The sequence below is a fragment of the Anticarsia gemmatalis genome, chromosome Z (genome assembly GCF_050436995.1).
Source record: "Anticarsia gemmatalis isolate Benzon Research Colony breed Stoneville strain chromosome Z, ilAntGemm2 primary, whole genome shotgun sequence".
In the NCBI taxonomy this organism is placed as follows: domain Eukaryota; kingdom Metazoa; phylum Arthropoda; class Insecta; order Lepidoptera; family Erebidae; genus Anticarsia; species Anticarsia gemmatalis.
In genome coordinates this window covers 8,639,864-8,775,111 of record NC_134776.1, presented here as the reverse complement: position 1 = coordinate 8,775,111, position 135,248 = coordinate 8,639,864, and the positions used below count along the sequence as shown (strand labels likewise).

The following is a 135,248-nucleotide window of genomic DNA, read 5'->3' as shown; positions in this document are numbered from 1 at the left end:
TACATGTTGTTTTGGTGCTAGTCTCTCCATCTTGTGATACTTTTATGTAAATAAATAGAGTCAAAATGGTAGAGGCCATAGAGAATATAGAAAAGGGACGCTTTTGTTATGTCTATGGATATGAAGTAAAAAATACAGTGTTGTCAGCTGCCTAGTTTAAATCGAATTTAAACGCTTTTAAAATATTTTAAATGGAATAATGCATGACTACGGTAATGGTTTCTAGACATTTTTACTTAGCACTACCTACATACTTTCATCTCAAGAATAAAATTGTTAGTGCAGAAATACTTTAATTGAATATTAAATAAATAAAATCTAGTCTAATACTGAATAATAAATATATACTTTTTTTTTAACCAAATTGCGAGGTTCCTGTTTCGTAAAATATTGTAACGACTGTTAATGACGAGTACCGTAAAACGGGGTGAATAGAAACAATTTTCAACTTTGTCCTAAAAATTTGTTGCGAATAACTTGTTATTTTTATTGTCGGGTTATTCTATATCATGTCCGGCGCCATGAAGAAAGAGATAAAACCTTATTTGTCGAAAAATATGCATAATTTTACGATATTTCCTTAAAAAAATGGTCAATTTCTATTCACCCAGCGATAGGGGTAAATCGAAACGACCAAAGGGGTGAATGGAAAAACTGTTAGGGCTGCCAAAGACGACTTATCCAACATGCCGAAAAGGGAGGTTGTGTGTTTAAAAATTGAAATAACCGTTGATAATTACACAAGCTGACCCGCGCAACTTCGCTTGCGTCACATAAGAGAGAATGGGTCAAAATTGTCCCCGTTTTTGTAACATTTTTCACCCGTACTCTGCTCCTATATATAGCCTATAACCTTCCTCGATAAATGGACTATCTAACACTGAAAGAATTTTTCAAATCGGACCAGTAGTTCCTGAGATTAGCGCGTTCAAACAAACAAACAAACAAACTCTTCAGCTTTATAATATTAGTATAGATTCGTATAGATTAACTCAAAAAATAAAACAAGATAACCTAACTAACTTTCATACTATATGCAGTAGTTTGCCGTTATAACTTTGATACAATGATAATTGTGAATTTCAGAACATTAATAACTATTAATTTTTCATTGTTTATGTTAATTTTGTTTACAGTTTTTGACAACCCTATTTATTAATCTCTATTGACCCCTCACTCGTTTCTATTCACCCCTTACGCGTTTCTATTGAACCCTGCTATGTTTCCATTTACCCCATACTGTAGTTCTATTCACCCTTCAAACGATTCTATTCACCCCGTTTATACAAAAAAATGACAATTTCTGTGATTTAAACATATTTTTTAGGTTTAAAAACGTTTTTTCAATCAACAATATTATATCTTTATAGATTAATATACACCTAAAGAGATAAACACTTCAAACAACTCATTAGAAAAGAAATCCCACTTTAAATCCAAAGTTTTGGAGGTCGATATTAAGGCATTCGAGGACGGTTGTCTTTGAAGCATTTTTTTGGGTATAAATATCATTTTAAACATTTAAACAATTATGACACCGCAGAGAAGTAATATCGACGTGTAATCATTTCAAATTTGAACTAAATTCTTCAACAAGGAGTACTCAAATATTGGCCTTGAAAACTTTCCTGATTTTTTTTCTATTCACCCCGCGAATTCTATTCACCCCGTTTTACGGTATGTTAAGTGCTAAATTGCAGAACTCAAGATTATTTACTCTTTTCCTTATTGATTTTCTCTGTTGGTATCTGTTTTTATCAAATAGGTAATATCCCAAAGAGTCGAAACTATATCCATGGGTTATACCGAAATCTAAGTTTATTCGAAATTCGACCAAAATGCTATTGACAGCATAAAAAAATATTGTGTCGCTTTACTCTATTATTCATTTAAGGCTGTAAACTGTAGGTTACTTATGTTTGTAAATTTCAGAGATTCGTAAAATTATTTTAGCCAGATGTGTTCATTTTCTTCTTACCTTATTTTCTAATATACACGAAGACGTTAGTACCTACCTACCTAGGATTTTCCATGGAGTGCTTGTGGTTGGATTGTCGTATGGCAACACTAGTAGTATCGCCCTTCCATTTCCGCATGAAGCCGATTTGTGTTTTGACATAATATTCATTCAGTATTTTATGGTTTTATTTAATTGATTTACTAAGTTTATTTTGTTAAAAGTTAGTTTTCTTTCAACACATAAACATGACCTGGGGTTTTGTAACGTGCGGGCCTAACGAGGCCCTCGTCGTGTCCGGTGAGTACCTATTTACTATAACTGCTTATTGTTTATAAAGGGTTCCATTTAGATATAAATACTGAAACTCTTTCAGAATCGTGAATAAATACTAGATGAAATTATATTCGTAATCACATAAAGATGACTTAATTATGAATTATCATACATCTATGTTACATGCCGAAAGAATTTTGATGTTATAGGTACTTATGTACCTGCGTCATAGGCATTTAGTGCTTTACGGACAATAGTACATACTATTTGGACTGCATGTTTGTAGAATCCTATTGGAATGTGATGTCAGAAGATAACTTGCACAGATATTTTATCTTTATGGAAACTCTTGTGCTATATTGTCATTGTGTATGAATATGAGTATTATATACTTTTTGCACTAATTGCTGTAGCATATTAGTGTATGTGATGACACAACTTTTGTTTTATCTGGCACCTATCATTGTGAAAGTCATATGCCAGTAACATTCTGAAACAGAATAATATGTTGGTTATATAGTGATCTGAAAAAATTACAGTGCTAGCATATAGCAATTGGCCTAATTGGCTCTGACCTTATTGTGCACATGACACACACACTCAAGTGTGTACTGTCCTTAATGGTGCTTCACTGAATGTTTTGTTTAATAACAGTCTTTTAGACAGGAGCCATTATTTATTATTAAGTTACACTGTAGAGTGTGATATAAATGCTAAAGTAATCAACATTTAAATTTCAAAATGTAAACATTTAATATGTCTCACAAAAAAGTGTCTTTCATAAAAAATTAACTTTTAAATATTCATTTATTTGTATTTAGCTCCGATTTGAAGACATTGCTATTAATTCATTTAACATAAACTGCAACGTAGATTAGATTCTAGTTAGAAAACTTAGAAACATAGAAGTTGTGTATATCTTGACTAGTAAATATTTAATTTCATATTCACAATTCAATATGTTGTGCTTTGGTGTATAGTTTCATGAATCCCATTAAAAAGCTGTGCTATTGTTTCATAATCTTGTGCTTGCGTTGATCAATAAATGAATAGGTATAAATCTTGCTAATACTTGTTGCTCCAACATTTGAGAACGCTTGGCTGCCACTTGGCCTTGTTTATAAATAGATTACACTTAATAGGAGCAGTATCCACTCTCCTAACAGCTTTTCATCCAGAGTAGTAATTATTGCAATATAAATAAATCCCTGCTGAGCAATAGATATTTTACAATTTAGGTATTGCCAAAAGTGACGGCTGTTTTAATTTATCAAGCAATCTCATGTTTTCCTTCACTTTCAAATGTTAGAACTGCAGCAATCATAAGCAAATAATGCTTGAGTTTCCTTATGCTCCTATACTATCAGCTTTTTCCTGAGCAAAATAACAGGAAATATGGTATAAGGAAAAATATTGGTATAAAAACCACATCACTAGGTGTATAATTGAAGACATATCAGGTTGGGTTAGATATTATACATATTTTTTTTATTCAAGGGGTCACTTTGGCAAAGCAAATAAATGATCTCTGCAATATCAGCGAAAGAATGTTATTTACCTATCTCTAATTCACATTGCCTGTATGCAAATTCATAAATAAACAGCTTTATCATATCAGTGAGTCATTTAATCTCTGTCAACATTATAATGTATTAAAGCCACTTGTGATTTAGATAAGATTTTGTACAAACAAATTATTGTGAAGATCCAGCAGTGAGATATGGATGAGGCTAAATCAAGGGCAGGGGTCACCTGGTGTGAGAGTTAATTGTTTACCTCCAGGCCACTAGCATGACCCATGGTCTGATTCATATAAGCTAGAATACCTACACTAAGCGAACAATAGTATTGTTTGCAAGTGCCTATACCTCGCTTGGTTGGCTATTCTCAAAGAGTTTAATTATTTCTATACCTTTATGGTAAAGCTTCAAGCAAAATGTCAAGTAGGGTAGATTGAATGGGTGACAAAAACAATAGGGATTGCTGTGCATCACACCTAAGTTTGAAATATTTTCGTCTACCTAGTCTGAAAGGTTCAGCTGTATTGCTGGCTGATTGGAAATCAATTTAAAAACATCCCCATTCTTTCATAATGTAACATGATACATCGTGTTTTGCACATAAGTAGTGATAACAACAAAAAGATCTGCTATCGACATTCAGGGGAATAACTATACGTTTATTATGAATCATGTCTGTATCCTATTCATACATAGGCATTTGGTAAGGTATTCTACATGCATTATGTCAAAGTGTTATTTATTTACACTTAGTGCTTTTATTCTGGTACTTTTCTCTATGATAAAAGTAAATGTTAGGTAATTAAAGTAAATCTTATTATTCGAACATCTAACCTCGGCCCTCGTAATCCACATGCCTACACATACTTTACTCCTGGATCTTCTAACTCAAAAATTGCTGAGCGTATCTATCTCCATGTGTTATTATTGAACATTGATCTAATGTTTGATATCTTCCTTCAGCTTGCGTCATAATTGATTTATATCTCATCTGAAAATATTTACATTCATGCTGGCCTCCACTGTTCTATGTTTAGATGGTATCAACAAATTTTCGAAAGTTACGTTATATAGTTCTGAAATTGAATTTCCGTTTACACAGGATGCTGTTATTCGAAGCCATTGTTAGTGCCAGGCGGTCGGGCGTTCGTCTGGCCGGCTATACAGAATGTACAACGGATTTCCCTCAACACCATGACTCTTCAAGTGGAGTCGCCGACTGTTTACACCAGCCAGGGCGTGCCGATATCGGTTACCGGTATTGCACAGGTACTGTTGATATGAACCGACTTTGTTTTCAATACATACATATACACCCCGCAATGTATCTAGACAGTTATTTCGTTTAATAAGTTCATATTATTGAAAACACATTTTAATTGTACACAGAATAAATTATTTTCCAAAACTCATTCTAGTAGTTGGTGATGATGTCATCCGCAAAAAGCCATTTAGGTTTATGAAATGTAGTACGATAATTATTACGACGGCGACGGTCTGGTTTCCAGTGAACCAGAATGTGACATTAATACTCTCCTATCAACAATTTACGTATTTGGCATCTGTTATTCGTATGATGCAATACTGGCCTAGGTGGGAAAACAATCCAGAGTATTATTTTATGGTGGAACTTGAAACAAACCTCAATAAACACAGGCGTATAAATAAGGCACACCCACTATTAATAAACTGCCCAACCTATAACATTGCTAATCAACATTGTTAGTCAAGGTTCGGCTGCTCCCTAAACTGTTTAGAATGCATTATTTAAGTACTATTATAGGTACATAATTTACCACTACGTACTAATCTAATGAATGAAATATTTTATGAAAACGTCTTGTTGCAATATCCATTAATACAGGCAGATAACGATAAGATAGGTAAATGATTGTTTCCAGTGGGGCGCTTTTTGTTATTTGACGTTTATCTCTTATTTCTTCCTCGAAATTCCAGGTGAAGATCCAAGGTCAAAACGCTGAGATGCTTCTCTCTGCGTGTGAACAGTTCTTGGGAAAGACTGAACAGGAGATTCAACATATAGCTCTGGTGACCCTCGAAGGTCATCAGCGTGCTATTATGGGCTCCATGACTGTTGAAGAAATATATAAAGATCGTAAAATATTCTCCAAAAAGGTTAGACGAGAGTAATCTATAGATTGCTTTCTGAAATATTTTTATTTCTTTAAGAGTTTTGTAACTTATGAGTTCTATATCGATATAATGTACTTTGTAGGTCTTCGAAGTAGCGTCTAGTGACCTCATCAACATGGGTATCACAGTCGTATCATACACGCTGAAAGATATAAGAGATGAAGAGGTATGTTCCATTTAAAATATATCAATTAGATAACAAATAACTTGCTCAAAATTGGCTAATAATTATAGAAATTTTTCGTAAATATTGTGACAATCTTAAAATTTAGTTTGAAAAATACATGCGCCCTTTATATTAACACACAGAGACTGTCCCGTTCGTGTTCACTTGCGCACTAATATCGTTATCACTTTAATCACTTAACACTAATGAATATACACGTTGTAATAATAATACCTCTGTGTCAACACATTTAGTCTTAGAACATTTTTTTTTCTTTCGACATGGCATCAGGAAGCTAAGGTATGTCGAATTTCAAATTGTGTTGATTGATGTTTTAACATAAAAACGCAAACAATTGTCATTGTGCATTTACTTCACACGTTTGAAGCAATCATGGAAATATATTTATTTATTTTGCCCACTTGGTTGATTGACGTGTGATTACAAAAGGTGTGAACTGCTTACAATATTATAATTATGTAATAAACTATTTTATCTACATGACATGCAAACAACCGATTTAAAAGCATGCTGTATGTTTTATTTATAAGGCAATCAATCTATGTTTATGTGTTTTTCATGGCACATTATTTTGCTTGCCGCTATTTCGGCAGATTGGCAATGTCTCGCTTTTCGCAAGAAGGCGAGCATAATATCACTGGCTTTCTATGTAAATATTCATTCTCTACTGTCCTATGACTCATCATTTCATTTTATGAGATGCATCGTGCCATGCAGTTTCATTCAGTTATCAAAGAAAAGAAAATCCCTTTCAAATCAAAATATAAACTGCTCCCTAGTAATGTGTATTTTCTGTGAAGTAAAAACGAGATTTATAATATAATATTATAATGTATATACGTACAATAATACTAAAAACAATATACGATCGAAATTTTACCGTACAGATCTTTTTATGAGATAGAATAAAACTTTCAGTATGAATCATACTCTCCTTCACAAACGTGTACTATCAGATCGGTCTACTTATTAGATCATTTGTCTATTTTAGAATGGTACAATATCATTATCACAACAGCAAGTCGACCTGAATAAAACGTTTGAAAACTTGCAACAGTACTTGTAACCAGCGAATAGAATATTAATGAGAACATACAAATTATTTATTATAAAACAATTTTTTTTCTTAATTAAATAGCAAAGTTTACTTCTTCATTGATGTAAATATATTTCGCTTAGTAATACAATCTCTCGTGTTCATCATCTCGAGTTTACATAAAGCTTAAGTCATCAGTTGGCAACAGAGCGCGGCGAGCTTTAAATAGGTCATGTTGCTTTAGGCTGTGCCTAGTCACTGTGGCAAGCAGCTTGCCTGAGACGAATGACAGAATTGGGTAGTTGACTGGGTTAACGAAAAATTATTAAACTTGTATTCGTAAAAGGTTCATATAAAATGCCCAGGCTATGTAATTTTGCTGGTAAATAGTGTTCAAATTGTAATTACTACACTGAAACGTTTTATTAGGCACTCATTTGATACCAACGAAAATACGAAACTGTGACGTCACTATTTCGTATTCTTATACTAAAATGTATTTTTGACATTTCATAAAGAGAAGTTGATCTGACTGGTAGTCATCTACCCTATTCTATGGCATATTGTAATATTATTGATGCCTGGTGTTGAATGGTAATGTGATAGATTTAAGCGCTCATTTTGAACAGTAAGAGACGCTATTTGTATTCCTGTCGAGGCGTATTATCACTCCATATTATAAAACAATGACCACCGCTGCGTCTGCCTGTCTGTATTCGATAAACTCAAAATACAATGAACAGATTTTCATGAGGTTTTTTCACAAATAGAGCGAATTTCGAACAAGGTTTGTATGTATAATTTGTAAAGGTTTCGTGTAAATTGACTCGTCACATATAAATTATTAACCAAACAAGACAAAGGCGGGCCGTTAGTTGATAGATACTTAAAGGAATAATATATGAGCCCATTTTTATTACCCCACAGTCGCCTGTTGTCAATTTTCTCACGGTATTTCGATAACTTCACGCCCTAACACCTCAAATATTCATGTCCTGTAGAGGTTAAAATAACGACAACCATTTTGGAATTTCACACTAACAGAACTTTAGAAAACTGTTTATTCGTACTCAACAAAATATAACTACTTATAGATTATTTATTTTTAAATTATATTATGCAGGTTCTTTACGTCTTATCGGTTACATGAGAGAGTAGATAGTTAAACAAAATTCGTAATTAAAGCACGACGATAAGTATAGATAAAACAGACCATAAAACATTGCAATTTTACACACTATATAAATCCTAAAGATATAAACGAAAAAGTTTGTAAGTATGAATAAAACTACTGAATGGATCTATTTGAAATTTGAAACTCAGATTATAATCTGGATTAACACATGGGATACTTATTCACAGCAAATGTTTTCACGCCGATGAAGTCACGGGCAGAAGCTTGTCATCTATAAATCAATAATTAAGAAATACAAGCCTAAATGACCATAGATATAATATAGAACAATCATAATAGGTATTATTTATAGGCATGATACATATCTTAATGTTACTAAAGTCCAAGTGATTCAAGCAATACTCCAACTGGCTGTATAAAAGTGTCATCATCGTGACCTCGTTAAAGCGTTTCAGCTTTCCAGAGCGATTTTCGATAATTGATCGTGCGACAAGTCACACACCTAACGTAGCTCGACATCACCCTAATTATATACGTACAGTCTTACTAAAAAACGACGTGTAAGCTCTGATTAGTAATAGTGTTTTGTCTTTTTCATTCATATAGAGTTTCAAAATTGATTGAAGGTAACCAAACACTGTGTAAATGGATCGATAAACATCCAGTAAGACTTTCTTTTTATGAACGTTAAGTAGGTAAATGGTATGGTTTTGTAGAAAATTTAACGATCTGCGATCATTTACAATTATTTAGCACAGTAACATTATTAACAGATTTATTCCATTCTGCATTTTGAATCAAATAATAGCACTAAAAGGGCAAACTGCGTTTTTTCCTACGTCTTTTATTCCACCAAAATATTAAACCCACTTTCGATCTTTTTTCATATGTTCAGAGTAAAAGGTTGTTTTTACGTCTAAGGAGTGTCTGTCGTTGACTTTGATCAAGTGCATGCTTAAGGCAAACAGAATAATACAAACTACGTACATAGCTACATGGCAATCTAATTTACGAGGTGACGTAATCCACACACAAAACGCTGTCTGGAGCCTCCCAGAGTTTATGTAGGTTGTAATAGAGATACCACCACTACTATTGCTTTTATAAGTTTTATATTTTTATGAAATAGTCAGCGGCGGACCATTCCTTTGATGTGAATGAATATTGTATATGATTAATGAGTGTTTATTTATCAGGGGTACTTGAAAGCGCTCGGTATGGCGCGTACTGCCGAGGTGAAGCGAGATGCTCGCATCGGAGAGGCGGAGGCACAAGCCGAGGCGAAGATAAAAGAAGCGATGGCCGAGGAACAACGAATGGCAGCCAGGTTCCTCAACGACACCGAAATCGCGAAAGCTCAGCGGGACTTCGAACTGAAGAAGGCCGCTTATGACGTCGAAGTACAGACGAAAAAGGTATGTAATACAGAGGATTATTCTTTACTACAATTGATATCTTATACGGGATTATATTTTTCTAAATATTTTAATATGCTCCTAAATACTATGATCATTTCAAACGATGACACATTGTTATTCTTTGGAATCAAGTTTCTGTTATTTGGTTGGGTCTACTAACAGATTCTTGTAAAAACAAATAACTTCTTGACTTATCATTAAAGAATCTGTAATTTTTATAACATAAATAAACCATAGAATGGTATATGTTTTGTAGGCGGAAGCTGAAATGGCATACGAGCTTCAAGCAGCTAAAACAAAACAACGCATCAAGGAGGAACAGATGCAGATTGCCGTTGTCGAACGCACTCAAGAAATCAACGTACAAAAGTGGGAAGTACAGAGAAGGGAAAAGGAACTGGAGGCCACTATTCGAAGGTAAGCTTAAATTTATTAATTTCATCTTCTTATGTACCTCTTGACATAGTCAGTCTTCACAGCTAATTCAATTACCTGCTGAGTGTGGTTTTCTATGTCATACTTCCCAAACCTGTGACAATCTCATCTAATATCGTCCACCCAGCATACTACTTGTCTCTCCACAGTCCTTTTCTGTTATTGGACGCCTTTCGTTTCATGGTTCTAAGCAACAAAAAATGCAACCAATGGTACACTGTATACTCCCAGAGTTCTTATAGAAAAATAATTAATGAGCAGGCAAAGATACAATACTAAACAGACTATCATAAAATGAATTCCACTCTACATTACAGTTCTGCTATTAGACAAGAGAAATCTAAAATCCACTTGTTCAAATATTTACCGTAGAAAAAGTTGAAACTGTCATATCATCAAGTGTTTTAGTTGTAGCCATCCTCATAACAAAATGCTATATGGTATATTAATATTTATTGTCATACTCTACAGACCAGCCGAAGCAGAGAAGTTCAAACTGGAGAAGTTAGCAGAAGCTCACAAGTTAAAAACTGTACTTGAGGCTGAAGCCGAGGCAGAGGCAGTCAAAGTTCGCGGAGAGGTAATATGCGAAATCTATCTAAATATATAAAACTCAAAGATGACTGACTGACATAGTGATCTATCAACGCACAACCCAAACAACTGGACAGATCAGGCTTAAAATTGGCATGCAAGTAGATGTTATCATTCGCTAAAAAGTATTTTGGTAAATTGGATTAAATAGGGGTTGAAAGTTTGTATGTTTCTTTCTCAAGTCACAAACTATGCGGTTGAAGTCGTGGGCAAAAGCAAGTTTAGTATAATTTAATTTTTAGCATAAAAATTGTGATGCTTTACAATGTGCTTAGGAACAAAATGCCGATATTAACTCCTCATATTGTCTGTACACTTTTTCCCATGCTTTCAATTAAGATCAATTCTTTGGTTTCACTTCCTTGCTATTAGGGTGTTCGAGATAGGAAGCTGGTGACAGACGGACAGACAGCAAACACTTAGTAATAGGGTTCCGTTTTTACCTTTTGGCTACGAAACCCTTAAAAACAAGACTATTAAAAAAACATTTTTAATCTACATTCCGCAATCATTATTGACTAAAAAAGTAATAGTTGTTTTATGTTTACGTTATGTTACTTGTAAGCGGTTCTTATCTAGAAAGGACGACTGCATGGTTATGATTGCAATTCAAATGTACTCCGTTACTAAATACTGAATAGATTGTTTTATCGATGCAGTAGCATTTACAACTAAGACTACTGAACTAAACGTGACCACGCACAGATGCCCCGCAATATTCATATAATTAAGTGTCTTGGGGACAAGAGTTTGAATGACTTAGTGAAAATCAAATTCAAATGAATTTATATCACAATACGAAATTACTCTTTTATTTGATACACCTGAAAATATCTCTTTAACTATGCTAACAGCCCAATTTGCATAATAATCGTGAATTTCCGACTGTAAAATAAGTATACAAATTTACCACCTATATGTAAGGTTTAAGTTGTTAGAATTCTACTTCTTTAGCTAACACACTTACTGTTTAAAAGCAAGAACCATGCAATTATAATACAATTTCCGCACACATAAATTTTATTATCGATTTAAACGTTATTACTTATAAAATTATCTTCGATTACTATGTTATGGTGTATTATAATGTGTGATTATATTGATCGCAGGCGGAGGCCTACGCTATCAAGGCGAAGGCGGTGGCTGACGCGGAACAAATGGCGAAGAAAGCCGAGGCGTGGAAGGAGTACGGCTCGGCTGCTATGGTGGACATGATGCTCGAGACTCTACCTAAGGTAATTATTACGTTTATGTAACAGTTACGTACACACGTTAGTTACGTTCTGCTCTTAATTAACTCGACTTATTACATCGATAATGTTCACTCCACATTATTCTTATTGTAAACTATAATGGTGACGGACTGCCATTACTCCAAACGATTATAAGTTTGAAGGAAATAATGACCTCTAGGTCTAATGGTGAAGTAAGCACCCGAAAGGTCTTTAAACAGTTCTTCAAATACTGTTAAATCCTGCCGTACACTAGGGATGCTTAGAAGTCTTAAAGCCCCCTCTTATTCCAACAATTTTAAGTAAGCACTGCAATCTTTAGATTTCGAGTAAATTCAATAAGAACAATCAATTCATAACAACTTATGTTTGAAAAAGGCTTATAAAGGACTTTTCCAAAAACAAAATTGGTTATATAAATGATCCAAGTTTTGCTCGAATTTGTACACAAATTACTGGACAGGCCTGCACTATATTTGTTTGGTAACACTAGTTCAGTTTAACAGAACTATATGGAGCGATCTTAATAAACATCTGATTAGGTATAATGTTACAAATTGTACACAGTTGTTGGTTACGCACGTGATTGACACGCTCACTTAGTATTGTAACGACAACACTCTGTCCTTGCTCACAATTGTAAACATATGCACCACGATCAATGGCTTGCAACCATTATGCGAACATAATCGTCAGACACCACTCATTGTTACCAACTGATCATGATTTGACAATCATCGTAAAATTATCCTTCTATGAGCTAAGCATTGTGCTATATGCATTAGAGTGCGTTTTCATGGATAGCCGAGAATGTAGTAGAACATAAATCGACCAACGTGAAGTGGATATTTAAAGCACTAAATCAGCCTAGCCCTGTCTTCCAGCTATGTTGAAGTTGGTTTAAAGTTTCACCGGTTGCAGTTGATTCATTTGCGGTCTTCTCCGCTATACCCTGCTCCACTTCAATAGAAACGCACCCTTTGTCTAAATATAGTAGACTTGCTATTTCTAAGGTACATTTAGCGGTAGTTTATCTAGTCAGTAGCGTTTATACACTCATACGAAAAAAAACGCTATATAAATGTACTAAGAAACCGGGCAGAAGCCATGCTTAGACTTCATTTTTAAATAAATCTAATCTCAAGCAGAATACTGTAATGAATTTTTGTATCAAATTAAAAGCGTGACGGAAATTCAAATTATAGATTTTTCGCACGTGCAGACTGTTGTTCAGAACTCAAGGTTGAATCTTATTTATTATTGTAACGTAATATTTATTTTTAACGAGACAACGTCGCCAATATTAATTACAAACATGAACTATTATAACATGTTTTATAATTTGTTAGTCTTTTTGGGAGAAAGGAAATAAATAACTCAAATGTAAACACGTAACAGTCACACGTGTAAGGCAAGCAGCTGTCAGCTGATAAATAATTTTATTATTCATTTGTTTTAACAGTTTAAGTGGCACTGCAATTGACTTAAAATTCATTATTTTAGAATAAAATAAATACATGTACAAAAATTATTAAAGAAACAGATGTTTTACAAACACTACCTGACAGATGTTTCACATACTTTAAAATATATATTCCATTGTTTCCTGACGAATTAATAAGAATTCGTATTTTTTATCAAGTATGTATCTCCAAAATTACTTATACGATTAATTTAAACCCTACTTAAACTAACTTTGGCGTTTTTCTCTATTCTACTCAGCCCATTTCTACCGTTGCCTCAAGGCCTCCTGCTCAACACACAATTTCTCACAATCCTGTGCTAGATTCATCAATTGCAGTCCCACACGTTGCACGATATCGTCCGACCATTTAGTTGTAGATCTTCATCTTTTATCAATATTCACACGCGTGTGAATATAAAAATTACTAATAGCATACATTTTCTTTTATCATCACTAAATACATTTTATAATGTTTCATAGGTGGCCGCGGAAGTGGCGGCGCCATTGTCTCAAGCGCGCAAGGTGACCATGGTATCTTGCGGCGGCGGCGAGGTGGGAGCCGCCAAGCTCACCGGAGAGGTCCTCAACATCGTGCAATGGATCCCTGGACTGGTGAAGAACGTCACCGGAGTCGATATCTCGAAGGTAAGCCAATATTATCTACTAACCATCTGATAACTGTTTGTTTACTTAACCGTAGCCTATGTGACACAGATGAAGAGTGTTTAGACTATTTGTATGACGTGAAATAGTTGTTGTATGACTAGCTGTTGTTACAGCCATTAAATAATTCAATGTCCAATTTCGAAAAATACACATCTCACATAACAAAATTATTAAATATGAGCTCTTTTTAAAATTGCATATTCTAGTTTCTACACATGATCTTAATTATAAATGTAATACTGAAACGCGTGGAAGAGTCGAGCTTGTCTTGAATGCATAACAAAAATCTGTTATAAATCGGACTAAAAAGATCATAACTCGGTTATATTGTGTAGTATATCGAATTGTTAATGATTGTAGTCTAAACAAACTTAATCTGCGTCTATAGAGCCAGCTGTACGCTTATTTGTCTCGTCGATTCGATCACCTGTCGTGTTCTTGTTTGTGTCGTAACACGTTAAATGTTACATAACTACATAACAACGCAAACATGACATCACATAACATCTTTCAATTCAGTTATCAATAACATGTACTAACACATTTTTTGATGCTTAGATATGTTTGCTTGGTGTAAACTAAAATAATACATTAATGGTGTTTTGTATGTATTTCAATTTATAATAGGCTAATAAGCAATCATGGATTATTTAGTTTGGTGAGAAGTCAGAGCCCCAGTAAGGTCTCTCCCACAGCCTGGTCTAAACTTCAAGCGAACCAAACGAATATTGCTTGTTTGTGTTTACAATCATAGTGTTTACAACGTCAAGATCGAAGGTTACGATAGTATAATATTATAAAATATATTATGTTAATGTACATAACATGCACCTATATAACTTAGATACTATTGAAGCTGTTATAACAAAACTTGATTATAAAAATGATCCCAAAATTTATTTAAATGTCCTTTGACATCTTCATACTATGTATAAAAATATGAGCTGTACGATTTTTATTGCAATTTGATTTGTCTTTTAACGTGATAGAGTTATAACCATATAGCCTCTATCATATAAGTCGATATCATATCCAAAATTACTTTTTCGTATGTATGAATTTTAGTGATTAACAGGGTCAGACAAACAAAATTCAACAATATCAGTGTCTCAACTAAACGTCGAGTAAGCTCTGATTAGTTAAACATTATTTCGTCTTTTTCACTAGTATAATAAAAAATAAAATAATAAATTTAACCCATTACTGTCCCACTGCTGGGCAAGGGTCTCCTCCCGTAATGAGGGAAAGGCTAGGTCTTGAGTCCACCACGCTGGCCAAGTGCGGGTTGGGGACTTTGCATGCCCTTGCCCTCTATAAACGTATTGGTGTGTTGCCTCGGGTTCGAACCTGCGACCACTTGCGTGGGAGGTGTCACTTTACACCACTCGGCTATCACTGCTCCCTCCCTTTCACTTGTATACTGTTTCAAAATTCATTGGACGTGACAAAACACTGTGTAACTAATTAGAGTTCCAACGGCGTTGATTAGGCAGACAGATTACTGTATATATTCTATACATTTTTCTACTATGTATATTGTATAAAGTATATGAGTTTTTTTATCTACTTGACCAAAAAGACTGGAGTTAATAAACCCGATAACATGTGTAGTATTGTTGCTATTATAAATAGCCACGGGGAAAATAACGTAATATTATGATATAGTTATCCATTCTGGATTTTTTATATAAGATCGTAAATAATCGTAAAAGGAATCTTCAATGAGTTATTAAGTACTTAGTATCCGAACATTCTTAATCCCAATTATATCTTATCTTAATCTAATATGAATATAAAAGGAATAAATTTAATGCGTATTTTATATTAGTGATGTAGATGTATAAAAATCATGTAATTTGATATTTATCTCCATAATACAATTGTTCCAACATCAAAGGTAATTAAGGAATGCAAGTCATCTCTTAATGACGTTATTGTGTTAATTGCTACTCGTATTACCTCGTTATACAGCCACCCAAACTCTATTTTTATTTTATCAATAGTAACTAATAAATAGATATCCCAATTTATTTAAACAACCTGTGAAATTAAAAACAGTTTATCCAAACAAAACTGATAAATCATATAGATTATTTTCTTGTAGGCAGAAAAACACTACTATTACAAAAAATGTTAACAGGTTATTTGTAAATCTTAAATTACACTCTTATTTAACAATATTATTTCTTATTACTAAGAAAACGGTTATCTTGAGAGTTCATAAGGTCATAATAGTAGCTTATCGTATCACCTATGACATACTCATGATTACTAAGATCTAGAACGGTCCTTGATTAGGTTATCACACGAAATTTCGCCGTAAATATATGGTTGTTGCATATAATATGTTTTGGATACACATTCTCCAAGTATTTTATTATAAATATCCGTAACCAATACATGTGACATTAAGTCAAATCATCGAATTGTCACGGTTTTAAGTTTAATTTACGTTTTATTTGGTCTTGAAAGTAAGATATGTTTCCGCTAGGATTAGTTTGTTTTAAAGTCACGTGAAACACTCTGTGCAATATCACAGTAGTCTCAGCATGAGGCACATATGTACAATGTACATCTATTATGACAATGCTTTACCAGACATTGTTTTCTTATCAGCATTAATGGAGGCTAACATTATTTTGTGGTGTTGCACTAATGACTAACACATCTATCTGTCCAGCTTTATTAATTGCCTGATGAATGTGCTTAATCATGGTTTAAAGAGCAAATGGTATCTTTATATTTTTGGTGGATCAACGGATCTTTTAGAAAATATTGTTAATCATATTTTAATGTGTAATGCAAACAATTGGAGGAATTGTCTCCCTTGAAAGTACCATTTGTTCGCAAATTCGCTTGACTAACGTATCGATGTGGTGTGGTGTGGGGTCAGGCTGTAGCGGAACCACCGACGCTGCCGACGCCGACCGCCCGCGGCGACTCTGCGAGGAAGCCACGATAACTGTGGAACAAACTAGACAACTACTTACTGCTCATAAAGGTGAGCGTATGCCTGTTATCAGCAGGTACTTACTGACTCTAGGAGCATGCATGACAATTGCCTTTTTGTATGGTATTAGGTTGGTGCTGGTACAGTAACTGATTACGTATATTGTTGCATGATTGTTTGCCTTTCAATACAAACTATTTTCGTCCATTACATACACGTACTATTCAGATGATAATATTACAGAAACACTGGCCTCTGCCCTGAATAATTTTTCCAGACACATTTCATTACACTGATAACGTCATCGACCACTTGAAGTAAGAAAATATAAGGTTAACTTTGCATATCCTTGTTGGATAAGTACCTAATGCGGTTAGCATTTTCCGATAAAAATCCCATCGTATACAGTGACGAGTTCGTACTTTCTTCAGAGATTATTTCCTTCATGTGCGCAATTATTGATGAGCTAAGACTTCCAAGAGAGACCTATTTACCGCGTATGAATAAGTGAACTAACCACAACCAAGGACTCATAATTTTCTCCGAATTTCAAAATACGCGGTAATAACATTTTACCTAGAGTTAATTATTCGAGCTGGTAGGTTTTATTTTGTGTCTGTCAATATTTGCAACATACTGAAAGCGTTAAACAGTCCTTATCGACTGACCATATAGTAATGACGGGAAGTAAAGAATTTTGCTTTATCAGGATCGAGCATGTCAACTGAACTATATGAATATTTACCATGAATTTGTTTAAATAAATACTAGAAACATGTAATTTATGTAAATAGTGCCATTTTTTAGCTGCGATACCTTGCGAAGAATACTTTTTTATTTTCGCTTTTAATGATATGGTTGCTTCGCTATTCTGCGAGATGTATATGAACATGAAACTTAGTTAATATTTGCAGTAACTAGTGTTAAACGCATCGTAAGCATTATTTAATCAAATATTTTTTCTTTCCTTTGAAATCAGAATAATACGTATTTACATAGATGTAAAATTTGTACGAGTATGCTTCGCCCATTGTAGAGTTTATGGTACCTATGTAGTTTATTTTGCAATTGTATTCATTTCTATAAGTTTCATTTTAATTTTCCATATGTGTAATTAATTTAGAAGCATGATTACCTGTAGCTTTAAATGCGTTAAACTAATTACTATTTAATCTTAATTACAGTGGCAATTAAAACAACTATTTATCGTTCCAGATTAGTTAAGAATGTAGATTATAGTTGAAAATTTGAATGTCTAGTAATTATTAAAATACTATTTAGACTTCCTACAAGCATTCGTCTCTTTCTCCCGCTGCATATCGCCTAGTATACGATAAATTATGTTCGCTTTTACGTTTCCAATAGCATAACCAAACGGAATAAATCAATCTGTTATCAGCGATTAATTAATTCCAACGACCTTACAAATTATTGTTTAAATTTCAATTAACTTGTTTCTCTTTTTCAGGGTGTTCGCGCACTTTAAAAGCTGCATACTACATAATATACTTACCTGCGTTTATTTTTTATTTAAAATTTGTAAGTATTTATTACTAAGATAGTTAAGCGATTACTTTATTCGACCTAAGTGCCACTTTTGGAATATTCTCGTAGAAAAATTACAAAAGCAAAATTTATAAATTCATATACCTATGTAATATTTAGTTTGAAATATAACTTTCGTACTATCCGAAAAGAATAACTGCGAGGCGATTATAAACTAAGTGTTGTGAAACGTGTAGTGTATGATCTGAAATTGATATTTTTCCATAGAAAGTCATAAAATGTAAAAATCGCTGGTGGAGTAGAGAGGTGTACGGCCAGTCGACGTACCGGTCGCCTCAGACTTAACAGTTTTATAGTCGAGTGTGACGCGCGCGTCTCGGTATGGATATAGATTACGTCGAGCTATTCCAATTTGTGTAATCTAGACTGGCTAGTGAACTTATCTAATAGTGGAGTTGGTGTCGTATGTATTAGTTTTAAGGGCTGGATTGCACAGGTCAAAGTCATTTGGATTGTTACTTGTGCTATTTGATCATCGGCAGCGATAGGAAAGCGCAAGGAGTGTGACACAGTGCTATCGGTGCCACACTGCTGCCTCGCACATACCGCTTCAATGTTACACTGAGCATTGGATTGACTTGTGACTACGTAAGTCATATTACAATGTCCTCAGTCATTCGACTAAATGATAATGTACCTACTTGGGGCAGATGCAATTTGGCAGATTACGGAATACCTATCTACTAAAACCATTGTAATGTATTTGATTAGGACAAGTAACAACAAATATTTACGAGTGTATAGCGTACGATAAAATGAATAATACAATTTGTGACCAAACGCCTACATTTTTTCTCAAGGTAGAAAATTACAAATGACTGTTATACAAAATGATACCTATATTTTTTTATTTAGCTAAACTGTCGTTAGGGTATATGAAAATATTTGGTGTTCAATAAGTGCAGTTTAGAGATTCTAATAGTAATTGTAATTTAAACACGTTCGTAGACATTATTGATGTCTTTTTTTAAATAAAACGACTACATTCAGTAGTTTTTCAAGAATTTGTATGAAAATTTAATATGTTTCGGTCAACTAGTCAATTTTTCAAAGTCGTAATATAAAATTGTTATATTTATGTGCGCACGCACATAATGTTTGAGTTTTTATTTAGTTTCTACCTTGTAACCTCTATATACTTAGAGCTATGATAAGATTATAGTTCTGTCGTGTTTAACTCTTAAAATAAATTCATACTGTAAAACTTGCGATCTGTTTTGATAGCTTGTGTTATACTTGTATTAATAATATGAATGTGATTGATACGTAGTCATGTTTAATATGGTGTATCGGATAATATGTAATTGCCTCATCGTGTGCATACTTTGTTCTATGCTTACAGGCAGAGTTACGTGAGTTACAGCAAACTTGAATCTCTGTTACCTCGTAGTCATTACGGTTACGGTACCTTCCTTAAACGATCCATTTTATATTGTACCTAAGAATTATGTTCATTGTTGTTCCTTTCGTATTTACAAGGCGGGAGCGATGGTGATAATAAATAATTTGTCTGTCTTCTATATTAACTATATCATTTGTAATTGGCAATATTTGATATTATTGAAGCTACTCGTGTGAATTTATTAATTTATTTATACCATATCCGTCTTGGCTTCTGTGCCATATAGATTAGACAAGCTTATTTTATATTTTATTACAAAGTTTACTTAGGTATAGGAGAAAATGGCGAGAGAGATCAATTTTGTAAAATTCTTGGGCATTTATAATTTTATATACCAATTTGCCAGCACAAATTTATCTTTTAATTAATGTACTATTCATATAACCACCGATAATTTATACAAGTTAATTTACACTATATGATGATACGAATATATATTTTCACCACACTGTTCGATGTTGTATTAGCTGTTTTTCTACGTGTGTGTATCACCTGGATATCTAAAGAATAATTATTATTTCTCTTAGCGCAAACCAAAAGTGGCAGTACATATTGTGGTATGTAAATCAATGTCCACAATAGCCGTGAGACAAAGTTGAAATAAAACTAACATCATTTATACAAGTGTGGTGGGAAAATAAAATGTATTATCTTGTTAAGAAATAATAACATTCGTGTATTTAATGTCACAACTTTATGTCGGTCATAATGAAATTGATGCACTAAGAGTGGCACAATTATTTCAATATGTTCTGTGTGGATCACATTTTTAACATGTATGTATGTGTATTGCCGTGGTTTTTATTAATGTATATTCATTAAAAATTTGCAGACAATTTTGGCTTTTATTTTATGACTCCCTGACTACCTCACACTGCATTCATAGCTTTCCATGCTGACCATAGTTGAATGAGCAGCTAGCAAGTCCCGAAGACAACTTACCATACAGCTTACATACTTTAAAATCTTCACTTACCATTATAAAAACGCGTGCTTCGGAGGGCACGTAAAAAGTCGGTCCCGGCTGTCGTCTTCTAAGATAACAGTCGTTAAGCCATGTCAAAGGCCTCTCGGGCGGCTTGAACAACTTTGACACTAGGTCGACCACTAACCATACGACGAACGAATTATAGAAACCCTTCCAATAACTACCTAACCTACAGGAAACGACACACATAGCTAATGAGCTATCCAGAAATAGTGAACTCTCAGGTAATCACGTGTCAATAAATAATCATACGCCTTTCCCAAATGGTTAGGGGTCGAAACTCGAAATGTAGGAACCTACACATATAGGACTCTGAAATAAGGCAGAGAGAATGTATTTGATATGGTAACGGAAAAAATCTTGATGAATGAAAGCTTGTTTACTTGAGAGATCTTTAGTTTAACAATTAATGGCTATGGAACTCTGAATAGTTATGCAATAAATGTATCTTTCTCTCGTAAGGTACAAGACTTGTGCCATGCAGCGGCTGTAGTAATATTTACTGAGAATATCTAACTACCCACCTTTATAACTTCCATAGCAGTAAGTTCCTTTTGTTCCCATAATCATAACACAGCCGAGGGAAATAAAACATAATATATTATAAATATTATATATTTTGTCTTAGTGGAACAAGAAATATTACTGTTATGTATGACTTCATTAAATTGAATTCTAATGAGATCAATTACAATGTCTGCAGAGTAATGCGTTAATTCAAAGCAAAGAGCAATGTTGTAAAAGCTAATTTCGTCGTGTAACAAATAACAATATCCGTACTTAGGTCTAACACTATGATTAGGTACTACAGGACTCGAGTATAAAAATGATTTCAAGCGCTGATCCCCATGTCAACATGAGCCATGTTCACATGTTCACATGTACCTGCAACCAAAGAATGAAAAATTATAGAACATCTATTGTTGTAGTTTTATTCTTTGGGAAAAGTAAAGGCATGCACTGTTATTGTGACATAAATGTGTTATGTCAGTGTGCAAGAAACTTTGTTCCGTCTTAAAATACACGTAGGTACACTTGACTGTTTTACCATTTAATAGATCGATGTTGATATAATCAGTATTTTACTAAGGGGCTAAAGCTCCTTCAAGAGCATCAGAATTACGCACCCACGCTAATATCCAGGCATGAGCTAGTCAGGTTGAACTATTTTAGCTATTCAAAACTCCCCAAATTGTTGACTCCGCCACAGGATAACTGCATTTTACCGAATATGCCCAGAAGCCAAACGTAATAGTCCCTTAAGTATAACAACATTGCAAACCTATAACCGCAATTCTTTGGACATTGGACTAACGTTAATAAGCGGTGCAAACTTAAAAACCAACCTCACGAATCATAATCACCTACTACTGTTCTTGGTCATAAATTTATAGTGGAGCTCTCTCCCAATCATAAGATATTATTAACAAAAGAATCATCATCTTAGCCCAAAAAAATATACTAGTTTAGCGAAGGACAGTTTTATAAGAATTTATAAGTTTTAATTTATTACATAAGGGACAGAAAATATATAAAGGTTTATAGAAACCCAAATTACATAATAAATGTAGGCATCAAAAGTCAAATCCGATTTATAAATTAGAGAAATCGTTGCGGTTATAGGAGTTATGTTGCGCTGACGTATGTAACCGGTATACTGTTAAATATGTATATTTATCGAAAGTAAGTCAAAGCGTATTAACATAATGACAACGTTATGTAGTGATAAGGAAACGCCCATGTAGAATAATATACCACAACACCGTTTTTAAAAACGATCACGTCACTTATTTCAAAAGAAATGAAATATTGTAATGAAAAATACATAATATTATTCCGAGTGGATTGTGTGTTATCTTGTAGGTGCTTGCTTAAATAGGCATGAACTTTATTTAAAGGTAAATGCAAATAGGTAGGTACCCATCATTTTCCTTGTAAGGTCGTTTACGTGGCTGAGTGGTCTGTGGTAATAAACAAGGAAATGTGGATATTACCTCCTGTGGTAAGAGAACACAGCGGAATAATAATTATTGATATGATTTTTGAATGGTGTTGTGGCCCATCTTCTATACGAGCGTTTTCAAATCATAAGCATAAATAATAAACATGAATACGCATAATAATAAAGACAAATATAAACATATATTGTGAAGGGAGTATTAAAATCTATAATAAACAAAAATAAATGGCCCTGAGGAATAACTAATGAGAAATGGGTGGTAGGTTCATCTCAATACGAATAGTAAGGCAGGACATGGTGCTTTAATGATAGAGCTTCGTCATTATTTTATTGTTTACAGGACGTTAACGACTCATTCATTTCGCCAGTTACGTATCTTCTAGACAGTAATGAATTCGAACTAAACTGGTGTAACTATGCACTTCTATTAGCGTAACTAAAGTAATGTTACAGGCGACTGCTCACTATCAAATTATCTAACAGTAACATACCTATCTGTAGGCTTTACTTTACTTATAAGCGCTAGTAAACGTTCAACAGTAAGTGTGAATTGCTGAAAATAAATTAAATAATTTATCTAAATAGCTATTCAAAATTGGCTTTACAGAGTACATATTTTATTTCCTCTTCAGAAATTGACATAACGGGCTTTCCAACTAGTAATTTCTTAATTAGGCGAGTATCTCGGTGATTCAAATAGTACAACAGATATAACAAGTCATAGCATTATAATCTACAAACAAAATTTGTTCTACGTATGAAAATAATTTTCTCTAACAGTTGTACAATATCTAGCCAATACAATATAATATTATGTAAATATACGTTGACCCGGCGGCCCTACTTTTAGATATCCCATGCTTTAGGCTCACTCTAAATACGACCATGTAATAGGCACATGTTTTCTATAAAAAATAATGCCGCACTTCCAATTTCATGTTTGCTGTTATTAGTCTTTAGTATCTTTAAATAAAAAAAATTGACTCAAGTAAATAGTTTTTCACTTCATATCCGAGGGTATAGCTACCATTCAGAAGTTCCACTTGATCTATATTCTAAATTTTAATACAAAAGACCGGCTTGACGTGCTGCTAAGTGTACGCAATTCCACATTACAATGAGTATCTAGTCAACTATGAAAAATTTAAGTACATTGAGAAACAAACAATGAAATTGAAAGTCGGCCAGCGAACAGTTTGAAACTCGTATTATTTATCCACCACCTTACACTTACTTAATATTGCTAATAAATGAATGGTGTCATCCATTCACCACCACCATAGAAATCAAATTTTAGATCACCTACTGACCTTAGCCCAGAGTCCATTTTCCACTCAGTTGCGATGAACCGTACTGTATGGATGTAAAAACAATTTATCAGTAATGGATATCTGTATAAATCAATCGAAATAATTATTTTGCTTTGCTTGCTCTCGTAAATTTCTTATATTTCTCACTGGGCTTTAAGAGATAAGTAATTTTAGTTAATTTCTAATTAAATTGGAATAAAACTAGGTCCGTGGATTGCATCTGACTTCTTCCAATACTAACCTCACACTTAATTATTATCAAAAGGGATAAGACAGTCTTGAAACATGAATTAAAATGTCGTTTTGTATTACGGGCTACGGACATTATCGACGAGTTGTTTTTTTAAATAAGTTGATAATTTTGTCAAAAGATTTAGGTATGTTTATCACAGGCAAAGAAGAATCTAATGAATGTAAACTCTCAAAGCAACGCCCCGGGTTTTTACTACAAGTACAATAAGATAGTCCTTATTTTTCTTGTTTCCACTAGATCTCAAACATCTCAAAGCACATTCAAAGTATATTCTAGTGCAATTTGTACACATAACGAGAAAAAAAAACATCATCAGCCCGGAATTTTCCACGATCCTGCTTAACTAATTTTAACACGCAATGATTCTATTTTGCGAACGAGGATATTACCTATTTAAAATAGGTATCCTTATGTCTGGATGACATAAAACGCTGTAAACATTTTAAACAAAACAATATTTTAAAACACCAAAATACGTTATAATGCGATGCGTAATTGATTTATGATAGTGAATAGGTGTACTTGAGATTTTTTAAGTGAGACCACGGTTTCACGTGACAGGCCTACGATTTAATTACAAAAATACTCAATGTGATACAATAATTGACGATTGTAATGTCGTAAGCGAATCCTAACAATCAGCGTGGATAGGTCAGCCGGACTGTTTCGCCGCCCACGCGCATGAGCGTCCTTAAAACGTTAAACACTCGATATGCAATCCATTCAGATCTAGCTACATTCCAATTGAACTAAACCCAGCAATATATACTACATAACATGTTACAATAAACCTTTGTATCAATTTATAAAACGATTACTTTATGAAAAAATACTATAATTTACTCTATATTCTAGCGACATAAATTTGCACTATTACAAAATGTATGATAAATTAAACTAAGGAAACATTTACCCAGCAGGCAATTAAAAGTTAAATACAACATTTTAATTACTTACACTTACATTCAAGGCAAACTGAAATGCAGAGTTACGTCATGTAATATCACCAATATATCTGAATGTAGGAAGTGATGAACAGGTTACGTTCCCGGTTACTTTTTAATTGTGGTATTACTACTGATATGTATCGATTTACTTTATAACACGAAGAACGTATGAAACTTGTAGCCATATAAATACAAATGTAACAATTTATGCTAAAATATATTTTATTTATATTACATTATATTAGGCACTTTGTAACTATTATAATTATTATTAATCTAGATATAATTAAGCTATTAATAAATATTATTATATTTTATACTTCGCGAGATCTATTAACTAATAGTGTACCGCCACGGAATTATAATTATTTATAATATAATTAAATGATCTATCTTTTTAAACCTCGATTTGCACTATCTTCAGACTCGATAAGAATTTTATATTAAGCATGAACATTTTTGAGAATATTTGTGACATTTACGACACGTTACGAAATAATTATTTGTGTATAAATTGAAGAGCCAAAATACGATTGCGTAACACAAAATTAAATGACAATTGGGAATTTATAAAGACCAACTCTTAAGTTGCTATCACACACGGATGAACGTCAAAAACTAAAATCGATGGCTTATATAATTAAACAAAAAGACTCGTTTCTATGTAAAAATTTTACATAATATAACACATCCCCATAGTTCCATGTTATTGCACGAATCTTAAACTGAAACAATAGTGCGTTAATTTATTTGTTTTACTGTATTTATCTACGTATATTGTAGGTAACATTATGTTCCATTGTCACGACCACTGCCGTCAACGCAGAACATTTTCGTATTTGTTTATTTTACTACAAAACAACCCAAAGTTGTACACCTTTTGTTATTAATGAAATGCGCGCATAAAGTTTTAAGAATTTAATTTCACTATATGGATAACTAACTCGGTATTAAAGAATTTGACTAAGACTAAAACAAATCAACGTATAGATATAATTGTGATAAGTACGAGTATACGTGGAGGACGAATCTCTGAATGAATTGAACGTAATAGGTGTTCTCGTAACTAGGATATATGTACACGCGACGATATAACAAGGGGTCGGAAAATCTATTATTCAATAGCGTCGAATATTGCTGATGTCTGAATTAACATAATGTTTTATAATTCTCCAACCGCAAAGTTAGAAATATTAACTACTTATAGTCACCGTTTATAAATGTAGATGCAAACTTCAAAATTAAAGTATTCAGTTTAACTAGAACCGATTATACCTTCATTAGTATAAATTTACTATCCATAAATTTACTAAATTGTTACGATGGGTGGTGATGAAACATATTATATTCATGTATATCGTGTGCCACATTATCCTACAAGAAGCTGCAAACAATAATGGCTACACCATGTATCTAATCTATCTCTATGTTATAAAATACATTTAAATGAACTCTACTGAATAAAATATCATGTACCCATTGTATGTGTTGGCAGTTTAAGTGATGACTTGGAAGACTTTCTTGAATTAAATTAATAATATGCGAGGTGTTAGTATTAAGTTGCTTTTTACCTAACTACATAAAAATATATCTACTTTCGTATCTAGATTAATGAAACGTGAACTGGCAGAAGGATAGTTAAAAAAACTGGCTTTAGTATATAAAATATATATCTAACTAATAATTTATTTTATTTTTTATATTTCCTAATTTCAAATACTTTGACGTCTTTTATGTTTAAGACCTACGTAATTAAATTACCTACTGTATCGTACCTACGATAACTACTAAAATACCAAATGATGGAATCTATTCGGTGTCGGTTTTTGCAGTACAACAAGGTTTAATTTGTGATCCAATTTCCAAAACACTAATTGACCGAATACGGAATCCACTTGACGATGATAGAAAAAAAAAGATATAAATTATACCAAGTACTGCAGAAAATCTGTGCTGAAACTATACATAGAAAAGGTTCGTTGTTAGTTTGTATTTAGAAATACGTCCTTACCTAGCCGACTATTGTGCAGTATACCTGTTCATTAAGTGAGTTTGACACATAAAATATGAGAGCACCTTTTGTTAATAGACTGGATGCAATATGAATCTTGTAGAAATCGCGAAGAGATGTTCAGGGGCGACCCTAGACTAGAGGATGCGTTCCGAGCAACTCGTTGGTGTCATCTGACACAGTTAGGAAGGACATGGGAAGCTGACAGAGACCTGGCGCCCAGGAACTCGCCTTTCACCCCTAGACAGACCCGCCCCTGACGTTCATCCGAAAATGTACTATGATATGTTTTCACACAAACAGTTTCAAACAATTCAGAAAGCAACCCTATGTGACATCAAAACTTAATCGGCATCATCGACATCAAAGCTTAATAAAACAATCGCCAGCAAAGTATTTGCATTTTTCTTAATAGGAAAGTAAGATTTGTCAATAGGTAATCATAAATGTTTGAATGAAAACACATCTCAGCATATTGCTCTGAAAGATTCATATTGTGGAAGTATAGCGAGCAAGTAATTATTTACTTACGTAATATTTTATAAATAGACTTACATGTATACTTATTAATATGCAAAGGCTTTCAATTTTATGGAAGCATTGAATCAGTTCTGACTCTTAATATCATTTTCATAGAATTATAATATCCTATGTTGAAAATATACCATAGAGGAAAATATTGTTAGGCTACAGAATTAACAATAAATTGATTAGGTACTTGCAATGTGGAACTAATTACCACTAATGATTGAAAATACATGTTACAAGAAATTAAACGATTTAGTAAACAGGATGATACAAGATTTTATGCAGTTTGGGACCAAAAGAGAATTTTGAACAATTAACCAAAAATATATTGACAGATTGAACTTTTGACATAAGCATATTTTGTTGACTCCAAATCAATATGGTTTGATGACAGCCCAGCAATAATCATAATTCTTATATTTATCATAATGTTGGGATCACTTGCCTATACCGGCGCTATGAGTTCCTGTGCTTAAAGGGGGTCTCTAGTTTTCAAGTTTACTATTATAGCTTTCAATTAAATTCAACTCAGCTTCTATGGGAAAAATAACTAAATAAAAAGTATAATGTTTCTAACAAAAAAAATGCTCAGCATAAAGTCTTGTGTCCAATATACAAATTAGTAACTACAGTATACAAAATGTATGGTGAAATATAAACTATAAACAGCATGACTAAACATGGCAATAAGGAACAGAAATTGTTCACATTGAATATTCTATGGTCATGGTCTGTCAGTCCAAAAAAATGAATACCTATATGCAATAATTAGTCAATCATGCAGTAGTTAGTTCACAGGTTGCATGCAAACAAAATGTTTTAGCAACACATGGAATGATTCATGCAACCCCTTGCAAGAAATACATACAATAATTAATTCCACATTTAGCTCCATCCAACTAAATTCACACATAACAAAAAAAAATATTAACACAACTACAGAAATAACCAGCCTACATACAATATTTATACATTGTAAATAATGTATACGAGTGTATATTATTGTTATACTTTACCCCTTCCATGTTTGTAAAATCTTTTTTTGTAACGTCTAGATAGAAAATATTTTATGACTAGAATAAGAATAACAAAAGATAATATGTACAGGAGACTTAACATTCCGATGTCCAAATTGGAGAATGGACTTGCAGCTGTGGCTGAGGATCTTGCACGTCGCATCACTTGGATGTTGTCAGCACCATACACATTCTGCAGATACTGGAACACTGCTGGTAGATTCCAAGCTCCGCGAGCTAGCCTACATTCAGGACACCTGCCTACAGTTGGGAACTGGATTTTTGGATGCTCTGGATCTTCTGTGACATCTCCTGCTAGTCTCAAATTCACTTCATTATGTGCTATCCATAACCAAAGGACAGCTTTATCATTTTCTTTCACATCAAATATTCTATTTCTTGCAGCCATCGCCTGGAAGTGCTGTGCACAATCAGTACAGCCAAAGAAATGTTTAACATAGCCATGCATGGCTTTCAAAACCTTTGGACCTCCACTACTTTCAGGTTTTTGAGCAGCATTTACAGTGAGTGTGTGGAATAAAGTCCACAGACCACAGGTGTAACCTCTGAATTTAGGCTGACTGCCTTTGCACCTGATATATTCTAAATTATTTGTGGTATAAACTGGAGCATGGTTAGTTTCCAATCTCTTAACTAATTCATACACTTCACTACCACTCCAACTATTTCTTGTACGGAGAGTATTATATAAATCCATCAAATATTCTTTCAGGTTACCTCTAGCTGGGAATGAAGTAATGAGTACATCTAAGTAATCTAACAAAGCTTGCAGAGGTTCACCAGTCAGTGTTTTAAATCTGGTAATTTCAGTGTGCAAACTTGTCTTCAATGTTTTTTCTAAGTCAGTATAATAGACAAGATCTGTATTGAGAGTTACAGGTTTATCATCTGAATGTTCATTACTTATTATTTCTTGACTGCCTTTATCTCTAGTAGGGAATGCATAATTTTTGGATTTCAAGTAGGTATTCATTGCCCTCAGCAGGTTTTCTTTTGAAGGCTCTTTGGTAGTGAGTGTAGTTGGCTCGAGACTAGAGGTAACAGCAACAACTCCTGGGAACTGTTGGATTTTGGCAGTATTGGCCACTTCACTAGTATCATAAACTCTCTTAACTCTAACATGTGGATAGTCATTTACATCTAAGGCAAGTTCAGAGCCAACTGTTGAATTTCCATTTTCTAAGACAAGGAATGTATAGTTGATATCACTAGGCACATCCTTAAGGGCTGCTGAGTAAGTGCTGTATGACTCTATATTGAATTTTGGGGCAGCAGGCAATCTACCAGCAGACTGTTCACTTTGCATTTTGGCAATTAACTGTGATTTAAGTTTCTCAGCAGATTCTGCTATCAGTATCTTATCTCCCACATTACCATTGCCTTTTACATAAAATTCATGCAGATACCGGAGTGAAGGATAAGCCATTACTTCAAACTGTCTGCAAATCTCATTATTTTCTTCGACAGAACAGTCTAGAACTGCTAAGCTCACTATGTTCTTCCAGGGAGTAATTTCGCCGGCCATAGCTTTAAATCTAGGTGCAAATGCCCGACAATGCCCACAATAGCTATTGTAAAATTGAACGACGATTGCATGTTTTTGCCCATAAAGTTTCCTTTCAAAATTACGGTTCGTTAATATGTCAACCCGATCTGACTTACTATACAGTCCTTGTTGATCGACATCACCATCGTTCACTACAACTGCACTGTTCACTAATGCAATAAATACAGGAATAAATAATAATATTGAGCGCCTGAAGTTCATATTGATTGTCCTTCAATCGAAGGCACGTCAAAATTTTAATGTTGACTAAAACACAGCTTTCACCGATCGTTACGATATATGAACTAAAGTGGAAGTGAGGATCAGCAACGTATCATTTTATTTTAAGCGCTCAGAGTAGAAGTGAGTACGTCATTACATCTGCCAAATAGCGAAACATTACTGTTTGATTGACATTGACAGTTGACAGTGATGACAACCTTATGTCGGCTATGAATAGTGATGCCCAGTAATAATTTAAGGTTTACCTCAGTCTTTATCTCTAGTCATAGGAATGTCAAAGAAAGCAAAATAAAAATATCTATTACCTTTACAGTCACTCGGTATCGCACAGGGTGTTAGGTACACAGTTGTCCAAACGATATAGGCATGTGGTGTGGACTGCTGCCGATACGTTGGTACCATCATCAACCTAACCTTTGCTCCAACTAGGTTGGAGTCGGTTTTCAGTCTTACCGGATGCAGCTGAATATCAGTATTTTACATTGAGTGATACCTTCGGACCGCCACAACCCAGTGACCTGGGTTTATAAAACCTTCAGTGAGTGAGACTGGTCTTTAGACTTTCAAGATTATGACTTAACGACTGTCAAAGATCTTTGGATTATTTTTTTGTTAGCCTCCCCTTCGGAAATAATAATTATTGTATGAATTTATGAACTGAGGAAGTATTTATAAAAGTTGAAAAGTTCTATCGCAATATGATTGACGTCAACCGATGGCGCGCTAAATTCTTAAATTTTCAATTTTAAAATGCATAAATTAATACCAAAATATCTATATAATTTTACACATTTTTTAAAAATCAAAGTACACTAAACTTCTCAACGTAAGCAGATATTTTTACTTACGTATTTCACTACGTGATTCACAACACGTTTAGGCAAAAACATTCGATTTCTTTTTGACAGAGAGGGATCCGAGATTTTAGAGTTTTTTTCACCCCAGGTTCTCCACAATGCATATAATTTTCATTACTACCCATTTTCCACTTTTCTAGATCTTTCATGAGACCATTTGTGCATATTGCGATTTCACGCCAATCTCTTTAGATAATGATTAAAAAAGTTATATCAGGTACTTTTTTAGTTTTATTTGAATTATACGTCATATTATCACGCCTGATATACTAGAAGGAGTAGGCAGAGTTGTAGTAGATTGTTTCATTTGTACCTTATCTATACTAATATTATAAAGCTGAAGAGTTTGTTTGTTTGTTTGTTTGTTTGTTTGTTTGTTTGAACGCGCTATCTATACTAATATTATAAAGCTGAAGAGTTTGTTTGTTTGTTTGTTTGAACGCGCTAATCTCAGGAACTACTGGTCCGATTTGAAAAATTCTTTCAGTGTTAGATAGCTCATTTATCGAGGAAGGCTATAGGCTATATATCATCACGCTACGACCAATAGGAGCAGAGCAGCAGTAAAAAATGTTACAATAACGGGGAAAAATTTGACCCATTCTCTCTTATGTGACGCAAGCGAAGTTGCGCGGGTCAGCTAGTAATAAATATTTATTAATTTTGCCAGGTCGACACCGCCGTAACAATAAAAGCCGTAACTAAGTTTAATAACTGAGTAAATTATTGACTGGCTTACTGACATACAAACGCACAGCAAAATCTGCTGGGGCTACTGGGATTAGAAACTTAAAAGTTTTCGCTACGATATGACGCGTAGGTGTGCATTACAAAAAAAAACATGCATACATGCATGATTGGAATATGAATAACATAAATTAGGGATTGAAGGCATGATTGCAAACAAATAAATACATCGTTCAGTGTTTTTGGAGAACTATTCCCTAAGGGAATGATATAGGGGACGAAAGTGTATAGGGGAGTTCTTTTGTTTTCCAGGCTAGAAGAGTTAAATTTTATATTGAAGTTCTTTTATAAGATATGACGTGTTTTAGTGTTTTTAGGAAATCATCGCCTGAGTTGTTAAAATAGGGGACAAAATTATTATAGGCAATTTTTGGAGGAAGAAACGTAAAACTTACTGTTTAGGTGTCTGATTATATTAAGGGAACGTAATTTAGTGATTTAAAAAAATCGCCTTTAACTTAAACTGTTAAAATGTGGGGGACTAAAGTTTGAACTGGAGATTTTTTACTTTAATTTATTTAATGTTCATCAATTTACGAATATATTCTTGAAAATATGTAACCATTCTAATAACAACTTCCATCATATATTTTTTATTTGGTTCATTATCATTGATATCTATTAATAACCCTAAACAGGTGAATCACAAAATCTATTTAAATTAGTGTTCGTAATAATACCTACATAAATTTTATTTACCTAGCTGCAAGATGCAATAAAGAAACACATTTTTTTTATTACACAGATATGTAATAATAATTGACGTTAAAAATAACTAAACGTTTTTGAGAAATGTAGATTTTGTATAGACAGGTAAATATTGTTTTGAAACGGCTAACCGAGTGACAAGACCAAGAAAAGTTTAGCAACATTTACATTATTTGCTTGTGTAGTGCTAAAATATTCGGATTTTCTGTACTGGTCGATATAATCAAAGATGTATGTGGCTACTATTAATTTACTCATATTTTAGAAGCTAAATAATAAGCGTTGTAAACTGGGTGAATTATTGATATTACACGACATTAAACAACACGCGTATAGGTTATGTACTACACGTCTTATTTTTTTGTGTTTGTTTTCAGTCGTAAAATAATGTAATGTTTATTTCATTATTTCTGGTAATACAGAGCTCATTGTCATTTTCGACAATTAAATAACTATGTTCACACGGATTATTATGCACGCACAATCCGTAAATCCTATAGTATGCTGATACATATCAATCATCTAGATGCAATTTATTAATGTTAGTATCTATATACGACTACCGGGATACCTGGGCATCCATTTGCGGACCAACCAGACAGGGTTATCGATTGACACTTATGCGCACGCAACAAATGCCCTAGACGCAGCTAGCATCCCTAGCATCTAGTCTGGGTCAGTTGAATGCCGCCCCTTGCACTATGATGTGGTGCATCGCGAATATTTAAACAATTTGGACTGTATTTATTGATTTCTTCATTGATATCAAGTAATAACCGTTACGATTGTGAAAGTGTGAAAACAAACAAGTGCATCTGTTGCAGCGAAGATGTCTTCGCGCAATTTTCGGAAGCTGTGTCCACACAAGCTGCCGCCGCTCGACTCCGACGACTCGGACGCGGACTACCAGCCGATGTACAGCCGTCAGAAAAATAAGAAGAGCACCTATGCTGGGGTAAGTAAGCTTGAATAAATCAAAACAAACCTTAATACTCAAAAACTGCAAGGGGATGGCGCACGAAAAGGGTGGCGGTGGAGGGGGGGAGGGGAACATTATGGCGTCTTCCTTTCTTTTATGATTTAGGTTTTAAGTTAGCAAATAACTAGTGAATTGCAGTACAGATTATGGTGAGCCACTTGTGTTAATAATCACCAATAGCATTGTGGCTGATTTTCACAAAGCTAGAAAGCAACTATAGAGTGTACTGCCACTTACCTACCTAGCGACTTCATACCTGTGTTGAATACCTTTTTGACAGTATTGTTGGGAATAGAACTCGGAAGTAACTCTGCAAAGATGAAGATGTTTGTCTGATGATGAAGCGAAGCAAGATTGCACGGTGGAGCACTAATGAAATATTAACCAATAGGACTAGTCCATTAGAGCAGAGCTGAGAGTTAATACAATCTTTGCAATGGTGGATATTTTCTTCTTTTTAAACTCAGCGGGCTAGCTTTGCTTGAATAGATAAGGAACCTCATATGCTATAGTCTCAATTAAAAGGTGAAAATCATTGTAAAGTTCTGAGCTAAGACTGTTTAATAGTGATTCTATGTATGACGAACGAACCTGTATATGGTAGTTATTACACACTGCACCATTTAGCTTCTTCGTAAGACCAACTTAAACTTAACTTCAAAGAGCACTCCGGAATGAAACCACTCAACTTGTCTATGGATATCTTAGATCTGTCTGACCAATAGCATCTGTGATTGAGGAATTGCAATGAAATACTTACCGAGGCTATTTAGGTACACCTTTCTGTTTAAGCACCTTGTTCTTGTTAATTGCACAAAAGATATTGTTGTGATTTGACAAACAGGCACATTTGTTATAGAGGCAATAAAGATAGTTTTCTTCGTAATACCCAAACCTTATAGCAGTATAGTGTAAATGACTTGACTACTGACATAATAAACATTAGACATTGTATATACTCTCATGTGGATCTACATTGAGAAGTTGGTTCTAGTGGTAGTAGCTGAATGGTCAATCATTTTAGTTTCTGCTGGACACTTGATCATCTGATCACTGTTTCTATTTGCAGCTTTGTAATTTGTCTAGATATAAAGTGTCCTGCTAAATTAAGATCATTGCAGAGGATGCTTAAAATGCATTAGATAATATCATGGGAGAGTATTAAAATAATATATGATTTTCCATATCCTTGCTAAAGAAACTGCTTAAACATAATCACCTGATTTAATGACCCTGTGGAGTTTGACATTAGAGTCGGATGAAAAGATAAAGATTTTGGTAATAAAACATAAAGTAAATAATAATGTAAAATCATACAACAAGTCATACCAATATCAGTTTTATTGCGCGGCGTACATTAATATCGATGCGACCCGGGCACAGCTATGGGTGTTTATTCCCCACCCTCTTGCACCACCCACAAAGCCGCCACCCGGCTGCATTTCCTATAGGAGAGCTGGATTATAGGGTGGTTACCACCTCCCTCCACCCTCAGCTATATCTCGTTGCTTATGTTACAGTCATTGATTTTAAAATATTCTACTTGTAGGCAGCTACTTGTCAGTTATAGGTATACCGTATGTACTTTTTCGATCTAGTTTAACTTCCTTTTTGAATTGTTGGATTTGTATGTTTATACAATTAAATTTTGTTAGTTCAATTATGTTGTGTTACTATTAACTAATATAAAGTTGCTAGCGATTCAGCCGCTTAGCGATACAATTAAAAGCTCGGCAATATGCTTGCGAAAATGATTGCAATGTATTTTTCCAATTATTGTTTAATTGCTTTTGAAACAAAAGTTGGAGTAATACATTGTTTTTAGTTGGAGGTCAGCACCGATTCAGAGCATGATCGTGAGCATGAGACGGAGGTTGCGGAGGTCCCCGACTCCATCCCTCATGGCGGGGCCCGCAAAAAGACAGTAATCAAAAAGAAAAAGAAGGAGAAAACCAAGAAACCCCACAAAACCAACAAGCAATACACTCCATCGTTTGCCAGCACCAGCAATGATAACTCCGTGGGACAGGTGAACCAAGAGGTAAGTTAATGCTTCCATTTTTGTTGCACAAAGTATGCAAACAATAAAAAATTACGATGATATTCATTGATTCTAACTTACATGAAATTAGATCAAAAATTACCTTAGTCAGTTTTTAAGCCTACTCTACAAGTAGCCGGCTGGGAGCATTTCATTTATGTGGCGCGATGCATCAATTATATTCTTATAATAGTGTACACTAGGTAACGAAATAACTATACCACGATTAAAATTAGATTAAGTGGTGACATAGTTATTTCTGCAACTTTTTATTACACTGTCACATAACATACGTCAGACATGTAAGCAATTTAGAGTAAGTAACTTTCACGTTGTGTTACAGTAACTTTTCTGGTAGATTCAACTAGACACGAACTATTGTAGTTTTCGTTTTAATGAAGTATGGACGTCCTTTCAGTTGGATGAGATAGACAGATCACTTCTAGAAGTGAACGCTTTGCTTGGAACCCCGCCACCAGCTCCGCCCGAGCCTAGCCCGCCCACGCAGTTTGAGCGAATGAGGGAAGTCATGATGGTTCAAGCCAAACATCTGAATGTATCAAATGAATTGCGCAAGCTCTTTGGGCCAGAGGACCCAGAAGATGTCAAAATCAGGTAGTATGTCGGTAGTTAAAAATACGCACGAAGCGTTCAATTTTATTGAATTAATTTTATATATTTTAGAGCCAGGACTCAACCTTATCGTGCTCGAGTGCTAAAACGTGTTCTGGTAACACCTACAAACGATATGAAAATATACAATTTTTGGAAAGGAGGTAAATGGTGACTTATTCAGTTCAGATACAACAGAATGAGATTCAGTTATGTACCGACAATAAATATACGTAATAATTTCTAGGTTTGTCGATGTCAATACTGAAGAAAGTAGGTGATGTCGTTTATTTTGTATACGATCATGACGAAGACTACCAGAAGAGGCACAAGAAATTCTTGAACAAATACACGCAAAGCATAAGGCGTCACGGAAGTGGTCTTGTTTACTTAGACGACGCCAAGAAGAATATGCACTTGGAGCCGTTGATCGAAGTAAGTTTTAATAGTGTTATTATGTAGTCCAGTACCTCAAGATAAAACCGCCTGGCTCCGATGAATATAATGAGTTCTAAATCAATTGCATAGGCAATGCAATTTTTTATAAAAAAAAATACATTTAGTTAGTTTTTTGTTATTGTTTTCCGATTATGGCTAAAATACTTAGTTTGTACTATTGCTCATGACTGCTTCTAGATTGTAAAGTAAATAATGTTCTTGCTTGTTTTGTTTGTTGATGTCTGTCTGCCTCTGTGGTGCGGTCAGTAGTAGGCGACTACCGCGCAATAGGTCTCGGGTTCGAATCCGGGGTCGGGCCAAAAAGTCTTCTGACATTTTCTGATAAGAATATCTCAGAGACCGCCTGGGGTTAGGAAGTTGAGATCGTAGACCTCCATGCCTCGAGAGCACGTAAAACCGTCGGCGCCAAGCCTGACATCTCACTGGTCGTATCCGTCGTACCGACCCGCGAGAGTAGTGAAATAAAGAGTGTACTTACCTGTTTATTGTGCACTTTAAACAAATGTAGGTAATTATTAATGTTCTTGTGTCGTAAAATTAGCTTATGATATATTTAATTTTAGGCGGCTGACTTCTTATTTCGCGCAGAGGAATACAGCATTGCGAACGAACTACTTGAAAACATTGTCACATATTTGCAGTTTGTGGCTCATCCTTCGTTCATCCTCACCAGCGTAAGCAAACTTAAAATTATTATACATATAATAATTTCGGAACTAATCGACGTTCTGTAGTTTACTATGTGCTGATAATTTTACAGATGAACGTACGTCTAACATTTGACTATTTGGAGAACCGCCCGTTCCACGTGGCGATGATGCGTTACATGTATATGCTGTCTAATAAAGCATGCCACCGGACAGCGTTGGAGATCGCCAAGATGTTACTGAACATTGATCCAACCGACCCACTGGCGGTGCTGTTCGTCATCGACACGCTCGCGCTGCGTGCAAGGGAGCACCAGTGGCTCATTGACGCTATAGATTACTTGAATAAAACGCGCCAGGCCAATATGCTATTCAATATTCAATACTCATATGCACTAGCGCACTACCATGTTGCAATGAAGAATAAAAGTAAGGTGTCTCTTTTAATAACAAAGTACTGGTACATCTTCAAAAATATTATGTCAGTATAATAGTATTTTTTAATGTTTTAGGCGACTTGGTGTTGGCCGATCGGTACTTAAAGGGCGCAATGATGGCATGCCCTAGGGTGGTTGTTAACATTTTTGAAAGTGCCAATATAATTGATGCAGATATAAGCGGGCATAAGATGTTCTCTACCGAATCTACGACAATGTAAGTCCATTATTATATTCGCAAAAGCCCCGCGATGTTTGACGTTACTCGTTAATCAACCTATTCATACTTAGGATCTTTTAAAAAACATAATGAAATTTCATTTAAGTATGAATAGGTTCGTATGCTCGTGGACAGGTTGTGTAGGTAGTGAGTGACTTGTTCAATTTAATTTCAGTGGTGGGCAGGGCTTGAACGAGCTGATGATGATCTACGCTAGGCTGACTTGGTCGCGCTGGCGCGAGCCGGGGGTGCTGGATTGGTTTATGAAGAATGCTAAAGAAATAGCCGATGAGTATAATCAAGATCAAGCAGTCAGGGTAAACTATCTGTTATATTTTTTTGTGTTCGAGACATTATAACGATTTGCTTTAGAAATGTTAATCCGAGACAAAATTAAATGGACATGAAACTGGCGTTAATTCATTGTTAACTTATTTTGCTACGTACTGATAATAGATATCCGTACCATAACTTACGGTTGTTATTAAGTACTTTGTTTGTTTCCTAGGACCGCGTGGAGCAGCTGGCGACGCTGCGCCTCTCACTGTTCCAAGTGTACCCCCCAGAAGTCTTGCGTCACATGGCCGTCATCAGGACCATGGCCAACCTCCTGCTGGATACGGTACGTGCTGCTAATATGTTGTCTATTTCTATACAAGTGGTAGTAGTCGGCGCAAGGTATGTTAACGCGGTGTGTGTTCCTTAGCCCATGAGGCCGTCGGACCGGCCCACCTGCGCCTGGGACCCGCTGATGGACGGGGGCATCAACCGCTTCATGTACCCGGCGTCCAACGAGCCGCCGCGCAACGTCGCCCCCGGCGGACAGGCCATGCTATACAGGTTCTTCACATCAATATTCCCATCTACAGACCTTGAACCCCCTATCGATGACTGAGTACGATTTGTTTGTTTCTTTATAAGTTATCTTAAGCTTTCTGCTTCATCTGTTCACAAATACAAAACTGATTTATTCATCAACTGTTTTATGACAGCATTTCATATCAATTCTTTCCTTTTGTTTATTACTTTTTTGACTGTTATGTTTTGTTTATATTATGTTGTACATCTGATGATGTAGAGGAAATACATTAGGTTTCATGACCTGAACTGTGACTATTTATATTGAATGTGATGACGACGACTCGACCTGCCCGGGGCACTACTTCATGGAATGTATAATGGGTTTACTCGTTATTTCTGATTGTTCGTACATCCACATAGGTGATATTGCTGCATGACAGAGTTGCGCAGATACTTAAGAAAAATTGCAAACAATGCCGATTTCAATGTACAGTCCCGAGCATAATATAAAATTGTATATAATAATATGTATTATACTAATACTATAAACTTTATATTTATTATGAATGTAGATATAAAATCATTGTTGTTAGCGGTTATTAAAAAGTGATCATTATCTGGAGTGAGTACCGCATAGTAGTGTGCTCGTGACTGTACTCATAAACTTGTTGAAACTAACTAAATCTCTTTCTTGATATGTTAAGGATAGAAGATTTACAATAGAATTAATAGCAGTTTATTAATGTATATTTTTCTGTCTGTGGTTATACAAGAGAGGGAGAGAGATATAGTACAGTTTTGTGAACATGAAGTCGGTGTTCTTATATATTTTTGTTTGCATGAAACGTGCGTTCAGCTTCCTAAGGCTCATATTATGTACATATTATTATGTAATTATGTTTATGTCTATGAGATATAAATGTAAACTTATTTTGTGCCTTAACACATTTTATTTGCAAGTTTGCTTATAAACAGAAAGTCGCTTATTTGTGAGTGTTTCATATAAATAGTATAAGTAGTTTAATTGTTATATTTGTAAGAAAGAATAAAGTTATTGATGTAATATATTATTTTTAAAATGAACTGATTTTTATTGAAGTTTATAAGACCTGTGTTATAGAGGTTTTATTATATGTTATTGTAGGGGGGACAATGAGCAGCAATAAATGAAAACATTGAATCGTGATCGATCGGCTCGTAGATGCCAAAGGAAAGGAAACAGTTGGAACATGTCATTTTATTCGTTGGATTAACTAATCTAAGTATATTATTAGGTCTATAACACTTTGTTTTCATATATTTACTACTAAAATTCGTAGTATGTAGTAATTTAATTAAGACTGTGTGATATTTGGTTACTTTAAAACTTACAATAAAGTCATGCCTAAGTGTAGTAGCGGATATTTTTGAAAATTGTATTTTCTAAGTCCTTTGTTTCGTTTTGAAATGTAAGCTAAAGACATAGAAACGCGTTACGTGTGCGGCAAAAGTTCAAAGAGTTAATTTCCGAGCAGCGGCGTCTTGGTTTAGCTACAATGTTTTTATCAACCTCTCTGGCCTAACTATAGCTGTTTTTATAGGGACTAAGAAAAACGTATAGAACGTTGTAAAAGCTGTCAAAACATTTCTAGTTTTATATGTCCCCAAAATATTATTTTTTTGATATTTACTTTGTATTTTGAAGAGATGACATGTGTGGGCAGTGCCTATATCGTGTTTCCGAATGGTCTTAGAGCAGATATGTGGCTCATAGTAGTTTTGTGCACTGTAGGTTACCGGTTACTGCACACGGCGGCCGTTTCAAGGATATCATATTATTTTCTAAATGGACGTGTACTTATATTAAACCTTTTTAACTTTTGATAATAAAATTGGACGATATTACCGCCCCCATTCTATCTCTAGGTAATATTTTAATAGATACTTTCTAAAACGAATCAAACGCATCCATAGCAACGTAGCATAGCACATCTCTGGTGGAAAGGAACCCTTATTGGTGTTAGTCACTAGAGGTCTAGCAGACCGCCGCAAACACGCGATTGAAAGAAGTTCGGAATATACCTGTGGCTAATAAGTTTTGTGTCATAGAATTCATTTAAGTCCCAACCTACAATTGGCCAGCGTGGTGGACTCGAGGCCTAATCCCTCCCTCATTACGGGAGGAGACCCTTGCCCACATGACCCATTAATGTCCCACTGCTGGAGTGTGACATTAATGGGTTAAACTTATTATTATTAAAGAATTTATTTCGGAACGTGTAACAAGTGTGAACGACATGACTGAGCTAGCCGGGCCCTGAATATTTAACGAGCCTAGTAGTTTAACGTACCTAATGCTTGTTTGCTGAGTACTCGTAGAACTAAACGTAAACGGATCGATTGCAAACGTAACAAGAAAGAAAGCATTAACCTCCGGTTTCTCAATAGCGTTTTTTCTGTATGACTTTCAACGCTATTGAGTAGATAAACTACTGCTAAATGTACCTACGAAACCAGCTTATGGTCGTTTGCAATTTGGTAGTGATAAATACTAGTTGCCGTTACAGTTTGATTACAATCATAATTACCTCGAGATCGCTTGTGGTATGCCCGCGTTATCATTGGGTACATTATCCTTGAGTATCGTCTTGACCACGTCTTCAGTTACGCACAAAGTCCCCGTTCGTATCTGTACTTATTTTGATGTTTGTACTGTTAAGTACCTACCTATATTGCTTCTGTCTATGACTTTGAGCATAGATATTCATCAAACTGTATGACCCGCGCAGCTCCGGTCGCAAATTCTCGTTGCAATTTTATTTATTCTTGATTTTTTTTCTCCATAAATATCTTCCCTGTATTTTTACAAAAACAATACGTTGCATTGTTTGAGCTGTTCTTGCGTTTTGCTCTTAGTAACATGTGGCGATTAATTTTTATGTATAAGATAAGGCCGATCTTGAAAATTTTATATTGCCCAGATAGAATGAATATAAAAAACAGCTAGGTTGGTAAGCGAGTCTTTTTGGCGTCACATCGGATTTATTGGCATCTTGCGAATATCCAAATGCATTTCAGTGAAGCGCAAATCACTCTGCATTTGAAAACCTTTTGGCAGACAAGCTACTAAGTAACGACGGAAGACTTATTTAAAAAGATGAAATATGAGCTTTACCTCATTTTTTCTGTTGCAGTTTGGTATTCTTTTTCTTATAGGATCAAAATATCTAAGCGGTTTGATGCCTTGAATAAATCTAATAATCTTATTCCTATACCTACCTATATTAAATAAAATTGTGTTGCTTTTTTCAATTTTGGTTATTTAAAGTTAAGTGCAACCAGATTTTAGTTAAGATATTGCAATTATGAGTATCAACCTGTTTTTGACTTACACAATTTTGACATGTATGCAGCTTTGAATAAGTATAGAGTCTTCGTGAAAAGAGATTAAAAAGTCTATAACTCGTTAGGGTTACATTATTTTATTACAGAATTCCTGTGGCCACTCCAACAACAACAACAGATCAGTTGATGCCACATTATTACATTTTCATTGGACTCATACAATGTGTATAAAAATTTCAGACCAAACAATTTGGAATGACTGGTTTAAAATTCATCCGCAAGATTTGTGCCAGACATTCTATATAACAAGGCAAGTTCACTTAAACCTTGTAAAAGTACACTCAGTAGTCAGTTACCAGTATTATTTAAGATCTTAGTAAGGTTTATAATCGCCACATTTTTGTCCATTTATCCCCAAGTTTGGATCTACGTGATCATCTCTACCAACTTTTAATAATAATCAATGTTCTCAAATAGGTACCTTCTTATACTCGTAGATAGAAAAATGAATCATTGCAGTCAACAGTCGAATTATAGTCAGAATTATTTAATCGTGCGACACTGACAACATTTTCCAACTATTGACGAGTTTAAAGAAAAAATGTAAAGGTATTCCTACCCGCTATGTTTAGTACTAGACTTAGTATCAGCCAGTCTAATAAATACAAACCATGAATTTCAAATGATTTATGTATTAACACCGACGCTCAAAGTTGTCACTTAATTATCTTCTTATTGAAACTAGGATAATAATTGTAATCGTGTTTTATTTTTCACAGCATTAGTCCGTCGTTAGAGCGTGGCTTGATAGATGCGCACATGATGGCACTGCATTCGCGCGACCCACCTCGGAGGACTATTAATCCATGGCGTCATCTTTTTCCCTTTGTAAACCCAGAAATGTTGATCTCTCTAGTAGATTTATTGAGTGTCACGCGTATCCCTTAAGCTTTTTTACAAAAACAATATTAACCCACTTGCTAAAACTATTCGCCTAATCATAAATTCTAAGTATTTACCTAAAGTTATGTAGCATTTTTAAGCGAATGAAAGCGGAAAGATTCGTCTCTTTATGCCTTGAGAAAGCACAGCTTATGAGTGAAAAGATTGAATATAGGATAGAGTAGTCTAGAATTTTGTAAACAACATGACGTGTGCTAAAGATTAAAAATTTATTTAGCATATAAAAGGTCGATAATCATGTACGGACAAAAAATTGATATCCCTTTAGGCGCTCTTTTCTATCCGCCTACTTTGATAGGTACATAATATAAGTACCTACCTACCGTACTTAATTATATTTTGCAGTTTATAAAAGTGCAGTCATTTATTATATTTAGTATGTATTGATTTTCGGCTTAATAAAGTATTCATTAGTTTTAAGCGTAAGGGACAAAGTCCAATTTCGTTACAAAATCACTCGTAATCATAGATATTGTTAATTTTTGCAGTAAACGCGAGTTTCTCTTCAGGAGGTAGGTAGGCACGGCTGTTTAACGTACCTACACTTTTGACACACAGTCGTTTTTATACTAAAATAGAGATCAAAGACTGATTGTGTCCATTTTAATATAAACTTTTCGCGAATCTCGTCAGAGGGGCCAATAATGGGCCACTTACTTTTATTTTTTGATAACATATATAATATTATTTATTAGTTAAACTTAACGTCAGGATTATCCTAAATTTAGAATAAAACATTATTACCTACATATCTATAAAAATAAGCAGTTTAAAACTGGTTAATATTAAAGTAATACAAAGTCTTTATGATCTCGCTAAATTTAATTTTGATAAATATTTTATTTAGGTTTTGGTTCTATAGTTTTTTTAAGGTTTAGTTTAATTAATATCAACGCTTTAGCGATGTCATGTCTGACGAATGGGTAAGGCTAGGTAACGTTTGCAGGGAAATGTTTAAGATTGATTAGGTTCTATATCCTAAATATAAGATTGCAAAGATCAGTCGTACATAATATAATTTACTTTTATTCCTACTCCGCAAATAAGTTGTCTCTTGGCACACCTTTCCCGAAAGAATAAAAATCCTCGATTGAATCATGTCATTAAAGTCAGTTCTGTCGTGACTTTTTGTAGGATTAAGATATTGTAGTTTATAGAGCATAAAATGTATGTACCCATTCAAATATAAACCACGCGCAGTTAAGTAGGTACTTACTATTAAAGTTTCCACGCAATTTATCATTTTGACTTAAATATTCCATCCACTCAAAAAAAGTTTGGAATAGAAAAGAAATCTTGTAGTTGCTTACTGTCTTTTATCAATTTTTTGTCTACTTTCGCACAAAGATCAAACTTATTTCGGCGCAAGAGTAATATGATGTTGTTTGAGTGTCAAATTATAAGGAATAAAAAGTAAAAAAAACATGCCAAATATTAGTTACTCGCTTATTGATGTTAATGCAAAAAAATGTGGAAGATGTGTTAGACACAATATTCTTATCAATGTACTATTTATCCTAGGGTTAAGGTTTTCTGAGATATTCATTAAATGTGATTGTATGTGAAAATTAAGTGATTGCCTACGAAGGTACCTTATATTTAGTTGTAGTTAGTAGTAGTAGTCGGTATTTATTAATTCACTGTCTGACATAGGCATCGGTTACCACCGAATTTTTATTTTACTAAACGAACCTAAAGTTACCACTATTTTTATTTATGAACCTGGTTTATAATTAATATGTATAATTGCCAAAATGGCAGCTAATTTTGAACGATTTATAGAATAGGTGTCTATTATAAACGTATACATTTGAATAAACTTCATTGCTATTAATAAGAACGGTTTACGTCTGGGATACTTATTATATTATAAAGTTAACCCCACGCATACGCTGTCTATGTACTAAGTCATAAATGTATTTTAAACCTAAGCGAGTTATGAATTTTCTTTAAGAAACCTAAATTAAGTATTGTTTTACAAAAACGTTTACCGAATTCTACACTTACAGGGAAGTTTAGATCTGAAACTATCAGTATTATTTATGGACATTTATTTTAGATTTTAGTTATTTATTAAAATTATATTTAGTATGAATCAAATTCAAATAATCAAGTTTATATTCCTGGTACGCTCAGTATTATTTAAATGACTTATTACGATTTTATATTACAATGTTGTAGTTTTTAAGAAAAACTCATTGTCTTTACTCGATAATAATATACTCACGTAATGAAACTAATTGTCTTGATGTTGAATTAAATGTTCTTAGTAGAGTTGCCACCCGTTTTAATGATATTTGCATCTATAATAACACAAGTAGTCACAATTTGATGTTCCAATAAGCTGGCAGTACAGTAGTCACGTAATTCTTACTGATGAGGGTGGCAACACTGATTCTTATTGTGTGAACAATTTTATGTTAACTATACGATTAATATTACCGTATGAAATAATCAATGTGTAAAACCATTTCATGTTTAACTCAATAAAGGATTAATTGGTGTCATTTGTTGTTTTATTTGTTGTTAATTCACTTAGTATTCGCAATGATAGAATATTGATCACCGCTATACTGAATAAGGATATTAATTGTCATTTACTCCTTTCCAATTATATTACACAGCTATTTACTGTGGGTTAATTTAGTCACTGATAAAGGGAGTCCTAGTATTAGTAGGCACTTCCTTGCTTCAAAAGCAAAGCCAATAAAATATAAGCTGACTCGGCAAACCTTGTTTTGCCATATAAATTATAAAAAATGTTAATGGTGGGCAACCCTTATCACTAAGGGGTATGACAAATATTAGATAGTAGCCGATTCTCAGGCTTACTGATTATGCATATAAAATTTGGTCAAAATCGATAGAGCTGTTTCGGAGGAGTAAGGTAGTAAACTATCATTGTAACACGAGAATTTTCCATAATATAATTATATAAAAAAATTAATAATTTACATTTGATAGTTGATTTTACACATTTGGGGCGAAAGCGGTGTTATCAGGTCTTAGTTCTATTAGATCTTGGTCTTAGACGAGGCCTAGGAAATGGTAGAAATTCACTCCTTAGTTGGAATCTGGACAGAGAGTAAGTATTTTTAAGTGCGTTTAACTTGTATGGCCGTCTCTCATGTTAAGCTCTAAAGTTGTAATAACGAAAAGAGGAAAGGAATGTGTATGCAAAATTATGTAAGTACGAATGAGTGGGTCGGAATACTACCTACCTAACTAATATACCTATACTTTTTTTTGACGAAATGGAGTAAGTACATTTGAGAGGAAGTGAATAAAGAGCGGATTTATAGGTAGAGTACGATTCTACGAAACAGAGTGATATGAGTTGTAATGAATTAGGTAGGTATTAACAACTAGTGCAAATGGAAATGTAAGTAAAGGAAAACCTAAATTAAAATGAGATTGCATCTATCTATCTAATCAGCCCGTATCCACCCACTGTACAGTATAGGCCAAATATAGAGATTGCATGAAAGATGATTAAATATGAGTGAGGAAATAAGACATGTTTGTGTCTATCTTATTTAAGGTGAGACCAGAAAAGAGACTTTTTAACTATAGACTCCCGACAGCTATCGACTAATTTTGCGGACGCCCTACGAATTATTTTTACAATTCTTCGTCCGGTATGACAAAATGTATGGTTGTGTATGAGGCAAGGGAAATTTATAAGGATCCTATAACGTGGGTTTCTCTCTCTGGATACCCTTATATTAAGAGGCGTGTTTTAAAGTGTGTAGTCATGACTCATGCACCCTGCTAGGCCTCTACAAACAATATCAATAGGTTAGAGTTACGGTGTCAAGTGCTAGTTGGTCAATTACTGTTAAGTTAATGAGCGCCAAAACTATAACCATTTGATTTACGATTACTTGTTCACTGAGAGGCTCATTCATGAAGACCATGATTGTATCACGCCATACTTAATACCACGTGACTAATCCAAATGTATAGAAGCTTTGTCGCTTGTAACAAATATCAGTTCTGTTCCTGTAACCGTCTCGGCTTGATGCTCTGCGAGCACGCGTTTGTTTTAATTAAATAAAGCTCTGTGCATTAATTTGACTGGCACAGTCGGGTCGTCTTAAGTTCGCGTAAAGTTTGTTATTTTGTACACAAAAATCGGTACTTCAAGGCAACTAATAGCCTGGCTAAGATTCGAAGAACTTCTAAATATCGTCAAATACCGCATCGGGCAGCAGCATCATCTCGCTAACACCTTTAAAGGCAGCGACTCGGCATGGGCAGCATCAGATTACTGTGAGTAAATCCTTATTCGCACTGTTTCCATAACCCTGTTTCTTTCCTTATACATTCTAACTGGTATCGGTCAAAATCGCGGAATCTACGATTAGGTTTTAGTATTTACTTGTATTTTTCGACCAAAATTGCGATATCTACAATTAGTTCATAGAAACGTGTCTTTTCGGACAACCATAGCCGAATCTACATTTAGTTTAAACGTATATATCGGACAAAAATCGCCGAATATACCTACTTTATTAGTCTTTTGCCTTTTAAAATATGTATAAATTTGTAAAAATGGCTACAAAAGAGCCAACCAATACCATTCAATTAATTCCTAAGAAAATACTAGCTATTATCCCACGCTTCGATGGCGACGGCGAATTGCTAAATTTATTTATAAATAGATGCGAATATGTTATAAAATCGTTTAGAGTTGAAAACAATCCCGCTCAAGACATTTACTTATATCACTGCATTACCAGTAGATTAGTAGGTAAAGCAGCTGTACTAATTAGCGGACGAGAAAATGTGTTCTCATGGGAGGAGTTAAAAAAAATATTTTTACAATATTTTGGCGATCCACGCACAGAAGCCTGTATTGCCATAGAACTAGAAAATCTTAAAATAAAACAAGGAGAAACATATATTGATTTCTGTCATAGAATACAGAATATAATATCATCACTCATTTCTAAAGTCAACCTTTTAACTGATGAAGGCATCAAGGCAGCTAAATACTTAATTTACAACAACACCGCGTTAAACGTATTTTTATACAACTTACCCGAGGAAATGCTTCGATTCGTAAGATTAAATAAATGCACCTCACTAGAAAGTGCACTAAGTGTCGTAACAGAGAGGTCAGTTTTCAAACGCAGTATCAATCGAAAAATAAATCGAAACACAAACCATTACAACCAATACCTTTAAATACTAACGCCACAAAGCCAATTGAAATTCTAATATTATATTATAAATAGTGATAAAATAGTAAACAATATTCAAAATAAACAAAATACGATCACAAATAAGGTGACTTTAATATGTAAGATGATCGACACTTTTGTCAATACAACAAACACTAGAAATAATTTCATTATACCTATTAGAAAAACAATTGAAGAAATTCGGGAAATTCTTAACAGAACACAATATCAAAGGAGAAAGGAACTTATAATAAATACATTTAATTTACTCATTCATCATTTTAAACTTTTATTAATTAGATTAAATTAAACGAAGTCGATACAACAGTCGGTTTTATTAAAATCAATATTTTACATCAATACACTAATTATTCCCTAATTATTTTTCCCTACACCCTTTTCCTATGTACCTACCTATAATCCAAAACTAAATTTAACCTTCCTAAAAACTTCCAAACATTCCCACATTGTTGCGAAGGGATTGAAAACCGTACCTACCATTATCTCAACCTTGTAAGGAGATAGACCAAGGAAAATTCCTATGCCATGAAGATTACATGTCAGTGGAAAATGAAGATAAATAAATGCACCGAATAATGAAGTTTTCTACTCAAATAACGTCGTGTGCACCACTGCCAGTAGAATCTTCCGATGTAAAGATTAAATCTATACAAGAAGACTCTTGGATAATTTACACCCGAGTTCACACGTTGCGGACAGAATATTGTGAAAATGATATAAGCTAACATTATTGGCACATATATCATAACATTGAACAACGATTGTAAAATCTAAGTCGGAAAAATACGCTAAAGAAGCAAACATGTCTTCAAGTAGCACCGGGAATGTTCCGCAATATGCCGAGCTTCCACCTGCCCAACATAGTTCCTCCTAAGGACACAATGCAGCGCAAGGCGATCAACCTGGATCAAGTAAATATGGAGAACTCGCAGTTTCTTCGTCACGCATTAAAAAGTGAAGTGTTAAAAAGTGAAAAGCCATTTCATATAGTGAATTTACACAGTGTTAGCCTAGGAACTGTAATAATTTATGTAATCCTAGCTATAGTATTTCTCATTTTTGTATATCGTTACAAAGGTGAAATAATGTGTAATCAAAATCATCATACTAAATTTAACAAGAATTTAAATGTCGATTTTAATCTTAAGGAGCCTAGTTATGCGCCCTGCTAGGCCTTTACTGTAAAGTTAATGAGAACCAAAACTATAACCATTTGATTTACGATTGCTTGTTCACTGAGAAGCTCACTCATGAACACCATGATTGTATCACGCCATACCTAATACCACGTGACTAATCCATAAGTATGTATAGAAGCTTTGTCCCTTGTAACAAATATCAGTTATGTTCCTGTAACTGTCTCGGCTTGATGCTCTGCGAGCACACCTTTGTTTTAAATAAATAAATATTTTTTTTTAAATACGGCTCTGTGAATTATTTGACTATGTATATTGAATGTCAAACTCTCGATAGTAGGCAGTATGCATAGATGAAACAAACAACTTAAACATTTTCGCTACACATTTAAACGATTATAAGGTCCATTTAAAAATAATTACGGGGGCGACGGCCAGGGCTATTGCGTTTAATCGCCCGGTGCGTATATAGTCATCCAAGTCCTCTACACAGGTTCAATTTGCTATCTAAAACACCTACTTGTGTTCAAGTAATTAGGCGCCACCTATATCGTGCCTTACATAATAATATACATATGTATAATGTGTATACCTCTAGGCACTGACTGTAGAGAATAGGTGTACTTACAGGGCAAGATTTATGGTTAGGAGTGCAAGGTGACATATCTCGCTGCTTCAAGATCTTTGGGATTGCCTACACGACACTGGTAAGTAATGGTAATAAGTATCTACCATCTACTAAATATGTAGGTTTCAGCATTAACATTTTTGAGCCTTTGAGTGACCTTTAATAATTGTTAGTATATGTCTATATTGGCTTAGCTTTTGTTTCAAACTATGTCAGAGTCGACTTCCAGTCTCACCGCACGCAGCTGGATACCAGTGTTTTACATGGAGCGACTGCCTAGATCTGACCTCCTGAAAATATTGTATACAGCGCCACCTCTGTCTTGCACTCTCAAACTGGTGCCCTTCCACTACCCTTCCTTCTTTACTTAGTTCGTGGCACACAAACTGAGCAAATGAAGCTAAAATGTTCCATCTTTAATTCAATAGATGGCAGTACAAGTCGGCTAAGAAAAAGTTTTGTAAAATTTTCTTCTGAAACATTTCCACTGCAATGACGGGTATGAGAGAGATTTTAATAAACCCTCTCATAATGGGACTGTCTATGTAAGAGCACATGTGGTAAAAAAGGAAATATAGGACTTTAATAAGATGTGTTTAAAATTTTGATGGCCATTTTACCCAATCAGCCAGTTTTCCGTTGCTTTATTCTCTGCGGAAATATGTATATACAGGGGGTTCTCCAAAAACTTGTACACATCATATTTCACAAGATGTTTAGGCATACACACCTCGTTCCCATGTGGGTAGGTAGAAACAACTGAACGAGATGTTACTCATTAACAGAATAACTTTTTAAGATTAGTCTAATATTTGTGTTAAAATTGTGTAAAAGTTCTGATATGAGGGGGTAACCGAGACATAAGAAAGTAGTAAGTAGGTAAATTAGAGAATTCTCTGGCCGGGTGTGGCTTTGGCGTTTTATGTACATTGTGGTCATCAAAATTATATCAGGCAAAGTAAATTTTATGATGACGATAAAGTAGGTACCTACATTGAATGCAATTGGCATATTTTCAATCGTGTATTGCAATATACCTCTGTCTTGAAACTTATTTTTAAATTATTATATCCGTAATTAACTTTAGAAATCATGTGTGTGTAATGATCCTGCAAATTATTTATTATTGCTTGCTGATAAGAACATCATGCAAAATCCTGGTTTGTTCCAGAGACTTTTAAGTCTAATAGTCAACTATACTGGGTCATATTACTGACGTAGAGTCATGACTGGAAAATGCAGCAGATTATAAATAAATAAATGTAGGTAATTGGACAACTCACACACGGTCAATTGATTCCAAACTAAGTATTGTACTATGGTAACCAAATAACTGATAAACATACTTATATACTTCTAAATATGTACATACTTATATCGATACTTTCACATCAAGGCTCAGAAGAAATACTCGTGCTTGTCACACAACGATTTGTCCAGGGTAGGATTCGAACCCACGCGGCGCCACGGTTATTGCGGCGAGGTAACCACTTTAACCACTGCGCCAAACGTGCAGATGACCGCAGAGCATTTTTAAAAATTTAAATTTCTTTCGTCTCTTCTCTGCCTACCTCTATAGGAAAAAGACGTGATTTTATATCTTAATCTTAATATTACTTTATATTATCGTATATTACTTCGTTATCGTCATTATCTTTATCATATAGTACGTATAATCGTAATACGTAATATTACTTTTTATAAATTCTAGATTTCATGTCCCTTAAAACTATAGTTTAAGAAAGTATTAGATGTAGGCATATGTTAAGGATAGTGTACGCAAAACTATCCTGATCCAGTTTATAGTATGGAATTAACGAGACTATTATAAGTTTTACGATACTAATTGCCCATATCATTTATGCTTCTAGCAAGGAGTACTAGCCTCTTTATGATAGTATATTCCATAGATATCTACGACATAATTATATTATGATAGAATTGTCACATGTATTGTCATTATCGATTTACATAAATAATTTTTACATAAGATTTTAAAATGATTCACAGTCAACCTACCTCAATATTCTGTATAATAGCAACGGAATTTTGTGAAAGATTTTCCTTCTGCGGACTGAGAAGTAAGTAGATGACGTAGTAAAGTTAGCAAAGTTTGTCTGCCAACGAGAATAGGTTAGGGTACTTTATGATTACTCTTCCTGAATTCAGGTGATTTCGGCGGAAGCTAGTAGCGGTTTGGTTCCGCGCTAAAGACTCGCTATTTCTCGTCTTAGAATTACCCTTAGGCTGAGTTACCTTTACGTAACGAACTGAGACTTGTCTTGCATGAGAAGGATTTCAACTAAATTACTTTTTCTCCCTCTAAGATCATTAAATAGCAAAGTCTCGGAGAGTATATCGTCGTAATGTATTTATGGTTGTTTCAGCGATATTATCGTTGTACTTAAGAAACGTGTTATGTCTCCACGAGAACGCTGCCACGGTGGTGTACCACATATTCATTATGATGTGCTACACCATGCCTCTCATGGGTGCTATATTAGCCGATAATTTCATAGGGAGATACAGGTATTATATAAATACTTATTCAATATTTGAAAGACTGGTTAATAATATAATTATTGTATTATTGATTGTGTATGCTGTAATCTCGTATAATTAATTAAAGGAACATCATGTTTTAAATGTTGATTAGATATGTGTTTTTTAAATAATCCTTTGTTGGAGATTCATAATAATAAATAAGTGAATGAATTAAACTATTAGACATTAAACGTTTATCTAGAATTACTAGCGATCTTCTGGCTTAAATAACGTGTGATTTACTCTATCTCGGTTAATCTTTGTAGTTTCTTACTTAGCGAAATACTAAACTCAGTTTTGCACCTATACTGTTAAGTTAAAACCTCATTATAATATATAACGTTTGCGATATGTTTAATGTTTTAGCAATAGTTATACTACTCATTTTAGATTTTCAAATTATTCTTAAGCATTTTTACTACGGTAAAATTTACGAGCACATTAATTCCCGTAAATTATTGGGCAACTCATTTCCATCTCCGAATAGACATTGATTTTTACCTTCATCGTTAAATAGGGTTGATCAAAAACACATCAGAAAAATCAAAACATTGATATATTTTGGGGTTCGCCTAAAGGCGTTGTTTGATCTAGGGTTCGACAAGACATATTAGAGTGAAACTTTATATTATCATTTCGTAGTATCGACACAATACATGTTTAGTTTAACTCTATATTATTATTTAGGAATAGAAACTATACCTACATAAGACTTGCTATTATTCGGTTGGGCACGTTCGGTTCGGCAATATTCAAGGAATAACAAAACCGACTCGAATCACTTGTTCGGCTCGTGCCGATCGGGTTCATCTACACATTCGGTTTTGCCGTTTGCCACCCGGCTAAACCGATTACTGCTGAACCAAATATGTGTATGCAAGCCTTAGCCTATTTTATTGAATTTGAAAACCTCAATTTATTATTATTTCCAGAGTGATATTATACTTCTCTATAGTATATTTGATCGGAACTGTGCTCACCTGCTGCGCGGCAATACCCCCCCTTATGCTGCCACCTACGTAAGTAATTCAGGATTCATTTCCCTCACGTGAAACGTTAATTAAATGTCTTTCAAAAACCGGTAATAATCGGGTGTTTTGATGCAATAGCCAAATAATAGAGGGGTTCAAACCCAGGTATAATGTCAAAAAACTAAACTAAACTTAGAAATAAATATAATATTAAAACAAAAAAACCTTTCTTCCGTTTAAGGACAACTACTTTTACGTAGAGAAACCTTGGGACCTGAGAGTTCTTTGAAACAGTTTTTAAAGAAATACAAAGTCCCCGATCCGCATTTTAACAGCGTGGTGGACTCATGCTTAGGGAATGCAATCCCGACTCGAGATCGTCAACTCGAGATCCCTCGCGATCAGAAATATCAATCCCGCGAGATCCCGAGATTTTCGGGATCCCGTCTAGTTAGTAAAAATAATACAATTCGAACGGCTTGTTTAATGTAATATGTGTGCGATAGTGTGGTGAATGCAATAAATTATTATTTGAAAGAAAATAAAAGCCTTTATTTTTGAATATTACTAACAACGTAACATAATTAACAGGTGTAATAACATGAACATAATCAAAAAAGTAGGTGTAGCTCCAGGAGATCAAAATAAAAAGTAATCACATGGCATTTTGAAGTAGCCTCTTAAAATACAAAGTGTATCAATAGTACGAGCTTCTAATCGGCATCTTAAGTCTATTGCAATGTAGCCAGCTGCTGAAAATGCCCTCTCCGACAATCCCGAACGGGATCTCGTCATATTATGCTTCGGGATTGATCCCGAAAAAATACACGGGATCTCGCGAGATCGGGATCCCGCGAGATCGGGATTGCATTCACTACTCATGCTTCAGTCTCCTCTCAATACGAGCGAGAGCAGACTCACGCTCTGCAGTAGAACGGGTTTAATTTACTAACTATCCTAAATATCATTGTCACAGCCATCGCAAGTTTGTGAATTAAATTAGTTCACTTAAAGTTTAGTTTCGCTAAGTTAATGCAAAGGACAATTATTGTGACCTAATTTATGTTGCTACTTTGCACCTGGCTATTTGCTTATATCACGGCAAAATCAGCAATTAATAATTTTCCTTTCAAAAGCCGAGCCAAAACCAGCGACTATCCTTCGTAAAAACTAATAAAGTGGTTATCCAGCATTGTGTAACCCAGTGTTAATTTTATACGAATTATAAAAACACATAGAAAAATAAATTCAAAATCTGTCTGCCGCCTAGTATACGAACGATATATCCACATCTGAAAATGTAATATTATAAGGCAGCCTTTTCCATCGTTAGATAACTTTATTTGATGGATCATTTTCACGCACAATGTACAAAAAATCTGTCGAAATGCCAAAGTTACTTCACAAATAAAGTTATGAAGAAGAGAGAAAAATCGGCACTTAAAATACGAAATGAAAATCTATTATCTTCCAATTTGTTGGAAGAAATCTCCATTTCATATGAAGGAATACAAATAGAATTACCGGGAGCGTACGTACTCGTATGTTTTACATGAAATGGTATTATTCAGTGAAATACGTAAGCCGTTGAGTGCTTCATTAGATTTGAGATTACGAGATAAAACTAACGCCACTCCGGGTAAAAGATACGTCTGCGTAGTTTCAATGCTTCTCGGAATCTGTTCAAGTTTCTACACCATTTATTTATCGTTATACTTTGTGGTTGAATTCTTAACTTAGGCGTGAAGAATGCCTTGCGGGAATCTGAGACATGACTTTAAAATCTCGCTCCGTGTCTACGTGTTTCGACATTTTGATATTATACCTTATGTTCGTATAGAATTATTAAAAAAAATATATTTCGCTCACATTGAAGCTGATTCTGTGAAAATGATATGCAAAACTATATTTTTTATTTGTCCAGTTTGTTTGTCCAATGCAAACAAACAGACATTTAAAAATTTTACAAAAATAATTCTATTTCATAATGTTAGTAAATTTTAAAGTAAGTTTGTAATGCTTGTACCAAGTGGCATTATTTGGTCTCTGCCTAGCCGTATGGAAAAAAGGTGTGATTTTCTGTATGTAAAAAATAAGTTTTTATTGCAGGACAACATCTATGATCGGCTTGCTTTTAATAGCCACCGGTACTGGCGGCATCAAGCCCTGCGTTGCCGCGTTTGGAGGAGATCAGGTCAGACTAATTTTATAAAAAGGGAAAAGGGCATCGTACGACGAAAATAGACGTATAATAATATCCATTGTCTTATCTTATAAAGACATAATCTGGTAAGTGCCACAGTGTAGGTTCTACTGCAACTTAGTGCATAAATTAATTATGAAATCAACATCGGCTTTTGTCTACATAATGCTGCGTTTAGCTTAAGTTTATATCCTGTAGAACTAACATAACTAAGCCTTACACACACATACTCAACAGTTTAATCCTTAATCCGTTTGCAAGGAAAGTGCTATTTTTTAGAGACGATGTTCGTAAAATTGTGATTTGGTACGATCCAAATATGTTCCCAGTTTCGCACTGTCTCATTTTCGAAAGGTATTTTTTCAATGAAAATAGTTAAATTACCACTGTATTTTAACTTCAATCACTGCGTTTTGTTTGTAGACTAATATCAATCATATTATAATCGATATTTTCATACAAAAAGCAAGGTAAATGTGACAGAGTACACATATTTCTGCTGATAGTACTGTGTTGTCTTTATTCTATCATATTGTCCAAGAATCACTGAGGTATGGATATTCAGGATTCTCTGTCCACATAGATGGATGGATGGAGTTTGAATTCAAACCAAACAAATGTATGACGTTAGACGCAGCCAAACATTACCTGCCGTAGACAATGTTTGATCTCGTATATCTAAGTGATGTATCACGTACACTCACGGACATACAATAGTTTATAACTTTAACATGCATTTTATAATTGTATAATGGTTTAATGCATTAATGACCATATGTTTTGCAGGTAAAATCGTCGCAGTCGTAAAACAAGTACACAGTTTAAAGTCTGTACTTATGTAACTCAAATGCATTTTGTCTAAATCATATTTTGGCTAATTGAAACACAAAAAATATGCTTCAAATTTTTTTTACAAGACTGGCAGACTGTGTAATTAGTGGGAATTAAATCTGTATAATATTTCGCCCGGGGCTGTATTTATTATTCGAAACGTAAACTCCAGCTGCGGGCAAAGGGAGGCCTGGCCGTAATATCGTGACCTCTCATCGCTTGCAGCTCGCAGTATAAATACTCTCAAAGACAAATTCTGTGGAGATGAGTTATCAACTGCACAGTAAACAGTACACACTGCATCCAAGTCTGCAGTGGCCAGACCCTTTCTAAAATATTATAAGTTACTCCATATTAATTTTGCATAAAACAAACATTTCTGCGTCTGTGGTCTGACGGGTAGAAGCAAACGCATACTCGTTTGCTTATGAGATCTCATGTACAAGGCGTTACGTAGTAGGTAAATGAAATATTTCTGATATGAAGGATAACTTCAAAAATAACTATTGTTTTAGTGAAAAACGGTAAAAACACTGGCAACAAAATGCCTCAATACTCGATATACCTCTACACAGAACTCTTTCGAACATTCAGTAACAAATCCATTAAAGTATTTTATTCAACAGGCTTGTTCTCTGAAATTTGCAAAAAGCAAAATCATTTGTTTGGATTCACATCACAATTCTAGCGAATTCTAAATGTTTTTTGTTTGTAAAACATGTACAGCAGATTGTGCAGTTCACGGTTATTAAAGTTTTGTATTTCTGCGGTAAATTGTTGGTTGTAATTCTACTACCAATTTGTCTGTACCGAAACAGAAATGGAAAAAATATGGCTCTAGTGGTTTTCATCATTGCATTACGATACGAAAGGCTTCGGAAGGCACGTTAAAAAACCGACGTCTAAGACAGTCATGTCTAAGGCTATGGACTTGAATACGATACGATCAATGAATAAAAGCTATCGAATTACATACGTACATATACGTCCATGTTTCGCCGTTAACAATTAAGTCCCATGTCATAGGGGGCGAGCATATTGTCTGTAAAATACTTTTAGCAATATTTTTATATAAATTAGAGATGCCAAACAATTATTTGCCGTAGTAGTTCTCGTTTACACTACCGCTTAGACCATAGGGGTAGTCGAATTTGTAGTTCATTGATTATATTATTATTGTTTCTATGTTTGTATTCATTGAAATATTTATTTACTTACTATTCTTTATGCCATCAGTTTCGTCTCCCCGAAGAGAATCAACTGCTGCAGCGTTTCTTCTCGACGTTCTATTGCACAGTGAACCTGGGCGGATTCATGGGTATGGTGGTGACGCCGGCACTGCGCCGGAGCGTCATGTGCTTCGGCGACGACGCTTGCTACGCGCTCGGCTTCGGCTTTCCAGCGCTACTTGTACTTATATCTATCGGTGAGTACACTTATGTATGTCTTTTCCATTTTTTTAAAAACTTACTTTCCTACTTCTTAGCAAGGGTCTCGGCCTGAACAAGGGAAGAGTTAGGCCTCGAGTCCACCATGCTGGCCAAGTGCGGGCTGGGGACACTGCATGCTCTCAAAAAATGTATTTTGGGCAGGCAAGGATGCATCACGATGTTTTCCGTCACCGTTAGAGCAAGTGATAATCATTTCTAATACGCACACCTCTGAAAAGTCATTGGTGTGTTGCTCAGTAAGCTCCGATTAGTTTCGTCACATTCAATCAATTTTGGAACTGTACAAGAGTTAAAAAGACAAAATGCTGTGCAAGTAATTACTGCTTACACGAAGTTTGTTAGTAGGAACGTACTGTGCCAATTAATGTGAGTACTGAGCTCTTAATAATTATACCAATTTTACTTTATTTCAACACTATTGTATTAACAATATTTTTCAATTACACGGGAAAATTTGATATCATTTCATTATGTTATTAATAAGCTGTAAAAACCTTCATTTATTTTGTTTAAAAATCATTGTGAATTTTAAAGCTACTGCCGATATTAAGCGGCATAGAAGTGAGCCGGAGTGTGAAATACAGGGAAGTGTTGTTTTTGGAAAAGTTTCATTGTTTTATTTAGTACAAGAGCAGCGGTCACTCTATGTTAGAAAATGTGACGACGAAAACTTACACCAGCTCATTTTATTAAACGGAATTTTAAATATCCATAAAAGATCATGTCATTGTTCTGGATTACTTTTCTTATTGTACCGGAACTTTGTTCCCAAATGGAAGAGGTGATGGACTTTCAAAATTTTATTTTATATTGAGAGATTTAAAGATTGTAGATCAATAAGATCAAGCTCTCAAAACTGGTAGTTGTTACTGACGATCAAGCTGTTGTTCAACTACTGTTCCTTGCAACGTATTCAAAATGTTGGTGATTATTTTTTCACTTTAGATAACAACAAAATATAGAACCAGTTATCGTTTCAGAATTTACAAATAAAAAAATCTGCAAACACTTAAAAAATACCAAAAACAATACAATAGTAGTAAAATATTCGAGAAGTAATAAATGTCATCTCATATTGAAATAGCCTTTAGGTTTCCATGCAATTTGTGGTATTGAAATTTAAATTGTATTTGTGAATAATTAACAAATGTTATTTTGATAAAATTTTCTCTCGTGTTCACATTATTTCGAACAATACTAGCACTGTACATCCATGACGCAGTTATTTAAGTGACCAGCCTAGTGCAGTCTAACTGCACGTTAGGCGCAGGAGTTAAAGTGGTCACCTCGCCGCAATGACAGTAGCGCCGCGTGTGGTGGGTTCGAATCCCACCTGGGATAAATGTTTGTGTGATGAACACGAGCATCTGTTCTGAGCCTGGTTGTTAGTCATTTGGTAACCAAATGCTGCTTAGTTTGAAATCAAATGACCGTGCGTGAGTTGCCCAATTAATGACGGCAAATGATGTTTATTTGGTATCTACAGAAATACTATTTTCGTAATATATAATAAATAAATAGTGGTGGTTCGTATGTTTTTAAAATCTTTCAAAACTCGATTATTATTATTTTAATAATATAATCGAATCAAATCCTATAATACTAGTAACTATATGATCAATCTGAATAAATATTGAACGCTTTTTCTTTTTCATGTTCTTATACCTCGTTACGACGTGGGGTCGGCAGAACATGTTTTCTTCTCAAAAACACGCTTTAAAGGGGATTTGGCTCGCGGTTTTACAACCGTCCGTCGGTCCGTCTGCCTGACGTCAACCCTTCTTGACAATTTTACTGTTATTTTAATTCAATTACTTCCTATATTATCAAATTGCAACCGTAAAAAGTTTATAGCCCTCCGAAAAAGAGACTAATGGATTATTAATAACTAGTTTTTGTTCCATTTGGTTGTCAATCTTAATTATTACCGATGATAGATGAACATCGATAGTGAATATTTGGTTTATGACAAATTGTATGGATGAGAATGAGGCAAGGGAAGTTTGTGAGGATCGTATCAAGTGACGTTTTTTTGTCTTTGCCTACCCCTATAGGAAAAAGGCGTGATATATGTATGTATGTCTTTCAACAGTGCGATAGTGTTACTTAGATTAATAAAAGTAATAGTCTATAATGTTAAAAATCTAGTAAGTCTTCCAGATTTAACCCCTTTGCGTTCGATATCACTCAACAATATTTTCCCATCGATAAAATTTGCTAACTATCAAACTATCTGATAACAACTTCGCCCGTGTTGAATTTTCTTCTGATCTTCCGAGTATTTACTGAGATGAAAAATGAGCAAACTTAATCAAGCGTAATACAAACTCATTGCTGAGATAAATCCTTACAAACAAATAGACGAACTTCAACTCTTTATATTATTTCTAGTAAAAGATAAAAGGGAAAGATTTTTCTATTAAATGTACGTCTGTTTCAGTGATATTTGTGGCAGGCAAGCCGTCGTATAGAATAAAGCAGCCGCGAGACAACGTAACCCTGAATTTTATTTCATGCGCTTGGGTAAGTTTTGCGAAACTACAATATGTAATGCATTTAGTACGCCACAAGGAGTCTGCGCAATATCCGGGACCTATCGGGCTTTAGAGATACTTAGTTGTCCAAGCTTATGTCGAACTTATGGTCCCTCGCTCTACGCCGCGCACCTTGTTCCTTATATTAAGAGCGATTATTCTCCGACGTTCGAGTTATTACCCCAATAGCCGAGGACTATGCCTCCGCTCTACATATCTACACATATAACCGGAGCAATTTGCCTTTCTAAGTAATAATTCTAACACCCTAATTCCTCACAACGTTTGTGAAGACTCGTGTACTGGAAAGTAATGGATTAAATATTATATTATAATAATATTCACCGTTGGGTAATGAAGCTGTGATTTATTTTAAGTAATAAGGTCGGTCCCACGTCTATTTATGTTACATCGCGCCACCTACTTAGTCGATCATTAAGTATTCAGTTTCTCGATGTACAACTTCAAGCTTGAGTTTACTAAGAATTTTCAAGGGGAACGAAAGAAGATTATGAGATTATTTCTAAAATTGCTGATTTATGTTTGTTTAAAATTTGTTGTGCCCGTTTAGCACCTGAAATGGCTATTGTACGCCCTCGTTACATCCATTTAGGAGCCCCGCGGTCGGACAAAGACCGGTCATTTAATTTTTTAAGTCTTTTCGTCTGTTACGTCTCTCGGAAAATTGTAATTTTACTGTTTTTAGCGTATTATGAGATTTTTATGTAAAAGTGTAAGAATCGTAGTGATTGTAATGGTGTTTTTGTTAAAAAAGGATGATAATATAAATAATAGATGAGAGAGTCAATATAAATCCAGTGTAAGACAGATAGTAGGATAGTTGAAGTTGTTCTAGTCACTGTGAGTATAACTTCAACTGGGTCACGCAGAGTGGGTTTTGTCGTAATAGAAACTTCCATAACTGTGAAACTCTGCTTGGATAGATGCCGATAGGATTCAACAGACCAAAGTATACTCACTCATTTTCACCCAAACTAGAATATTACTAACGGCGGGTGACATTAAAGCAACCTTCATAAAATTATATTGTAGGAGTTGTAATCATTATCTCTCTTCGCCAGATATATGAACAGATTTTTTATACAACCGTAACTTTATGAATTTGGCTTTAAAAATTGTCTACATTCGGAATTTATTATAGAAAAACTTTTGAAGATACATTTCTGATCAATGTTGTGACCGATCTTTTATAATCTTGTTAGAAAGTGACAAGTAGCCATTAGAAGTTTGAGAGTTCGAGACTAACGTGCTTCAGAGATTCTAGCTATTTAAAGTATGCGTCAGCGGCACTCTTAAAACAGAATAGAAATACCGTTTTTCATTCCCATTGACATTAACTTTTGTATAAATTGCCAAAAGGGGTAAAAATATGTAAATATTTTTTTATCAAAAAGTGTGCAGGAACTGAAATGTATAAAATAACTACTCGTGAAAATTATGACGTCAGAATACATTTAGATATTTATTTTCCAAACGAATAATAACTTGCTACCGTCAAAAAGATACCATCTTTGTACTATTTCTTTTAAATATGTATAAACTGTCATACCTATACTAATATTATAAAGCTAAAGAGTTTGTTTCTTTGTTTGAACGCGCTAATCTCAGGAACTACTGGTCCGATTGGAAAAAACGTTTCAGTGTTAGATAACCCATTTATCGAGGAAGGCTATAAGCTATATATACCAATAGGAGCAGAGTTCCAGTAAAAAATGTTACAAAAACGAAGAAAATTTCACCCATTCTTTCTTTTGTGACGCGAGCGAAGTTGCTAGTTTAAAATATGATGAGTATATTGAATCGAATTATTGCTTTTGGTCAAAAAACAATACGCAATGATCTTGAAAATACTTTTAAGCTAAATACGGTAGTCATTTTTCTATTTTCATCGATAAAATGGTTGTCACGCCGCTACCATTGCTCTGCGTTATAGGGCATAGGTTCAAATCTCACACATAAAAAAAAACGACTGTTTCGTTTCTGGTTAAGCTTTGTTCTCATTTTTTTCTAGAAACAAATGAGCGAATCTTAGAACGGGAGGTTTTAAAGGAAAATGTATGTAGGATATTGTAAAAATACTAACTCACAGTCCTCTAGGTACTAAAGCCTCCGCTGTATAATTGAAAGCGTGAACGAAACTTCGCCACATAACTTGCTAACTCTATTCAACCCCCGCCATAGTTCTACTGAAGCATATTTTACAAAGAGGGCTATTTACAAATGTATGTACGATAGCCGATAACGCTGCTGATAGTACTTGTAAAATGGTAGAATAAGTTAAATATATCTTATACGAATTTAAGAGTGAATTTATATGTGTGTCAAAGGATTATCGGTTCCGCAGTTTAAAAAAATCTTATTAGCAAGGGCATGTTTTCTTCAAATAGTGTTTTTTTAATATACCTTCAATATGAGATTCAAGTAAACTACTTGAATCTAATTTTTTGTTTTGTTGTGTTGGCCCTCGATGTTCAAAAGTAGTATTTTTTTTCAATCAGTATGAAATAAGTCCTATTTAAGAAATAAATACAATCTATCTTGTAGTTTATCCACCCAAGTCTAAGTTAAAAATTGTACTGTTATAAATACCCTATCATATCTCACCGCCGTGTAGTAATTCATAACGAAAAACAAACCTTTCTATTTCTGCAACATGTTTCAAAATTATTTTAAAACAGCCCTGTATCAGGTAATCTAAGTACTTATAATTCAAGTTGCAAGCCATATTTTTTACGAGACTCTCCCACTTCTCAAAATGAACGTTAAAATTCTTTAATAAATGTTTAAGATTATAATGTTAGCGTGAATAACAGCCGCGAACACTTCGTAACTATGAAGTTAACAACTTACAAGTTGTTAGTTAGGTTTCAGGCGCAGACATTCGCGAGAATATGTAGATTTAAAAAACCTGCCTCGACTAACTTATGAAAGCTTGCGTGAACATCCGCGTCTGTGAGATAAGTAGTCCGCAATTTAGCAAACATTATTTTAACTTAAGACTGCGAAATATTCCTAATATTTGACTATAAATATTTTGCAAATACATTACTTCAGGGAATAATGTACTGGAATACACGGCAAACAAGCCATGTCTGATACATTAACGGATTTCTGTCAACCTAACTGAATGAAGTCATCGCTGTCGTATTTTATACAGTATTATCCGTTTGGTTATCCGTGCCGCTGCGGGGCAGCTAATGGAGTTTATTTATCATGTTAATATGTTTACGGCGGTCCATTACACGGTCAGCACTATGTTTTTCCTTCGCAGGTAATAGATGGCACAGAAATGTGCCTTATAATTCTAAAGAGGTCCATATTTGGCGTCATTCATCACGGCAATAGCCTCGCGAGTAAGACGAATCAATCATCACCCAGCCGCTGCCGTGCACATCCCTTTCACAAGTTTTTTTGCGCAATAGACTGTAAAAAGAGAATATCTGTTATGATTGATGTTCTTTGGTATCTTTAGCCCTATAAAGAGAGGCCATTAGTGACAACTATTTAAGTGGGAGGTCCAATTTTTTGTGACGATAATTACGTTTTTTTTCCTCAAAATATAACTATGTTCCGTCGTAAACAGCCTCCTGATTTCATTTACTTCAATGTCGTTTCAGAAACTAACGGAAATAGGATGGTCCTTTGTTATATTGGATCTAGAAAACAAAATGCGGAATAGAGTAAGTCCTAGTCTACCCACTGTGGCGCGGCAAAGTAAGGCGTAATAAAATGCACGAAACTTCAGTAGAATCTTAGTCACAATTAATTTAAAGCTTATTTTGAGCTCGAGCCACAGTTTCTTTTATGTAATTATCACGAGTCGCTCTTTGTAACTTGCACCATTTAGCCGGAGGCTACAGCGAATATTATTTTGTTTGTATAAAAAATATTTTTATGAAAATATTCGAAAGTAAGTAGTTGCCACTGTAGTGTGATGTTTAATTCTTCGAATGCAGAATGAATATGATTTTCTACAAATATACTTAATAACTATATTGGAAATAAAACTCGAGCCAGGTATTTTCTTTTATTAACAGTAAAAAATCTATGAGTCTCGAACATCTATTCCATTTAATGGAAATCCATTGATCCACTGAGTACTTATAAAGATAACAATGTTATAGCGATACTTGAGCTACGTGAGCAGTGCGTAGTACTGTGCTGGATAAAGAAAAAGCGTGTTTACATATATTTCAAAAATTCAAAACAAATTTAAATTAAAAGCAATGTCTCTCTTACCACATCACCACAACTTAATATGACAGAAGTGAGGGTTCAATTCAACACGTTAGCTGAGTAAGGGGTAGTGAAAATTTACATCTATATTTTAACGACATTTTTGAAACTTTACTACCCTACGTTATCCAGTTCGGTACATTCCAGTTGCAATTTAAATAAAAGCTTTCAAAAACAAAAATACATGAGTACGGACGAAAGCATAGCTTTGGGAATAGCCTTTTTTACATGAAACGAAAAGTTTCGACAGTTGTACGGCCCCGTTGGAACATTTGGAGTACGTTTAAAAATACACTAATAGTTGGCTGACCGACTTCTTTCGATAATTCCACGTGATCAACTCTCAAGCAAGAAATAGACCACCATAAATAAATTCAGATATATCCACGAGTCTGTCAATATTAATCTATTCGACTTTTCAAGCAAAGCCGCCCTCGTATTATTCTCACTGTTTCAGTAAAAGTATTTCCACGTATAAACTTTTGAAAAGCGGCTAGATTGCCTGCCGTATAGACAGAGACTAATTAGCCATTAAAATAGATTGATCATAACTTTTCAGCGCCGTCCGTGATGCCAATCAATATTTTACTTCATTTATTTGTGTTTCGAAAATAATTAATATTGCTTATCTTGACTAATTGATATAATATCGAAGAATCAAGGTATCACTTATTTATTTCTAAACTGTTATAATATACAAAAGCTGAAGTTCTGACTTCGCATCTCGAGACTGATAAATACCAAAAGGCGGTTATTACACTAGATCGCAGATATTATTGAATCATCGGTGGTACAATGTTCTTCTTGCTTTATAAGTTTGTGGAGTCTTAATGGGAAAAAAATAATGTAAGAAATAATGTCCGATATACCAAAATTAAATTATCGTATTTGACATGTATTTAATATCAATATGGTAATGTTCTAATAGCATTAAGCTTACATTTGAAATATATACATATATATTTCAAATGTAAGCTTCATGTTTCCATTGTATGATTTTTATTACCAACATAATGATCATTTCGGAATCCTGCATTACATATTCGATTACCCCCCATAGAGTCGTTATATTATTATGGCGGCGTAGGGAGATTTTTTGGCAGACTGACCTTACCACTTACCGATCATTATATTATACGCTTCACTTATTTGAGAAATCACCCCATAGGGCTGCAATACAATTAGAGATCGGCCGCGGGCAGCAGTTATATTATTGAATATCTTGTGATACTAAATAATTGATTTGCTTAGTTGTAACTGAATCTTCAAGCGGTTTTGTATAAAACTGATGAGAACACAAGATTTCGGAATGGTTTCTTGAGTTTGGCATAAATGATCCCTGTAGTCCTACAGTTTGGTTCGTGACCGCTATTTGGCGATGGACAAACAGCTCGCTAGTCAAATGTTGGTCTTATCAAAAATATAAAATGGATAGTGGGTGTATTTCGGTAAGTACACCTTCGGATATGAGGCGTAAAGTTATAAATAAAATATTTACATAACGGCATAGGTGCTATAATATCTACGGGGTAGGCGTATGTACGAGTATGGCGGGCACAGGTGGACGTTTCTCACATATCGAGATTAGAACCCTCGTGGAGCTTTCAGTCGTCAACTCACTGAAGCGTAACTTTGGAGTCTGAAACAATCTAACGAACGCTATTACCTCTTAATGCTCAACTTTTGCTTTTAAAACTATCTTCTATATCTCATCGAGTCTTTCCATTTGATGTGACACTGAAGGTGATAAATTAACTTTCTCAAATGATTTATTCGACCTCAAAACCAGATAGCACTTGTTTAGTTCTAAACATCTATGTTTTCGGTACTGAGACTCAACCTCAGTCCCACATTATCAATTAATTAAATTATAACCACAGTCTAGGCTTAACTATACATTTTCTGACGTATGTATTCTAGATTACACATAAAGGCGAACGGCAGGTTTATATGAAGAATTCGTACAGCTTATAAAATGTCATGTTTAGGTTTACTTTTTGTTTTAATTGGTAGCTAATATGATAGACAAGCTTATTTTAAAATTCTTATATTTTTAAAAGTTGGGAGGTAAAAGTTATGTCCATTTTTAGAAGCCCCGATAGTTCGCTAAATTGCTCAGATGCTGTCAAAACCACAATTCAAAACAACAGCAAATTGGCGGATGCGTAGACGTCAGACGAAAAGTGACGTCTCATGAGATTTTCTTTTTCTTTAGTTGTCAACAAATATAAGCCATGGACCAAAAATTATTATTTAAATAAACAAATACTTTCTAATTAATCCGGACTTCTAAAAATAATACTCCCATATAAAAATAAGTGACTTAGTCCCCTTAATAAGTGGTACAAATTCTGTTACGAAACAACACAAACTTTAAGCTGTACGAAATCTGCCGATCTCTTTTCTCTAAATACGTTTAACTAGAAGGTACCTAGTTTTGCATGATTGATTAACCATCATCCATCAAAATGTTCTCACAGATTTTTGTGTTTATAATAGACGTATAGATAGCACAAGTGCATCGAATTTCTACTTCATCAAACGGACGATTTAGAGAAAATTGCCCGTGTGCATCGTACAAACGGGTAGAACCACAGTCAAACAAACCACAAATACACGAGGGAACCAGTAAGGGTAGTGTTTTTCCCTTTGGATGCACCTCCGACCTGCACTCAAAGGGTTTGATTGTGTTTACAATGAAAACTATATTTCTTTGTAATAGAAGCTGGTTTTTAATTTGTATGCAACTGAAAACTAGTTTACACAACCCTTGTTTGAGATGTACTCTAAATTTACTCAGCCTTCATTGTTTTTATTATTTGCAATAAAATATAATGACCAAATCTATCTGCAGGCAGTAGAGATCCTAGTCCTATATAACGACAATATTTTTTAATGAAAAGTTATTTCATTTATTAAAATTATAGCGAAGGTTAGCAATTAATTTCAGACCATAGTTAGGCGTTTAACCAAGGACCGAGTAACAAGCGGCATAACTAGCGCTACTAACATAGATTTAAAGGGTTGTAAAATCATCAACTTCTACAAAATACATTTGATTGACCGATTAACCAGTTCGGTGCTAAAATTCTAGGGAATATGTACAAGTTGTGGCACGGCCGCTAGAGTGATCAAACGTATTTGATGCATCTGCATACATATACATATACCGACAGGTTGCAAGTTGAAACGTGGCGCATGTTTCAACGTATTCAATGTTTTCCAGCTCATTCTTTTGTCTAACTCCGGTGGTAGGTATCTCTATTTGTTTACCGGGATATAGCGGTATCGAAAAATACCGGATTATAATGGAACCGAAAATCGAAAACTGTGGAGTATGTAAAGGTGTGCATGCGGTTTACGTTACCATATTCTTTTTTTGAAATCCGCCGCTATCGTAATTTAAAACTACCATTCTTTTCCCGGTTATTCACTCTGGTTTGAACTGCACAAATGTTTGCAATACCCTACGTCATAACAGGAACGAGCTCGTAGACATTAATAGGTTTCAGGTTTTACTTTAAAGTCTTATGAGCGTCTCGGAAATTGACTGGCCCCTTGTTGTATTGGATCCTGCAAATAAATTTGTAATATCTCTTCAATTCTTAGAAATATCACGTAAGTAAGCGAACCCTCGAGTAAGTGCGCTCGCGATACTATTATTATAGGTTTCAGAACTAGTACACGAGGCACGCAAATGGAATTAATGAAAATGTCATACTCAGGTCTTTTTCATTTTCCTTATAAAGTATATTGTTACGAACATATTCACCGTAGTCTGTTTAAATCCATTGAAGAACAACAGGCGGTGCCGTCGTATTTGTTTTCAATCGCGAGACCTTTCTTTGCGTCTCAGCGCGACGCTGGCAACATTGTTAGTGTAACACGAATCCATACATAATGTATGTGCGCTTTACGTTTAACGCTCGTGAGTCTCGTGCCTGAGCTTGACCCTGGGCGAGATTGTAACAGTTGTGATGACGAACACATTGTGTAAGTTTAATGTTTTCAGTACGCTTTCGGAAGACGAATCAAACATAATCCTAAGACCGACGGACCACCGTGCGAACACTGGCTGGACTACGCCGTGGAACGATACGGAGAGAAGCTGGTGGCCGACATGAAGGTGGTCTTCTCTATATTGTACCTGTACCTGCCTGTTCCTATCTTCTGGTCACTCTTCGATCAGCAGGTAAAAAATATTTTCATTCAGGTACATATAAAAGCAAAATAATATAAGCACATATCGATGGTCTCGAAGCTCTGACTGACGATTGTTGGTCGGTCGGTAGAACTATTGTGCCTTTCTAATATACCGACTTTAGATTATTTTTAATAATAGCCCCCAGACTTTAGTAACGTCCCCGGTATATGACTCGCCCCCTATTACATTGGACTAACATTTGGAAATGGCGAAACGCAGGCGTATTTCAAACACTTCTGCTTACACATTACGATATAACAGGCTCGAAGTTATCCATAACGAAAAAACTAATCGATTGTTGTGGTATTAACTATTGTAGATATAATTTACTTCATAAAAATGACAGATTTTTATTTTAACATTCAACAAAATAGTTAAGCCTCCTTAACAAGAGTTCATTTCAATTACAGTTGTCTGTGTGTTCCACGTCGACGTAATTCTAAAGAGTTTAAGCACGTTGAAATACTTTTGATAACTCGTACATTTTATATTCTCTGCTAGATATGTACCCCTCACTTTTATATGTTTTCACGTAACTAGGTCAAGTTGAGTTATTCGTTTCGGTGGAGTTAAGATTTATTTAAATATCTTTATAAGCAGCGGTATCTTACAAAGTGAGTAATTGCAGGGCTCTCGTTGGACATTTCAAGCTTCAAGACTGCGCAGCGAAGTGTTCGGCATCACCCTCATGCCGGACCAGTTACAAGTGATGAACCCTGCTATGGTGCTGCTGATGATCCCGGTGTGTCCGGGCGGCGCCTGGCCGCTACTACCTGACCTGCCCCCTCTACAGAAAATGTTTATCGGAGGAATGCTCGCAGCACTGGCTTTCATGTCTGCTGGAATCCTTCAAATTGGCATAGAGGTAAACTAAACACAAAATGCAATAAATGTAAGCTCTGTACGTTTGTGTCGTCTACGAACTAGGGTACTTATTGCAAATCGGATCAAAAACCAACGGCAGCTCTTCCTCATTTCGTCGTTTGATATTTTTGTATTGAAATATTTACTCGTGTGCTGCGGTAAGGCATTGAGTGTCTCGATTGAAATTCAATTGTTTTGTTAGCGATCTACGCTGCAAGTACCGGGGTCGCATCAGACGGGTCTGGTGATAATGAACACATTGGCTTGTACGGTGGACCTGTCGGTGAGCGGCGAGGGCGTGGCGGCGGTGGACCAGCACGGCACGGCGCTCATGACGCCGCTGCCCTACCGTGTGTACGGCGTCACGGCCGTCTGCCCCGTCAACTGCGCCGGGAGGGTCATGAACAAACACCTCGTCAAACACGAATTGAAAGCAGTAGCTGGAATGGTATCGGTTATCAATATTCATATTTGCTTTAGATTAACGCTAACCGGTTTTTCAGAATTGAAAGCAATAAAAAAAGTAAAAATAGATCGCTGCAACCGATGAGCTTCGGTTTACTATTACTCGTCAGAATATTCAATATTCAAGTTGATTTGGGATATGACCTCATAATTTAACACGTCGGAGACCTTTTTAAAAACTATTTAAATGCACGTGGTGCAATAAGGTTGTCAATTGTAAAAAAAGATTTCATACATCGATATATTATACCTAACTTCCAACGGCTTCTGTGTAAACTACTACAGAAAAATATATTCTACTACTACTAAAAAGTATATCGTGTTCACACAAGCAAAAAAAGTGCTTTATATATACCTTAAAATATGCGCCTACCATTAAAAATTCATATGTGTGCTACGTACGTACCTATCTATCTAGTATCTACTATTGAGGAGAATATACAATTTCAAACAAAAGATATCGTGTCGAGGTTCCAAGTATTACAGAAAGATATCTGAAACCGTTAAACTGTTGTTTACTAAGAGCCAAGACTTCTTTGAGAGGTAAATCGTTTCAAAGGATAACATAATACTGTTTCTAGATTGCTCTATGTTTAATTTACTTTGTTCAATTACTACTGCAAGCAATTTAATAGCTTTGTGCTAGCAAAGAATTCATGATAAAATTCCGTGTATTTATATAAAATGCTCGTGGATATTATATTGTAGCATCGCTAAATTGTGTTTCAAACAGAGATTTTTTTTGTTATTTCAATAGTTGGAAGCCGAGAGCTGAGTTGAGTTTGTTGGAATCATGTGTGAGTTGCCGTGTGTTTGCTGTAAAGTTGCAGTTGTTTGTCATAGAGAATACGATACAAAGAGGATTCTTTGTGACCGGTGGTTCTATCAGAGCGACGAAAGCGATGATACGACGTAACGGCAAAATGACAAAATCCGAACAACTCTGGAATTTCGTCACTGACAGCTACGCGTATCGCAAATATAGAAGGAAAATCTTTTTTATCGCTTTCGTAGTGTTTGTAGTGACGCATTACATTCGCTGACCGTGTAGTACATCGGCTCACAGCAACTTTACTTAGTAGGTACCTATATATAAAAGCCTTGTATTATCATAGATTTAATAAAATCAATTTAGATGTGTATTTTGCACACCGCTAAAATCGTCACTCGAAAATTTTATACGAGTCATGCCGTACGTAAAAAGCATGTATCTATTACGGCCAGTAAAGTGTAGACTGTTTTCGGATTACTATCTTAAAATGTGAACTGGATGAACTTATAAAGATGCAATATTGTTTGGCAAATTTCCCGTTTGAAGTTGCAAAAATTTAAAACTAGTATGTTTAGCAATATCTTTACACGTAAATGCGACGCAGTTGTTTGTTAATAAAACATTTATAACCTCATTATTTACTTTATATGTTTATTTCTTTGTTTCCTGGCTTCTCATAAACATTATGATTCAATACGAGATATATATTTAACGTAGTTAAAGAAATATAAAATAAAATATCTATTTACGGTATGCTCCAATTCCGAGTAGTCTGAACGTAATTGTTTTCAAAATCGTTGGGAAAATAACACGCAATTATCGTTCCCAGTAATAAAAAAATCTGTGTTACTTCACTTGATTAATTTGATACAGCAAATATGGACTATAAAGATAATTGGTTGGCGCAATCCGATCCGAGCTTGCTAATAAAAACAAAATCGTTTACAAACTGTGTTGTATTTTATTCTATTTTTTAACATGGCATAAACATTTTACTGAAAAACAAGTAACAATTAGAGCAACAGTTTATTGTAAATGTAACAGTATACCTTTGTTTCATCATGCAAGTAATAGGATAGAGAGAGATGTATGAAACATTTCACTTGAACGTTTATAAAACTTCTCAAAATTCTGTGTCAAGCCTCAACTCAACTCTTTAATAAAAAAATATCACTCGTTATAAACTGCAATATCATTCACATTTTAATTTCACTTAAGCCCTCTCAGTGCGCGTCATAATATATACATTTATCTATAAACCGCACCGTAATTGGTTGTGCGCGCCCCATGACTGACGGTTCCATATTTCATAGCCTACGCAATTCCCTTTACAATGGTAAAATGTCAATTATCGGTCAATGGTTAAAGGTAGTTTTTCACAAAGGCCATGTCATGTCGGTTTACAGTACGTTCGTCGCACGACGAGGGTGCCAGACCTGCAGTAATGTATGGATAACGACACAGCGACACAGACGCGTAGATTCCCCAATGCATTCATTTTGATGCCAGTTGCCGTAGTCTAGGAACAAATTGCGTTAGTTATAGAACTAGAACGACGCATTCTATCATTTCGGCACTAAATTGCAAGAGGTATCTATCTATATTTGTTCAAGTTGTCGACATGACCTAAACAAGTAAAAACACACTTGGGTAAATTTACTGTTAGTATGCATAGTTCAGGAACATGGTGACTAATTTATTTAATGAATTGGAATGTTTATCTCAATTTAGGTTTGCTAATTTCTAAGCGCAGCGACGTTTTCTTGGAAGTCGATGTAGCATTTGATTGATTAACATGTGACGTATCTGTAACTGAGCGTTTGAGCAGTTCTACTCTCTCACTTGTTCTGTGTTGAGTGTGTTGTCAAACTGTCAACTCACGAATAAACAGACTGCTTCCATTTAATTAACATGGTTACGCGTCACTAGCACAATGAATATTTGGCGAGTTTCTGTGATATTCCATTAATTAAGGAAAAACATGGCAACTAACAAGTCGTGTTAATTTCCAGTTCATGCCTGTCGTGATTGGACAAAATTCCAACGATCAGATAGCGTTGTATTTTATGGATCCGAACCCTTTTACCAAGTCCTTAACTGGAAAGCCTAAACTGAAGTTGGTATTATTTCTGTTATTATTGTATAATATAGTTTAGTTAGTACATTCAACTATTATGTAGTCTATCGGTATGGAAGCACGCGCGGGTTAAGTTTTGTTATTCCATTTGAAGTAATTTTGTCTGGAGATATTGTAATCTATTTAAGGCAGTACCTATTGATTCCTATGACTTCGAGGCGTGATAATTACTAGCATATGGAGTAAATGACTTAAGAGACGATGAAATAGCTGGGTGTGAATAAGCAGCACGAAGGAACACACATCTAGGGGAGCGGTTAAAATCTAAGCAGCGTGTGATAAAGTTGCATTCAGTAACCGCATGCACTTTACAGTATGAATTTGGTAATAATATTGATTTATCTTGCAGGGTAGTTTACTTGGGAGACACGGGGCCGAATAAGAACGTGTCGATAGCCGTCGAGACTGATAAAAGACTGAGTGACATTTACTACGTGTCCGACGCGCCGGTGGACCACATCGGTGAATCTGCATACATGTGTTTACAACCTGGCAAGTGAGTGCAAACTATAAAAACTCGTACGGATCTACCTTCTTAGAAAATATATTTTGCATTTTTAAACGTAGAAAACATTTTTCTAGTAAATTCAAGCTTCTCGGTAGTATACGCAGAGGTTTGATATAATGATTCGGTTTGATATTTTTGGTGAAATATCATTTGACTGTAGTGAAAGATTGGTCTCGATTTAGATGGAAATGGAAGGAGGGAAGGAAAGCCTTTGACCTATAGTGTAGCAGTTTAACAAATAATTTATTTGCTCAGTTATGAATTATAATTATCAATTTCAGCTCGAGGTAATGACGCAAATGACAAACTGCAAGGGCGGCTTTGAGCTTTTATCGATGCGTGCACCTGAATGAGTGTGACGTGTTTCGAAAATGTAGTCAGTTTTCATGCTTATTATATATTATAATTCGATATTATTAACTACACGTTTAAAGTGGTTAACGTGGTCACCTCGTCGCAATAACCGTAGCGCCGCGTGTGAGTTCAAATTCCACCCGGGAAAAATCTTTGTTTAATGAGCATGAGTATTTGGTCTGAGCCTGGTTATCAGTTTATCTATATAAGTATGTATTTAGAAGTATATAAGTATGATTATCAGTTATTTGGTTATAGTACAAGCTCCGCTTAGTTTTCAATCAAATGACCGTGTGTGAGTAGTCCAATGATATTTATTTATTATACATGTTTTCTATGGACTGTGTCAATGACGTGATTGCAAACTCTCAATACTATTCATATCATCGTTTGCATTTAATCGCGCTTAACATTTTTTTCCAATCACTTAAAAGAGTAAAATATTACAGGTTAATTTTTCAGTCGAGGTGTTTTTCTATATAAATATCGATAAATACGATGGTGAAGTCAAATCAAGTTCGCTGAGAATTAACACCAATTTTAAAAAATGCAAAAAAAAAATATGACAAAGGCTTTCGTTTCATTGTAGCGTTTGAAATGTTTTGTAAAACGTTTGTTCATTGAAACAAAATACTTATAAACCAGCGCCATTTTATTTTTTCCTTTTATGTTAAGGAGCTAAATCGATTTATTAATATAGTACAAGCTCTGAAACATTATGTACTAAAGGAAGATAAAGGTTACTTTATCCCAAAAAGGACACAAGAGTTGAGTTGTGAGGTATATAGGTGTTAATAAATAGATACCGATCACACTATCCAAGTAGATATTCCATTTCAATTCGGGTTTGACTGCAAGTGATATGGCTTCGGATTTCCGTAGGACAGCACCATATTAATCACTTAATACATTCAGTAGAACAATTGACTGATTGGCTCACAGTCTGAGGTCGGACTTATCTATCAATGCACTGCATGATCCTACCGTACCGATTGTAATTTAGAACATGGAGAGATAACAATGGCGTCGCATCAAAGACAGCCTAATACGTAAGGAAATTGAGTTTAAATAGTACACAAGATTTTACGATGGTTAGTCGTACGACCAGTCCACGAGAAAACCCTGGCTACATTCAAATCGTAAAGTTGCCTTTTCATTTGCGTCGTGGGCAACGTATATGTAAAACTGTGCTTGTTCTAATTCGCCACAATTTATACAACCTAAAAGTTTGAAGTAACAATATCATAGCAGCGTTGTTATCTCCTGATCCTCCGAAACACGAAGACTCAATTGTTGCCACGGTAACAGAAGTTAATTAGCTAAGCCAGGGTTTACGACCTACGTTTTGAATAAAATACAAATCTGTTGTAATATTCGTTAATAAGTAGCTGTAACATAGAACTGGTAAGCTTTCTGGTTAACCGTTTATTAACTTTGCTGAGCGATAGATCCCGTCCCCGGAAGGATGTAATAGGCCACTAAAAATAAAACTACGCGCTCCGAGCCGCAAGCAAAAGTAAGAGAAAATATAAAAAGGAGGGAGCGTCATAGCCAAAACGACAAACCTCCCTTAAAAAAGTTAAATTTTTCAACCCCAACCAAACTCGCGTTGGCGAGCGAGGCGTTATAATCAAATGCTCTGCCGCCCGCTGGTGCCAATCCGCGCCAATAGCGATATGTTAGTAATCTAGTTGTCAATCGATTAACTTGGGGTCCTAACAAGATTTCACATCGGGAAAGCTATTGGCTTTTTAAAATCAACTCGAGGCTATTTTCACATGTAGCAGCGTACCTACGTTTTAAAGGGCAGGACCATGCCCACACACAGTTTAGTTTTACTCTGTTAGGCACGTTATTGATTAATGGACAGAAATGCTCGGCAACTAAATTTTTAGATAGTATGTGGTCAACGTGCTGCAATCACTGCACAAGGTTTATGGTTCAGTTCTTCTCCAACATTTTTGTGTGACCCACAAATAGGTATGTTTGGCCCAGTTGCACTTTGTGTTGGAAAATTTATTTTCTGTTTTTTCAAAGTTCTTACAACTGAAGCTCTATTCTTGCTGTGAGAGCTATCTTTAATATTTATTCGAACATAATCCCCGATCATACAAAGCCGATTGTAAATAATATGTACAGCGTACAAACAAGTATTTTACCGACAGAAACATGCATTCTGTATTATCTCTAAGTAACATAAGATCGCCTTTTATCATGAGATGTATTGGAACACGAACAAAGCCGCTGGTAAGAGCTAGTGAGTATCTAATTTCAGCGTCAATCGATACAAAAGCGAATCTTGAAAACAATGCTTGTTGTTCAGCCAGGGCTAATGCTTCACGTCAATCCTGCACCCACCCATTAAATATTGCTACAGTCTACACACTATATATGTATATAATTTATATCAGTGTGTCGATTGGTATTAACCAGCATTTTTTTTCGTTAACTTTGAGGACATCTGTGCGACGTTCTAATAAATATAAATTTAGTAAGTTTAAATATTAATACTCAATGTACTGATTTGTCCAGCATTTCAAATATGTCCTGGCAAAGGGAAAAATAAATCTATACTTACTTTTGATTGGAAAAGTCTCGTAAGTTGAAAAGTTAAGTTTGCGGATGTGGCTGCCAATTCATTCGATGTTCGCGGGAATGAGGTTTTTACAGAGTTGAGTTTCTACTACCTCCAATAACCGGAAATGATAAAAAGATTAAAAATATGTCATTTTCTAATACTTATTTGAAGAAAAATTCAAATATTTAACAGGCAGAAAAATATTTTTTTGTAAAATATTCAAATAGTATCTAAAGCGTTTGCTTCCGTTTTGTTTTTCTGCTCGGTAACCCTCAATACAATAAAAGTAGGTATGTGTCATGAAAATAGAAAATGTCATTGAGTTCTTTTCTGAGTTGTGCCGAGCGTTAAAATGTAGTTAGAACGTATATTGATTGGCGTTGTAGCTGACACAATAGAAAACACATTGTGGACACGGATACTGCGTTGTTAGTCACACGAGGGGTTCAGTCTTCAATTCAATTATGCTTTCTAAAGGTGGATAGAGGCAGGCTGAAGCTGATTGATACATTGTATTCAGATTTCGTTGGCGAGCGAGTAGCGCGGACGGCGGGGTGTCGGGCTCGGGCGAGGGGGACGTGCGAGCGGGTGGCGTGTACGTCCTTTGTGTCCGCGAGCGCATGGGCCGCCTGGACGGAGCGGTGTTGCACGCGCCTAATCCTCCCAATGAACTGCACCTTGCCTGGATAGTGCCCCAGTACCTGCTCGTGTCCATTGCTGAGATTATGTTCGCTGTGTCCGGCCTCGAATTCTCATTCACTCAGGTAATATCGAGTTAGACCCAGATTAAAGTTGCACAGATGACAATGAAGCTTCGTCTTTTTAAAACAGATATTTTAAACTAGTTTTACATTTCACAAATATATCTACATACCTTTGGCTTTAACGTAGAATTATTATAACATCAGGTTAGCAAACGATTTCAATTAGTTACTTCTATCTCAGTAGGTAAATATTTGAGAAACCTTTCAGCGCTAGGCGGTTAAAAACGAGTATTTTAATGAAATATACACAAATTGGTATGCAACAAATACGAATAAAGCAGCTAACAATAAAGTGTAAATGTACAATTGTTTCAGGCGCCGAAAAGTATGAAAACAATAACAATAGCCGCTTGGTACGTGTCGGTGGCTTTCGGAAACTTGATCGTAATTCTTGTAGCGCAAGCCAAGTTATTTGAATCACGGGTAAGTAGTACGCTATTGAGATAAACGGTTTTTTTACTTTTAGACGTTTCTTTTGTGGCCTTTGGTTGCCCATTAAATGAAAGAAAACTTGATACTAACTGCCTATTATTCTCAGAAATTGTATGTACATGGAGGCAAGAAATTCAGGGAATTTTCTCGAGCCTTCGTGACGCGTAGCTAGTTCAACTCTGAACGCAGGTACGGGAGTTCATTCACCCTACGGGATATAAGGAAAATAAGTAATTAACGTGTACTGTACGAAGGAGATTATTTATGTTAGTTCGGCTTTCACGCTATAATAATACTCTGGGATAATCGGGTCTTTGTAAGCTAGTTAATATAATGAGGTTATTTAATAAACGTATTTGTATCACGTAAGACACTCTCGGTCATTATCTAACATATACTTTTTATTTTTTATTTTTCTTCTCACATTTAATTTAGAAGTAAAATATTTTTTATTCAAAATCATATAATTTTATTAATTTTTGCAACAAAATATTTCTCTAAATTAAATAGGAGCAACAACTCGTACCTGATTAAACTATGTTCTGGTGATTGAATCATAAATATTTCGGCATTACGATGGATTACGGTATTAAATTTTACAAATTTAATATTATAATGATCACCTCTATTATTACCAGAAACGTGAGTTACCAAAATTGATTCATTTTGGTAATAACCATTGGTGTTTTTTGCAACAAAAATACGTATAATTAGTGCGTGAATATTATAACGGATTACCAGAACTCGTTACGGTTTCAAACACAAAACGGGTCTATTCAACTGTATAATTGAACGTTATGTTTAAATGATTTCACGTAAATAATCACTATATTTCACTATAAATCTATACTGAAATTATAAAATTGTAGAGTTTGTAAATTTGGTTCAACGCGCTAATCTAACTAACTACTGATGCGAATTGAAAAAATATTTAAGAGTTGGATAGCCTATTTATTGAGGAAGGCTATAGGCTTATAAATAACATCACGCTACGACCAAAACGAGCAGAGTACCGCTAAAAAATGTTACAAAAGCGGGTAAAATTATGCCCCATTCTCTCTAATGTGACGCAAGCGAAGTTGCGCGGGTCAGCTAGTAACTTATAAATATATTAGGTATGTTTTTATTAGTGCTGCCGGTAAAATGCAACTGGAGAGGTGGTTTTATGTTGCCACTTAACCAGTGACGGTCGCCGACGTTGGGGACTGCCTAAGCTGAGACGTTGAATTACTTTGTCATACTTTATAACTAGCTTCGGCCACTGACTTTGCCTACATTGAAATATTTGTCAGGTCATCCTAGGTGCTAATTTTGGTTATCATAAAGTATATGTTGTTATTCATTTAAAACCTATAGTTATACACTACATTATGCATTAAAAAGTAACACATACATAATTGTATAGATCCATTCATCTGCTCGCTATGTAATTTCGTGTTCTGATTTGTTCTAATAAGATACATGCCAGAGAACACGAAATTACTATGGCCAATACATCTAAAAGCGAATAGATAATTTGCTAAGCAGAACTATATTGAATGAAGAAATAAGTATTTGTAGATTCAAAATCAAAATTATGTTCATGTACAAGTAACGTGGGCTTGTAGAAATTGTAAAATAATAAAAGCATTTATTTCGTTGACGACAGGTTTAAGTAATGAGCGTCATTGTCACAATAAACAAAGTTATCTTTTAATAAATTGAATATCATTCTACACATTTTACGTAACGAAGTACACCGTATGAATGTTTCATTCCTTTGTTGCTCACAGATTTAGCCACGCAGTAAAAAATATATTTTGTGAAATTTACCTCAACTGAGCGAAAATAAAAAAACACGTATTTTCCTTGTTTGCAAATCTACGATTAAAGATAAAAGTAAAAAAATAAAATTTGTATTAAATAAACTTTAGTGCGGAACTTTGTACTTTAAAAGTTGCAACTAAAATATTTAACTTAGATAGCTTATTAGCAAGGAAAATGTACCCGTATTGACTTCTTATCTCTGTACACATTTTTTATTCGATGGTAAATAGTCCGTAGCAAAGTGCTACGCCGTAGTTCTACGAGACGACGCCACTTTGCAAAAAACATCTAGCTATTTCGTAACTGAATGCTTGCTTATTTTTAAATACGTATACATTTATACAAGATATCATTAATAAATTCGAAATTTACATGATAATAAGCCATTAACGACGTTATAGTTTTTTTGCTTGATGTAATCTAACCGATGTAAACGAGAACTTGCACTGACATATAGACGAGTTTGTAGGATTGTGAAAAACAAAATTTAAAAATATACCTCCAGAAAGAATTATATTTTCAGCATGAATTAGAAAAGTTTAGAAAAACGGGCGCTAAGTTTATACATATATTAGGAATAAAATAATAGTAAACGCATGTGAAATTGCGAGTACGGCTAGTGAGAATACAGTTCACAAGTGAACATCGAATTACGTATTAACATCAGAGGTTATAATAATATTTCAGTCAGTTTAAGTCTCAAGTTGTCATTTAAGTTACTATGATTCCCTGCGGGTCGCAGAGGTCAGGCGGTAATCCCTCGGTACCGTGTAAAATACTCAGTGAACACTTTTAATGGTCTTCATGTTATATTCTTTTTAGGGTCCTGTCAAAGGACCGAAATAGACCCCTTATAATTTTATAATGTCTGTCCGTACGTCACAGGCTTTTAACTCGACCTTTCCATCGATTTGATTTACTTTTCATTTCCAACTAACTTTGTTATACAAAGCGCCAAGCAATTCTGTACTTTATTATTTAAATTCTTAAATTAATGTCGCGATTCTATGACTAACCTTTGGATAATTTGAGTTTAAGTTCAAATTAGGGAGGTAAAATGAGGATTGGTCGTTTTACATTATTTAAAAACTGGAAAGGAAAAATGGCTCGTTTGCAATTAGTAGAACTTCCACTTCACCGGATGAAACGAATGAAACGTTGAAATAGCGCAGACTGCGAGTCAATAGTAAAACAGCGTGAAAACCAAACCGTCTGGTGTTACCTGCGGACTGTGGTCCTAATGATGTGTGTGCACGTTATTATAAGTTTAAAACTTGAGGATCGTTCTGCCGCAGGTAATAATTAGTAGTTCGTTAAATCAGAGGTAACATGAAAGGCTCAAGTTAACCGCACAGCTTTCTATATCTCGTTTGCGAGTACAAGTTTTAAACATAGTCCACGCTATTCATCCCCGTGCGAACATTACCGGCTGCTTTCACGTTTTACTTATACGCCAACTTGTGATAAGTACTACAACTATTCCGCATGAATAGCTATCAGCCACTAAACGGCTTCCCATGAAACAATGTGTTGTTTGTCAACTAAATATGAATATAATTAAATAGGCATAATGACATAAATAGTACCCATTTGAATTTATTGTGCGTTATGTTCCACGAATATCTAAAAAGCAACTACTCAATAATAAGTTCAACGAATGTGAATATTCTGATATTAGAAACTAGTGAATAATAAACAGACACTTCTTAGAAAACCCATCATATGCGCTCAGTACACTGCACTTGGTTTACTTTTTATTCATCTTTGCGGAAATAGGAAAACCACAGACTCTATTTATACATCGTTTGATATATTGATAACTGTATAAAATGAACGCACTCATTTAATAAGATAACATACGTTAATACACTTAAAAGTAAGTAATATATGATATTATAAATAATATAATTCTTATAACTCTATAAATATTTTTGACGTCCACGGCTTGTACGCGTCTCATTAATATTTAAAGGTTTGCAAATACTTGAGCGTCATTTCGACTGCACCAGCCGTTATCAATATAACAAAAATATTCATGTGATTGAGACTCCATCGTTTATTTTTATATTAGTAAGTGAATGATGTATGCTAAATCAATCAGTGTACATCTGCTTTCAATGGCAAATAGTTGTCCGCTGGGAACCGGCGCTACAACAGCCACTACAATGATCCAACAACACATTCTGCATTCGCATTGTGTCGCATTACCGACTTACCAGCTCGCTGTTTGTCACCAAAAGCTTATTTGAATTTATAATGCTTTTAAAGCCATATACTCATTTAAACAGCGCTGCAGTTTGTACCCTGGAGACCGTCAGTGTCAACAAATATAACACCTTGGATTACGAAGTGACAGCTCAACTTATCTATCGCCCCCGAACACTGCACCTGTAGGCTTGAGCAACTTCATCGGAGAATTATATCATTTTGTATTTCTCGACCGCGCACAGTTCGCTGAGGAAATAAATTCAATTTGAATTTTATAGGAGTGTTGTAAAATGTTGCAGGCGACGGAATTCTTCTTGTATGCCACGATGCTGGCGATAGCTATGATTGTGTTCCTTCGTATGGCGCGCAATTATGAGAGCAGGAATATCGATGCAGACGGCTCATCGTCGGAGAGTCGCCCTTTGTTACACCACAGATCTAAAGTACGTTATTGTTTATTTTTTTTGTGTTCTTTACAGAGTTTTTATCGCGAGAATTACTTTCACTTCTACGTCGTTATCACATACAGAAGCGCAAGTCGGTTTATTTTATGTTAAATGTAAATTGAAATACGTGATATTGTTAAAGTGATTCAAGCGATAGTTCTAGTGTCCAACAGAACCCTAACCGTGATTGGTAGTGGCGCGGCGCGTGGCACGTCACAATGTCAATACCGCTATAGGACATTTGGTTCCAGACAGCAGACTCTATCCGGACCCGAATTAGTGACTTTCATGACAGATATTGAATCTCAATAATTTTGTCGCTGAATATTACGGACCGACTATTTTTGAACTAAGACCACGACGACGTTGTAAGTCGACGTAGAAAATCGAAATGTAGTTCAAAGAAAATTCGGGATATTTCAGTAACTTTAATATGAGGTTGAAATAAATTCTAAAAATGTTTCTAGCTCGTAGTTAGCGTAGACGAAAATATTGTCAAAAGGTTCCCACATTGCATTTTGTGTTTGAATAGCGTTAATTGCACAATTCATTGAAAATTCGGCGATTCAAATCCAAATGTGAGTTTAGTTATTTGATTGCTGTGAATCGATCAAATTGTTAGATGATTGTGATTATTTAAATAATATAATTAAATACTAATGCAGTGATAGCCGAGTGGTTTAAGTTGGCACCTCCCACGCAAGTGGTCGCAGGTTCAAATCCGAGGCAACACACCAATGACTTTTTAAAGTTATGTGTGTATTAGAAATATCACTTGCTCTAACGGTGAAGGAAAACATTGTGAGGAAACCTTGCATGCCTAAAATTTGTTTAATCATTTATTAAGGGCATGCAAAGTCCCCAACCCTTGATAAAAACTTGGCCACAGTGGTGGACTCAAGTCCTAACCCCTCCCCCTCGTTTGGGAGGAGACCTTTGCCCTGCAGTGGGACAGTAATGGGTTAAAAAAATACTAAGTACAGCGCATTAAAATAGATCTGATCTGATATAACTGGTTCATCTGTTCATGGGGTTAGTGGTTAACCTAGTATCCAAGTTGTTCAAGAAATTTGATATGGCTTTGAGACTGCTATCTTAATTAACAAAAGACTATTTACGTGGCCTCAATTGCGCGAAGACGCTCAGCTCAAATATCACTAAGCGGCCACCCATCTATAAAATGTCGCGCTAAAGTTTAACTGATCGTTTACGAACTGGTGAGCTCAGCCACAATTTTGGTCAAATTGTTATAGTCAGACATCTGAAAAAAATGTCTATGTTAAAAATTATTTACTGTCCATTCATTCGGTACGTACGATGCCACAGGCAAGCACAAGTACACCCGTATATATACATATTATATGTTTTAAAGGTTAATAAGTACATACTTTGTTATAATGCAGTACATTTGCAGGTGATATCGGTGCATTCGTTGTCTACGACGAGTACGCGAGGGTTCAGCGTGGTGGGCAGCAGCGCGGCCTCTTGCTTGGGGCTCATGGAGCAGGCGCGGCCGGCGGCCTGGCCCACACGCGCTTTCGTGCACGTCGCGACGCCGTCCACCGCCGACCGAGGAGCTACCACTCTCGCGCAACAGTAAACACACCTAAGTTTCCAACTCTAGAGGCTACAATTTACGCAGCTTATACAGGCAAAGGCAGGCAAATTATGCAGCGCATTTATTATCCTTTATTTTAGTAAATAATTCAGCATTTTGCCTAATTGCTTTTATGAATTAATTGTACACCGTAATTACCTAAAAGAGTTTCATAGCCCAAAATTAATGAAATTATTACACTAACCGTGACAGATTGGTGCTAATTGATTCAACACTGCGTCTGAATATAGCAATATTGTTAAATAATACCGTGTTCTAAAATATGTTCACGCCTATTTATTTTATAATACCTACCTGGAAATTGAAATGTAAAGCAAAACAATTTCATTATGATTATCAAAACAGCGTTGATAATAATATCTAGTTATTCGCATTCGAACGTAATTGTGTGGTTCCAATTGAAATTTCAAACAATGACATTTCATTTGAAGCAGATTGTTTTGTACTTGTGGTTGTTTATGGCGCATTCTACATTCCAAATAAATATAGGTACCTCTTAGTGATGCATCATAATATAACTTTTGCAGAAGAATGGCTCCTTGAGTCTAAAGGTTTATACTTGCGTATGTAGATTTAATTTTAAAGAAAATCTCTCCAACTCTTTAGTCAGAGGATCATTATAATTTTTAACAAGCTTTTATTTCGATGAATCTGTCAGTATTGTATTGTACTCTTATTATTCTACTATTGTAACGTTAGGGTATCTTTTTAATACGGCATTTTGCTCATAGTAAAAACTTGTTACTCGATAGTCGTCCATGGACATTGTAGGTACTTTTCAAATATTATTCATATTGATTATTTGTAAAATTGTAATTTTATTTTAGCTTTAATGTCGTATGTTTTTAATTTATAGATATTTCATCATTTAAGTGTTATGTAATAAAAATTATTGATATGTTTTTCGTGTTTTTATTGTTCACACTTATTGAATGAATGTCAGAGTCATGACCGAGGCGAGTGGGCCCGGTGTTTACTTTGTATGACGTCTGGTCAACAACGATGAGCTCTTGTATTGTAAGGAATATGTTTATTTTACTCTTATGTAAGTATGAGCTACATATCTATTTGTATCTCCCTGCAAGGTACGTGGATACGGTGTACAGGTACCTTGTATTATGGTTTATGATAGTGGCGTAACTGCAGGGTAGCGAAACAGTAATATGTCCTTCAGGCCGAAGGCTGCCGATCTGAGAAAGCCACGAGCTAGTAAAATAGTTAGCCACGGGCTTCTAGGGTTGTATTTACGCCACTAGTTGTTGACTAAACGTTTATTAAAGTACTCACAACGGCTCGGAGTACATAAGTCTTGGTCTTCTTAAGTAATCTAATTGACATGATTTGTAATTTTAATAATTAAGGTGTATTTATTATTTTAGTGTTCTCAGTCGCGGAATGTTACCAACCAACCTTGTCGAACAAGATTGGTCAAAGTGTTGTAAACATGTCAACACTTCCTTTATTCGACGATACCCCGTACCCGGACAGAGGGGTTATACCAATACTTAACAAAAAGGTGATTTTGGCTGCGTGACATTCTTCACGTGTTCATATTTATGTTTTCATACTCGTTAGTTCTGCGGAATTACGAAGCAGAAGAAAATATTTTCTTGCAGATATTCAAAGGTACTCGAGTTTCTATTCGAGAGCACCCGTACGTGGCGAGTATTCGAAGAAAAGTAGCCCACTACTTAGTGGGAACTATTCTGACTAAGAACTTGTTGATAACGGTGGCACATCCTTTGATCAAGTGAGTTAATGAATGTGATTACAGCGAGGGAGGGGCGAGGTGGCGCCACCACGCTCTCTCGCCCAATATTATTCGAGCTTCAATTATCTGCTATGTCCATTACGTGATTACACGTAACGCACGTCCAAACAACAGAAATACATTATAATCGCGTATCATAAACTAGCTACATATATAACTTTTACAATAAAATCTGGCGTATTTAGATATTACAAAACGGAACTTCCGTTAAGGCAGCTACTGTAATAAAGTTATTGTTTTTTTATTTTATTAAGGTACCTGTATATAGTCCAGTAGATACCTGTTCTAAAGAATTGGGATTGAGATTTACAATGTATTTCAAGAATAAAAAATAATTAACTAAAAAAATATTCGAAGCGGGGTTTCATTATCGAATCAAATTAATCTCTTTAATGATGTGATATTTTGTCCGAAATTGTGATCGTGTTGTGGTGATGATGGTTTTAGCAGTATCGGACCAACCACCACTCGTCTGATTAAATTGATTGGCTGAAATAATTTCATGAGTGGCATGCCAATATTGAAACGAGTACATACGTACTACAACAGCTGACCCAGTTTATATGATGTGACAAAATTATAACACTATAGAAATTGTCTGTAGCAATTTTCGGTTTATTTTTACAATTGCACTTTATTAATAAATTGGTATTGTTGCTAGGTACGGCAAATTTTATTCATTAAGTCCTTCCTACGAAATAATGTTTTGATATTAGCTATTAGATTGTCGTATAACTAGTAGGTACAATATGATCTCCCAAAAGCCTTTCTATATTTTTAGTAAAAACTAGTGCATGCGCTTCCTATACTTTTTTTTGGACGAGCCAATGAATTCAGGGGAGTGAATTGAAAATGTTTCAGAGTGCCGATAACAGAGCTTAGCGTGGTGGTCGGGGAGAATTACGCGGACCGCGGGCCCATGCTTTTCACCGTGATCGTACTGGTTATACACGAGAACTTCGATCGATACACCATGAGCAACGACATTGCATTACTAAGAACCTATGAGAACATAGTTTTTAAGTGAGCAGTCACTTCATTATTAATACAACTCATTTTGGTCTATCTGAGCGAGGACGCAGAACTCGCGTTTCTCGTCGGGAGAGAAAATTCATGTTCTACGTAGACGTTCACATTGTTTAACTTCGAAACGTACCCGCAGAGTTTAAAGTTAAAAATAGAAACGAAATTACGAAGTACAAAAATCAACAGGACTGACTACACGGTTGACGACAATTTTGTTTGGTAACAAATTTATTCGGAAGTTTTATACCTACGCTGTGAAAAGCAAACACCAAAAAACTTTAGCAATTATCCTTTAAAATTAAACATCTGAACGCCTTTAGTTCAATGATTTGAATATTTGTCTTTGAGTTTTGGCAACTACTTTTGATTATTATAATTTTGTATAGCGATGGTTCTTAGATATGTTGACTGTTTGTTTCAGAGGGTCTGCTAAATCAATAGCTTTGCTTAGCCTTGATAAGAATGCTTTGACCAAGACACCACCCTCGTACGAAGGACGATTAGGATTCGTTACTGGTTGGGGGCGCTGTGATCGCACGGTAAAGTGTATGAGTACATTTTTATTCGAATTGTATTATTACAAGTATATTGAAATTTTATAACAAGAAATAAGCAGTTCTGTCTGAAAAAATATCGTTTATTTTTCTATCTGACAGGAACATAATTAAATGTGAGGATATCTTGAAGTTATTAGTATTACAACTAATTTTTAAATCAAAACAAACTTCAATAATCTTTTAATTAAAGACCGGCTCCGATAGCTTTGATATCAGCAATGTGAAAAATAAAGAACAGCATGAAACTCATTAGATAGGGAAAAAATATATAAAGAAATTGAGGTTAGAGATAAAACATGGATACTCTAGCCGATCCTGCATTTTTGTCTGCATTTTTAGAGAAAATTTTCTAGTGACGCCGGCATTTAAATAAAACGGAAGATGTTTTGAAATTTAACAAATATTCCAGTTTAAAAAAATGTGCAAAGTTAATAATAATATATTTCGTAAAAGATAAGGACTATTTTTACAATACAAGTCCAAATATTTTTTTTAATCTAATGTTTTCAGAAAAATGTAGTCAACAATCATAAACCTGATAAATCCCTGTGATAAACCTCTTTCCTCCCCATAACACCGAACGGTGAAGATAGTTGCAAATCAAAACCAATCTAAACTTCTTTTTCCAATACACTTAATTTAATTTCAAGAGACTGGCGATGACACTGCTGAAATCGTTTGCGAAACCACATTATTTTGCTATGCGATGCTTTAAGCTGGGTCACGAATCAATTTCGTCGAGAGCACATTAAATTATGAAGTGCTTCTGCTTAATTAAAATGCTGAAAAGATAAGCAGCGGTCATTTCTAGGAGCTTGCTTCATATACGAGTATGTTGCGAACTTGTTCCACATTCATGTTTAATTTTCAGTCATTCGTGGCACCCGTAATAAGTTGTTTCTCTATTACGTAGAATATCCTGAGAGCGAGTGCTGATGTAACTTATAATAATTTTGCTTTTTAATTAATTTGCTACTATTTTATGTACCTACTACTACTAACAGAAAATAGGGAATCATAAAGTTACACAAAGCTTTTCCTGTTCTCTGTTATATTTTCCCCTTTAACCTTTAACTAATGAGGCAAAAAATATACAGTTACCAAAATAGACGATTCATACAAGCATCTACCCTTTCTTTTGTATTAGATAGATATATGATAAAGTAAGACGACTCGTTTCTGTGCTGTTTCTTTCTGGTCCGGTGCACTGATTCTACGAAGAAATATATAATTGGAGTCGCAAGGAGTTCTTATTATGGCAATGATGATCGAAGACTCAACCATATTATTGAGGCTCGATTACAAAGTAATTGATTCTTAGCAAACCGCCACGCTGCGCACTTCTCGATTGTATACTTTCCGCGATAGAGTATTGTGTTATACTTTTACTGTTAGGCGGCACGCGCCAGCACCTCCTACTTCTACTTCTACTAAACCTACTCTTCTCTTCCGTAAATAATGTAAATCATATAATAATAATATGTTAAATAACAATAGCTCTGTAAATCTAACTAAGCACACTCTAAGTCGGCGCTCGCCAATCTGTTTAGGGATGAGCACACTTGAGTAGAGCTGAAATTGCTCAAAGCATGCCTTTGCTCTATTTATATGTAGATATACCGCTGTCTACCAAAATCGCTTCAATTGGCACATTTCACGTGATTGTTGCAAGTCAATCGGTACCTTCGCGTAGGTAACCGAGTTCAATCCACGGAACTGTCAATTAATTCCCGGCAGCCAAGTGAGCTAATTGTATTTAGGACTGACTAGCTTAGGGCCCGGTGGAGTGTGCCGTAGTCGCTCCGCCGCATCACTTATGAGTAGAACAATTGCTCCTGTTAGGGTGCCTCGTGATGCGTGTTGCACAGTTCTTACACGAAGCCTCTGTGCTAGGAGCTGCACAGATATTCTCGCCATTGTATCTTTTACAATGTGCAGCATACAATGTAATCAGAGTGTGCGACTCCGTATACATCGAAGCGCCTGTTGAATTCTATAGTTTTAAAGCAGAGTACGTACAGTACAAAATCCTTCATTCTGTAATATCCGTGATCAAAAGTAGTTACTCGACTAGGACAGAGATATGCTGTGTATTTAAAAGTGGTAGATAGCTGCTGTTTTGTAAATTACATATTTTCGTTTGCTTTTTAGGGTAGAGAGCTGTGCCTGCCGCGGAGTTCTCGATACACAGATGGTGAAAGTTTCGACCCCATGTTGCGGACAGTGACCTTTCATCTAAAAAAATCCAATCCATACTGTGATGTCTATAGTTATGTAAGTACTTTTTTTGATAATTGTCTTTGCTTTGAGATAACCAAGAAATAGGTTTTTAATAGAAACTTTTCGATCGGAATAATTCGACTCGGGTTCCAGCAAAAGCGTAGGTGCCATTCTTTAACGCGTCGTGATATATGACTTCGCCAAGTTAGCAAATAAATTGTTGGTAGCGATCTATCGAAATGAATCTTTGCAGTTAGTGCCTGTACATACCTCGCAGCAGTTAGATTATATTATTATACAGAGAGGCAAGACGTCAACCGTACCTAACATTCAAATAATAAGGTTAGCACGGAACCGAAGGAGCGACGGACTACTGTATTTTTAGAACACACTTCAGCTGTTTTTTTCTTTAAAATATTTTTCCTTTCGGAATACCTGTAAATGAGGATATATTTTCTTATTTTTGTAGCATTACTTGAATTTTCTTAGTTGAAAACCTGAAAGTAAACAACAGATTATAAAACAGTTTGTTCGTCAAAGCCTCAATGAGACATCTAATTAAAGGGTTCTTGGGTCACACGTCACGGTCTATGTTTAAAAGACTCAATGTGTCGTTCGGCTTGAAGTTAGGGAACACATCGACCGCGACCGTCGCCGCGTCGACCGCATCTGTTTCTATGTTAGTTTGCATCTCCTACAATAGATGAGCTTAATTACGGTTAGAGAAGTTACTGCTGCAGTCTAGAACTGTACTTGGAATATCAAGCGTAGTTCAACTCAGAGCCAGTTGAGTATTTCACAAAATAAGGATCAATAGTAACATAAGACCAGTAGCGCGATTCTCTGCAGTAGGTGCTGTCAAGTATCAAGAGTTTAGTCTTCGGCCGTGTTCTCATGTCTTGGTCTTTGTCGCGTCGCGAACCTTTTGACATTTTGAATTTACTGCAAAATTAATTCCTGTGGCGCCCGTTAGAGGTGCTGATTAGATTTTCATACAAAATTTATCGATTGCTGTCTGGTTGTCGATAGTGGATAGTAGAATCTCGCGGTTTAAATAATTTAATTCATACCTTGGTCATTTTCTTCACGACGAAAATCGCAAAACAGCATCATTATCTTAATTATGTTTAAAATCACTTCTACGTTTTACACTTTTTATGTGAATGAAGCAAAATTTTGTAGGGATAGTAGCGAATGGCTGTCTCTGCCAACCCCTGCGGGAAATAGAACAGTTTTTCTGTATGTATATTATTATGTTTAATCGTGTACATTAATATTTGTAAAAAAATACAAAATAGCAGGTACCTTTCTTGTAGAAGTACTATATATACTTACATACTTGTCTAAATAGTTTTGAAATCGGCCCGATTATTTATTTTAGTAAGTATAAGAAAGTATATTTTCATAAAGCCTTATGTAGAGGTTATCCTGCTACTATTATAAGTAGATGCGAAATAAGGCATAGATTTATAAATATAACTAATGGAGAAATGATTTTGATGAAATATGGCATAGTTTATAGCTCGGATCGGATTAAGTAATAGTTGACCGAAGCTTATACTTTTGGAGCTAAAAAATGTAACACAGCGAGAAGCTCATTGGGTAGTGATCAATTTATGGTGAATATTAAAGAATATAAGTGCGAGGGAGGAGAGGGACTAACTTTTTAGAATAGAAAGAGATCTCTCACGATTATCTTTTTGGAAAAATCTAAGTCAAAGTTGCAGCTAGCACACTTTTGTATTCACACTGTTTTGACGTACCTGAAAATAAAAACTACTATCTTCATACTGTACGATGTTTACACTGGGACATCAGTTTCACGCGAACCAATTCGCGGACAAATGGTAGTAGGTATGAAAAATTTTGTCATATTTCGAAAAATAGGTACCTGTCTCTGAGTTACCACTATTGACGCAGTTTTTTTGCCCTCTACCTACACCTCAGGATAACGTAAGGATAATTAATGTCGTACAATAAAAACGATAAAAAGAGATCTGTTGTTATTATTGAGGAAAATAAAAATAAATTATGTACACCAACAAGGATAATGGCTATTACTTAATTATACTCATCTGGCGTTATAAATAACTAGGTGACCCGCGCAACTTCGCTTGCGTCACATAAGAGAATCATAATTTTCCCCGTTTTTGTAACATTTTTCACTGGTACTCTGCTCCTATTGGTCGTAGCGTAATGATATGTAGCCTATAGCCTTCCTCGATAAATGGGCTATCTAACACTGAAAGATTTTTTCAAATCGGACCAGTAGTTCCCGAGATTAGCGCGTATAAACAAACAAACAAACAAACAAACAAACAAACAAACAAACTCTTCAGCTTTATAATATTAGTATAGATTTTACGTAATAACGAACGAAAGCCTCTAATCGACGCGGGGCGGCAGTTGTAAACTTACAGTTTTTAGGCTATCATGAAAATGAAAAGGTATTTTTTAACCTTTGTCTGTCCCACTGCTGGGCATGGGGCTCCTTCCGAATGAGGAAAGGGTTAGGCCTTAAGTCCATTACGCTAGTCAAGTGTGGGTTGTAGACTTTGCTTGACCTCAAAAATTTTTCAAAGAATTCTTAGGCATGCAAGGTTTCTATGCTTTCTGTCACCGTTGAAATAATCTCAATAATGCAATGCAATCCATTGTTTCAGATCTGATTTTATGTTATGTTAACTAATTGGTTCGTTTTTAAAGCGTCCCGCGACACAAAAGTCGGTAAAGACTCTTTTGTATTAAAGTATCACTAATTTGTTTGTGTTTAAAGCCTCCCGCGACACGAAAATAATTTGGTACTTCGGCGAAGGCCCTTCTGTACAAAAATAATGATCTTATGTTCGTAGTACTAAAGTGTCGATACTAACTGAATGGTACTTTGTGAACATATAATAGGAAAAGCATTTTATAAAGTCCTTATGTTAGTGTCATTTGTACCCGGGCGAAGCCGGGTCAGGCCGCTAATATTGATAGGGTGCGTGTTTGTAGATATTGATAATTTAAAAAATATTAATTTTGAACGTTAGGCATTTTAAGGTAAAAGTGCTGGCTAATTCTCGTATTCTATTACTATATAATAAACATGCGACGCGAAAGTTTAAAAGGTAGGTACAATATTTATTCATTTGTTCTGCCTTAAGACCCCAGAAACTAAAATGTATTTTTTTATGTACAATAGTATACTTTAGACATAACTACTACTGTATCACAATTAGCAATGGACTTACCTATATATCTAAAGAAACCTGCTATTATTTTCTGTAGGTACCTATAACCCGCACTTGGCCAGCGTGGTGGACTCAAGGCCTAAACCCTCCCTCATTAAGGGAGGAGACCCATGCCCAGCAGCGGGACAGTCATGGGTTAAATTTATATTATTTTATATTTATATTACGTACCTATAAGCAAATAATGAATACAATAAATTAGCTTCGTTTCTTCCGCAAGATTTATTTAATAGCGCCTAATGAAGTGAAATGAGATTGATCGAGGGGCAAAACTTGTCCGTCGAGGACACGGCAACTTTGTATCAGTTCCAACTATCATTACTTGTGCATAGACATTAGTTGATTTGTAGAACTTCACGTTCAGTATGTTTCTTTCTCTCTCTCTATCTATGTAGGTGTTACCAATATACTTCTAACATACTATTTGATCATAACTTTTAACCTTTCGCGTTGCATGTTTAATCTAGACTAATAATATAAAGCTGAAGAGTTTGTTTGTTTGTTTGTTTGAACGCGCTAATCTCAGGAACTACTGAACCGATTTGAAAAAATCTTAACGTTAGATAGCCCATTTATCGAGGAAGGCTATAGGCTATATATCATCACGCTACGACCAAAAGGGACAGAGTAGCAATAAAAAATGTTACAAAAGCGGGAAAAAATATGACCCATTCTATCTTATGTGACGCAAGCGAAGTTGCGCGGGTCAGCTAGTATATAATAGAATACGGGAGTTAAACACGCATTATACCTTGAAATGCCTAACGTTTCGGTGCAACGACTACTTATTCGATGTTCTACTTACTAGTGTGTACAACTTATATGTTGGGTAATATTGTTGGTAGCTCCTTACATAGTAAAACCATTGGATTGTAGTAAATAAATGTAAAAAGACTTATTAATAATTAATTAAGAAGATTAGTCTACCTTCCTAAATTAAATTCACCTACTGTATTTTTGACAATCATAAGTGTCTGTGTTGACTGAGTGATTTGATTTTGATTATCTATAATATATAAATAAATATAGAGATAGAATTTTTGTAACTTCAAATGTACATGAGGTAATCGCTGTGTGCCCTTCGTTCACCCCATACTAGATCACTAAGGGTGGACAGAATAACAACTTTGAAAACAATTCCTAATGTCTCCCGGTGGGTGGCTAGTGCGTATGGTTGTTGAAGTAATTCATTGTTATATACGAATCGAATCAAATCAAATCATTTCTTAATTTAGGTCAAATATTGACACTTATGATAGTCGTTACAATTACTGCATCTACCACTAGCTCGGAAAGAGGGTAGAGCCTTATGAGAAGAGTTAGCAAGAAATTCACGGCCACTCTTTTCAATCGCCAAAAGTTGTACAATGTGGTTGATACAATAATTGATCATGCGAGGAGCTGCCAACAATCAGCGCTATAGACTAAACGTCTATTAAAGAAAATTAATATAGCTAGGTTATTTATGCATTTATGCCGCATGTTACGCGTAAAGAACTTATCGGTTCTAGTGCGAAACATTATAGAGCGCACAGTTAAAACTGAACGAAATACATGGGCATACTTTGATTAATGTTAGCAAAATGTCAACAATGCGGTAATTATACCGCCAATTTATTTAAAACTATCTGACCTGCGCAACTTCGCTTGCGTCACCTAAGAGAATGGGTCAAATTTTTCCACGTTTTTGTAACATTTTTCGTTGCTCCTCCGCTCCTAATGACCGTAGCGTGATGTTATATAGCCTATAGCCTTCCTCGATAAATGGGCTATCTAACACTGAAAGAATTTTTCAAATCGGACCAGTAGTTCCTGAGATAAGCGCGTTCAAACAAACAAACAAACAAACTCTTCAGCTTAATTATATTATAGTATAGATACGCTCTGCACCATTATAAGGTACAATATATAAGATGGCTATTACACATATGACATACATTACGTGCAAATTAGCTGTCTCTGTCGCAGACGGAGTTGGGTTGGGCCACTAGTTTCCTATAATCCTGTTAAGGTTCTTTTATGAAAACGGAAGTATCATAAAGCAGAAAATAAAAGTAGTAAAATTGCCAAAGGACCTGTAGAGTGTATATTCGCTTCATTGGTTTTATTTATGTTCGCTTGAGTTGCAGTCGTGGCATAACGGAATCAGTCTCACGTACGCCTTGCATCAGACTCCGGCGCGAGTATTTTCTATCGAATGAAAATATGAAATCCTTCGTCAACGAAGACATTTATTTCCTAACTTAGTTTTAGGTGCGATGTCGTTTCTGTTTAAGTATTAGTAAATAAAATAATATAAGGTTTTTATTAAACATTAAGTCACACTCAATTCAACACAAAAACAATTTTTCAATTCGGACCAGTAGTTCCTGAGATTAGCGCGTTAAAACAAACAAACAATCAAACAAACAAACTTCTTCAGCGTTATAATATTAGTATAGATAAAAAAATAGTCAAGGCATCAAATAGGTTCTTAAGATCGTGCTCCCAAGTTGATGTTGTTTGTTAATACGAGCCTCACTTGCATAAATTATCGCAAAGATCTAAGTGCCTTGTCAATTTAATGTTGTCTTTAAGGTTGCTTAAGCGCAGTCTGAAGTCTTAATACATGTAAACTGTGTGTGTTGGTATTGTTGGTACACAATAACACAAGGTTACACATTCAATTGTAGCGACGAGACTAGTAAGTGTGCCGCAACTACTGTTCAAACTCTAACACACTGCCAACTTGCTACTTGCTACTAACTATTTCTAAATCTCTGTGACTTTCAATAGCTGCATTGCTTGAAACTTCCAAGTTCTGTTAAATGTAGGTTAATATTTATGGTGCCAATGTAGAATAGCAACTTTATTTAAGAAAATAATTACTATTTATAAAAAAAACTTTAACAAATCTATAATATCGAGTGAACTATTAACAGAAGCAAATAAGGATCTTTGAAAAATAGGGTATTAAAAAAACAATATTTTATAAGTACACTAGCTGACGACAGCAACTTGGTTTGCGTGGACTCTATCTATTAAACCTGATGCCGCAAAAATATTGAATGAAAAGCAAAGTAAGGTGTTCCCGTATAGCCTTTATCCTCCAGTGAAAATCTCATTGAAAACAGTCAGCCACTCCGGAAATTATTCAAAATCAAAGTCTACTTTAGTAAACATATATTAAGTACTAGATTACCCGCGCAACTTCGCTTGCGTCCAATAAGAGAGAATGGGTGAAATTTTTTCCCGTTTTTGTAACATTAATTACTGGTACTCGGCTCCTTTTGGTCGTAGCGTGATGATATATAGCCAATGCCCTTTCTCGGGTATCAAAATATCTCCATACAAAATTTCATGCAAATTGGTTCAATAGTTTAGGCGTGATTGAGTAGCAGACAGACAGACAGACAGAGTTACTTTCGCATTTATAATATTAGTATGGATAAGTATGGATGTGTGCGATGACAAACTTATATTCGCAATTGGACGTTTAACTGTGTTCATGGGCTCCTACATACAGTGCCGGCGTCATTTGTTTCTAGCATTCGAGCTTATATTATAAATATACTGTCTCAATTTAAAGGATCAAATAAGAATTCATTTGTGAAACATGTGCCCACATGTTTAACCTATATCTTTAATTATATTTTGACGTTTTATCGATAAACATCGCATCGTCAAAATAACTTTTATCATTATTGCTTTGTCGTGTAATAAAACTTCTTAAAGAACGTACCTACCTTTTGGTTTGACATATTATAATTATTTTCTTAATATAATTCGGAAACTTCTGAAGTTTCGAATATTATGTAGAATGTACATACAATATACATACAGAAAATCACCAGTATGTGCCGCCAGTTCATACAACATTTCTTGATTACTAGTCATTTGTCGCTAGTCGATACAAGTAGGAAATCGCCCTGTTGCCTGATATATAACATAATGTAAAATATGTATCTGGGGGCACGGAAGTGCCCCCGCAAGTCGAGCAAAAAAAAGCGGCACGGCCGTAACATCCTTTTCTCGAAGCAATTCGGGCTATTTTTGACACCCCTATAATTTCGTTGTGGATAAAACAAGAAGCCTGGATTTTCAGCAACTAATCAGTCATTGTATAAACACGGTATATTTAAAATTTCAGTCAATTTGAACCAGTAGTTTAAGAATGACAACTTGTTAAAATTTTGAATTTTGTCACTCACTGATTCACTGACTCACTGACTCACCGATCATCAAAAGTCTAAGGTACTTCTAGCAGACTTAGAAGCTTAAAATTTTGAATACAAATAGGGTTTAGTGTCTTAATCATGGGAAAAATTAAATATTTTCTAGTTACGGTCCAGTTTTCTAAATACACCAACTGCAACAATAACTTTGTAATCCCATATAAATGTATAAGATTACAAGGTTACATTTGCAGTTAATGAATTATTATTACTGTAGAAAATAAAATAAATAGGTGTAAATAGGTACCTACTATATGAGGCATAACGGGAGGGGGTATAGGGTGGGTAAGGGTGTTTAGCCCATGAAACTGAACAACATTCTCATAGGAAAATATTTATGTTGAATTATGAAAAAAAAACGTCTTTTCATACGAATTGGACTTATGTTCGCTCTACAAAAAGAAGTGAGATGCCATTAAAAACATTCTGTAAAAACCTCAAGTCTCGCCGTAAAAAGTTGTGAGATCTATATAATACCAAGTCGATTAATCTATTTAGTCTCTACTTAAAGGACCTTCTGTCTTAAGTTATTACGTATGTTATTATCATGCCAATTTAACAAAAATACCTTTAAAACAAATAGATCGACTTGGTCATCACAAGAAAACACAAATTCGCCATTAACATTTCAGGAGCATTAACTTCTTGTCGTGCTGTGTAGTGTGATACATACTAATAATCAAATCATGCGATGACCAAGTCGATCTATTTGTTTTAAAGGTATTTTTGTTAAATTGGCATGATAATAACATACGTAATAACTTAAGACAGAAGGTCCTTTAAGTAGAGACTAAATAGATTAATCGACTTGGTATTATATAGATCTCACAACTTTTTACGGCGAGACTTGAGGTTTTTACAGAATGTTTTTAATGGCATAAGTATATACTGTATATAGAGATGTTTTTATTTGCTGCGACTTCTCATTTTGAATCTAAAGAGCATCATAAAGCTCGCCATGTTTTTTTCCAGAAAGATGTACCGCTTAGCCCAGGCATGCTATGTTTGGGAATGGCCCGAAAGGAGGAGTTTATGGGTCAGTGCATGGCCGTGCCAGGAGCGCCACTCGTCGTAGGCGCACGCCTCATTGGTATCTTGTCTTGGGGCTTCGGCTGCGGCCACAGAACTGATCTTCCACTAGTTTATACAAGTATTCGTTATTATTTGCCGTAAGTAGTTTACAATAATACTATTATTTACCGTAAGTAGCATACAATAGAAGTATTCTCCGACACAGACTGTACCTTCAACCGTCTGAATAATTAATTATACTATTATATATCTAGTACGTACAAATTATTAAGTTGAAAAATATGCCAAAAGTGGCTCGGCTGTAATCTAGTAAGCTTTATTTTTTACAATGACCTTAATACAATCTATAGATTTAATATTCTGGTTGAATGTGAACGTTTTTGTGTCAGTGTTCATAGATTCTTAAGGCATTATCATTTGAAAAGGTTTTATTAATTAACCAGATGAGCAAACCAAGCTCTTCTATCTATCCGCTATGAAACATCGTCGAGGAATATTATAGCAGTCTCTCCAATATTAAACAAAGTTAATAATTTCATACAAATATAATTTAGGAAGGATAATATAATAAGAGTTTGCAACTATAAGCTTCGCGCAGATCCTCACCAATGTAACATACATGTCATGATATCTCAACTATGTAAGTAATTTAATTTGACACATGACGCGTGTTACAGATTTCTTTAACACTTTTACACCTATTACCTGCAACCGCTTGGCATTATTTAATGATGAGGTAGCCGCCAAGATTTCCAATTGAAATTACTCAGGATAACCCAGACGATCTCTATAAATTTTTGTTTTTTGTCTCAATTTAATACGTTTTTTCCTTAATAATCGTTGTATAGTAGCCATGCATTTTAACCTGTATCGGGAGTACCTATGCACGAACAAACTATCAGTTATCATAAAGTAAGGAAAGGCTTGCATTCACGGGTTCTTGGACTCCATTTTTAGGGCTTCGAGTTCACTTATACCGGTTACTGAGCGTGCTGACACAATCTCCAGCCCGTCACAGCTCGAGTGATAAGCCAAGGTGCTAATGGTTCGAAATAATCATCCCAAAAACAGGAAAACATATTAGGGAATAATTCAACGAAATTTTAATAAAAAACTACTGCTTTTTCAACTAACTATATATTTATGACATTATATCTGAAGATGTTAGGTCGGGGAAAAAGTCTTTTCGCATAAAAGTATGTATGAACTTGTAATAAAATCTTTTCTCTACACAAAAAAGCTCGATATTTGGGTACCTCACGAGTTCACTGAAAGAAACCTAATGAACTGTGTACTCATTCTTGAAGCCAAAGAGATGTTATTACAAGTTCATACATACTATAATGCGAAAAGACTTTTTCCCCAACCTAATATATTTTTTCCCATAGTTTTCGAAGGTATTCACATGTAACCAGTCGTCCATTTCTTATAATTTGGTTTACGATTACTTTTTGGTCGTAATTCGAGTCTGTCATACGCTTCTCCCCATTTCGTAGAATTAGGTAGATTTGGTGCAACGAGGCCTCCACCACCACTTCGTCTCGTATGGGGGTCAACATCCGTCATTTCTTGATGAATTTGAGAACGGCGCGGTGTCAAACTTTTGAAATACTCGTCCAGTATTTGCACCTTCATTTCTACTTCCCTTTTCATAGCTTGAAGCCTTGCGAGATTTTTTATATCCTATAAAAAGTATTTGTTACTATTACCTACTGCTATCGTACCTGCTCCCACTGCTAGGTATAATTCTAGGGCTTCTTTCTATTATCTCCGGTCTTCTCGATTTTTGCCATCCGATTTTTTAGGCCTAACTAAATTAACTAATTAAGCGAAGCGACTTTGCCTTATACTATGTGGTGATGTCAACTGTCAACAACTTATTATAATGTCACCAACAGCTTTGTATAATTTTGGGCGATTTTATTGTTTAAATAGTATATATCAGCTTAGCCATTTCTCCAACCTATGCTGGAGTCGGCTTCCAGTCTCACCGGATGCAGCTGAATACCGGTGTTTTACATGGAGCGACTGCCTATCTGACCTCCACAACCCAGTTACCTGAAAATGACAGCCGGGACCAACAATTTAACATGACTTCCGAAACACGGAGGAACTCGATATATATTGGATGGTGACTCATCCACAGAACAACCTCGGCAAGCGTGGCTTAACCTCAGAGATCGATCGGCGCGGCTGTCGTTAACTGCACAGTTTTTATATAATATTTAGGTAGGTGGAGATTTTAATACGTATCATTCTTAACACAACACGTCCTTGGATCCAGTATTAATACATTTGGCTTTAACCGGTTAAGATCGGAGGGTACAAGCCCTAGGAAATATCCATACTAATATTATAAATGCGAAAGTAACTCTGTCTGTCTGTCTGTCTGTCTGTCTGCTACTCAATCACGCCTAAACTACTGAACCAATTTGCATGAAATTTGGTATGGAGATATTTTGATACCCGAGAAAGGACATAGGCTACTTTTTACCCCGGGAAAATGACGCATTTCCCGGGAAAATTCAGGTGGCGAACGAAGTCGCGAATTATCAATAATATAATGACACTAGCTGACCCGCGCAACTTCGCTTGCGTCACATAAGAGAGAATGGGTCAGAATTTTCCACGTTTTTGTAACACTTCTTTACTGTTACTCTGCTCCTGTTGGTCGTAGCGTGATGATATAAAATATGTTCTTTTCACGAAAAATATTTTTAAAATTATTTATATCTCTTAATATAACGAAGTCGCGCTAAGGCATATCCGCCATTAAAACAGTTGCTATGACAACGGAATATTGTTAATTTAATGTCATTATAATGTTGATTATTCGTGACTTCGTTCGTCACCTGAATTTTCCCGGGAAATGCGTCATTATTCCGGGGTAAAAAGTAGCCTATGTCCTTTCTCGGGTATCAAAATATCTCCATACCAAATTTCATGCAAATTGGTTCAGTAGTTTAGGCGTGATTGAGTAGCAGACAGACAGACAGACAGACAGACAGACAGAGTTACTTTCGCATTTATAATATTAGTATGGATTGAATTAACAAAATTCCGTTGTCATGGCAACTGTTTTAATAGCGGATATGCCTTAGCGCGATTTAGTTATATTAAGAGATATAAATAATTTTGAGAATATTTTTCGTGAAAAAAAAGCATATTTTATATCATCACGCTACGACCAATAGGAGCAGAGTAACAATAAAAAGTGTGAAAATTCTGACCCATTCTCTCTTAGGGCTCTTTCAATTTAGCCGTATCGTGTCGGACCGCAGCAGTGCCGAAACGGTACGTTTGTCGTACGGTGCACGGACGGTCATTTGTTTTCATACAAATCGCACGGTGCGGCAACAGTGCGGTGTCGGTACCGAGAACGCACGACGACAGGACGGCACGTCGCAAGCTCCACGTGTTCATTTCGCTGTTGAATAGTGCGGTGACTAAACGTGACAGCAATTTTCATGTTTATTATTTGCTTAAAATGGATGATATAGACGTGGAAGAATTTATAAATGAAATTGAATTATTGAGTAATTCGTAGAAACATTCTCTTGACATTCTTAAGTAATTAAAAAATTTGCTTTGGTCTTGTTTTAACCTAGGATAAAGAATATGGAAATCACCAAAATTACATGTTAATGAAAACATCGGTAGTGTTCTTTTACGGGCGCGGCGTTTTTGTTTCTGTTTGATATTTTTTAACAGGAGCACTAACAGTAATGTTTCTTCGTCAGAGTCCATGGCTACACTGCTGTCACATGAATTTAAAACAACACTATCATACAAACGCACGGCAGTCAGATACGCTTTCAATTTAGGCGTTTGGTGTCGGACGGCTAACGTACCGCAGCGGTACGGCAGCGGGCTATAACCAGCGGCACGGTTAACGTGCGGCAGCCGTACGACACGAAACGTCTAAATTGAAAGAGCCCTTATGTGACGCAAGCGAAGTTGCGCGGGTCAGCTAGTAAGAAATAAATTATTTCTTTGACCATGTACAATGCCAGTATTCTTTGTGTAAAATAGTTTTTAAATTTACTTAATTCTTCGATATAAATATGTAGTTATGTTTGGACTGCTTTGTTTACGTTGACCCAGATTGTAGAGGCTTAGAATGGTCACCTTGTCTCCCGATTTAATTTGTAAAAATTTCATGTGGTATTTACGAGTATATCCTTAATTTATTATTCAGTATCCTGTCACTAATTGTTCGTTCGGTTCGATTTTGTTCGATTGAATTTAGTTTCTCATTTTGGTGGGATACGGCCCGTATTGTCACAAGGCGAGAGTCACATTATTAAACTTTATCTTAAAAATAGTCGTATTTACACAAGTAAGGCTCCATGCTGTGGCAGTAGAGGACGATAAAAGATGGCTGTAAGTGACTACAACAGGTAAGAGTCAAGGAACCTTTGCTAGCCTTCTCAAAGGCTATACAGCTATTAAATCCAAAATCCCAGGATCCCAAGCTCTTGATTTCATGCCACTATTAAATGATAACAAGGTTACATCAAAGTAACAAGTACCACGACTTCATCAGCCGAGTTCCATAGCAACTTGTTACAATTTAATAAAATACCTTCTTATCTCTTACTATTAACATAGTCCGACTGTAATAGGTAAGTTCCGAATAAATCGGCACTGAAAGTACTTACGTAAGTTTGAATACTCAAAAATATAATACCTGAGTTAGATTCGGATCATCTTTAATGTAGTGAGGGTACCACTCATCATCATCTTTCAATGGACCTTCCATCGTTGCATTCACAAGTAACGACATTTCTCTAATTTTGCGTTTAATGTCAAATACTTCTTGTCCTAATTGGAAGAGGGTCGATTTGTAGTACATCTGTCGTACAGGTTCAATAAGTTTTAGCTTCTGAATGGCATCCTTCAGCAATTCTTGTTGCAGCACATTAACTTTTGCATAAAGGTAGTCTACTGTTTGTTTTCGATAGTATTGAGCGTCGCAAGGGCTCAATAAAACTGAAAACAATCATATTACACGTTAATAAGTATTACAGGCTCGTGGGATGAGAATCGCGTGGATAAGTAATAACAGCCGCGCGGAGCGATCTCTCTGCTTAAGTTATCGTTTGCCGTAGTTTGTCGATAGATGGGTGACCACATTATATGTACCAAGCTTAAACAATCTGAGCAAAGGTGGACAGTCGCGTTCATTCTTCTATAATATAAAAAATAATACAAATCACTTAGCATTTCTGGTACAATTCATCCATAAATCAGGTATTAGGCATTGATTGAAATTTTGTTAAAACACAGAACACGTTCTATGTGGGAGAAAGGAACTATTTAATAATTTCATTTTTTGCAGCCTGAAAGGCTCCCACCTACCTTAATACTTCAAGTTCTATAAACTATCTTGCAAAATGTAAAAAATACGAGCAGATAGGGTTTTTTCCTTATAAAAATATATTGTTAGAAAAGATGGTTCGTTTTGGTTTTATAATGAATATGTTACTGTAAGAGCCCGAACTGTGGTAAATTAAAACAAAAAAAAAATTTACACCTTCTCTGGACTTCCTCAAATAATTCAAGACCAATTAGCCAAATCGGTCCCGCTGTTCTCGAGTTCTAGCGAGACTAACGAACAGCAATTCAATTTTATATATATAGATAACTTAATAATAATACATACTACTTAATAATATAATAACAATTACATAAAATGAATACTACGGAAATTGAAAAATAACTAAATTGTATTACATACTTGAACCAAAAAAGGGTGGAACAAAACTGAAAAAATAAATATAACTACATATTAAATATTTATAAAATGATAATGGTTTCGATTTAAATTTATCATCGCCAATAAAATGAAATTAAGTTAATTTAGGCGCAAATTAAAGTAATGTATATGTTACTGTAAAAGCCCGAACGGTGGTAAATCCTAAGATTTTCCGGTATAACCTAAGATTTACCAACTCGCAATGGTAAAAGTCCGAACAATTCTTTTATTTCGAACTTTTACCTATATTCACTTGATGATGTCGAGATGTCGCCGGAGCCACGCTTCGCGGGGCTCCTCCTTCTGGGTGGTTAAAAAAAAATAACCACGAACCTTCTAACCTAACCTACCCATGTCGCTATGCCCAAAACTCCTTCTTTATTAGTTATAAAGAAGGAGTTTTGGGCATAGCGACAGTCACAGTATATAATTATACCATGAAATAGTTATAAACATAGTTATGAAGAAGGATTTTTTTATATATCGTAACATAGTTTTTAAACTCTGGCTTGTTCGGACTTTTACCATTGAAAGTTGGTAAATCTTAGGTTTTACTGGAAAATCTTAGGATTTACCACAGTTCGGGCTTTTACAGTAACATATATTTTTATCCTGTAAAACAGAAAACTGTACTGTACCTTGCTGGACCTAACTCTTAGAAAACGAGAACAAATGTCTTTTTTAAGCGTATAAGTATTTTTAAGTAAAATTAAGTGTATTTTGGATTGTATCATTTCAGAAATTGTTATACTGAGGTAAGACGGTATACTGTTCAAACAATATCAATTTAATAAAGTCGATACATAAGATGTCGATTTGAAAGCTTCAATAGTGTAATACTTTTCAAAATGTTAGTATGATCTGTGTGTATCTGTGATAAATAACGTTATTATGCTACTTACTAATCCACACCAACATGTATAAAATACATCGCAGCACTGCACAATATCTCATATTCATAATACTTACTGTTGCAATTTATTTTGTGTATATGAGAAATTAATATTCCAAATAGTTTTCCTGTAATTAAGGTGCTAACGATGTTAAATTCATTTAAATTCTCAGATATTTCATCCGATTTTATTGAGCAATAATCAATCAATTGCTTAATAAACTTATATAATGAAATACTCGACAAGCGCGGCTCCGGTCGCAGGAAATTTAAGAAAATCAAAATATTTTTTGTTAATCGTAGCTGAAATCTTTCAAATTTCAGATATTATGGAAACAAAATCAATCCTTATTCATTTAAGTAGATATAATACTGACACTGATGATCGTCGAAATACTTACACCCAGTCAGTTTACCGCCAGTTTGGAAGATAGGGCCAATGAGAAGGGCTAGAGAGAAACTCTTAGCTACTCTTTTAATCGCAAATGTTGTTTATAATATTTCTATAATAAATCAATGATGTTGAAAGGAGCTGCTACCGAACACACTCAACAGTCGACACACTACAGGCGCTACTGAACAAGATACCAAATAGTATTAGAAGAAAGATGGAAGGATCTACCTACATACTTAGTATTAGCACAGAATAAGTAATAGTACTACCGTAGTATTAGTATAGAAATGGGCATCTCAAGAGCATACCTACTATTTCACGAGTTAAAGCATTGACCAGCCATATTAGAGGGAACGTGTTACCTGGTACACGACACCGCAACTAGCAATGACATTTTAGTAAGCATTACAAATTTTGGCATGAGAGCCTGCCTTGTCATACATCTTTATGTCAGCCCTTTAAATCTTATGCATATAAACTAGGTTCCTTTTACGCGTGCGAAGTAACGGCGAATTTTGAAATACGCCTGGCAGTCTTTTAAAAGAAATATATGAAATACATCTTCTAGACGTCTAGATCGCATACCTACTGCGCCATGTTTCATAAAGATTTTAATAGAAAAAACAGAAAAGTTTAATAGAGCACCTGATTAATATAGCTAAGAAGAAGTCCTGGGCAAACTTTCATTCCATATTCCAAACCTTCATTCCTTTTCTCCAACACTGAATGACGTTAGTATTTATTTCTAATCGAAGATCTTAAAACTTAACACACTTAGCCTAAAAATAAAATTAATTTTATGCAGTATTTTAAGCCTGCAGGGGGTAATTTTCCAAAATCCCTGAAATATATATTTATTTCCATTTAAGCTAAACGAATTTTTATATGGCTTCACCTGTTGCATGCGTATCACGTATCTTAGTTGACAACTAGTGTACGAGAAATTAATGGTCATTATTCAGTACATCGCTACTTTGACGTCACGTATTTATACGCTACATTATAATTTATTATTCTGAGCGAGAAATCAATGTGCAGCATAGTGGCTTTCAGATAGTTGTCAACTAAGATACTTGATAAACCCCCTGTTCCCGAACATAAGCATACGGGTTCACGCTTCAAAAATAACGAACGCGTTAGTATAAAGCGCATCAACACAATGTTGACGGAGCTTTGCAACTATAACTTACTGTCCTCTAAAATTATAACTTTTTCCAGGACAAAAGTTGCCTGCCTGGCAAATGAATGAGAAATAAGAATCAGATAAACAAACAAAAAAAGTTTTTATTAAAATTATATTATGTTACATATTGTAATTGAATGATAGGTACCAATATATTATATTGAAAGTCATATAATGAATGTATGTATATGCAGGAGAGGGTATTTTATAAAGGGAATGGGATTCAGGATAAGTCACCGTGATGATAAAATGGGCTATTCGTCATCTCACCCGACCAAATATCGCCCGATCGGACGAGATGGCACAAAATAATCTAATTTATTTATCTTGTCGTCAACTCGTACGACACTTAAAATCATTGCTGATTTTAAATAGTCAACTATAAGTCTTTTGGAGTGTATATATTTTATGAAGGAAAATAACAATGAAAATTTATAACCTACGGCTAATTATAAAAAATAAAATCTTTGTACATGTATGACAAACGTCAATATTCAGCCGCGCGTTTGTGTCATTTTCATACATATGACGGCCGCAGCCGCGCGCGACTGCCCCAGACGCGATGCACGAAAGTCTACCTTTATGAATAAATAATCAATTCTGTGTGAAATATATACAATATGTATTTAACTGTACATTACACCGGCGTGCGAGATGACCAATGAATTGAAAATAGGTAAATTCAAAAATAGCTGCCTCCCTCGATCACGCGAATTTATTGAGAGGGATTTGAGAAATAACTCGATAAAATGACGCTTTACTTTTTTTGTGTGTAAGTCATAGATGTTAAGGTAGTGAACGACTTAGGTACTTTACAAAAAAACTTACAGAATCAAAACTGGCACATTGCACTACCGTTATCAGATTTGCCTTGTATTTTTGGTTCGTAAAAACCGTTAATCTTTTTTTAGATTAAAATGTGTATAATTAATTCGACTTTTTCTACAATTTATACTAAAAATAATTATTTTATTTTAAATCACCCTCGTTGGCTTTTGCTCAAAAGTTTGAAAGGTACGTATTTCTAAAAGTTAATGTAATAAAATATATGTCATCATTAAACACCACCACGTTTGTTTCAGATGGCTCGTTCACAACAGTCAAGTAATGCACAAAATATCTAACGAGCAGTTGCTGAAACTATTTAAAGCGCATAGAGCTTCTATACTGGAAGAGTGGTTCAGATTGACAAGAATAGTACCACCCGATTTGTACTATGAGACTTCTTTAGTAATGCGGCCTTTGAAGGTAGACAAAGAGCTAGCTACGCTCTCGGGTACCGTGTACGATATAAGGAATTTTGTTTATAATGGCATACATAATGATTATAAGTTGAAATTATACAAAAAACTGGCCGCAAAATATAGTTATAACTCGAAGATACATAATGAGACTGTGCAATGGTATACGAACATGATTAGCAAATTGTACCCATTTTTGAAAACTCACAATTACAGTACGTACGACGACGGAGACACTACGGTCGCAGGCAATAATCAATTACCGGACAATGAATACAACTATGCTGGTATCTAAACATATCTTCTTGTTTCCTTTAATAACTGTAATATTCTTAAGTTGGTTACTTTCAATTAATGCTTCAATTTTATCGTTTATCCATAAATCCTGTAAAGTATTACCTTTTACAGAATAGTGTAATGTTTTTTTATTTCCTACAAATGCATTTTCTTTTCAAAATCAATCGCTTATTCATTTATAAGTATAGATACTGTTATCTGTAGTGTAACTATAAATTGTTACCACCAGGTTATATAGGTCGATAGTAGAATAGATTCGATTCATGTCTGTTTAATGGGCTATACAATAAAACACCAATAATTTTATTTTATTCCTTTATTTGGTTTAAATGTGATTGGTAAGTAGGTAGATTGTTTAAAAGAGTTACAATGGAGAATCATCCCATAACGGGGTATACAGATTAATTTGATTACATGCTTATATCTAATACGATTATATAGTTTACTATCTTGATTACATGAGATATTGTTTACAAATGTTTGGACTCAATGTAGTGACAGCTTTTTCATTCTTTTATTATATCAACAAACTTGGTTCGATATTAATTTACCTACTTAAACCATAAACCCAATGTAAATGTGTCTGCATTCAATGACAGGCAAATAAATATATATTTAGAAAAAAAATCAATTTTTGATCATATCTTAAGAAAACTATCATAATTGTAATAAATAATGTCCAATAAACACTTATTTTGAAGTGGCCTGAAATGTACGATTCATACAATTTTATAAATTATCATTGAATGCAGGCTCATCCTCATTTCGTTGGGTACAAAACATATTTTTTCAACAAAAAATACGGCGGAGACACGTCATGTGCGAAGTGTCTCAGATTGTTAAACGTTTTAATTAAACAGCCCATTTACTTATTTAATTGTTAGCAACCTCCAACATCCACCAACATCCTTCAATAAGGACAGTCTTTTGTCGAGAATAGAGAAAACATACATTTTCTCGAAAACCTAGTAAAACTATTTTTTCAAATTATAATGCAATAAATTAATATAAAATATATTTTAATACACGATTTTCCAAAGCCTATCATCTATAGTCGTATGCACGTTGCATAGAGCACAGATATTCAGTTCTCGTTCCTTGCTCGGTGTGCCACAAGGCCCACAAGTAGCCGACAGCATCTGATGCTGCTACCGAATGGTTATTACTACAATCTAATATCTTAAATAATTAATTATCATTTACATTTACTTGACTAAACTGGCGTGCATTCGAAACAAATATGGCATCTTTTGCCTACTCGAAATTAATATTTACATGAACTTACCTTTAACATGAAACAATAAAATCAATTATCAATTACATAAATATTCGAAGCATCTGATTGAAACAGGTGCTTCTAGTGTTCGAGACATCGGCATCGACTGCTTTCAGCATGTTGCTAGTGTCGCCTGTCATATACAATATACATTCTAACGGGAACAGGTTTCGCGATGTGTGTTCAACACAAGACTCATTTTTACACTTTCATTCATATTAATTACTTACAAGTATCCCGTACATGTTATTATTAATACATGAACGACGTCAGGAGATACATTGCAGTTATACATTCTTAAAACAATTTACACTTACATCAATAAAATTAAATTAATAAACCTAAAACGATTTCAGTGATTTTATTATACGAAGTTGTACAAAAGAAACTTCAAACCAGTTTTGTATTTCATTTAGTTAAGTAATACTGTCCATGAACCTTACGGTTTATCTAACATTAAACGTCGACAGATATCCCATGTAGTCGACTAAAGTAATCATTTCTTATAGTGATATCTTTGGTATAATTAAAATTGGAAACAACGTTTAGTATATGGGTCGTCGCGTTGATAATATACGATTATAATTTGGTTTTTAAAAATTTAAGAGCATCCAGGTCTGCGGTACATACGCATCTCGCTGGTGGCGACGGCGATCCATTCGTTGCGAGCGGCGTCGAACCAGGTCAGGCCGAGAGTGTACTTGCCGTTGATGTTCACGTGCTGGCAGTGGGAGAACCACCAGCCGCCCTCGTAGTTTCCGGCGCAGTGCGTGTTGGAGATGTCACGATCGCGGTCGATAGCCGAGAACTCCATGTGGTTTTGATACTCAAATGCATCGCTCGCGTTTCCTTTGAACCCGTTAACTTCCAATACGTATCCAGAGTCGGCATTTCCGATAAAGAACTGCTCGTACTGTGCGTACCACTGCCCACCATAGATGTCGGTCATGTCGATCCTCATGGACGAGCAGTTGTCGGCGGTCAGCAGGTGCATAGATTCGAGGCCAAGCCAGTATTCGGAAGCTGGGTCGCCGAAACCATGCACGTATTCATTGAATTTACGGTTGAACTCTACGGAGCCGTTGTAGCGACGCTGAATGAGGGTACTGCCATTATTGCACCATGTGTCAAAAGGAGCACGTCCAGGGTGAATCAGGTAAACGCCTGCGGGGCCTGAGATGCTGGAGCACTCCCTAGGAAGTTGGTTTACAAGGTCTTCGTACTCACGCTCTACAGGCTGCAGTTCTTTCACTTCCCCCATTAATTCAGGAAGAGGTATGGTCTCCGTCTGATTAACGTCGTGGGTGTTAGCCTCACTCTGTAACAAAACAAATAGTTGTAGGTATTTTCAACCCTATGTGCCAACTTATTAGCACAGTTTCGATTAATGTAGATTGAGTAAGCATTGCAAATGCATCTGATTTAAACACCAGCAGAGCTAGTGCACTGTCAAAATAAATACAGATCGACCCACTGCGCTGTGACATTTCATCTCAATAGGATTTGAACCGGGCTGAGTGCATTTTCCGATACATTAACAGGTGTATTAGTACAACGTGACGTTGATGTTGATTATATTATTGGCACATTCGTTAGCGAGGGGGTCCGTGATGCCGAACGGCTAATTACCCAATGTGATTATTCTCACTGCTCTTGTTTTAAAGTTAGAAACATAAACTACTCTTCCGAAATACGTAATGATATATAGTCACAATGTAACATTGTAAATATGTTAGTTTTTTCTTGACTTGTAAGTAAAGCAAACAATGGTTACGATGATTGTAAAATTACCTTCAAGATGTGGTCATTGAGGCGGTAGAAGTGTTGGCGGGAGCGAGCCTCGAGGTCGTGCACCGAGTCGTTGATCTTGTTCATGGTGAGACGGTCGAGCTCGGCGCGGTCGATGGCGTTGCTAACGCTCACGGCAATCGCCTTCACTGACTGCCGGAGGTTCTCCTGGTCCTCCTTCAGGTACGATGCCTGAGCGTTCAGCTAAACAACAAATACCTTTATTAATTTTTGTCGATTATTTCAATGAGTCATTAATTTAAATTAGACCACGTTTAACTTTAATCTGTTCTTAATATTATCTGAGTGTAAAATTTGCAGTAATATGTCAATCGACCAGTTCTGTGGCGATAAATTTGAACAATTAAATTAGAGTCCTCGAGTAAATATGTCGCAACATATATTATGTCCTACTCGTGTTCAGGAGGTTTATAAATAAGTAAATAACAATTGACTCACTTGCGCAAAATTGACGTCGAGTTTGGAAATCTCCTTCCTAAATTCAGGGATGGTCTTATCGGCTTTGTTTTCAATGCTTTCGACGTCTTCGCGCAGCTCCAGAATTGAGGTATGAACTTTGTCAAAATCAGACAATTTAAGTGACGTATTTTTCAGTTCATCACGGATCACTTTGGTCTCCAGATCCAGAAAGTCTACTTTGGCCGATAACAGATTCCAGTTAGGTTCTTCAAAACGGTCCAGGCGGCGTTGCACGTCCAAAATTTGAGTCTGGAGACTCTGCTGGTACTCATCGAGTTGGTCTTGGCTCCGCGCAAGTCGCGAGATCTGTGCGTGAACCATCTTGTTATGACGGTATCGGTGATTATGTTCCGGCTTCAGTTCCCCCGCTCGTAATTCATGAGGCTCAAGCACATCGTTCGCTGAATTCATGGCCTCAACCTGCTTCGTTTTCACCTGCAACAACGTAGTTATATCGTGATATGCTGTTATTAGATCATAATAGATAAACAATCACGTAAATTGTTGTACACGTTTATTGTTCAGTTTAAATTCAGTGTTTATCCCGCGTAATTGAGATAACGTTTGTATTATAGGTATTATAGTCAGTTGAATGGTAAACGCGCGCGCCAGTAGGTGCATCCACAGAAAGAGCGATATAACTTTATAACGGAAAAAATATAGGTATTGTATCTGTAGTATATAGTCTCACCGCTATTCGTGCGACGCAGGGTAACATTTAAGGTTTTCAGCTTGAATGACAGAAAGAAAGAGAGCCGCGATGTATGATTTTCGTTAGTTGGTAGACGTAGACAGAATACAAACAAACACCGATTGCGAGCGTTCTTCAGCAGCGTAAGGCACAAAGCCTCGCACAGGAGCAAAACTCATTGACTGCACCGGTGTTTGCGTGCCACATAGCCCACACTACGGTGGGTTTTAATACGAGTACAAAGAGTGTCAGCGGTCGGTCTTCCCAAGATTGCAATAAAAATACGTATTACAATACATGCCCCGGCTAAGCTGGCCAGAGCTGAATATAGTTGCAATATTGAATTATGAAACAATTATTGGATTTACCGAATCCATTGTGACCGAGCGTGTTGCATTGGAACTAAATTTGCAATATTAAACACGATATGTTATGAATTTTAAATATTTAGAGCCCGATATGTAACGGACTTCCGTTGCAAACGTATTCTCTTAGTTATAGTTAGGTAGCAGGTAGCAGTAAGAGTTATAGCTGAGTAATGTGATGATAACAAGGTTTTTACAACCGAGTTTAATACTCAGTTGTAAAAACCTTGTTATCAACACCTGTATGTTTATTAGGTTAATACAAAATGTGCGTGCCTATAGTTACGCCACGTAAGATGATAACACAAGCAGGCACAAACAGACAGATACTATTCATTACGTATTCTGTACGTCATGTGCGTCACAAATATTTATCTTACAATATTTCATCTCGTAATTCACTTTTCACCTTTAACAAAAACATGCATGAAAAATTCAGCAAGAACAGGTGAAATTGTAAAGGAGATGGAATGGGAGACAAAAATGGAGAGACAGAATGCTAATGAAGATTGTGACGGGTTGCGTTGCGACAACATAGCGAAGCGACGACGGGAATATTCATATCGTTCGACCAAGTTTTTTCTCACAGATTTCCCCGTGGCTCTTAAAGTTCAGCTCTTAGAGCCTATATTGTAGTTTCCACCACTCCGCTCCTCCGCACAAACGTACCTACTATTAGGCCTCGCTCGTAACGAAAGATTTCGCATGCAAACTTCACGAGAATATTCAAACTTCACGTAGACCGTACACAACTGGTGTGCCTCTTTAGCTTTTTGCTCTCTCTAATGTTTACCATCGTGCGAAAGAATAAGGTCATGAGTAAATGGTAGTGGTTTTGCGATAGCGCTGATTTTAAACCTCAATTCAGACATAAAATCTTTTCAAACTGAAATCCTCCTGACTCTTCACAATTTATTCGAGCCTTTCAGCGTGAGCATTTAATTTAGAATTTTGGTAGAGAATTGTTCTTTGTGAACTTGAGAGGAACGTGCTTGTATTAATTTGTTTTGTTCGTTTATTACAGCTTTCAGCTCTATCCTAAGTAGTTTCAGAGGTAAAGTATGCATATTTTCAAAAGTTTACTCACGAGTACATTATTATAAATTATATTGTGACCTCTCCATCACCTAACCACTAAATATTAACAACAAACTGACAAGCAGTTATAAAAAGAATTTAAAAAGCCTATGTCGGTGCCCAGGTCTTCAACTATCCTTATCTTAATATACATATAATGTGTACAGTGACTGTTATAATTTACCACTTTAAAAATGAATAGACCGATGTTATAATCAAATACTTATTTTAAATATTTAGGCAAAATAAATTCCGACTAAAATTTATGCTACTTCAGAATTCCTATAAGTTAAAACATATCGCTTAAAGTAAACGTACCTACAGATCTAGCTTTGAAAGAAACTACGTTTCATCTTTGCCCATCACAGAGATTTCCTCCATAGTAAAGTTTAAAATGTCCGCTAAAAATATATAATTTATTTCAAGATAAGTGATACAATATTAATTGAGTGGTGGTTAGCATCTGCTCAAAATCGGCATGTGTAATGATCGCAGAGAGCACAACTGGTTTGTCCCGGGAGGAGGGAGGGACCCCGGCCTTGCGTGTGTCCACTGCCGCCGATATTAAACACATGGCTTGTTTAATCAGGTACTATTTCGTTTGTTACGTGTCCAACATTTTCCTCTAGTTAATTTCGTTGAGAATTTCTAGACCACGTTGATTTCCTTAGGGATTGCCAAAGTTTTATTGCACGCCGCTGGTGAACGCTCCTTGTTTTTGGTTGATGACACGAGCTCAAGTTATGACAAGATGCCGTCGTTTTATGATTATAGCGGTTATTATTTTTTTATAAACACGGAAAATAGAGTATTCTCAAACCATTGGGTCAGTATGCCAAGGAATTGAGCAAGCGTTGCATTTAAAAACCTATGATAGTGGTTGCACACATAGAATTCCGCGGTAAAAAAACCTTATCAATTATCAAGGTATTTCAGGTACAAAATTTGAATAAATTGCGTTATTTTATTAAATGGTCGAACTTCTGTTTATTGTGTGTTTCATTTAACTCAATATATTGGAGCCTTAATTTATAATTCCTAAAGTATTGACTTAAATAATTGGTTCCGACTATTATGGAGAACAGCACATTGAAACATGTATGACACACACCTGGTGCGAGGCCGGTGCGACGCGGCCACGCGGCCACGCGGCCCACTGTCCGTGCGCCTGCGCCGGTGCTCAACCTATTTTGTATTTTGAGCACATTACGCGAAGCAGATGGACAAACCGATAATAACAAATTCAAAACGCCATATTAACCAGCTACATTATCAGTTGACTGCAGCAAGTCAAGCTAAAAAATACATATATCTCGAGATACCTACAAGTTTTCCTCTCTCACGGTGACAGTGAATACAACGAAAAATCATAATAAATGAATATACTCTTACTTTCTTAATATTTTTCTTAATAATTAATTAATCAATACCCTTGTTTCGGAAGTAACACTCAATTCATACAGAAAACCGATAAGTCACACCAATATTTACATTAGTATGTTTTAAAAGTTTTAGGAAAAACGCCCGCAGCAACGTGCCATGTGTTAATTTTAAGTTACATTTTTAGTCACCCAGCGGCAACGAGACAGTACGCTTCGTCACACCGGGACATACTAAGACACAGGAGAATGTTGCTCCATTCATAAGATTCGTGCGGATTTTCATTCACTGTATTCAAATATTGAAAGATCAGGAATCCATTTCTATATAGAAACAAATAAAACGGATGAATACTTTATGTACAAAGTGTTTGGAACGTATTCCACAAGGAATTGAATGTACTGTTTCTGCAGTCAACCCGTACATGTATAAATTGTAGGTATGTATTTACTTTTCATAACCGTTTAGACTGAACCACAATACCAAACAAGAGTATTTGTAAATAAACAAAAAATCGCTTTAAAAAAGTAATTAAAATAATTATTAGGATAGTTTCAGTTTAATGTAGAATTGGTTAAGTCGTTTAAGAGTTGTATTGGTTGGTTTACAATCGAGGTATATTCATAGAAAAATCCGATGAATTGAGAATCTCATCGTTATTTTAAGTCAGTTTAGAACCATATACATAATGTGAGCGGCTGCTTCTACAATCTGTGCATGTAAGTACGTGCACGTTTATTTGATTTTGCATTTACAACCGAATTATATAAGCTTGCTGCCTAATCTGATTTTCTAACAAACAATATGATAGAGCTTTACATTCCTATTTCCCTATTTACCGTTTTGAGTGAAACACAAAGCAAAGTAGATGATGAGTAAGTTGTATGAAACAATATGTAAGTAAATCGGTTAATTTAGAGAAAAAGGTGTTTCTATAGAAAAAACCGCATAAAAGTAATTATTATTTTGCCTCAATATGCTGGATTCGTGTTGCCACATCGTGCAAAGATTTGCGGTTAACGTAAAGTCTACACGTGACCTTGATTGATGTATAAATATTTGCTACCTGCCTTTTTACTTCGTATCATAACATCTTGAACCATGCGCTACGAACCAGTTAAGCATCGTCTTTTAAAAAAAAATGTTGTTACGAATTAAATAACCTCATGACATTTGTTAACAGTTATTTTGTAATCCTTTTAGAAATAGAACACTTTTTTTTTTTTTTTTTTTTTTTAATCAAATATTCCTCATGTTATCGGCTAGTAGTAGTTAGTCTTCATCCTAGGGTACGAAAGTTTAAACAAAGCGCTGTATGTTTCAAGATCGAGTTGGTATTACAGCGGAGTAAAACTGTCTCGAAGTGCCAAGTGTTACAATCCTATCATTATTCCGGTCCTGCAGCGAGCAGCTCCCGTAATAACACTAAATAGCTAGTTGACAATAACCTGATTATTCAAACGATTTAAGTATTCAGCTCAGCTCAAGTCTCCAAATTGGTCTTAACACGAACCATATTTACTATAGGTATTCATAGTTTACAAAAAGCTCTATCGCTGCTAATTTACAAGTTGGAAAGTAACTCACATAGTATTGACAAACGCTTGATTAATGGAACTTTATAAAAAATATATCATTGTAACAGTTTTCTTACAGTAGATTACTTAATCTCACTTGCCCTATAAACGTTTTGTGACAAGATGTAGCGGCGAGCGACAATCAGGCACGGCAATAACTGTGATCGTAAAACTCCTAAGTTTTTCGCTTCGCAATCACAGCTTGTTAATATGAGCCCTTCTGTAAGATAACTAAGAGCATAAAACATTATGACTTGTTGGAAAAACATAATTATCGTTTACAATACAATAGCAATAAAGTAGTGATTAACTTGATGATTTGTTTGTTGCCGTCCGCCGGATGCACATTATTGCGCATCACTTCTTTATAAAAAACATTCTCCTCTAGGTATATTAGATCAACTTTTACCTTCACTGTAAAACCTTATTTATCGACGGAGGCCAATCGTAAAACCAGGCTAATATAAAATATTTTAACGTAATAAAAACCATGTGTTAAAATTACTTAGAACGGAAAGGTATTTTAAGCTTAGTCAAATTACAACCTTGACGAAACCAAAACTCCTCAAATGATATTTAATCTTCGAAAACAACTATGTGTTAAATATCTTAATAATGTATTGAATAAGTAAGAAAATGCAATCTGGATCTCGTATAATATTTATGTCATTGATTCATAAAGTATTCTACTTGAAATCAGGTGGGTAACGTGTTTACGTATAAAATCGTTGACTTAACTAATTACTCGGGGAGATAAAATTTCAAGTGAGTGTCGTGTGAGGTCTGTGCACTTTTTACTTTCAATAGCCGGCTGGCAGTGGCGGGCAGAGGCGGGCAGAGGCGGCCAGTGGCGTACTGGGCCGGCTTCCCACAGTCATTGCAGACTTACTTCTCACGCACAAACCAAATGAGGTGAACCAAATCATTTTAACATATTTTAGTAACATTTAACGCCCATGAACACAAAACTTCGTGGAAATATTTAGTTTTATCAGGGTTCGTGGTATCATTCTATAATAAAGTTGACTTTTGTATGGATGTGTGAATATTTGCCACTGTTTTTCCTGGTTTATTTGGTTTACGCGGAAACAATCGTAGCGTGATTGTTTGACTTCACAATCGTTGATAAATAAAATTGAATATTCGCGCTTGTAACTTTATGTAATAAATCTCATTTGAATATAAAATATATTTTACAGGCCTCTACAGTCAGGGTTGACATTTAATATTATAAACTTGTAGTTATAATTCCAATAGAAAATGTGAGGAGTTCCTTTATCATCTTAATATGAGACAAAATCTTTAAATTCTGGATCATTTCCAAAGTCACACAGAAAATATCCTACGTTCGTATGTAAAATTTCACGTAGTTAACACTTATCACCCAGCATGAAAATATAAATGAGTAGGTACTTTCGAAGGTATGTGCACATTACTTACAGAAACAAAGACTTCAGAGTCCTTTAAATCATTGTCTATTGTAATGAATGTTCCGCATGATCTTTGATCAGCTCAAAATTAAAAAGACTATATCTACTTTGCGTCGTATTTCTTGAAAAGACCGTATATAATGGTCCTGTAGCTTGCCGAAAGCTTTCTTAAATTAAGATTTTCAATATATTTCAGTTCTGTATGGGAATGTTGTGCGTATTGAGAAACCGCTCGCTCGGCGGCGGTCCTTTGTCGCCGGCGTGTCATTGTGGTGCAGGGCCGCGGTGCCGCACCGTGTCGCGCCGGGCCGCTCTGTCGCCGCGCCCTCAACGGAAAACGGCGCAATGTGCTCCTTGGCCCATTCACAAGACACATTTTTTTTGCAATCACTTCGCAGAATTTTGCCTCAACTGACGATATAAGTACGTATTACTACATTTTTGTCCACGGCCTCTTTGTTCATCACACAAAAGCAGTGTTTTGCGAAAAACGGCCTGACTATGAAATGAGTCGCTGAGTATTGGCTAGTATTTCGATATTAAATCTCGTTTGTGAAATATTTTGAACGAAAACTATGTTAATATTACGAGTAAAGAATTTTAACTGTTTCAGAAGCTAAATTAATTGTTGTTGAAATATCGATACGAACTCGTCATACATATAAAAATAATTGAAAGCAGAATAGTAGCGATGAATGGCCACGTTTGCACCTGGTAATGAGACATGTTTCAAGGTTAAAGCTCACGACGGGAACTTCGCACGAAATCGGATAATTTTCTTTCTCTACCAATAACATAAACCCTTTTCTACATTCATGTTTCTATTTTGTTACTTGTGTACCTTTACATAATTTTGTCCCTTCAGAATTATTTAAAAATTTAATATAACCTAAAGTTTGCGACGGGCCTACTCTGGGGCCGTGTATTTGGAGCAAAAGACATTTACCTGCCTGTAAATTATTAAATTCGCGCGACGTATAGATACATACATTGTACCCCTGGTCCGCCGCTACACCGACGTTATGGGAGATTTTGTAAGTATCACATAAAACACCGCATAATATTTTATCCGATATCGTCCTCTGAATAATAAATCCGTATTTTTTTGTGTTTGTCACAAGCTCACACAAAGCTTGTGTTGTTGTTTTATCTATCAAATTACAGTGTGGTGCACACGACTAATGCATTTAATTTTGCCTTTGCAGTGCACGACGTGATACACATACGTATTGCTCGACTGATTGAAGCTAAAATTTTATCAGCCAACCTCGTAAAACCACCTCGTGACTGTCACTCGGGACACAGATTGGCTCACTATTCGTTTTTCCAAAATATCGTTACGTCATTTAAATTTCAATAAGCGGAATTAACTCTGCGCACTATTACTTCAATTTCAAATAATTATCGGTTTTGGATGATTTGATCTACGTTTCGATAACGAACTTCTTTGTTCGCAAGGTTCAGCAGTTATGTCGTTATGTTGTTAATCCTATTTTATTTTTCTACTTTTGGTCACTAGCCTTCAGACTGGGGTTTAATAAGGTTTACCCTCGATGTTCGTCAAGCCTAGCGGGGTTCTATTCATTTACGTTTTGTGTCTACGCAACAGAATAAACGTACGTTAAAATAATACATATTTATTTTTTTCATATTCATACTATCAAATATTGTTGTTTACTAGTCATACGTACTACTGCTTTAATTTCGTTTTATTACACGATATAAATAATATAAATTATTATCTATTAATGCAAATATTTAACCAAATTTAACTTTTCTTAATTTAAGTTACTCTGATTAGGTTCTAAAATAAATAATTATTTGGTAAAACTTAATAAAGTTTATAAACAGACTGGAATATCGATGTGTTTCGGGAGAATTGTATTAACAAAACTTACTCTCACCCTCTGGGGAGGTTTTATTCGTGAAGTTGAAGACCTCGCCTCTATTGAAAGTTACGCTATTTCGTCGATAAACCGATAGGGCTGAAAAGTTCAGTATTTATGTAGATATCCGCCGAAGATCTTGGGTATGATAATTAAAATAAATACTAGCGATGGTAGCTCACCTTCGTCAAGGTCTCATGAGTGTCGTATTATTATTTTTATTGATATAAAAAGCTATAATAAAAACTATAGGTTGTGTGATACGTTCAGTGAGTATACGAACTTTGCTACGCTAGGATAATTCTCAAAGATTTTTTTCAAGTAAAGCATATCGACCGGTAAATGGTGGGTGCAACGGTCGCCGGGTGGCGGTTACAATCACCGACCGTGAACACTGGACATGGCTTACCACCTGTTATTACAGACCACAAGCTAAAAACGACTTTATCTCAACGCCGCATGGTCACTTTGAATTTAATATGTATCACGATTTAATTAACCCAACAGTTACTACGTTATTTAAAAAATAAATTGCGGAGACCATCTTAAGGGCTAAAAGTACCTCCTTAATATCTCAGTAGAGCTATGTACTTAGTATATGTATAAGTAATTTCTTTCTCCGCACGTTCACAAGATACTATGCCAAAAATATGCATATTTCATCAGACTCCATATTGAAAGTAAACTAGAAAATAGATTCACACATAAAGGAGTGCAGAATGTTATTTGCATTCAAAATAGTGCACAGCGTTGGTTTCTAGGAGTTTCGCCCGGAAATGGAACAATCGGCCAAATCTTCGGCAGAAAAGGGGTTTTGTTCTGGACCCTACATTATACAACGTGCCGCTACAATGGCTTATTTCCTTCAACCTATGGGTAGGGTTAATAATCATGTAACAAACAAAAAATAACATTGTCGGCTAATTGGTTATACCTTAACCGACACTTAACCTTAACTGGATCGAGAATCAACATAGCCAGCGATAAATTTAGGGAAAAAAGCAAAATTATAATAACGTATACGAAAAATACAGTGAAGTCAGATATAAGCAGGTATGTAGGACAAAACATAGCCGAAGAGCTTATACTGTCTTCTGTCACTCCATATTAAGTTAGGCCTGTATTGTTCATATTCTTTCACGGCTGAACTTTAACTGGTTCGGATGATCTTTTTATATTGTCAAAGCAAAAAAATAGCTCGTTATGGTTTCTACTATCACAACATTTTGTTCCAATCCGAGCTGATTCCTTCACTTATCATAATCAGGTTTAAGTAACACATTTCTTAGTTTCATTCGTAAAATGTCTTGTATTTTACTTTTATGATGTGAAGATGATAAATCTACTGAGAAAGAAATAAAGAAACTGAAACTAATTAATAAATTAAGTCTGGGATGGGGTAAAAAGCGTCGTAAGACGAGCCCGCAGGAGCTTCGAGCTAGTTAGGTAATGTGATGCCGCCGCCGCCGTCAGGGAATACCACCGCGTCAATAAAAACTTCAGCATGTAGCTACAACAGCTGTCACCTTGTCACCTACAATGGCAAACATTCCTATTTTTGGTATCTAACCGATGAATACTTTTATATATATAAGATTTGTACTTTTGGCATTTATACGTCGTTTCCGACTTTGATAAAACAATAATCCAATCGGTTGGAATTCAAACAGTTTTGTTCGTTTTATATACTTCCTGTGCAGTGACGGCGAAATGTTTTTAAGTCTTTTACATAAATAAATATTGTCTTAAATTCGCAGTGATTAAACCGAGCAAGACGGTAGGTAGTGAGTTCTGTAACTCGTACGGTTACCTTATTTCCTCCCTGACGTTTCCACTTCACGCTTTTTCATTTCCGTCAGCGTCCACAATAAAACTGTGACGTAATCGGACTCCATTATTTTCTTCCTTTAATATTCAAAAGGCCTTTCTTTTATTTTCAGAGTGTCGAATAAGCCGCGTAACAAAAGATTTTTTCTGATAATTCAGTACTGTTAAGGTGCGAAAACAAATCCGGAATAAAATATTTAATGAATTCAAATTGGTTGTAGTAAACTTTATACTTGTTGCGAAAGGGAAGATACGATAAACAATTTGAGAAAGATCTGGGTATCCTTAGAAATGTAGACAAGAGATGGAACCGTGCGAAATGTATTAAAATGTGCCGACTGTTATACTAATAGGTACGAACAAGACCGACAATTTAATTACCAATACAGCTTGTGACGAATTTTAGTTAGACACCACTCTTGAGATCGCGTTAATGCAAGATTATTGTAAAGGGATTTTTAAATCTCTCTACGGATCCAAAAGTTACTTGATACTTGCATACTTTTAGTTTTAAAGCTGTATCTACTAGAAAGCTAATTAATTAAGGCACTTGATATAGTAGTATTTGTGTTTCCTAACGAATCAGATTACATCGTACCGAAGGACTTAGCAATTACGCAACGATACTTGTAGTCTCAGAATAAAACAACCAGGAGCAGTATATGAGTATACAAATGTCTGTCTATCTACTTTATTAGTAACGGCCTAAGAGGATCACAATATTGGTTTCAATATTATAAGAGTGAACAAACGGATTACATGATAATCAAAATTTTACGTGCATAATTAAAATCTGGATTATATTCTGCCGCAGCTAAAATATAGTGTTATATATATTTTATGACAGTCGTTGTGTGCAACTGAGCTTAAATTTGATGAGCCCCTATAGTTTTTGAGGCTTATGCATTTTCAGTTAATAATCCGGCAATAACTAACGAGCCTCATATATTTAATGAATGTGTCCAAATGGATTTGTAATTCTGCTTTTGTCGGTTGTCAATGTATGTACTTACAATAAATATGTCGATTTACGCATATTTCATATTGAATACGTACAATACATTTCGATATATTTACGTAGGGAATTTTCGCCTCGGGAATTTGCGAAAATATTTTAATGTTGTATTATTGCGTTGAAAGGGTGTTCATAAGTCAAACCGCAATTAAATGAGCCGTTATTGAATGTTTTCGTAAAAATTATCATCATAAAAGAACGTGAGCAGTAATCAGCATTTACAAACTTCGAAATCTCCACTAGTGTTATTACACAAGTCGAATTGTTGTTGTCATTCAATTTAAATAAGATGAAGCAGGTATGTAGGTGTTATTAGAACGTCTTTAATTGCACTACATATTTTTTTGACAATATAACCGCATTGTAATAAAAGCAGCAAACATCGATCAAACTTTTTTTCACACCATATACGAATTATCACGCAGAACAATGGGAATACCTCATACTTGTCAACATGCGATCTGTTACATGAATGATCGCTCGGTTTCCACTCGGCAAGTATTTTTATTGCGATCATATTTTAATCCCACGATGTCCTTAAACCTTAGCAATAAAAACTTTAGTTCATTCCTAAACTACTAATTTATTATCAGGTGAATTGCCACTGAGAATATGCAGATATTGCACCTGGAATCATAATAATATTCCCGATGGTCGTATGTAACGCGGAAGTTTCCTATAACATTTTAACATATGTATGAATAAACTTACCTCCTTAGACAGTTTTCCGTAGTGAGAGCGAAGTTCCGCCAGCATGGAGCGGAACTGTTGTCCCTCGTACTTGAGGCGGCCCACCTCGTTGTCCAGCTTGTCGATGCGCGTCTCCTGAGTGCGCGCGAGCTGCGCCAAGTCCGACGTCTCCATCAGAGCTTGTTTCAACTGCAAAAAATAAAAGTTGTCAACGAACGATATTGCATAACTTCGTTTATTATTAACCGAGCGTCGCCTTCACTATAATAAAATTGTGCTAATAAATTAGAAAAAGCTTGCAGCGAGGTAACGCAAGTTTTAATAAAGAATGTCGATACCGCTTCTCCTTCGGTATACGTGGCTTTATAATTAGTATTATATTAGCGACAGAGTGCTTTAAAAATACTTGAAATTGATCAAATTATTTTTCCGACGAAATTGACAATTTTCATTGTCGATTTTCTAAAACCGCTCCTCTAATGAGGGCAACGAGTGTCTGGAATACTTAAGTACTTTGAATGCTTTTCAGTGTCGGACTTTTAAATGTAATTGTTGAACTGGCAGTGGGGAATTTACCTCGTTCCTAATGGTGTGCAGCTGCCGGAGCAGTACCGAGTTGTTGACGCTCTCGGAGAGCTCCCTCATCTCGACGCGCAGCTCCTCCATGGAGCGCTTGGCCCACTGCAGGGTCGCTTGCTCGTTTCTGTCGCGGTTGCCGGGTGCGTGGATGGCGGCCACTTGCCTGTTGGACAACAACTTACTATTAATAAATACGACAATACAGGTGTTTTGCCACGCTATTCAACAAGACGGTTTTAATTTAGACCCATAGTGTATCCTTAAATTCTTTACTTTTATCCAGATGGCTTTAAAATGAGCATTTTGTACTATGTCAGTTTCATGTAAAAACTTGGAAACTCGTTAGTACCTACTACATCAACCGTTTAGATTGAAACGTTTAATTCCCATGGAGGCCGTTGTTGAGCGTCGTTTCGAATACATGTTTATACAAGCGTGTCACACACGCGGTGCGCGGTGCGCGGGCGCAGGATGCAATGTTATGCAAGAGCGACGACCAGCGGCGTGTCGCCTGCTATGACCACCCTTCCGGTACTATTCACTAATTATTCATTATTTCCATCTGCATAATATGAACCACCTCGCCGTGTCTTCTATTACGACCATTACTCATAGTTTTGTATATAAGTAATTTTTACTTATAAATGTTACTTGCAGTCTTCCTTTCCTAGGGTCTTATTATTAAGTTACCTGTTTACACAAGTAAACCTATTAAAACTTTTTACTCTTAATTGACTCAAATATGCGCTATGTAATTATGTACCTAAGGGTTTTACGTAGAATTAGACTGAGTAAACAAATATAATTTTATCGATGTTTTATCGCCCTATTAGATACAGCGCCCGCCACCTCAAATATTGAATGTTTATTTAGACACCAAAGATAAGTTTCCTACTCCAAAATTGTAAGCAAATAAAAATTTATAATCTTACGATATCATACCCAAAAATTTAACAGGTGTTGACCATACATCTATGTAGGTAACTTTGATTATTTTTATTTAGATAGAATACGAAGCGACACGAGGTAAGTCAAATTAAAACGGCAAGGACTATTTATAATTGCAATACAAGAACCGCTTCGTGCACAAGGGTAGGCTTTTCTATTAACTTACGTAAGGAACAAAAGTGTAGCGGTGAAGACCCGAAACACAAATCCGTTTGCTTACTTTGACGCAGACCGCAAACCGAAATAGAATGGAATCCAATTAGCAGCAAGCAAAATAAGCTTTTTCCCGATAGAGTAAATCATTCTCAAAGCGAACTGATACTCACGTAATTATATTTTTTATTAAAGCTCGCTTCACTGTGTAAGCCCGAAGACATATTTATTAAACATAATACGAGCACGGTATTAATGAGGGTTGTTTGACAAAACTGATTTTTATTAAAGTATTGCATTACCTACGTATATTTAATATGCATCAAAGGGGTTTGTACAATATTATTATATGAAAGGAGCATTCTGGTGCTCAGGTTCTGAAAAGCAACAACTAGCAATCAACTAAGTCTCGCTTGATAATTATAAGTTGCGAGTTATGAGCAGATAAGCTAGATGCGGACTGTATAGTGAACGAGCATGATGTGGGGGCGACAAACACACGATAACGATGCTGGATATAAACTTTTCCTTGCAATACACGCTGTAAATTAGAGTTTCTGTAACAAGTTACTTACATGCATGTTATTGCATAACTTTCACGATATCCCTTGGAATATTCGCAACATCGACACAGAGCAATTAAATGTTGCAAACGATCGTAGCACCACTTCTCCCCGCTGTTTATAGTTTTCCAGTTTCCTTTTCATTGAACTAACTTTGTTACAAGGAAACGTATTTAAACTGTTTGTCGTTTAAACTCATGAACGCAAAGCTCAATTTATGAAGGTTGTTTGCAAATTTAAGTAGTGATTTCAATTGAATGTAACTGAGAACCTACAATTGTAATGTGAATGGTAATGATGGAAAATGTATTTTTTTATTTGATTTATTATAAGTATTAGGAGTAAACTGGAAGTTTATGTGATAATACAGATTTTCGAGTAGTTTACTTAACCGAGGTCAATGTGTAAAAAAATTGAATATTTGACATTAAGTTAGTGAAGCACTCGTTTTGGCTTATGCAATGGCGTCAATTCGTTACTTCTTCGAGACATTAAAAGATATTGTAATACAGCACTTTTTTATGACGGCAATAATCTCCAAACGCGGAGGATGGAGAGCAGCATTTCGGCGGCATTATTAAAATTAACAATTTGGGCGAACGCTGAATTGCTTTTTTTCAGAGAAGTTTAAATGTAAATTAAATTTTATTGGACTTCGGTTTTGGGTAAAAGCGAATAATAACGCGGGAGTGTGCCATTTGAGGTCGCACGGCGAGCGCCCATTTCTTATAGATTTATGACACTTTATATACAGTCCTTAAAATATTTTATATTTCCTAAGTGGTCCTAAATCTTGCCGCAGCACTAAGGTTTATTAGTATCACAATTCGTGTGTGTACAATACCGCCTATTCAATCTAATTTCGTTGAAATGCAAAGCTACGACTTACAGCCGGCAGACATTTTTTATGAGATTGAGCGTAAGTCCAATTAACAAAAGCCTATGGCAGCAGGCTCCAAAAAAAAAGCTTTACAAAACTTTCGTCGAGCCGGCAGATGCACCTTCAGTGCCATGTGCTCGTGGACGGTGTTAGAAAAAAATCGATGGAACGTCGACCGTATAACAAAGCATAGGTAAACGGTGATAAGTATCATCTTCTTATAAAAAAGGTCCCAAATTGGGGGTTCGTAACGACTGGCAATTCGATTCTTATTTCAATGGAGTGGAGGTCTCTTGGACCGAGTTAAAACAACTGTAAGTTGGCCAAATGCCGTTGGAACTGAATGACCGTCATTAGAAACAGCACCTGCCTTTTTAGAGATTAGATGTTGAATAATGTTGGGACCCTTGCACGCCGAACCAGAGGGACGGTCTATTACATTTTTATTTTACTGGTCTTCTTTTGTATTTTTGTTAAGATCTATAAGGACTTTATGAGTTTAAAAATACATATGTATTTGACACACATGCTACTGGACGCACCATGAAATGATTTTTTGACTGTGGTTAGCAAAAACTAATTTAAAAAAATATATGGATATCACAATTACAATAATAATTTAATGAGATACTATTAACAAAAGAAACGTATTTCAAGGAACATTAAAATTTGTATTAGTGACGTTATTTTTTTATATTTCAGGCGGTCGATGCGCACGCGCGGCATTTGCTGACTACCGGATGTGGGCTCAGAGCACTAGTTCCGGTCGGGATATAAATAAACATCCCATTACTGCCAGATGTTCACCCCCATGGCTGATGTTACGTTTATATACACGATACGCTCAATGGATTTGATTTCGGCCGTACACACAAGAGGCAGCAATCACAATCTTGTTTGAAAGAAACTACCGCTTGAAAATGTTGTTTTATTGAAATTTTGAAAAGGTCGTCACCTAACTGTACGGCAACAACAATGTTCTAAAACTTGTGACGCCCGATATTTTCTACAAAATGGCATGAGCGTCCGATATCAGCAAAACATGCCAATATTCAACGGACGAAGCTACTCGCAATGGTTCACAGCCTCTGCTAACTTAATTGGAAATATGATGTAATGGAAATGTCAAGCCTGAACAAGTTTAGTAGGTGGAAACTGTAACAAAAACGACGGAGGGAAGTTCTTTAGAACACTACCCTAGCCAAATAACAACCTGTACAAATATCATGTATAGCCACAGGCTTATTTACGTATGCAAATGATTACTGAACAATAAAGTAGAGAATTCGTAGACATACGTCGGAGAGAGATCTGGCACGTAACACGCACACATGTAAACAAGTTGTTATACGTCGCGGAGGCAATAACCACTGAAGTCGTGTTCGCGGTGCTTCCTTCCTCGTAAGGAAATAAAAGCCCGATGTCAGAAGCAATCGCTAAAGTACATTTTGCAGACGATTTCAACGAAATATGAACTTGTATACGAACATTTTACTTCCTGACTTCTGCAGAACGACTCTGTACGTGTCTGATTGGAAAGGTTTTTTTTTAAGCCACAGCTTTTAGAACTAATATATAGTAACATTTGCCGCCGATGAAAAGCTTTCAGGCTGAGTAGAGTGAGGACAGTCGCCCTGTAAATATACGCTACCTGTACACTACCGTGTGCTACTGTTCAGTGTACATTGACGCACAAGTACACTGGCGCTGGTTAATAACGACATTTGATACCCGGCAGGAGGCCGGCTGGTGTCTATTTGAGTAATCCCTTTACTAGTGACGGTGTGACGTTCAATGGATACAGAGCGATGTTGCTACATAATATGTTCGTCGAATCACTCCTCACTCACCGACAGGCTGGATTAATTAGACTGAGGCCAACCCACACAATACCTGTTACATATTCTTTAGATAAATAATATTGCTCATGTATTCCAACTCGAAATTGTGCCGGATGCGTTTGTGAACAGACCTTTAGGAGCAATTTTCTTATAGATCCCTAGTCAAAGCAAATACAAAGGATATCGTGTAACTCAAAGATAAATCACGTTCCGCGCAACGTCCAGTTGTAACTGTAGCATGGTTTATAGTTACTCTCAAATCGGAGAATATTATATTTTTGCAACATATTCTCTTTCCATGAACTGTTAGAGAGAGCCGCGCTACATGTTGTTTTACTGCAGTAATAAGCGATGGCCAATGTTCCGAGAACAAAGTTCGTTTAACGCTGTTTGAAAATTGTATCATCGTACTTTTATTCCTAAAACATTATGTTCTTAGAAAAATCTCATTTTCTGCGTACAAAAATTAATAACGTTGCTCTCACTTGTAGAAAATGCGTCTTTCAAAGCGCTTTTCAATAATAAGTCGTTTATTTGTCGTACTTTTATTATCAGCAAACAAAGCTACTCGATTGTACTTCTGCAAAGTTCTACGTTATAGTCAGTGATGCCATTGTACGGGTATTTCTTGCCAATTATCAGTTTAACATTCTGTTGTAGAAGTACTTGAACACGGAGCACCTCATCAAGTTAGAACTAATAGAAGACACTTAGTTCCGACATAATCTGTTCGTAATAGGATTTGTTGAGTTGTTTGCCGCTACTATAATAATAATGATTGAATGTAGCTCGTCAGTCGGTGTGAGCCGTCTTAACAGGCAATAAGCCACTTTGCCAACGTTTGGCTTATTACTAATTAATAGACAATTATCGTCACGTCCTGCGCAATTAACTATTTGTATTAGTAACCAAATGCATACATGAACTATAATTCGATTGATGTGATTATTATATTGGCTTTGTGTGCAAACTACTCACGTGTATCAATTAATGTATGCTGTAATTAATGTATGAATTAGTTTCGAAAGCTATTGGATCAACTGCCACCTCACTGATTCCTGTCTGTGTTGTCTGTGTTATATCTGGTGTGTGTGTTGCTGTGTTACGTTTGTATTGATATAGACTACGATCGATAGTACTCTTGCTTCAATTTATGAACTTCCTTATCTAGAATTTACATTATAGAAATCAGTTGCTATGTTATTAATCTCGTCTTCTTCTTATGTTAATCTTTCCTATCTTTTAATCTTAACTCTCTTTGTGAAACTAAACTGTAATTATTTCGTTTAATAAAAGAGGAACCGATAAAAACAAATTATTTACCTAATAATATTTAAAATGTAAAAATAATATAATAATATTTACATTCAATAAAATAACTATGTAAAATTCCGTATAAGTATAAACTTATTCGAGGAGACATGAAGCGCGCGGTTCCTTATAAGTAAACGTTGAAGTTCTCGTTGTAAAAATAAACCGGGTCTAAACAAAAATCGATGAGCAAAACTGATATCAACAGCTGGCGATGTTATATTTCAAGTATGCAAACAGGTACGTTTGCTTCTCAGATGCAAACTCATCTGGCACACGAGATGCCATTTTATACTCACACACACACACCTAAACACTGTCCATATACTAAACCTTATCAGAACTGAATAAAGTCTAAATTACCGCGGACCCTACCCAAGCACGGTCAAGAGCCACCACTTCTCGCCAGACGCAGGTGCTTTTCATAGATAGAGTTTAATTTACTGCCAATTATCTGTAACCAACATAAGGTATAACCAATCTCTTACCATTTGTAGAGATAGAAAAAATGTGTATGAATATCTTTAAGTATCTAAATGCAATTATATTAGTGTGCTCGAGGATTGGCGAGGCGCGTGGTCCTGTACAGTTGGCGGCGGTGACGCGAAATATGTCCTGGCACATTGTTTTATTTACTACAAATAAGATGCATGGACCAGGGTACCGCACCGTCTTTTATGAATTTAAATATAATGTGAGAAATCTACTATCTCAGGTTTCATAAATATGATAACTAAAAATCCTGTCTATCGCATATGCAATACGCAGCGGAAGTTGTGAGACAGCCCCTCGGTATGTAACTATTAGTTGTTTGTACTTTGGTTATACGGTTCTCGATAATTTCGCAAAAAATTTGCAATGGCGTAAGTTACCGTTGCTTATTTCACGTTACGTTTGAAAACATAATTTTTAAATAAGTTTTCAGGTAATCTTGAACTAAATCTTTAAAGATATATTGAAACCGCCCAGTTACTAACTAAGCGTCGAATTATCAATAAAATTAAATAATCTTGGTACTAATAACGGCAACAACCCCTTTGATTTAATTTCTTAAGAATTCAATTATTTGTAAATCAAGCAACACATGTCTTTCCTGGTACGGAAAAATGAAATCGGAATATTCTTTACACACCAGACATCTTTCAGTGATAGCAAGACGTAAAAAATAGAATTCGTTGGTGTGTACGCATTTTATTACGAACCCTCGAGCCTTAATTTCTCAGTAGCGTTCCGAGAAAGAAATAAAAACGACGATGTCTTTTATAAATCCCCCAGGGGAACACGGAGAGGAATAATCGTGTCGATCAGATGGCCTGGTTTGCGTCGAGAGGCCCTTGTTTCCCGGCGATCTCAAACCACTCGTGAGTTTACAAGTTTTATATTATGACACGTCTAGCGACACTTCAAAGCTCCAGGCATGAGCCATTACCGCTCCCGAGGACGACGAGCCTCCGTCCGCCACCTATTATAAAGGAAGCGCCGCCGCTGTCACGCCGCCGCCGCCCTGCAACCCCCGCACTAGTTCAACTATCTTTTAACTTGACACTTTTTCAACTTGTTAGTAGCCCACTGCATATTCTCTGACAGATACCATTACATGACATGAAAAGCTTCGACAGTCTCTAATAGTGTGTTGCAGTGAGTACCGAAATTATAAATGACATTTAAATAGTAATCTGTATGTACATTGACGGTACAGATATTGTACGTCAATGTCAATAATCGCGGGCTGTAGCCTGGGGCGGTTCCGTTCCCCGGCACGTGGCAGGCAGCTCATCAATTAATTCGCATTAATCATTAAGACATATTAATAACCCAAGCCTCTTTCGTTGTGAACTTGATTCTATGAGCGAATCGTTCGTACATATTAAGTAATAATTCATGTTCATGGTGTCAGTAGAATTATTATTATTAATGTTACATGACATTTTTGTTAAATCCGGTAGGCTCGAGAAAGCCAAGCTTTTAGAGAGCAATCGACAATTCTCTTTTTGACATAAAAAATACTCTCGACTCTTGACCTGTTTCTGAATCAAGAGTACTTTTTTGGAGATTGTTTTGTTTATCTTTTCAGTTAGTTGAGTATATTGGGTATTCATTCATTTCTGTTGAGTTATTATTTTTCGAAATTGCCGGTTTTAAATCTCATTTTGAAATAAGTAACGAATGAAATGTAGAGATAATCGTTTAGTGAGTTATTTATCTGGGCCGGCGCTTAAAATCTTCAATATAAATTCATTTTCATATATTCGGCCGAAAATATAATTATTTATTCAATTAAGGGTGTAAAACAAGACGATGGTGCGGGTCGTGAAGTGGATCGAACATTATTTTGCATGACTCGGTTGAATTATATATAGGACGATGTCACGTAGCAGTATCCGCCATTTATTTTGTATCACAAATGGCACACCTGCGCAAGCGATCCCGCACTTTTATCGCACACGTTGTCGACAGTCGTACAACGCGACCGACGCACACATTGCAGCTATTCATCATTCGAACATTTTCGCTTGTTCGGGTCGTCGGCACAAACTTCCTTACAATCTTTTCTGTCATTCATTCATGTTTTTTTAAATAGGACTGAATCTAAATTCTCTCGCAACTGATTGTTCTTTTTCCGGTTTAAGCATTTCATTGTTGTTAACGCTTGTATTAAATTCGTTCTTAGGTAAAGTCTAAGTACATTTATTTCAGTTGAACATAACCGCAAAGCGCTTAAATACACGCTGTTTTTATTTACTGAATAAAGCTCAAGTCAGTTGCGGCGTGTGGTATGTTGAGCTATGTTAAAACGTATCATATAAATTTACAATTATCATAACGTTTGAGTACAGAACATCCTGAGAGCAACTCATAAATTTTCGATTTCTCGGCGTTTGCCTTCGCGATTTCTTATTTTATTACTGCAGGGTACGGCCTCGCTTCATTTTTCATTAAACCGCAGAATTTTAGGTTCTTTTTATTTATAATCAATTTTTATGAATATTTCCGATAAAACGAATAAACTGATATAAAAGGTTTAGAATACGTATAACAAAACACCGAACAGGCTCATAAATAATGCATATATGGAGGACCCAATCACCGGCGATAACCAAAATCGTAAAGACGGAACATTGTGGGATGCTTCAACCTATTGCGAGGACCCTTCTGCAACTTACCCGAAATATAACAAACCTACATCCTTTGAATCACATTATCTTGTAAAACTATTCAAACATAACATCCCACATTTACAGCATTCAAAACAGAGAGTACAATAAACTAAAGATATTTTTTGTCAATCATTATTGTCTTCACCCAAATCTAATAAAGTATAAAAAATAGGAACATATCATTTCAGTACTTTCTAAAATAAATAATAAGTAATTAAGTCCGTATCTACCGAAAAAGTAAAGGATTTTAATACAATAATCAAATAATAATAAGTAAAAATCAAATATTAAAAAAAGCATCTTCGCTGATTTCAATGTCCGCAGCAGCACACGAAAGAAATTTAAATTATTTTAACGCAGAGCATAAATATTTCAGCTTAACTAACTTCTGTCTAATCTCAGTAAAATAGTAAGGTACGAATCGTGATAAATTAAAATTAATTAATTCCAAAATTAATTAAAATAGTTAACTCAACTGATTTTAAAAGCTCAGCGAACACTTCAAAACTAAGCAGTCAATATATAAACTGTATTCACGGAGAAGTTTCTGCAAGTGGAGGCTTCGGTTCGGTAAATTTCATTACCCAATTCGCAACAATCGGACCTTTACAACGTAATCAAATAAAAGCAAATTTTCCACTTACTTTAACTCCTCTAGTTCCGCTTTCAACTTATACATGTCGTTGCGGTGGAAGTTCTTCAGATGCTGAAGATCTTCCACCACGGCCTGCAGTCTCTCCTCTAGTCGTAGCTCATTGGCGCGCACAGCAGCGATAAAAACAATCATCAAGAGTCCACACTTTAAAAAGCACTTCATGTTTTCGCGATGCCGGTTCGTAAGTTAGGGGCGGTGTTCGCGAGTGGAGGCGGCGTGTTTCCCGCTCGGCGCTCCGTACAGGAATGAGCGGACTACCTCCGCTCCTCTGTATTATACAGCGCCAGGGTGCGTGAGGCGCAGATGCGTTCAACAGTTGTCCACACGCCTGGAGCCTTCCATTGCATATTGTTTTTTAAATATCTAAATCACTAATTACGTATAAAATTTCGTCCTCCCCTCTAAAACACATACTGGATAAATTATACATTTTGAAAATATTTCTGGGGCTTATAACACGATCCCGGCGATAGCTACGCTCAAAATATTATATTTGCACAGCTTTTCGTTTTCTGGTTCAACATAGTTCTGAAAAATAAACAGGTTAGGCACCTTTTAAGTCTTAATAAACTGACTTCACTCTTCTGAATCAATATTTAACACATTATTAAAGATATTTGAAAATCATCACAGATCAATTTATCTAATCTCATTTCAGGACTTATTTTCCTAACAAGTACAATCTGAACACTTTGTTATTGCACGTGTCTTTTGTAATTTTTCCCTTTAACCGGACTTTTAACTTATTGGTCAAAATTAAGAATTTAGTGCCATATCAACTTTTCAATGAACCAAAAAAGAAATAATTGTTGAAATGTTATGTTTAATAAGTGCTTATTAAGTTAGTTTACTCGCTCAGGTTTTGTTTGTCTTTGAAACATTAAATGGCACAACATTGTGGTACTAAAATATCAAGTTCAGTCTTTATTCTACTTAAGTTTAACACAAGCAGCTTTATGTAAGATTAAAAGCACCAAAATGAGGAAAGCAACAGAGTTGTGCAGCCATAACATGTACATACGTATGTAATGTGTACATAATAATATGTTAAGCCGTTGTCTTTTCCTTTGACGGTTATGTTTTGCCAAGCAAATCTTTTTAAGCACCTGTCATCAACATTTAATTGCTGAGTACATTTCTCTCTGATTCACGTAATGAAAACCACAAATGTTCGTCTTGTATTACGAGAAGCTGCTACGATAAGTTATTAAGGGGTAAAGCTGTGGCAAAATATGTTTGTCGGTTACTATGAAGTGCCGTTACGGCACGTGGGTTCCGGGGAACTGCCGGGGGACACTAGGTACCGCCTTGAGCCTTGTATCAGGCTTAAT

The 135,248-nt window shown here is 35.4% G+C and overlaps 7 protein-coding genes across 11 annotated transcripts; 4 read left to right on the top strand and 3 right to left on the bottom strand.

Moving 5' to 3' along the window:
• The first annotated feature begins 2,063 nt into the window (after positions 1 to 2,063).
• On the top strand, positions 2,064 to 20,829 carry Flo1 (flotillin-1). Of its 2 annotated transcripts, XM_076134528.1 has the most exons (11): positions 2,064 to 2,257; positions 4,856 to 5,022; positions 5,710 to 5,889; positions 5,990 to 6,073; positions 9,462 to 9,680; positions 9,940 to 10,100; positions 10,590 to 10,698; positions 11,822 to 11,947; positions 13,890 to 14,054; positions 16,969 to 17,076; positions 18,494 to 20,829. In XM_076134528.1, the coding sequence occupies exons 1-10, from the start codon at positions 2,206 to 2,208 to the stop codon at positions 17,035 to 17,037; spliced, it is 1,332 nt and encodes a 443-aa protein (XP_075990643.1). In that variant the 5' UTR covers positions 2,064 to 2,205; the 3' UTR covers positions 17,038 to 17,076; positions 18,494 to 20,829. The 2 variants fall into 2 exon arrangements, with proteins under 2 accessions (XP_075990643.1, XP_075990644.1); XM_076134529.1 differs by lacking the exon at positions 16,969 to 17,076 and having other exon boundaries at positions 2,065 to 2,257.
• A 751-nt stretch (positions 20,830 to 21,580) lies between these two features.
• Positions 21,581 to 30,978, bottom strand: Qsox1 (Quiescin sulfhydryl oxidase 1). 3 transcript variants are annotated; one of them, XM_076134384.1, is made up of 3 exons: positions 29,096 to 30,978; positions 24,252 to 24,294; positions 21,581 to 21,866 (listed from the first exon to the last, which is right to left on the bottom strand). In XM_076134384.1, exons 1-2 carry the CDS (start codon positions 30,793 to 30,795, stop codon positions 24,276 to 24,278), a joined length of 1,719 nt encoding a protein of 572 aa, XP_075990499.1. In that variant the 5' UTR covers positions 30,796 to 30,978; the 3' UTR covers positions 21,581 to 21,866; positions 24,252 to 24,275. The 3 variants fall into 3 exon arrangements, 2 of the variants coding, with proteins under 2 accessions (XP_075990499.1, XP_075990500.1); XR_012960325.1 differs by having other exon boundaries at positions 24,252 to 30,978; XM_076134385.1 differs by lacking the exon at positions 24,252 to 24,294 and having other exon boundaries at positions 29,096 to 30,977.
• A 2,227-nt stretch (positions 30,979 to 33,205) lies between these two features.
• Positions 33,206 to 40,407, top strand: Nulp1 (Nuclear localized protein 1). Of its 2 annotated transcripts, none has more exons than XM_076134441.1 (12): positions 33,206 to 33,359; positions 33,953 to 34,083; positions 35,933 to 36,148; positions 36,567 to 36,763; positions 36,833 to 36,924; positions 37,008 to 37,195; positions 37,783 to 37,893; positions 37,980 to 38,295; positions 38,379 to 38,520; positions 38,699 to 38,840; positions 39,032 to 39,145; positions 39,230 to 40,407. In XM_076134441.1, exons 2-12 carry the CDS (start codon positions 33,958 to 33,960, stop codon positions 39,416 to 39,418), a joined length of 1,833 nt encoding a protein of 610 aa, XP_075990556.1. In that variant the 5' UTR covers positions 33,206 to 33,359; positions 33,953 to 33,957; the 3' UTR covers positions 39,419 to 40,407. The 2 variants fall into 2 exon arrangements, with proteins under 2 accessions (XP_075990556.1, XP_075990557.1); XM_076134442.1 differs by having other exon boundaries at positions 33,228 to 33,359; positions 33,958 to 34,083.
• A 12,174-nt stretch (positions 40,408 to 52,581) lies between these two features.
• LOC142986152 (solute carrier family 15 member 1-like) lies at positions 52,582 to 85,053 on the top strand. The gene is made up of 15 exons (XM_076134440.1): positions 52,582 to 52,663; positions 52,970 to 53,111; positions 54,059 to 54,145; positions 56,207 to 56,291; positions 58,368 to 58,557; positions 61,023 to 61,105; positions 69,386 to 69,565; positions 70,206 to 70,442; positions 70,644 to 70,889; positions 73,691 to 73,794; positions 74,165 to 74,311; positions 77,776 to 78,019; positions 78,335 to 78,442; positions 82,765 to 82,908; positions 84,326 to 85,053. The coding sequence occupies exons 1-15, from the start codon at positions 52,582 to 52,584 to the stop codon at positions 84,509 to 84,511; spliced, it is 2,265 nt and encodes a 754-aa protein (XP_075990555.1). The 3' UTR covers positions 84,512 to 85,053.
• A 439-nt stretch (positions 85,054 to 85,492) lies between these two features.
• On the top strand, positions 85,493 to 108,457 carry LOC142986406 (trypsin delta-like). The gene is made up of 8 exons (XM_076134893.1): positions 85,493 to 85,574; positions 85,909 to 86,045; positions 86,146 to 86,279; positions 87,162 to 87,323; positions 87,748 to 87,865; positions 90,035 to 90,157; positions 98,523 to 98,719; positions 107,892 to 108,457. The coding sequence occupies exons 1-8, from the start codon at positions 85,532 to 85,534 to the stop codon at positions 108,343 to 108,345; spliced, it is 1,368 nt and encodes a 455-aa protein (XP_075991008.1). The 5' UTR covers positions 85,493 to 85,531; the 3' UTR covers positions 108,346 to 108,457.
• LOC142986407 (uncharacterized) lies at positions 99,730 to 105,383 on the bottom strand. Its single transcript, XM_076134894.1, has 3 exons — positions 105,243 to 105,383; positions 103,273 to 103,574; positions 99,730 to 100,265 (listed from the first exon to the last, which is right to left on the bottom strand). The coding sequence occupies exons 1-3, from the start codon at positions 105,298 to 105,300 to the stop codon at positions 99,984 to 99,986; spliced, it is 642 nt and encodes a 213-aa protein (XP_075991009.1). The 5' UTR covers positions 105,301 to 105,383; the 3' UTR covers positions 99,730 to 99,983.
• A 210-nt stretch (positions 108,458 to 108,667) lies between the features above and the next one.
• Positions 108,668 to 134,148, bottom strand: sca (scabrous). The gene is made up of 6 exons (XM_076135080.1): positions 133,907 to 134,148; positions 124,406 to 124,571; positions 123,851 to 124,018; positions 111,871 to 112,326; positions 111,415 to 111,615; positions 108,668 to 110,941 (listed from the first exon to the last, which is right to left on the bottom strand). The coding sequence occupies exons 1-6, from the start codon at positions 134,077 to 134,079 to the stop codon at positions 110,225 to 110,227; spliced, it is 1,881 nt and encodes a 626-aa protein (XP_075991195.1). The 5' UTR covers positions 134,080 to 134,148; the 3' UTR covers positions 108,668 to 110,224.
• Between the last annotated feature and the right edge of the window lie 1,100 nt (positions 134,149 to 135,248).

Bases quoted from the DNA above. Each gene is read 5' to 3' on its own strand.
- Flo1 (XM_076134528.1), top strand. From the start codon at position 2,206: ATGACCTGGGGTTTTGTAACGTGCGGGCCTAACGAGGCCCTCGTCGTG. The intron at 2,258-4,855 runs GTGAGTACCTAT...CCGTTTACACAG, and splicing joins CGAGGCCCTCGTCGTGTCCG to GATGCTGTTATTCGAAGCCA. The intron at 10,101-10,589 runs GTAAGCTTAAAT...CATACTCTACAG, and splicing joins CTGGAGGCCACTATTCGAAG to ACCAGCCGAAGCAGAGAAGT.
- Qsox1 (XM_076134384.1), bottom strand. From the start codon at position 30,795: ATGAACTTCAGGCGCTCAATATTATTATTTATTCCTGTATTTATTGCA.
- Nulp1 (XM_076134441.1), top strand. From the start codon at position 33,958: ATGTCTTCGCGCAATTTTCGGAAGCTGTGTCCACACAAGCTGCCGCCG. The intron at 36,149-36,566 runs GTAAGTTAATGC...ACGTCCTTTCAG, and splicing joins TGGGACAGGTGAACCAAGAG to TTGGATGAGATAGACAGATC. The intron at 38,296-38,378 runs GTAAGGTGTCTC...TTAATGTTTTAG, and splicing joins TGTTGCAATGAAGAATAAAA to GCGACTTGGTGTTGGCCGAT.
- LOC142986152 (XM_076134440.1), top strand. From the start codon at position 52,582: ATGATTCACAGTCAACCTACCTCAATATTCTGTATAATAGCAACGGAA. The intron at 52,664-52,969 runs GTAAGTAGATGA...TGGTTGTTTCAG, and splicing joins TTCCTTCTGCGGACTGAGAA to CGATATTATCGTTGTACTTA. The intron at 58,558-61,022 runs GTGAGTACACTT...CGTCTGTTTCAG, and splicing joins ACTTGTACTTATATCTATCG to TGATATTTGTGGCAGGCAAG.
- LOC142986406 (XM_076134893.1), top strand. From the start codon at position 85,532: ATGAGCTCTTGTATTGTAAGGAATATGTTTATTTTACTCTTAT. The intron at 85,575-85,908 runs GTAAGTATGAGC...TTATTATTTTAG, and splicing joins TATGTTTATTTTACTCTTAT to TGTTCTCAGTCGCGGAATGT. The intron at 98,720-107,891 runs GTAAGTAGTTTA...CGTTTGTTTCAG, and splicing joins AGTATTCGTTATTATTTGCC to ATGGCTCGTTCACAACAGTC.
- LOC142986407 (XM_076134894.1), bottom strand. From the start codon at position 105,300: ATGAATATGAGATATTGTGCAGTGCTGCGATGTATTTTATACATGTTG. The intron at 103,575-105,242 runs GTAAGTAGCATA...GATTGTTTTCAG, and splicing joins ATACATGTTGGTGTGGATTA to TTTTATTGAGCCCTTGCGAC. The intron at 100,266-103,272 runs GTATTATATTTT...TACTTTTTATAG, and splicing joins ATGATCCGAATCTAACTCAG to GATATAAAAAATCTCGCAAG.
- sca (XM_076135080.1), bottom strand. From the start codon at position 134,079: ATGAAGTGCTTTTTAAAGTGTGGACTCTTGATGATTGTTTTTATCGCT. The intron at 124,572-133,906 runs GTAAGTGGAAAA...GTTGTCCAACAG, and splicing joins GCGGAACTAGAGGAGTTAAA to GCAAGTGGCCGCCATCCACG. The intron at 111,616-111,870 runs GTGAGTCAATTG...TTTGTTGTTTAG, and splicing joins TCGACGTCAATTTTGCGCAA to CTGAACGCTCAGGCATCGTA.